This window comes from Dromiciops gliroides, chromosome 1 (assembly GCF_019393635.1).
Source record: "Dromiciops gliroides isolate mDroGli1 chromosome 1, mDroGli1.pri, whole genome shotgun sequence".
Lineage (NCBI taxonomy): Eukaryota > Metazoa > Chordata > Mammalia > Microbiotheria > Microbiotheriidae > Dromiciops > Dromiciops gliroides.
The window spans coordinates 380,014,443-380,158,621 of NC_057861.1; positions in this window are offsets into that span (position 1 = coordinate 380,014,443).

A 144,179-nucleotide genomic window follows, 5' to 3' on the forward strand; every position below is an offset into this window, starting at 1 on the left:
ATTGATATTCATGAAGAAAAGCTTTCTTTGTTTTTGTTCTCCCTAGTTTAGTTATCAAAAACAAATTAGTGTCATTAAAAAAAAAACTTGGGAGGATTCTATATTTACCCATTTTTCAAATAATTTATATAGTATACAGATTAGCTTTTGCTTAAAGGTTTGAAAGAATTTACTTTTAAATCCATGGGATCCTAGGAAATTTTTTCTTATGGAACTAATTCATGGCTTGTTCAATTTCTTTTTCTAAGGTAGGGTTATTTAACTATTCTATTTTATATTTTTATAAACATTCAGCTACTCAATGTAACTTGACAATTTGACTGGCTTAAATAAGAATAATTACTGGACAAAATAAGAATAATTACTTTAATTTCATCTTCGTTGATGGTGCAGTCATCATTTTCATTTTTCTTACTGTACTATTGTTTTCTTCTTTTTAAAAATCAAATTAATTAGTGGTATATCTATTTCATTTATTTTTATTTATATATTTATTTATTTTTTTGCAGGGCAATGGGGGTTGTGACTTTCCCAGGATCACACCAGCTAGTAAATGTCAAGTGTCTGAGGCCAGATTTGAACTTAGGTACTCCTGAATCCTGGGCTGGTGCTTTGTCCACTGAGCCACCTAGCTGCCCCACCTATTTTATTTTTAAATAAAACCAGCCTCTATTTTATTTATTAATTCAATGGATTTTTAAATTTTAAATTTTGATTTTTAGGATTCCCATTGTTGTATTTATTTTTTTATTATTCTTTTTCTATTTGTTTTAGTTGTGTGACCAAATCTGCTTTTTATTCCTTTGATTTATGTATGTTTTTAGTGATATAATATTTCTACTAAGTTCTCCATTGGCTAAATCATACAAATTTGGAATATTATCTCACTATTGTCAATCTCTGTAATGAAATTATTGATAAATTCTATGATCTATTCTTTGGCCCACACATGCTTTAGGGTTTGATTATGGAGCTTCCAATTAACTTTTAATGTATGATTACATGGCACTTTATTAAATGCAATTTGTATTGCATAATGCTCTAAAAAGGATTTATTTAGGGGCCAGCTAAATGGTGCAGTGGATAAAGCACCGGCCCAGGATTCAAGAGTACCTGAGTTCAAATCCAGCCTCAGACATTTGACACTTACTACCTGTGTGACGCTGGGAAAGTCACTTAACACTCATTGCCCCTAAAAAAATTTAAAAAGGATGCATTTAATATTTCTCCTTTTCTGCATTTCATTGTGATCTTTTCAGACCCTAATATGTAGTGGATTTTTGTGAAGGTGTGATGTACAATTTATAAAAAGGTAAACTACTTTCTATTTCAATTCACTTTTTTTCTAGATAACTATCATATCTAACTTTTCTAAGATTCAATTCATCTCCTTGACTTCTTTCTTATTCATTTTATTTTTCAATTTATATACCTCAGAGAAGGGAAAATTACGATCTACTACCATGATAGTTATATTGTATATTCATCTTTTGATTCATTTTTTTTCCCTTTAAGCAGTTGGATGCTATGCTACTCGGGCTATTTATGTTTAGTAATGATATTACTTCAATGCATATAGTGCCTTAGCAGATGTAGTTTCTTCCTTATCCCTTTTAATTTTATATATATATACACACATATATATATACACACAAACATACATATATACATATACACAAATATATACATATATACATACATATATATATGCTTTTGTTATTTTGTTATGTCCAAGATCATAATTGCTACTCCTTCCCCTTTTTGTATATCAGCTGAAGTAGAATAGTTTGTTTCCCAAGCTCATATTTTAACTCTGTGTGTGGCTCTGTTTCATATGTGTTTCTTGTAAACAACATACTGCTAGATTTTGATTTCTAATTTTTTATGCTACCCATTTCTTTTTTATGGAAGAGTTGAAACCAATTATGATTATCAATTATGACTTTCCCTTCAACCTGTTTTCTACTCTTTATTTTTCTCTTTTTATCATATCTATTGTCTAAAATCTGTTCTGTCTCTAACCACTGCCTTCCATTCTCTACCCTATTTTAAAACCCTGTTTTCCTTATCCCCTTCCCTTCCTATTTCCTTATTGAGTAAGATAGATTTCTATTCCCAATTGATTATGTTTGTGTGTATATGTGTATGTGACTATGTGTATATATATATGCATATAAATATATACATGTATGTATATATGTGTATGTTTGTTTATACATACATACACACACATATATGTATATACATGTATGCTATATATGTGTGTGTGGAGCTTAAAATTCTGTGATGTCTAAAAAATTTAATATGTGGTTGTCTTAAATTACAAGCTTTACCACCAGTCTTTGGGCATTAAGCATTTGTTAAAATATATTAAGGATTAGCAAAGAGAAACACATGGAGAAAGAAAGAAAAGAAACCTCTCTCCCTGCACCTGAAGCTGCTCCTCTTGCCACCTCTGATGGAAAGGAAAAGGATCTTATCTCCCCTTCACTTGAGCAGAAGTCCCCTGTGGGCCCGCCCAGGCACAGTCCCTTCACACACAGCTCCAAGTTAATTGGCTAATAGCATTGATAGACAAGACTTACAGGTGGTAACTTCCAGAAGCCAGACAGCCTCCAGATGCTTAATCACATGTTTTCTTTTCAGTGGGGTGTTGGCCTGGTTCTCACAATGTCCTTCTCAGCAGGGTGGTGGCGCTCTGATTCTCACATGTGTATGTGTATTTGTGTTTTCCCCTCTTTCAATCAATTTAGATGTAAGTGAGATTCAAGCATTGCCTACCCATCACCATGATCCTCTGCACTGTATGAGTTCTTCCTTGTATGGTTCTTTTATACAAGATCATTTTCTTTATTCTTTCTCCCAGTATATCCAACTTTCTTAGCTATGCTTTTTTTTTACATTATCCCAAAATAATCAGCTCATGCACATGACTTCTTTCCATGTAAAAACTTTCTAACTGCTTTAATAATGATAGTTTTCAAAAATAACATATCATATTCCTATATAGTGAGGTAGTTTAAAATTTTTGAGTCCTTTATGATTTCTTCTTCATGTTTAACTTTTTTATACTTCTCTTGAATCTGGTATTAAAAGAAAAAATTTATATTCAATTATGTTCTTTTCATTAGGAATGCTTTAAAGTTCTCTATTTCATTAAATATCCATTTATTCCTTGATGGATTATACTCAGTTTTTCTGAGTACAGCATTATTGGTTGTAATTCTAAATTTTTTGTTTTCCATGGTTTCATAGTCTAAGACCTCTGCTCCTTGAATGTGATAGCTGCTAAATCTAGTGTGATGTGGACTGTAGCACCATGGTATTTGAATAGTTTCTTTCTGGTTGCTTATACCATTTTATCATTGAGTTAGGAGCTCTGGGATTTGGCTATAATATCCCTTGGAGTTTTCATTTGGGGATCTCTTTCAGGTAGTGATTAGTGATTTCTTTCAATTTCTAGTTTACCCTCTCATTCTAACGTATTGAGACAATTTTTCTTGATAATTTCTTGAAATATGTTGTCTAGGCTCTTTCCTTGATCATACCTTTCATGTTATCTAATGATTCTTAAATTATCTCTCTTTGGGCTATTTTCTACAACATATTTCATGTTTTCTTTAGTTTCTTCCATTCTTTTCATTTGATTTTATTGTTTCTTCTTGTCTCATAGTGTCATTAACTTCTACCCTATTCCAATTTTTACAGAGTTATTTTCTTCACTGAGCTTTTTTCCACTTTTTTCTATATGACCTATTCTGCCTTTTCAAAAGTTATTTTCTTTACTATTTGGGGGCCTTCTTTACCAAGTTGTTATTTGTCTATTCATAATTTTCTTCTTTCCCATTTATTTCTTAAAATAAAATTGTCTTTTAATTTTCTTCATTTTCCCTGTCAACTTAATAGGTTTTTATGATCAAGTTCTTTTTTTGTTGTTGTTTTTGCTCATTTTTTCTGCCCTATTTTTTTGATCTTGAAATTCATGCTAAAGTTGATCTCTGCTCTTGGTATGTGGCACTGTCACAAACTTCAAGCTTTTTCATATTGATATTTTCAGAGCTAGTTCTCAGAGTTCAGGAGTTTTTGGTGCTTTCAATGTAGTATGATCTGGGAAGAGTTACAGTCACTGTACTCCTGCACTCTGGTCCTTATCCAGAAATGGACCCCTAATCCATTGAGATTGAAATTGATATTTATTCTTAGGGCCCTCAATGCCTTGCCACTAGAAATGATACTGTTCCTCACAGTCCCTGATCCCATGTAACCCAAACTGACACTGCTCCTCAGTGTTTCTACTCCCTTTTGAATAAAAGTGCTCCTCTCTGTCCCTGAGTTATGACCCAGAACTGGGTATAGGTACTAGAGCTGCCAAATGATTTCTGGTCCTGTGTCTAGAGTCGCCCTGTAATCTCTTTCTGACCAGTTTCCAGGTCCCCTTACTGTTTCTTGCCTGAAAGCTCCTAAAGCTGCTTCTGTCACCAGAAGTGATATTTCAAGCATCTGGATTCTGGGCTCTTTCTCTCCTTCTAACTTTTCTTAGCCTCACTCTGACCTTTTGTTGACTCTGCCACTCCAGAATTGAATTTGAGGCAGTATTTTAAAGTTGTTTGGAGCAGAATAGTGGGAGAACTGAGCATAGTGCTTTCTCTAATCTTCCAACTTCCCCTTCTCCAGAAAGGTGAATTGGTTTGCCCCAAATGACACAGATATAGAAACCTCATGTCCTGATTTCTAGCTAAAAACAAATTTTATAACATCATGCTGCATCTTCCCTGACAGTCCTTTTGCAGTACTTTGAATATTCTTCCTGAACCAAGAATAAAGCTACGCTTTTTAGAATAACTGTATCACAAATTGGCATACTTACCACCAGATGTAGTATCTTTATTCCATTAGATAACACAATGTTTGGAATTTCAGATGAAGTTAATAAGATAAGTTCAAATCCTTTCTCAGATCCCTAGGAGCTATATGATCCTGGACATGTCACTTAAAAGTTCTAAACCTCAGTTTTCTTATCTGAAAAACTGAGAATAGTAATAGCATCTAACTTACATGTTTGTTATGAAGATCGAATGAGTTAAATTTGTAAAGTATTTTAGAAACCTAAAAACCTATAGAAATTCTACTTATTATTTTTTGGCTGTATGACTTTTTCTTAAATGGCAAACAAATGGAACTTCAAATTTGCATTTTATGTAAAAATACCCAGCATTTATGAGAAAATTACAAGAGACTTTATAAGCTAATTGAGGATTGATATGTCTGATACATTATTGTACTTTTAATAATTCTTACAAATATACATTTACCCTATACAGTTGTACCTGCCCATTCTGTAGCTCTATTACACTATAGTGCCTTTTACTTTCCACAGTGTTAGGGGGAGGGAAAATGGGGGGACCAGTGTCATGTCCTGCTAGGCATAGAATACATCCTGCTAGGAAAGCCAATACTGAGCACAGTGCCTTTCACAAAGCAGCTTCAATCAATCTTTAACCATCAAATGACATCAGATAACTATTAATGATAACTCTCTAAATTGAAAAAAAAAACTTTTTGACATTAATAGACTTTTAACTCTGATACTATGTGTGTCAGAACCAGATTGACCATGGTTGGATGGATATAGACAAGTCCATCAGAGAGTGATGAATTCATAGTGTAGGTTTCAGAAGAAAAGAAAGTCCCATTCTCAGAAAGGGTTTCCATACATGTATGTGCACACACACGCACACACACACACACACACACACACACACATCTCTGTTCCATGAAATTATTCCCCTGCTTCAAGGACAGACAAGGCTCTCCTAATTATCTCAAATGATCCTTCCCCCTTAAAATATTTCATATAATTCTGCTTGATTTATACTCATGTTTCCTCATGCCTTACACATAGTAGGAACTTAGTGTTTATTCAATCCACACTAATTCAAAGAAGGGAAATATTATGTCAAATGAACCTTATATTCAGAAGAATACTTTTCTCGGCAATGTTACTTTAATGCTCATTTATATTTCATCTATATTCACAAATACTGGGGATATACGGAAAAAGACAAGTTTTAAAATATGTTTATAAGATTATATAATTTAGATCCCCAAAGTAGCTTTTGGGTTACCTAATCCAGTCCTCTTTTTTTACTGATAAAGAGATTGAGGTCCAGAGAGGCTGCTATTTGTACAAGTTCATGCCATTTGTAAGCAACAGACCAGAGATTCAAACTTAACTCATCTGAATCCATCTTGTTATCTTTCAGCTGTAATTTCCTAGTTCTTCTGTTATGAATGACAAATGGAAGCACATGAATTCTTATGGATGTCAGTAGAGACTGAAAAACTCAGGAGGTTACAGTACTGTGTTAGTTCTGTGGAAGAGGCACAGACTACAGTTAGCTACTGAATTCTACTGATGCCAAAAATGACATAAAAAGTTAAATGGTTAATTTCATTGGGAGTAAACCAAATTATGAGAAAATATAAAGATATAAGAAAGGATGTCATTAAAGATATTTTCAGCCAAATTTACTAACAGGGAACAGAAATATAGACTATTAGAAATTAAAAACATTTAAACTTAAAGCAAAATAGAGTGAAATTTATTTAAGCTTTCTTAGTTACAAGACAATAAAGTATTATAATTCAAAGCTAAATCATTGGGGATCTCTTTATTCTAGCAATATAGCAAGGCAATATAAAAAGACATTGAATTTGGAGTCAAGGGACCAAGGTTAGAATCCTCTTTTTTTTTTTTTTTTTTTTTTGCTTGGCAATGAGGGTTAAGTTACATGTCCAGGGTCACACAGCTAGTAAGTGTCAAGTGTCTAGGGTCAGATTTAGACTCAGATCCTCCTGAATCCAGGGCCCCCCTGCCCCCAGGTTAAATCCTTGCTGTCACTTCAGCCCTCACAGCCCCAATTTCTTTATGAATAATAAAAAAGAGCTATATTAAGTGATTTTTGAGTTACCTTCCAGCTCTAGAATTTCTGATCCTGTGAAAAAGTCAATAAAAATATTAAATTCTAAATTATGTAATACTAGTCATGGATCTGCATCATCGTTATAATACTGAATTAAATGTGACAAGATAGTCGAAGAGAAACATTTAAAAGTGTTTCACTATATAACATTTTCTCATCCTCAAATTCTTAGACTTATATGATTTACCCAAAAATAATGTATATGTAGAATTTAAATATTAATTGCTAAACTACTCATGTTTTAACTGGAAAGTCAAATCAAAATTCATTTAAGGGTGTTAATGACTTCCTTTCCAATTTTACCTTGTGTTTGATTTGTGTTTGCTTTCTATGAGTCTATATATGTATATGTTATCCCTCCCCCATCATCCCATCATAATATAAGTTCCTTGCAGGCAGGAGCTGTTTCTTTCCTATATTCATATCTCTAATACTTAGCATAATGTCTGACACATATTAAGCATTTAATAAATTCTTAATGATTTATTGAGTAATTTGCTAATGGAATTAGAAAGTATGGGGACCAGGCTCATTTTGCTTTTACCCAAATTGTCCTGATTGACATGCTATGCACCAGAAAATTAACTAAGCAACTATCTCTCCACTTCACTTTAATCTTGTAATCTTTGTCCCTCCAGGTACACCCTGGATCTCATTAATGTCCCAGGTGGGTGTACAGCATCCAACATTTTTACTCCAATGTGACCAGTACAGAACTGGGTGGATTTAATTGTCCACTATTGATGAGCCTGATGAGCCTTGTACTGACCTACCACAAACATGATAACAAAGTCATAGCTGCTCATAATAAAAGTGCTGCTGCAAAGCTTCAATTAACAATGGGAGCATTGTATGAACCTCGTTGCCAGCACAGTAAGCATAAATCACAGCAGATTACGTAGGAAAATTTAAGTGCATGTGTTTATAACTCCCATAAACAATGATGAAAATTGCTTACACTCACAGATAAAGGCAAATGTACCTATATGATCCCTATTAATTTGATGCTTATTTATTTTTGGTGTTATGCATGTGGACCCTGGATGCATAATTTCCCCTTCATTACTGAACGCTATTCTCTAGTTTCAAAAGGAGTTACTATGGAAAATATCTCAGGAGGTTCAAGCAATGGTTTTATTTATTAGTCTTTTTCCCATGAAAGTGTTCCCATTTTACATAGTTGTCAGGGTTAAGTTTGATGAAACAAAACTGATTTGCAACAGATTCTCCTATGTTGGGAAATTATCATTTGCTTGGCACCAGGGCAAATCCTGTTGTGTAGTTCTCTATCCATCCAACAAAAGGTAAAGCACAATGTGAAGTCTACTTGGACAAAATTCTAGGATTTTTATATATTACACATTTATATACCTTGTAAAACTATTCAAGTAAATACTCATTGATTAGCATGTACTATGTACAAAGCATAATGAAATATACAAATAGGAATGGAATAATTCCTTCCCATGGAATAATTCTTTCCCTTCTAGGTAATCTTGTTATCAACTGTCTTACTTATATGACTAAAATTTGATATGCAGAATATGATGTCAGTACTGAGATGAAGATTATTTTTTAAAAAGGAAAGAAACAGAGACTTCTATGTAGAATTTCTCTAGAAGTATAGCAAGGTTGGATTGGAACATCTCTCATAGATATGGTCACATATGCTTTGGTTCTATGGGGAGAGAATCATGGGATTTGGTAATATATGAGCTTTAGCAGGTTTATAAACACTTTTCAAATGCTACCACTGCGACATTCTTCTTCTCTCTCTCTCTCTCTCTCTCTCTCTCTCTCTCTCTCTCACACACACACACACACACACACATACATACAGAGTTTCTAGTTACATATAGTCATATATGATAATATATTATAGTAATATATAATTTTAGTAATGAATGGATTAACCCCGCCTCTTCTCAATCCCCATTTCCAGCAGCATATTGTAGGCATTCATTAGCACAAGACCTAATCACAACTGAATCCATATTATTGTCCATCTATAATGTCACTCTGACATTTATATGAGATACATAAACTTACACTGAAGTATTTTCTCCTGATTCTTCATAGTGCTGAGGACAACCTGGTTAATTTAAAGCTATGCAAAAGGATATCAAGGTCTGACAGGCCCTTCTAAATTGGAAAGACTTCAAGGAGGTCTCAGTAAACAATTATATATCTATTGTCTCAGGATCAGCCTAAACATATTTATTTAGAGGCCATGTAACTGGTCAAAAGCAAGTTTATAAGTATTTTAGCCTTGGCATTTGACAAAGGTCATCAAACATGACAATGCAGGACAGCAAAGAATTCTATATGCATACTACTACTACTAATAATAATAATAATAATAAATCAACTAATTTATATGGCATATAATGCTTAGCCAGCCACTGTGCTCAGTGTTTTGTAACTATTACCCTATTTGATTTTTTACAACATATATGGGAGGTAATTACTGTTATTTTACCCATTTTACAGATGAGGAAAGAGGTTAAGTAACTTGCCCAGGTTAAATCAGCTACTAAGTTTCTGAGGCCATATGTGAATTCAGTTCTTCCTGACTCCATGTACAGCACTCTATGGCTTAAACATAATTGCTCTAGTATCATTTATAAGGAAAAAAAGAGTTGTTTACAACCTGAAGGGACTTTAGTGTTCATCTAATACAAAGCCCAAGCAGTTCAGTAACTTAATCAAGTCACAGAGTGACCAAACTAGAAATTGAAGTAAGATCTGCTAACCCCAAGACCAAAGCTAATTTCACTGTAACACAATCATGGGAAGTAGAAAAAGAAATGCATTCTGATCAATAATAAACTTCAGTTTCCCATGACCAGTTCTATTTTTCTTTGGAGGATAGCTAACTTTAACTTTTTACCAAAATGTTTTATCACTGTCTTTCAGGTAAACATTTTCAAAATCGCACAAACCCTGGTATTTGTACAAGATCCAATATTAGTATGTTCAATTTTGATATGTGTGCTGTTATACTGAAAACATTCTTCTTGTATTTTAGTATTTCATGTTTCTTCCCTATGTTTACAGGTTTACTATGCTGTATGAGGCTCATATTAACCACTTATTCCTCTTCATATTTTATGAATTTTATATATTTTATGCATTTTATTATCCTCATGTCCTTCTGCATGCATACTTCCTCCTCTGCCATTTGTGCATTGATTACACTATCAATCATTTATTTTTCTTCAAATTGGCTTTGCATTTTGTGGCCTTCCTTGATTGTTAAACTAGTAATTTCACCTCTTCTATATGCTACAGTTTCTATTGTCAGGACCAATTTTTAATTGGGGATTGTTAGCTAGGCAGCTCGCCGCAATATTGGGGCAAGGAAGGAGACTGGCAGCCTCCTTCAAAACAGAGCAGGATTTATTTAACAAGAACGAACCTAAAAAACACAAACAGGATCAGTAGGATCAAGGGAAAGGAAATAAAATGGGGAAAAGGGAAATTATACAACCTGAACACCACTGTCCAGGAATCAGCTGAGAACACACAGCAGCGTCCTGTCACCTTCCAGCTTCAAGCTAGAATGGCGGAAAACCTCCCTTCTTCCCAGCAGACCCCAGGCTGACCACACACAGCCCCCAGCCAATTGGCTGTCCGCTCTGACAGTCACATGACTGCCCTCATTAGGCTTCCAATCATTATAATTTTGCCAGGCCCATGTAGGCATCGGTGAGTAGTGATGACGTGAGGTGCCAGCACCATGGCAACGGCTATAACCAGTGGGTGGAGCACCATGCAGTTTGCGGGGCCCCAGGCTGGTGCCTGCACCAAGGTATTTTTTTAATTCTAGCCAAAAAATGGGGGCATTAAAAACCTCAAATAACAATTAATTCTTTACACTATACACCAGGAAAGAAATACTTGGTAGAAAACACACACACACACACACACACACACACACACAGCACAAGATCAGGGTTCATGCAACATTCAATTTACAGACCTGGAGGAAATTTAACTATAATCTAGTCAATCATTTTTAGGGCCTAACCTAAAAGAAACTGGAAGAAAAAATAAAACTCACTACAGGGCTACCCTTACCTTAAATGGGCAAGCAAGGCAGAAGTAAAATACCTCCCACCAATAATTAACCTTTCAACAAGACAGTCACTCTGCCCTGTATGTCAGGAGAGGAGAATATACATGTGGCTACTTCATTAAGGTTTAAGAAAACCCAAAGCAGACTTAGTTCCCTCTAATAGTAATTTTCTTATTAATGCCAACCCCTACCCAAAAGAGTTGTGCTTTAATAGATTGCAACTTTGATTACAGCCTGTTCACAAGCTTATTAATTAGCTAGATCATCTAGCCAATAGCCTGGAAGAATAGGTTAAACAATCAAAAGTGACAAAGTTCTTCAATGAACTGGGTTTGAAGGCCAAAGGGGTAGTGTGAGAAGGATGGTAGAGGAAGATTTCCTTTTGTCTGATGGCAATTTACTTAATTATAGGAAAAGAAAGATTAGGATCATTTCTTCTTGTTGCTCTGTCATCTTGGGAGTCCAGAGCAGCAGAGTTTGAAACTATTCCTGGAGATTGATTGCCTCACCTTGAGGCTCACAACCTAAATGTGTAACTACACTTTGCCTTTAGAAGCCGCCAGGGAGCAATGTAATCATTCTAGAGCCAAGAGATTGGTCTACCTCCCTTTGGTAACATTTGGTGTGATTAAAAACACATGATGTGTTCAATCATTTGAAAATGTAACAACCAACCTTTCTCAATGAGAGGGATAAAGTTATATAAAAGAATGTTAGTTGTAATGAAAGTGTGAAAATGTAAACATGTGTATAGGAATATGTTTTACAAATCCCTGCATGGGCAGAATTCTTGCTACTAGAGATTATTCAAGCAGCAAATTTCGTGAGATCTTATAAGAGTATGAGACACCTTATGAATTAACATCAATAGTGGAAAATAATCAGTATCTTTTATGCTACCAAATATATGCTGACTAAATTACCCTACAATACCTCACAGGAAGTTTTCAATGTTACAACATAGTATATAGTAACAGACACAGTATAAAATAGTATATTAAGATAGAGCTTTTAGCAAAAGACATTAAAAAACACAACAAACCAAACTCTAGAGGCATATTTGAGTGGCCCACTTTCATATAACAGGAGACACTATTGAGATTTGCATCCAGGTCCTCTCTTCCAATTATAAAATAATTTCTGTTATGGGCCTGGGGTACTTCAGAAGTTTTCTGGAGGGACTCAGGGAACCTTTTCCTTGAGAAGCTAAACTAAAAAGGACACACACACACACACACACACACACACACACACACACACACACACACACACACACACACCCCTAAAGAAACCAGTCTCCTCCAACCCTCCACCCTTGGGGGAGATAATCCTATTAGACATAGCTACTGCCTGGGTGTTGTCAAGGGGAAAGAGATAACTCCAGAAGTCCTCTCATACCTAAGGACCCCCACACGAAACCATTTCCCCCATGACACTTTCTATTTCCCCACCACATCTGACCCCAAAATAAATTCATCAGTACAAATCCTAGAGCTTGCTAATGATGGCACATTTAGCATCATGTGTTCCACTGTTATGGCCCTCACTACACCTATACATGTTCATGTTGTTGCCCCCATTACAAAGTAACTTACTCATGGGAAAAGACAGTTTTCTTTTCTTTCTTTTTTCTCTATATCCCCAGTACTTAAATTAATGCTTAACACAAAGAAAGAGCTTAATAAGTTACTGTCAGATGAATGATTGATTGACTGAATGATTCCTTTCTCCCTTGTCTTTTCCCCTTTTGTCTTCTGTCAAAACTTGGAGTGAAGTTCTGGTGCTGTGAATAATGGGTTCCAGTAAGGAGTGATGCAAAATACATGGTGTTTATTATAAAAAACCTAGGGCCAGGGATGGTGTTGGGTGAGACTGATGGGACCTGCCTGCTTGGAGCTGACCATGCTTACAGGGGTATGGGATCAACCTATGAAGGATATTGGATCATTGCTCCCTTTAGGCAGTCAGCTGGACTTCTCCATCCCACTAGTGAATCAGCCTTAGTAAGCAAAATAGTTTGTCGGCTCTGGCTAAGGCTGGCTCACCTGAGGACAAAAATCATGGATTTTTAATATCATTTTATATGGGCATAGTTATGTGTAAGGAAGGCAATTAGGAGCTTTATCTAGGGTGCATAGACAGTGTGACCTCAGACAGTGCTTGGAGCCCCTTAAGCTTATCTGTATGAAACATGCCCAGAGGGTATAACTAGTGGCTATGACTGAAAGGTATATGCTTCTTTATATTAAGAAAGGAGTTATTTTTTTAAAGGGTGCGGGATGGCATGGGCACATACCTGTCTTGCAGTTCAATTCACACATAATGTGGGAGCTTTAGGAATTTAATTAACAACTCTTTGTGAGAGAAGGTCATAGGTTTAACACTTCCTTTTGACCCTTCTTTGTTGGAACCTGATAGCCTTTAGAATTATTTTGACAATCAATCAATGCACCATTATTAATTATCTGCTCTGTGCTCTTGAGACAATGCAAAGAACTCTGACACAGTTTTTAATTCAAGTTTACAGCTAGGGAGGGAGGATACATACCTACAAAAATAAGAATGGGGAATGGGATGTAATTTCTTCTGTAGAGAGAATTCCCTTCCACTAACTGAAATTGTCTCTTTCTCTATAGCTATGCCTAACCCTAGAGCACTGAGATGTTGAACAACTTGCTCATAGTCACTTAGCCATTCTGTGTCAAAGGCAGGTTTTCTTGGCTTCAAGGTTAGCTCTCTATCCATATACCACACTGCCTCTTACCTCTAAAAATAATGCCATATATAACTATATGCTATAATATTTCATAGAAAGGAAAGGTTTTGTGTGAAGTCATAAGCAAATGGATTCATGGAAAAGATAGGACTTGAGCTGAACCTTAAAGGATAAAGAAGAGTTCACTCTTTCTTCATTATTATTGTAAAAAAAAACATTTTAGGATGGTTGATGAGAAAGGATCAAAGCCAAACTAAGAGGAGCTGTAGTCATCTTTTTGCCTTTAAATTTCTATTATATTCACAAGGACCAAAAAAAAGAGAATGTTCTTTTGATTTGCTGATTACAATATAATTGCACATATGTTTGACTGTTTGAGAGTCTTTTTGAATTATTTTATCTCACCCTGAGGCACAAATTGATACCAGTTATTTCCACTGACATTCTGAGTTAATACGGGGCAGGCAGGCATGCAAATAGAGAAATTGCTTGTCTTGTCTGCTAGTTCTTGAAGTTCAGTTGACTGCTGGGAAGAGGGAGGTACAGTACTTGGTGTTGCTCCATTGTAGTGTGTACCCAGGCATGTAGCTACAGAGTCACCTTGATAGCACAGACTGTCTTTTAAATAGCTCAAGTCATGAGTATAGGCAGAAAAAAAGAAGCAGTCACAACTCACTAATCCTAATAGACAACCTCTCCTTGCAAATCTGGATAGAAAACTTGTGATGTGAAGCTTCAAAATGAAGTACCTATCTCTGTATTCTAATGCACTCAAGTGTCAGAATGTAATAAATTTAAAAATCAAAGCAAAATCCTTGGCATTGTAGCACTTTCTAAAAATCTTATGTTCAGCTCATAGGTTTTTTTTTTTTTTTGTCTCTCCTGACAAGGCCCCAGTGACAATGTCACTGGCAGTTAGAATACTTTGACACATTTGACATCCAATTTACTTAATGCTAGGTCAGTCTCCACATTGTATAGAACTTGTACATATGAAGAAGACAATCATGTATATAACTACTGAGGAACATACCCTAATTCCCAGGACACTTGTTATAAAATTCTAATGGCAGAATGCCAACAATGGAACTCTTAAAATGTATGTCACACTGATATATACAGGTATATTTTCTAGATTTCATGTGTTCTTTGTTATTATAGTCTTTTACCTTATACTACTTTCCAAATACTTTATGTCTGATTTGAAATTCAGAGAGATGAAGTCAACTGGCTTCACACTGTATTATTAAAATGATTATGATCATCATTATTTTTTAATGTGGGACAGTATTTATTCAATCTCTTTCCACAGAGTAGCTCACTTTAGCTGATGTCAGCTAGTGTTCAGTAAGTCTGACTGCAAGGTGGAGTTACTTGTTAAATGAACAAACTGCAGAATGTCCACAGAAATTCACTGCAAAGTAAGTTAATGGTGGGGATGCATCCTTTAGAGAAGTCCATGAAATATTCACTTTTCACAAATATCCTTAAGGCCTAATACCTGGTTTAAAAATAAATTACTTTGTCATAAACTTCATTCTCAAGCTAAAAACGTTTGCAAACCATGCAATTATCTTCTAAATTACTTCTGAACAATTTGATTAACATTAGCTAGTTCAATATTTTCTGTTATACCTTGAATAGAGAATGTCCATTTTATTTCTTTTCTGTATATGATATAAATTATCTCCACAATTGTGTCTACGTACACCAAGGGAAATTTATGATGATCCCCTGAAGTGCAGGATGAATATCTTAAAAATTAAGAATGAAGCCCAAAAGTTCATCATGTTTGCAGCTGACACTTGTCTTCCAAGGAAGACAGTAGCATTTATATCCTGTTGAATTATTACATTTTTATCACTGATTTAATTTGTTCATGGATGAAAGAATAACTCTTAGTATTACTGCATTTGTATCTGCAACTGATTATGTATTTGACAAGTATAAATTTGGGTTGAAATTCACAAGTTTCAGTTTGGAAATTTTTATAATGGAAATTTTTTTTTCTTCTGAAATTATGTATTATGGAAAATATCTGAAGTTGGGGAAGTTCCTGAGGTCATTTTTGTTGGCATTCTCCTTACGAATATAACATGGATTATTGTTTATGAAATTGCCTTTGTGTGTTTAGCTTTGACATCTTGATCTTAACTCATGTTAGAAATGAGTCATATCAGCCTATCATTTCCCCTCACCCATCAGTAACCACTATTCTCAAGGAATTCTCATTCCACGTTAAATTTTTAACAGCCAAATCCTCAATGGGGTCTAATCTTTTCAGAGTTAGTAATCATGAACACTAATTGCAATATAATTGCAGCTGTTGGGCTGCAGGAAGCATTGAATATTTTTAAACTGTGGTGTGAAAGTGCATTCATATATAAGCCAATGTCCCGGATGCTAGAAAATAAATGTGCTTACAATTGTATTAGCTGTTCTAATGGTGAGGCAGTTTCTAAATCGATCTTAGAAATGTTCAATTTAGTTGAAATCTTATTTGTCAAGTAATCAATGTGTTTACTGAATGATAAAGTGGTGTCAAGAAGCTAGCAGGACTCAAAGGTATTTGGAAGATGTAATGCAGACCAAGGAAAATTCACTAACTTGAACTTTACTATCATTAGTCAGATTAGATAATGTGCTACTTAGAAGAGGAACATCTGTTCGCCTTTTTTTTCCCCGAAGGACATGAGTGAGGTAATCTAGTTGACCCCACAAGTCAACTCAGAGGGGAAAAAAAGTGTCAGTTACAAGGAGTTCTGAATAACAGATGGTGTCATCTTTGTGTCTGCAGATCGTGATTTGAGAAAGTTTATGAACTTACAAGGGGGTGAGTAAAAAGAAGACAGGAATAACAGAAGTCCAGTCCTTTGGTATGTTGCATTTATCTGCTTTCTCTTTTGTCTTGCATCTTAGGTGTTCCAATTTTTTTTTATTTATGTGCAAGGTGAAATAAGGAGTATATAGTTTAGATTCGATCTCCTGAACCATCAGCTATCACATAACCAGGAAATGTATCCATCCTTCTTTCCCCTTTATATTCTGATCTATAATCCACATTAATCCTTATTTAAAATGTGAACTATAGATATTAGACCCTGATAAGAACTAAGCCTTGAACAATTGTCCTTGATACTGAAAAAGCCTTATAAAAATGGCAACCTATTGAGTTTAGAATAAATGAGGTAATTGCTATGCAGTTTTACAGATGGAAAAGCTGAGTCACCAGGAGGTTAAGTGTCTTGCCCAAGGTCACACAGGAAGCGATTAGGAATGGAATATAATCTCTTGATTTTCTCTCTCCCATTTTCTCTGTTAAAGCATTAGAGAGGTTGTTTGAGAATAGTGAGAATAAGGCTTTTTCCTCACACACATATTCAAACCTACACACACATGCACACAAATCTACCCTATTTATTTTCTCTTAACTTTTTAAATTTTTTTGTAGAGGTCTCTTTGCTCCATAGGAATTGTAGAAACAGCTGAAATCAGCTGGCATGCCCCCTCCTCCATTTACAACAAGAGTCCATGGGGAATGAAGACAAGACATTCCTGGAAAAATATTTCTCTAAAAGTTTCTTTGTGTCCTGATCCTGGGACTTTTTAAATGTGATGATCTTATAGTATAAGATTAAAGCCCAGGAAGACTCATTTAATATATTTGATGCATTATTTTAAATGGAAACACATTCCCAAATGATTAAGTCATAAATAAATGTGAATAAGGAATTTCATTTCAATGTGAATAATGAATCTATACATATATGTACATACACATATATAGTTGAATGTGTATGTATACTCTATCTCAAATTTACCTCTCAATAAGAATAAGTAATTTTCTTGTGGCAGGAAAAAAAACAAACCCAACAACATGTACTAGTGATTCCTAAGATATTCAAGTAGGATTCCATCATATTGATCAAAAAAATATACCCACACATTAATAGTAACTGTATAATAGTATCCTTTGATTGAGAAAATACATAATGAAGAGAAATTACGATGGATTTTGTTACTTTTAAATTATTTCTATTTCACTATTAACATAAAATTCATTTGTTTGGTCTCCATATATATCATGATCTCTAAGTATGGATGTCCCTCATGATTTTGTCCATATCAGCACTTAATATTTCAAACATTAGTGCTCCCAAGATGAGTATTAAAAACTCTATAAGCAGCTATAATGTCTCTTTACAGTTCTTGTACTGCATCACCAACTGTTTGAATGATAATTGCTTCTAGAAGACTTATAGATATCTAAACAACACCTCAATTGCCACCAACACGTCCCAAAAAAGTTATCTTCTTTTTTTGGAGGTAATATGGTTTAAGGGATTTGACTAGGTCACACAGGGAGTAAATGTCTGAGACTGGATTTGAACTCATGTCCTCCTGACTCTATGGCCTGTGCTCTATCCACTACACCACCTAACCACTCCAAAAAGTTCCCTACTAACAAAGTATTCCTAATTATATTGATGGCACCAGATTTTATTCCAGTAGCATAAATTCATAATCTCAAGGTAATTTTATTTCTCCATCCATCTCCACCCATCTACCCCATACATAGAACAGCATTGTTTATTCTACCTTTTTTTTTTTTTTTTTGGCAGGGCAATGAGAGTTAAGTGACTTTCCCATGGTCAGACAGCTAGTAAGTGTCAAGGGTCTGAGGCCAGATTTGAACTAAGGTCCTCCTGAATCCAGGGCCAGTGCTTTATCCATAGCACCACCTAGCTGTCCTTGTTGTTTATTCTACTTCTATAATAGCTCATAAGTCTTTTTCTTGCATTTTCTTTCTTCAAACAGAATCAGTGGCAATGAGAACAAGACTTTTATATTACAAAAATGAGGAAAATAATAGATAGAATTTGGAAGAGTAATAGATACCGATAGAGAAATAGGCATCAATGGGATAAATATTAGATTAGATTAGATTTTTATTGGGTATCTAGTTATTGAAATATTAAAATCTTTCATAAAATAGATAGTTTCCACTTTCTTCTTTCCTGCTTATTTAATGTGTGTGTGTGGGTGCGTATCCAGTACCAATAGCCTAGCTTCTTAAACTGTGGGTTGAAACTCTATATGAGGGGTCACATAACTGTATGTGAGGGTTGTGAAAAATCTGGCAAAAAAGGTGATGAAGAGGCAAAGCCAAGATAGCAGAGAGAAGCCAATGAGTTGCCAGAGCTCTCTTTTTGTTCCCTCAAAAAGAACATTAAATCAAGCCTCTGTACAGATTCTGAAGCTACAGAAACTGCAAAGAGACAGAGAGGCACAGTCCTCCAACTAGAGAAAATGTAGAAGACTTCAGGAAAGTTTGGTCTCACTTCAGCAAAAGGGAGGCACAGCACACAGCAGCACAATGCAGCATGGAGGGGGTCGGGCAAGTCAGCAGGAAGCTGTAGGCCACAACCAAGCAAATGAGGCCCCTAGATCCTGGCTCAACAAGCTGGTGGTGCAGCAGGCCAGTGGTGAAACCCGCCAGCACCAGCCAAGTGGGCAGGCTGCCAGCTAGAGGGCCACCTACAGGAGAGACATAACCAGGCCTGGCCATCCCAGCGCACTGGGAGCAAACCCAGCGCAGTGAGAAATCCACAAGCAATAGAGGCCTTAGTGTAGAAAGCCAGTAAAACAGTCCTATAGCCCAGCATAAGAAGCTTGAACCAGGGACTCTGGTGCCCCCAGAGCAGATCTCAAATTTAAAAAAATAAATAAATAAGTTGCAATATGAGTAATAAATAAAAAAGAGCTCTTTCCATTGAGAGCTTCTGTATCAACAGGGACGAGGCAAAAACAAACTGAGATGAGGACAATACCCTCAAATTGCCTACATGTGAAGCCTCAAGAGGGAAGATAAATTGGTCTTAAGAACAAAAAGCCTTCTTGGAAGAGCTCAAAAAGGATTTTCAAAATCAATCAAGAGAGGTAGAAGAAAAAATGGGGAGAGAAATGAAAGCAACACAAGAAAAGTATGAATAAAGAATCAACAGCTTAGAAAAGGAAGCACAATGATTGACTGAAGAAAACAATTCCTTAAAAAAATTCATTTGTCCAAATGGAAAAAAAAGATGCATAATGTCACTGAAGAAAACAATGACTTAAAAATTAAAATTGGACAGTTGGGAGGTAATGACTCCAAGAGACACCAGGAATCAGTCAAACAGAATCAAAAGAATGAAAAAAAAATAGAAGAAAATGTGAAATACCTCATTGGAAAGACAACTGATGTGTAAAACAGATCCAGGAGAGATAATTTAAGAATTATTGGACTGCCTGAAAGCCATGATCAAAAAAAGAGTCTAGACACCATATTCCAGGAAAATATTAAGGAGAACTGCCCTGATATTACAGAATCAGAGGATAAAATCCTCTGATTTTTTTTTTTTAGAGGAGAATAAACAATTAGTAATAATTGTGAATGGGAATGTGATGAACTCTGCCATAAAATGGAAGTAAATTGTCGATTGGATAAAAAACCAGAATCCTACATTATGCTGTTTACAAGAAACACATTTGAAGCAGAGAGATACACACAGAGTAAAAGTAATATGTTGGAGCAGAATATATTATGCTTCAGCTAAAGTCAAAAAAGCAGGGGTGACAATCCTTATCTGACAAAGCAAAGACAAAAATAGATCTAATTAAAAGAGATAAGGAAGGAAACTACATTTTTCTAAAAGGTACTATAGATGATGAAGTAATATCAATATGAAACATGTATGTGCAAAGTGGTATAGCATAGAAATTCTTAGAGAAGTCAAATGAGTTCGAAGACGAAATAGATAGCAAAACTACACTAGTGTGGGATCTGAATTGTCCCCTCTCAGAATTAGATAACTATAGCCACACAATAAATAAGAAAGAGGAGAAAGAGGTGAATAGAATGTTAGAAAAATTAGACATGATAGATGTCTGGAGAAAATTGAATGGGGATAGAAAGGAATATACCTTTCCCTCAGAAGTACATGGCACACTTTCAAAAATTGACTATACATTAGGGAACAAAAACATCATAGTCAAATGTAGAAAGACAGAAATAGTAAATGCATCCTTTTCGGTTCATGATGCAATAAAAATTACATGTAAGAAAGAGCCATGGAAAGGTAGACTGAAAATCAATTGGAAACTAAATAATTTCATTCTAAAGAATGAGTGTGTCAAACAACAAATCATAGAAAAAAATCAATAACTTCATCCAAGACAATGACAAAAATGAGACAACATACCAAAATCTATGTGATGAAGCCAAAGCAGTGCTTAGGGGAAATTTTATATCTCTAAATGATTACATCAATAAAAAGAGAAAGAGATCAATGAATTGGGCATGCAATTTAAAAAGCTACAAAAAGAACAAATTACCCCCCCCATTGAATAATAAATTAGAATTTCTGAAAATTAAAGCAGAAATTAATAAAATTGAAAGCAAGAAAATGGTAGAATTAATCAATAAAACTAAGAGCTGGTTTTATGAAAAAAACAATAAAATAGATAAACCATTGGTTAATTTGATTAAAAATTTGATTAAAAAAAAGAAAAAAAACACAAATTACCAGTATCAAAAGTGAAACGGGGGCAGCTAGGTGGCTCAGTGGATAAAGCACCGGCCTTGGAGTCAGGAGTACCTGAGTTCAAATCCGGCCTCGGACACTTGACACTTACTAGCTGTGTGACCCTGGGCGAGTCACTTAACCCCCATTGCCCCACAAAAAAAAAAAAAGTGAAATGGGTGATTTTACCACCAATGAAGTGGAAATTAAAGCAATAATCAGGAACTATTTTGCCCAACTGTATGCCAATAATTTTGACAATGTAAATGAAATAGATAACTATTTACAAAAATACAAACTGCCCAGGTTAACTGAAGCCCATATTAGAAAAAGAAACTGAACAAGCTATTAAGGAAGTCCCTAAGAAAAAATATCTGGGACCAGATGGGTTTATAAGTGAATTCTACTAAATATTTTAAGAACAATCAATTCAAATACTACACAAATTATTTGGGAAAATAGGTGAAGAAGGAGTTCTACCAAATTCCTTTTATGACACAAACATGTTGTTGTTACCAAAACCAGGCAGAGCCAAAACAGAGAAAGAAAATTATAGACCAATTTCCCTAATGAATATTGATGCTAAAATCTAAAATAAGATATTAGCAAGGAGAATACAGTAAGTGATCACCAGGATAATACACTATGACCAGGTGGGATTTATACCAGGAATGCAGGGCTGGTTCAGCATTAGAAAACTATTAACATAATCAACCACACCAATAAGAAAACTAACCAAAATAATATGATCATCTCAATAGATGCAGAGAAAGTTTTTCATAAAATACAGCACCCATTCCTCATAAAAAGAATAGAAAGCTTAGGAATAGGTGGAGCTTTCCTTAAAATAATAAGCAGTATCTGCTGAAAACCATCAGGAAGCATTTTATATAATAGAGATAATTTAGAGGCCTTCCCAATAAGACCAACATCTTACACCTTATACTAAAATAAGGTCAAAATGGGTATGTGATTTAGATATAAAGGGTGATACCATAGGTAAATCAGGACAGGAAGGGATAGTTTATCTTTCAGATCTTTGGAAAGAGAACAATTTATGACCAAACAAGAGATGGAGAATATTATGAAATGCAAAATGGATTATTTTGATTGCATTAAATTGAAAAGTTTTTGTACAAACAGAAGCAATGTATCCAAAATTAGAAGGGAGGCAGAAAGCTGGGAAACAATTTTTATGGCCAGTACTTCTGATAAAGTTCTCATTTCTAAAATATATTGGCAAGTAAATCAAATTTATAAGAATCCCCAATTGAGAAATGGTCAAAGGATATGGACAAGCAGTTTTCTGATGAAGAAATCAAATCTATCCATTGCCATATGATAAAAATGCTCTAAATCACTATTGATTAGGGAAATTCAAATTAAAACAATTCTGAGGTAGCACCTGACACCAATTAGATTGGCTAATATGACAAAAAAAGGAAAATAATAAATGTTGGAGAAGCTGTGGAAAAATTGGAACACTAATGCATTGTTGGTGGAGCTGTGAGTTGATCCAAGCATTCTGGAGAGCTATTTGGAATTATGCCCAAAGGTCTATAAAGCTGAGCATACCCTTTGACCAAGCAATACTGCTTTTGGGTCTTTTCCCCAAAGAGATCATAAAAAAGGGAAAGGGACCCACATGTACAAAAATATTTATAGCTGCTCTTTTTGTGTTGGCAAGGAATTTGAAACTGAGGGGCTGCCCATCAATTGGTGAAAGACTGAACAAGTTATGGTATATGAATGTAATGGAATTCTATTGTGTTGTAAGAAATGATGAGCAGGAGGAGTTCAGAGAAACCTGGAAGGACTTGCATGAACTGATGATGAGTGAGATGAGCAGAACCAGGAGAACATTGTACACAGTATCATCAACATTATGTGTTGATCAACTGTGGTAGACTAGATTCTTCTCAGCAATACAATGTTCCAAGATAGTTCCAAAGGACTTATGATGGAAAATGCTCTCTAAATCCAAAAAAAAAGAACTGTGGAATATGGATGCAGATTGAACCATACTATTTCTTTTGTTTTTTGGTGCTGTTGTTTTTCTTTTTTGAGGGTTTTTCTTTTTGCTCTGATTCTTCTCTTTTAATGTGACCAATGCAGAAATATGTTTAATGTTATTGTACATATATAACCTATATCAGATTACTTGCTGTCTTGGGGAGTGGGAAGGGAGGGGAGGGAAGGAGAAAAATTTGAAACTAGAAATCTTATAAAAACAAATGTTAAAAACTATATTACATGTAACTGGAAAATAATAAAATATTTTTATAATTTATAAAAAGGTGACGTATATCTACTTTATGCCCACGGTTGTGTAAAAATTTCTTTGACAAAAAGGAGTCACAAATGGAAAATATTTTAGAAGCCCTGTCCTATAGAACTTATTGTTAAAATAGCTAGTCTTCTTATTCTGATTAAATTCACTATTCACTCTTCCTATCATTTATAAGGGGCCAGTTCCCATATTACATTACTACTGCTTGTTTCTTTCTCGAATTATCCACCCTATTCTCTTACTTTCTCTAGGAAACTGTACATACATGTTTATAAATGATTCAATTATATGAGTTCTGTTCTTGTGACTATTAAAATAAAGCTGTCACACTGAATTTAGTTGTTACATGAAAACATATACTTAGGGAAAACAATGATACTTATAGCTGTTAGATTTGTAAAAATATATTATAATGGAAAGAGAAAAACCTACCATATAGATATTTTTTAATGCATGTGTTCAGGACAGACAAAATTCCAAAACTATTCCTTCTTTCAGCTACTCTTGTTAGTAGCTAACAAAGCCCACCCCAAAGGTTTCTGGCACATTGTTAAATATCCCAGAGCCATCCTGCAGTCAGTTGGGGCAGGGGTGTGTGAGGGTCAGTTACTTTGGAACTTGGAGTAGCCTAACTGATCTGCTCCTCAAAAACAAGTCAGATCTTCAACTCCACCAGTGATCTAAAGGACATCCTGATTTTTCCTCTCTAGATAACCCCTCTCTGTCAAGTCAGCAAGCCAACAAGCATTTATTAAGCACCTTCTATGTGTCTGTTTTGCTTGCTTCCTACTCTTATGATTGGCTAATAATCATTCTGTCTTAATCACAGATCACACTCTTATACTATAGCTTGCATTTACTTTTGATTCTGATTCATGTGTAGGGATCTATTAAATTTGAAATCAGTTCATAAGCATTAATTGTGTGTGTGTTTGTTCATGTATACAGATTTGTATTTATCAAAAGTTCTTATCCTGTTTTTTGTTAGTTTTTTAAGGGCAAGACAATATCCTATGAATTGTATACAAGCAATTTCCCCAAATGAACTAGTATAATTCTGTATACATGTTAAGAATACTACTACTACCTCTACTTTTACAACTGGCAGGCAGAGAGAGCTTGCATTTAAATATTCAAATTCACAGCTGAGTAGAAGAATCTCTCAAATTTGAACTAACCTGTTGAGGTTAAAATTCAGGTTATTTCATTGACAAGACTACATTAGTCAAGTAAACTTGGAGTTTGTAATATATGCCCTGGTAATTCAAATTCTGACATATGAGATCACAGTACTGTCTCCCTCCTGTCTCTCTGTCTCTCCCTCTCTCTCTGTCTGTCACTGTCTCTCCCTCTCTGTCTGTCTGTCTCTGTCACTCCTCCACTCTATATTCTGCTTCTATATCTCTGCTGCTTCTTATTCTGTCTGGTCAGCAACTCATTCCTATCTTAAACCATGGTCTCTGTGTGTTAAGTGACTCACTAAAACCCTAGAGTGGAAAAAAAATAACATTAACATTCATTGTCAGGCCCACCAGAGATAAAGAATATCCCATCATCTCATAGTTATCAAAAAATTCTAGTTATACCAGTCCCTAGCTATCTAGTTCTAAGTCCACCTGACTTTGTAAATAAGATACTTGGAAAAATAAGAAACCAGGTTTGCCCTCAGTCTTTTGTCTCTGATTAGATGCTTTCTCTCATGTCCTATAAGAATTGTTTGTTGCTCCCAAGTATTGTAATATGAGATGCTATTTTTTCTTATTGTTTCTCACATAAATGCCCTTGTTTCCCCTTCTTTCAGTAAAAATGTCCAAAGGGCCCCACCTTAGAGAATAAGTCACTCCTTAATTTTGTTGTGAACTTTCCATTCTAAAATAGGTTAGCAGGGGCAGCTAGATGGCACAGTGGATAGAGCACCGGCCCTGGAGTCAGGAGAACCTGAGTTCAAATTCAACCTCAGACACTTGATACTTACTATCTGTGTGACCCTGGGCAATTCACTTAACCCCAATTGCCTCATTCCCCTCCCCCAAAAAAAAGCCCAAAATAATTTAAAATAAAATAAAATAAAATAGGTTAGCCTTGGGGGCGGCTAGGTGGCGCAGTGGATTAAGCACCGGCCCTGCATTCAGGAGTACCTGAGTCCAAATCCAGCCTCAGACACTTGACACTTACCAGCTGTGTGACCCTGGGCAAGTCACTTAACCCCCATTGCCCCACAAAAAACAAAAACAAAAACAAAAATAGGTTAGCCTTTCTCTGAAACCTTGTTGCCACATCTACAATTTCCCAAAACTATAATGTCTTTCCACACCTACTGTTTTATCACCTGAACAATCAAAGTGGTAGCTGAGACAACTTGGTTCTCTAAATTTCCTCTTTGGTAGTAAGAAGCTAATCCAAATTATTATAAAGAGTAATGCTTTAGGGGCAGCTAGGTGGAGCAGTGGATAAAGCACCAGCCCTGGATTCAGGAGAACCTGAGTTCAAATCCAGCCTCAGACACTTGACACTTCCTAGCTGTGTGACCCTGGGCAAGTCACTTAACCCCAATTGCCTCACAGAAAAAAAAAAACAGGGAAGAAAAAAAAATATATTAGATGTATTCGAGGCAGCTACTGTCCTCAAAGAACACTTTAAGAAAAAAAAAACTCCACGATTAGATGAATTTATAAGATAATTTTACCAGTTATTTAATAAGCAATTAATTCTAATACTATATAAAATATTTGGAAAATTAGGAGAAGAAATCCTACCAAAATTATGTTATAATGCAAATGTGGTACTGGTAGGTAAACCAGGAAGAGCTAAAACAGAAAAAAAAATGTAGACCAATTTCTCTAATGAATATTGATATAAATAATTTAAAGAAAATATTTTTAAAGAGGTTACAGCAAATTATCCCCATAATAATACACAACAAACAAGTAGGATTTACAACAGGAATGCAGGAATGGTTCAATATTAGGAAAACTGTCACCATAATTGAACATATCAATAACAAAATCAAGAGAAATCATAGGATTCTCACAATAGGTGCAGACAGGGCTTTTCACAAAATATAGTACCCATACCAAATAAAAACACTAGAGAACATATGAATATATGAAGCTTTTCTTAAAATGATAAGGAGCATCTATCTACAATATCATCAAGCATTATCTGTAATGGAGATAAGATAGAAGCTTTCCAAATAATATCAGGAGTGAAGCAAGGATGTCTATTCTCACCATTACTATTCAATATTTTACCAGAAGCGTTAGCTTTAGCTGTAAGAGAAGGAAAAATAAATTGAAGGGATTAGCATAAGCAATGTGGAAACAAAACTATTATTCTTTGCAGATTATATGTTGGTATTTTTAGATAATCCTAAAGAGTCAACTAAAAAGCTACTTGCAATAATTAACAACTTATCAAAGTTGTAGGATAGAAAATAAACCCACAAAAGTCATCAGCATAGGGGCAGCTAGTTGGCATAGTGTTTGTAATAAGGCCTGTAACCTTTTCAATACAATAAAGGCCTTAGCCGCTAAATTTGACTAGAGGACTAATCTGGGACTATTGACTCACTGGCTAACTGACTGCTATTAATTTAATGTGGGCTGTTTATAAGGTTCTACCACTCTGCTCCACTCCCAAATTGATAAGCAAAATATTAAGAAGCCTCTTAACTAAATAATCAAAGCAGAGTTTATTTATGAGATTCTATTGAAAATTAAGAATACAGGGAAATAAAATGTACAACCTGACCGCATTGCGGTGTGTCTCTTTCCAATGCGTCTCTTTCCCACCTGCTGCGCTTCAAACTTTTTTAATATAATAAGCCCCTTTCACTTTGTAAATCCCCCTGCTTCTAACTTTCCTCTCCTTACTGCCACCACTGAATCCCTGTGTTTCTCTCTCACCGACCTTCTGTCTGTCTGCTCTGTCAGTCTGCCCTTCGGCCTCTCTTTTCTCTGCTCCTAGTCCTTCTCGTCTTCTGCTGCATCCTTGTAGAACCGTCTCTAGTCTCCAATCTTTGCTGTCTCCTCAGCAGCCTCTTGACCTCTTCTTGTCCATCCCATCTCATCCCCCCTGTAATCTTGTCAGCCAGCCTCCAGTCCTCTTGTCAGCCCCTGTACCTTGTCAGACCCCCGCTGTCTAACTCCCAGGTCTATATATACCTTTTCTTCTCTCCACTCAAATCTCGGGTTAACTGACAGGGTTACATAGCTAGTAAGTGTTTGAATCTGGATTTGAATTTAGGTTGTCCTGACTCCAAGCCTGGTGTCCCTATTCTTTTAACATTTACTCTATAACAAACAGTCTGTCTACCTCCAAAATTTTGGACTTGTTATAAAGTTGATGTACCTTCTTTGTTACTCAGACATATCCTTGATGGAATTGTGAGATTTAAAATTGGATACTAGAGCATTAATCTCCCCTCTTTAACCTTTCCCTTAATTTATCTCCCAGACTAGTAAATGGAAGAAGCCTCTGGTCTCTAGTTAGAACATTTATTGTTTGGTAGTTACAAGGTGATGTTGATTAGAGGGATAGGAAAGTAGAAATACAAAACAAATAGTCTTAAGTCTAAGCTTAGTCTCTATTCCGTATAAAACTCACCAAAAACCCAGGGCCACCCTTGGGGGGTGGCAGGGAGCCACATCAGGCACGTGCTGCTAATGGCAAGTCGGGCCAAGGTGAACTCCAGTAAGCATCTGTCTGAGCAGTGCAGCCATCGGACCAGGAGAGCAGGCAAAAGACCTCACTTCCATTCTCTCCTTGCCTTTTAAGCTTGCACCCCAGAAGTGGAGTGCTTAGCAGCCGGGCTGGCATGTGTAGCCCATCCACGGCCTTCGGTCTCCTCCCCGAAAAGTTGGTCCTTTAAAAACTGGCGTCTCTCCATATTCACTAACCAACTGATAGGAAACTTTTTACCACAGAATCCTCTAATATGCAAATGTAAGAAAGATTCCATTTAACTCTGTTAGTTCTTGTACCAGGAATGAAGATGACACAAATCAACTAGAAAACCATATGATTAGGACAGAATAGTAAAGACAGAGTAAAATCATATAATAAAACCTTTGCTCCCCATATCTCAAACAATACAATCTCCCATAGATACTTATGCCAGTGGGAAAGGTAATATGCCTGAGACTTTAAGTTCCTAAGGCTACATCATGCCTGAAATACCTCTTAAGATTCCATCTTCCATTGAGTAACCTTGTCTATTATCTGCTTTACTTTTCTTCTATAACTGTCATTCCTTTCTGCTTATGAAGCTTCCCATTGCTATTTCTCTGCTTTTGGCTGGAGATATGAAAGGCTGGTGCTCCTCCTTCCTTCAAGAGAATGTTATCCTGTTTTTCATAGAATATCTTGGTCTAATACTTTTGTAAGGGGTGCATGAGGGAGAGTTGAAGCTGAGGGAATGATCAACCCATTTTCATATATTCTGAAAACCAAACTTAGAGCATGCCTGGTCAGCACAAAGAAGGACCATTGAAGTTCCTTTGAATACCTTCTTATCTGACTTTTTTTTGGTAATAAACATATTTATTTATAATTTTTTATTCTACTTACCTACCACTAAATTAGTGGACCCAGTATATCACTCTTATCAGGAATAATATGAGCCAATTCCTATCACACCCTAAATAGCTTGTATATTTACTATGTAAATTTCCTTTAAGCTTCAGTGAGATGGGGAAAATGACAGCCAGCAAAACAATGAATGACAAGCACTGAAATATTCCTAGTGTTAAAAAGGAAGGTTCTTGTCCCTTTTAGGTATTGTTGGTATCACGCTGTAGACTTCTTACATATTTTATGCATCTTAACTCATGAGATGCCTAAATAAAAATTAATTCAATATTTCCATTTATTTAGAAAATTCAGTACTCTCAATTTACCAGCAATATTTGGTTTACTTATTAACTGCTGTCTTTTTGTATTTTATCTCAACCATGGGTTTGTTTTAATCATTTTAATTTTTTAAAGTGGCAGAAAGATATTTCTATTTCAATCATTTAAAATAAATTAAAAAACAATTAGGTGCCTGCTATATAGCAGACATTTACTAAGCACTGATGATACAAAGAAAAACAGTAGAACAATCAAAGATTATTGCCCTCAGTAATATATGTTTCATATATACTTATATATGTGTGTGTGTGTGTATATATATATATATATATATATATATATACACGTATGTATGTATATGTTGGCTCCATTAACACAAATGAATATATATATATATATATATATATATATATATATATATATATATAAAGGGGGCAGCTAGGTGGTACAGTGGATAAAGCACCAGCCATGGATTCAGGAGGACCTGAATTCAAATCTGGCCTCAGACACTTAAAACTTACTAGAAGTGTGACCCTAGGCAAGTCATTTAACCCTCATTGCTTTGCAAAAAAAATCACATGCATTAAAAAATATCTATATGTATATATAAAACATACAAAACATGTTTTGTGTATATGTGCATGTGAAAATGCACACAACACATAAGAATGTGTTATATGTATTTATCTATATCATATAAAACAATACATGCAGGGTAAACTGTGCTAAGGAATATATATTTATATATATATTTTTTAGAGACATTTATACTCTTTGAAAATCCTGGTTGGGCTTTATAGAACTGATGTTTTCTTTTTTTTCTTCCAAATAATAACAATTTTTATTTTAAAGTTTAGAATTCCAAATTTTATCCATCCTTCCCTCAATCACCTTATCCTTCCATGAGGTGGTAAGCAATCAGATATATGCATACGTGTACAATTATTTAAAACAATACCATATTAGTCATTTTGTATACAAAAATGAATAAAAAACAAAAGAAAGTGAAAAATAGCATGCTTCAGTCTGTGCGCCATCAATATCAATTCTTTCTTTCGAAGTGGATAGTATGCTTCATCATTAGTCCTTTGGGATTGTCTTGGATCATTGTGTTACTGAGAAGAGTTAAGTCATTTACTGTTCTTCATTGAATAATATTGTTGTCACTCTGCATAAAGTTCTCCTGGTTCTGCTCACTTCGGTAAACATCAGTTCATATAAGTCTTTTCAGGCCTTTCTGAAAGCATCCTTCTTGTCATTGCTTAACAGCAAAATAATATTCCATCACCATCATATACCACAGATTTTTATAGCCACTCCCCAAAAGATGGACATTCCTTTGATTTGCAATTCTTAGCCACCACAAAAAGAGCTGCCATAAAGGTTTTTGTACAAATAGGTCTTTTTTCTCTTTTTTAGGATGTCTTTGGGATATAAATCTATCAGTCATATTGCTGGATCAAAGGGACAGTACAGTTCTATAGCCCTTTTGGCATAGTTCAAAATTGCTTTCTGGAATGGTTGGATCTTTTCACAACTCTACCAACATAACATTAGCTTCTGTAGCTGATGTCTTCTGGTTAATTTTATTCAGAAAAAAAGTATCCCTATGCATTTATTTTTTTTTAGGGAGACATATTTCAAATGTAGAAATATTATAAAAATTAATATCTGAGATTACAGATGAGTACTTTTTATGGGTTATGAGCCAAATAGAAGGACATTTCCAAAGGAAGTTGTTAGAACTGAAGTTAGGAATAATTTATTGATTTGTATAATAAAATATATCTCCTGTTAATGCACAACTAAAAACAATATTATTTCAATAGATCCTCATAATGTATAAGTATTATAGAATGTTTGTTGATAATGATGGGGATGTTTCATTCCCCAAATTCAAGTTGATAAGTGACATTATAAGTAAATATTTCATAATTAGTGATATTTTGGGTATATAATTTTCAGATGATTTGGAGTATAGAGCTGAATCTCCTACATCACAATTTTGGCAATATTACTACAATCCTGTGGCCTCTATTTTAAAAAATTATTCTGGGATAAATCAATACTTAATCCATTTGTGACTGACTCCTTCATGCCTTTTAAGTTCAACCAAGTTTTGATCTTTTTTGTATTTTATTTTTATTTTAAATGGGCTCTCTCTAGCTGTAGGATCCTATTGGTGGTATGTAGGAATGCTGATGATCTGTATGGGTATACATTATATCTTGCTACTTTGCTAAACGTATTTATACCAATTATCTTTTTAGTTGAGGCTTTAGGGATTTCCAAGTATATAATCATATCATTACAATTTTTTTTGATATTGGTAGAATTTTCAGTGCAATACTGAATAATATTGGTGATTCTGGGCTTCCTTTTTTCACAACTGATCTTTCTGGGAAGGCTTCTAGCTTATCCCCATTACAAATAATGCTTGCTGACAGATTTAGGTAATTGTTTCCTATCACTTCAAGGAAAAGTACAATTATACTTATACTTTTAAGTGTTTTTAATAGAAAGTACTGTTGTACTTTAAGGCTTTTTCTGTATCTATTAATATCATCATGATTTTTTGTCACTTTTCTTATTGATTCAATCAATATTCTAATAGTTTTCTTTATGTCAAACCATCTGTGCCTTCCTGGTGTGAATCCCACTTGGTCATAATGTATAATCTTTGTAATATGTTGTTGTAGTCTTTTAGCTAGTATTTTATTTATGATTTTGTATCCCTATTCATTAATGAAATTCGTTTATAATTTTCTTTCTCTGTTTTTACTTTGCCTTGATTTAGGTATCAGTATCATATTACTTCAAAATAACAGAAATATCTCTATCATAGCTTGTTTTCTTGGAACATTAACATAAACTTGAAGAATACTTTTAGTTCTTAATTTATTTAGAATGGTGATATTTCCATTAGAACATTTCAACCTTAGATCTTAGGAATAATCTAAATAATGACTAATTAGATATAACTAAATAACCTAAATTATGTATAACCATTTCAGTATAATGTTATTTGATAAAAGGAGTTTGGTGTGTAAGGGGCTAAAATTCTAGCTAGTCTGTCTAAAATATCTAATGAGTGGTCGCCAATAAATTATAAGCTTTAGCAAGAGTATTTAAGTGTTTAAGTATTTATTAAAGAGCATTAGGATCAGAGAGAAAGGTAAAAATCTAACTACTTCTAAGAGACCCCATCATCTAATCTATCATGGTGAAGTCAAGTACCAACAAAGAGAGAACACCTCTGACAGTATCCACTTCCTACTTCGTGTTCTCCTCCCAGAAATAGGAGGCCCCTCAAGTTGATTGGCTAGTAGCCTTGATAGACAGTACCCACGAGCAAACGTCACTTCCTGACGCCAAAGAAAAGCTGCATGGCCTCAAAAGCTTTCTCCTCATGGTGGAGCTTCCCTACAGTAAGTCTCCACCAGGTGGAGTCATTCCAATCATTACAGGTAGGACCCCTTTTTGCCTATTATTCCAAATGATTTATTTAATATTGCAATTAGTTGATCTTGAAATGTTTGATAGAATTCACTTGTAAAACCATTTGGCAGGTGCTTTATCCACTGTGCCACCTAGCTTCCCCACCTTGCATTCTTATAAACTTGATTTTGTTTCCTATGTATTTTTGAAATGAGGTCTTTAACAGAAAAACTAGCTATTAAAATGTTTCCCAGATTTATGCTTCCCTGTTAATTTTGTCTGGATTGCTTCTGTTTGTGCAAAAACTTTTTAATGTAATCAAAATCATTCATTTTGCATTTCATAAGATTCTCTGTCTCTTGTTTGTTCATAAATTATTCTCCTCTCCATAGACATGAGGGAGAAACTTTCCTAATTTACCTATGGTATCATCTTTTATGTCTAAATTTGATCTTATTTTAGTATATGGTGCAAATGTTGGTCTATGCCCAATTTCTGCCATACTAACTTCCAGTTTTCCCAGCAGTTTTTGTCAAATAGTGAGTTTTTATCCCAGAAACTGGAGTCTTTGGATTTATCAAACAGTAAATTACTAAAGTCATTTACTACTGTGGATCCTGTGCCTAACCTTTTCCATTGATCTACTACTCTATTTCTTGACCAGTACCAAATAGTTTTGATGACTGCCACTTTATAATACAGGTTCAGATTTGGTATGACTAGCACACCTTTCTGTGCATTTTTTATCATTAGTTTCCTTGATATGGTCCTATGTAATTCCAATTGTGGCTCTGCAGTATTTGAATTTTTTTCATTGCTAGTAATGTATTCTTCACCTAGGTTTTTTGAAATTTGACTACAACATTCCTGTAGGTTTCTATTCTGTGATCTCTTTCAGGTGGTGACAGGGAGATGTTATCTATTTCTATTTCCTGCTCTTGTTCTAAAACTTCAGGTCAATTTTCTTTATTTTTTTATATTATTTATTTCTTTATTTTTTTATATTATGTCAAGATTCTTTTTTAAATAATTGCTCTCATGTAGTCCAATCATTTTTATACTTCCTCCCCTTGATCTTTTCTCCAGATCAGTTGTTTTTCTTATGAGATATTTCATATTCTCTTCTATTTTTTCCTTCTTTTTATTTTGTTTTATTACTTCTTAGTATCTTATAAAATCATTCATTTCTCCTTGCCTGCTTCTAATTTTCAATGATTTATTTTCCTCCTTAAGATTATGATTGTCTTTTTCTAGTTGGTTGGTTTCATAACTTTGTTGATTTTCTTGGATAGTTCTAATTTTGGGGGCAGCTGGGTGGTGCAGTGCATAAAGCACCGGCCCTGGATTCAGAAGGACCTGAGTTCAAATCCAGCCTCAGACACTTGACACTAGCTGTGTGACCCTGGGCAAGTCACTTAACCCTCATTGCCCCACCCCACACAAAAAAGCTGCTATAGTTCTAATTTTTTTCTATTTTTTTCCTCAGTCTCTCTTATTTGATTTTAAAGTGCTTTTTAATTTCTTCAAAGAACTCTTTGTGGACCAGGGATCATTTGATGTTTCTCTTTGGTGTAGAAGAATGTTTTTTTTTTTGCTTGTTTGTTTTTTGCTTGTTTGTTTTTGTTTGTTTTTATTTTTATTTAATTTTTTTAGTCTTTCCAGATGTTTTTAATGTTTTGAATAGAATTTTATTTTCAAAAATATATGTAAAAACAAATTTTAACATCAATTTTTTAAAACTTTGTGTTCCATCTTCTCTTCCTCCCTCCATTCCCACCCCAACCCACAAGAACTCAAGCAATTCAAAATAAATTATCCATGAGTAGTCATGGAAAAAATTCCTATATTAGCTAGATGTGAGAGCAAAGAGTAAAAAAAAAAAACAAAACCCCAAACTTCAGATTAAGGAATTGTCAAAGAGGAAAAGAGAAAGAAAAATTTAAATTGTGTTTCTATCTGTTGTCAGATACTATCAGTTCTTTCTCTGCAGATGGGTTGCAATCTTCATAAGTGCTTCAGGGTTATATTGTATCATTGAATTATGAAAATAACCATTTGCTTCCCAGCAGATCATCCCACACTATTGCTGTTGCTTTGTATACAGTATACACTCTGTTTCAGTTCATGTAGGTCTTTCTAGGTTTTTTCTGATAGTATCCTGTTCATCATAACCTGTATATAGTACCTTAAGCTTGACAGAATTTTCTTCATAATAGCCCAGCAAAGTAGGTACCATACAGTTTGCTATTATACTCAATCATTATAACTATTTACCTCCATCTCACTCCCTTCCCATGACATTTACTCTATCTTCTTTTCACCTATTCCTCCTCAAAAGTGTTTTACTTCTGACTATCCTCTCCCCGGCTCTGCACTCCCTTTTTTCACCCTTCCTTCCTTATCCTCTTCCGCTCCTTCTTTCCTGCAGGGTTAAATAGATTACTCCTCCCAATTGGGTATGGATGCTATTCTCTCCATGAGCCCACTCTGAGGAGATCAAGGTCCCTGAGCTAATTCTGTGGTCTCAATTTTTCTTCCTCCCTCCTTCCTCAACCCTCCCTATGAGATCAAGCAATTCAATATGTCATACTTGTGCAATAATGCAGAACATCTTCATCTTTCTTGAAAGTGTTTTGCTTTTTATTGCTCTCCCCCAATCTTCCTTTCCCTCTTTCCCCCACCCCCAGCCCATATCTCCCTCCCCTCCCTGAGGGCAAAAATATATTACTTTACCTATACTTCAGTACCCTCCCTTGAAAATGAACCCAGGTCTTCTGTATCCTCATAGTAGCTGCCTATAATTGGGTGCTTTCTCCTTTAGTTATTCATTTTGGTTTTTCTGTTTTTATTTTTATCAAGTTACTATTATAATCACCTCTAGTTCCAGGGTTCAAGGGATGGTACCTGTAGCTTCAGGTCCTTCTTCCTGTTTCCTGTGCTTTCTCTTGAGTCCAACTTTGGCACTCCTTTTCCCCTCCAACCACAGCTAGTGGCCCCAGCCACACTATGATGGAAATACTCTTGCTATCTGAAGACCCTCCAGTGGCTCTAACAATTCAATTCTCCCCTCTGACCCAGAACTGAAAGCAGTAACTCAATTCTCCTGTAAGTGTTCACAGTCAGCATCCTCCCTGCCCTACTGTTTGGGCACTCACTGGGCTTGTCCTTGTGCTTCTCTCCTTAAGCCACAGCCTGGAACTGCTTCTCAGCAGCACAGCTGGGCTTAGCATCTCTTGGCAGCATACAATCCCTCAATCTTCCCCTGCTCAGATATTTGACCCCATATACTTTTTGTGAGGTGAGAATTACAGTGACTGAACCTGAAGTGACCTGCAGCTACTTCCAGGGCTTGTTTAGTGTTTCAGGGGGGGATAGCCTGGTGGTGTTTGTACTCCACTGAAGCTGAACCTCAGTCCTAAGGGTTTTTCCTCTTGTGTTCTCCAATTGTCTGTCCCAGGAGGACCACTGCTCTGCACCAACTCCTGTTTATTTTTTCTTCTCTATATTTACTTTGAAGTGCTATTTTGTCTTGCTTGTGGAGGAAATCTGGAGAGCTTGGAATTTTCTGACCTACAGAACCATCTTCTCAGAGTCCCTCACTTAACCCACATATTCATTTTTAATTCTTCTTCAACATTATGCCAAACTAAGCTTCTTTGATTCTGATGCAAATTCAACATTGCTGGATTAGTGATAAGGTAGCTTTAAAGTTGGAAAATTTTATAGGATACGTAGGGCTTCCAAAAAAAAAAACCTCATCCTAACTTTGTTGTTGTTATTTGTCCTTTGTTCTAGAATAGGACCATGGCTTCAGGAAGTGATGCCAGGACTTGCAGTGAACTGGATTTAAGTGAGGCAGGGCTGTGCAAAGTCACCAACCATAGTCTCTCCTTCAGAACCACCTGGGTCCAGTGGCAAGATATAGATCAGGATGACTGGTGGTAGGTTCAGATGCAGTGGGAGACCTTGACATATATGTGCATATATAAAGACTATGGCTTTATGATTGGACCTATATTTCAATTATAAATTTTAGGGTATCAAGAAATGATGCTGAATATAACTTATATCATAGCTTGTTTTCTTGGACCATTATTTGAAGAATACTTTTAGTTCTTAATTTATTTAGAATGGTGATATTTCTGTTGGGTCATTTTGACCTCAGATCTTACCCTAGATAATCTAAATAATGGCTAATTAGATATAACTAAATAACCTAAATTATGTATAACCATTTCAGACACTTTTATTGGATATTTTTGGTGATGATTTTCTCTGATTCTCTGCATCACTGAAAATATATCCTATCACTATGTGTTTAGGATAAAAAGAAATTTACATGTGAGAAAATTATAACTGACAAGAAACATGTGAATGTGTGGATCTCAGAATGATTCTTAACTTATGTTCCAGCAGAATTTACACCTAAGCAGGTGAGGTCCAAATTCTGAGAAATCAGAAGGCATTTAGTAATGGCAGTGGAGGAACATGACACTCCAGTAATAAAGGACAGTTTGCTCACTTCTTTGTATGTGTGTGTGTGTATTTGCTTGCAACTGAGAATAGTAAGTCTTAAGCTCATAAGTATTAATTGCATCCAGAAGGAGACTGTGGACTTCAGACAAATCCTACCCTGAGTGAGTCAGGAACAGAGATTCTGGGATTAACCTACAGAAATAATGAGTCTGTGATGAGAGTAAGACTTCCAAGTGGAAAATGTCCAGGAGATAGATGAAAATCTGGGACTGGAGTTCAGGAAAGAGGCCAGATCTGGTGAGTGTTCAAGTTAATAAATTGTGGGTAGTAAAATTAAGAAAAGTTTCTAAATAGCAATAAAAGAGTGGCTTTTTGCATTGATAAATGAAATTACATAGTAATTTTAAAAAATATCATTGTCTAGCAAAATTCATATGTGTGAGCTAAATATATTTGCCATCAAAAATTCAGTTTATTCCCCAAAGTGTTTGTTAATTGTCTCCAATAAGAGAGGGATTGCAATAAGCATTACAAACACAAAGAAAAATGGTAAACAGTTCACTTAAAAAGAGTTTATATTTTAATAGAGGAAACAAATTCTATCTCTCACAATGAAGTTTGTCCATATGGTCTAAGAAGGGTAAAGGACAATTTTGTGGGGTGAATCAAGGGACCAAGAATTTGTATCTCTTTTTCCCTTCTCCTAGTTAGCACATAATAATTCTTTAAAAGGCATCAAAATCTTTGATTTCATGAGGGAAAAGGCTTAAAATCTAAATATCTCTGAGAGAAATAACAAATTTAATTTTATCCAATAAATAACTGATAAAAACATTTCCTAAAATCAAGTTGTCCAATGGGAATGAATTGGAAAATAATAGAGGGAAAATATATTGTATTCAGAAAATGACCAAAACAAAATAAATTGTATATAAAATAACATGCATACATATATACAGATTAATGCATAAATATACACACATATATGTGTATATATATACATTATATATGTGTGTATACATGTATGTATATATGCATGTGTGTGTGTTTTTTATTTTTGTCAGTAGTAGATGTAATATGAAATTTTCTGTCTTTTCCATGTGATAAGATACAGTTGTAATAGTCTCAACTGAAACTTTAGGGCAATGGTGTATGTTTCATTTATTCCATGTATTTCATGAAATTATAGAACCTCAGATTTGAAAGGGACCTCAAAAGCCATCTAATCCTCACTTTACAATATTCCTAACATCAGCCCTTGTTTAAAGAAATCTGCTGAGGGGAAACACACCTAGTTCTGAACCACCTCATCCCCTTTTGGGATAGTTCTCATTTTTTAGCAAGTTTTGCTTTATGTAGATCTGATATCTGCGTCACTCTAAGGCATCACTCTGATTTGTTATATAACCCCTGAAGTTCAGTAGCTCAAGATGAATACTTTTTCCACATTACAGCTCTTCAAAATATTTAATGGTAGCTATTATGTTTCTCCTCTTAGCTACATATACCCAGTTACTTCAAATAATATTTGCAATGGGTAGCTATGTAGTACAGTGGATAGAGTGCTAGCTTTGGAGTCAAGAGGGCCTGAATTGAAATTCAGCATCATATACTAATTATCTGTGTGGCCCTGGGCAAGTTACCTTTAACTTCACCTGCCTATCATCCTCCCTGGACATGTTAGCCAATCAGTGTCCTCTCTAAAATGTAGTGACTTGATCAGAACAAAATATTTGTAATGATACTGTATCTTCTCCTCTCTGCTCCCTAACTTTAAAAGCTAAATAAAAAGCTATGTTGATGTTTGTGTAGATATACATATACATATATGTCTATACATATTGCATCATATTAAAAAATGTCATTTGAGTAAAAAATGGAAAAGAGAATTATGAAAACTGTGAAGCAATATGTCAAAAGAATTTAATTAGAATGATTCAAAGACATTTTTCCCTTTTTAGCTCCACATTAGCCTACATATCTCAGGGATCTATTGTGACATCAGATTAAAATCAAGCAAATAAAATTTAGGTTAAAAGTTGGTTTTAGAGAAGGCAAAGGAAGATAGTGGCCAACTACTTTGATGAAAAGAGGTGGGGATAATCATTGCTTAATTTATACCTCATTAAATAACCCTCTTTTAACATTATTTTGAAAAAATATTATTTAAGAATGTAGAACATTTTATGAATATATAATATTTTAATCATTAGAACATAGTTGTAAGTGACCTCTAAAAAAAGATTGTGTATACTTATTTTTTTTTTTTGGTGAGGCAATTGGGGTTAAGTGACTTGCCCAGAGTCACACAGCTAGTAAGTGTTAAGTGTCTGAGGCTGGATTTGAACTCAGGTCCTCCTGACTCCAGGGCCAATGCTCTATCCACTGCACCACCTAGATGTCCCTAAGATTTTGTATACTTAGAGAAAAAAAATAGTTACTGACTCTGGTCCATTCAACATATACCACCCATCCTGTGTGCTTGAATCCTTTTAACTAGAATAGAAATAAATCTTTTCAAACAAAGAGAATACCTTTGCAGAAAGGGAATGCAATCTAGGTCTTTTGATAGTGTTTTTTTTCATAGAAGTTGGTTTGATACAGGGACAATTTATTTATTGATATCTAACATCCATTCGATAATAATAATTGTGTTTAATATTAAAGCCACTGGTCTGGAATCTAGTGACCTAAAACACTATTACAGACGCCACAAGTTAAAAAACCCTACAGTTTTGAAATAAAATTTTGAAAGGAAATAAAACTTTATATTTAAAGTCAAAGCTCATTTTTGTTGTTATTTTATAAAAGAAAATTATAGGGAATATTAATTATATTAGTACACATACAGCTTTATTTTTTCCAAGCTATTTAAGTGCTCATCAGTTTAAAAAATTCAAATTGCTCCCATTTTATATCTTATGAAACTGACGTTAACAAAAGAACAATTTACCTTTCCTGGAGCTCCCTAGATCTCTATATTGTATCATTTACCAATATACCCCATTGTGTTGAAATCCACCATACAAGGATATAAACTTCCAACACATATCATTCAAAGAACTGGTTTGAAATCCATTTCTTGGTGATCAGCTTTAAGACATTTTCAGATCTATGTGGATGTGTCAGTAAAGGAATGCTACCTATTTTGCTATTGTTTATGTCCTAATAAATATATTTTCTTTTCTATTCTTTCTCCTCCTCTTTAATCTAAGTCCATCTGTTCATTTCTAAAAGCCAGCAATTTCCACAAATTGCTAGAAAGGAGGAATTGAGTAGTCAAGGAAAGTGACATGTTGTCCTGCTGTAGAATTTTAGGTAGAGAAGTTGCTAGACACAGCACAACTGGAAAGTCTAGTTAGTTTGGCTAAAACATTCAGGTTTTTCCTTTAAACCTTTAAGATACTGAATCCAACATAAAAAAAATAACCCTTAAGAGCTTGCATTAAGACTTTGAGATTTACTTAGAGTTGTTTCTTCACATTAACTGATAATTTCCTGAAAACCATTGTTAGAATAATTTTATGTTACCTGAAAGAAGAGAATAGATGGTTGTATCAGTCAAAATTGTGTTTATATGAATATTAAACAACTGCCAGAGGCTTCTGGGTAATGCATGAGCCACAGGGACGAGCACTATTTTCTGGCCAAAGGTTGTCTCTCTAATTATATAACAAGGTTAATAGCCCATGGAATCTCCATTACCTTCTTCTTAATGCCTTAACAAGGTATGAGGATCACTCTCTCTGGAGCCTTTAAGGACTGACTAGGGAGGAGTCAATCTCTTCCCATTGATTAGGATTTTTTTTAAGGATTTAGCACCATCTGGGCTAGTCTTTCTCTCCAGCTCTCATTAAGAGTTGTGACTCTCTCTTCTTGCCAACCTCACTTTCTCTAACTGCCACTCATAACAGCACAAATTACCTTTAGTGTCTGCGTATTTTCTCTGCTTATACATTATATTTTTAATGATTTCTTTGGCTTGCTGTTTTAATTTTTTGCACTTTAAATTCAATTAATTTTCTTTATAGTTAAATGTACCAATGGATTTAAGATGATTGACTATTAATCTAACATAGTTTATATTAAGCAAAACAGCACAAGTTTTTACATACCTTGTACTTCCAAAAACTGGATAAGGAATATGATCACACTCAGAAATTTCCTACCAATTACATTGTGATTATAACCTAATAAAAATAGGCATACTTTAGAGCAAAAGGGAAGGGATATATGGACTACCTTGTTATGTTTTGCATCACCACTCCAACTTACCATGAGTTTCAGGGTGACAGAAAATCAAGGTTTAAACACATTAGTAGAGGTTAACTGACCACCAACAAGGAAAACTCATAGATGTATCCGAGGAGAGTGCTATGAACATTTTCTGAGTCATTTGTGTGTGATTGTAAAAAGTATTCTATCATTAAATAATTATTCTTTTGAGTGTGCTGTAGCAAATGTTTTCTTTCCCTCCATTCTTTCTCCATTTCTTCATTCTTATCTGTTCATAACAAAATTAATTATAAGACACTGTGAGGTAGGTAGAATAAATATCATTATCCCCATTTTACAGATGAGGAAATTGGCTGTTGATGCTTGTGTTATTATTTGCCTCTTAATATCAGAGCTTCTGATTATATCCCATATTAAATCTTAACTTCTATTTGGTACAGCACAGAGTTGCTATGAGGAAAGTGCTTTCCAAAACATAAATCAACATAGAAATAACACTTACTTTTATTATTTATGGCAGGTGGGGTATCTTTATATTATCTCCCAAGGTGTATGTTGTACTTGGGCCAAACTCAGCAATTATTAGCCTAATGAATAAATGACAATTTACAGAATTAAAATTATCTCATTTTAACAGCTTCAGACATTTTAAAAAGTATCTAGTAAATTTAAATTTCAGTATAATGTTCATCTCTGAAACTTGTTATACATAGGAAACATACACCAATTAGAACATAAAAGTTGATGTTGGTACTTTTTTTGGTGGAAAATCTACTGACTCAGAGAAGAAGGTGGGAACCTAGAATAAAGTGCTTGTAAATTACATTTTTGTTCAGAAATCTAAAGTTTTGTATCCCATACCATTTAAAAAAAATAAGATGCATTTGTAGATCAGTAAAACAGTCTTCAGGTATATTTTTGCAAAAACTTTTAAGTGTGTTGTTGTGTATTTTTATATGTTGTAATAAAGAGTTTGAATTTCTCATGAAGAAAATGTAATCTTTACTCCAATTTATGTATGGCAGACCATCCATTCTGCATTTATCCTAATAGATAAGTATTGTATATAATTACTTTAAAACATTTGTCATTACTTTTAAATGAAACTTTTCTACATGTTTTTATCTTTATATATCATCTACACCTATAAATACATGTGACCTGAAATCCTTTAGATGTTATAAGTAAACAACCTCTCCCCTGTAGTAATAGTAAGTTTAGCAAGATAAAGTATAATTATGTCATTGCCTTATAGTGTAACTTTCATGAGGAGGTGAGATGGATTTGAGAGGTTATAAAGGAAAATGTTGGGGCCATTTACTAAATGAATCTTTCTTTGGTTCTGGGGATGGTATGAAAATATATCTGAAAATTGAAAACATCTTATTAGAACTGAAAAATATATCTACTTAAAAAGACCAAATCTATAGTCTCTATACCCATCTGGATAAAGAAAGATAATCCCTAAGGAAATTGGTAAGAATTATTGACACATGTGGCATCTTCCTGAAAACAACTCCAGGCTAACCATTTTTATCCTGATTTTACAGTGGAAGAAACAATCATCAAGAGGATTAGGGGGCAGCTAGATGGCGAAGTGGCTAGAGCACCGGCCCTGGAGTCAGGAGTACCTGAGTTCGATTCCAGCCTCAGACACTTAACACTTACTAGCTGTGTGACCCTGGGCAAGTCATTTAACCCCAATTGCCTCACCAAAAAAAAAAAAAAAGATTAGGAAATTCCCAAGGTAAGATACCCAGTAAACATAGTCTCTAGGTCTATAATCCATATATTTTTCCTCCTTAGCTCAGTGTTCATTCTTCTACATTCCACTATTTAACAATAAATACAGAGAAAGAGAGAGAGAGAGAGAGAGAGAGACAGACCACACAGACACACAGAGTCACAGAGACAGAGGCAGAGTCACATCAGTTAATCCAGTGAGGGAGAATTCACTATTTAATGGGATAGCCCTTTTGCAATAATTTGAATAGTTAAAAATGTTCTTATATCAAATGGAAATGTACTTTTCTACAATGATTCTCAAGTTCTGTTCAATATAATTTGCCACTTTATCTTTGTCCCTATTAAATTTCATTTCTCAAAAGTAATGCAACTTGAGTTCAAATTCTGAAAAAAAAAAACCACCTTGTATTTTTATTGTCATCTGAGGACAATTTTACCTTAGAGTATAGTGCATTATAATTGTCTCACTACAAATGAAGACCAGGGAAATCCATTACTCCAGCCAAAACACCACATAGTTGTGGATTTTTCTGATGCTACCATAATGGAAACAGTGACAGAAACAAAAAGCAGCATAGGATACAAATAATCTTATTTTTTAGAACATCTAAGATAATTATGATGTTAAATTATGAATTATAAACTCTAAATGTGTGATCTTTGTTTCCACTAATTGATGAATTCATAAATTAATAAAGAAACTTAGTCTCATCATTGTTTTTTCCATTCAGTTCCTTTATTAAAAGAACCAAGAGATGCCACTGGACTATGATGGAAGAATGACTTAGAATTTCTCCTTAGCAAAAACAAAAAGAAATTGGTTGAGTTGATTTCATTGGTATTCTAAAACCCACAGAAACATCATTTTCATTAGCTGATTGCCATGAAGTGGTCATTATGATTATATCCAGAAACTCCATAAAAAAATTGTAGTTAATTAATTTTTTTCATTGTATAGATTTGAAATTTCATGTGTAATCATCTTTTAATTGTACTATGTTATAGGGAAAATATATAAATTACATATGAAGAAAGACATTATCTACATCCAGAAAAAGTACTGATAAATAGAAGTATGTGGGGAACATATATATATATGTGTGTGTGTGTGTGTGTGTGTGTGTGTGTGTACACACTTATATGTGTCTATAAAATCATTCTATATGTGCAAATAGGCATGCATGTACATGTATACATACACACATACATACATGTATGTATACACCTATTTGCATTTAATGGTAGCCATTTCTGGGGGGAGGGAAGAAAAAAGAAATTTACATGAGAATTCTTTTGTATATTTGAACAGAATAGCAAGCTGTGCATAGTAGATTTGTAGTTTTATGTACAGTGATCTTTTTTAATGTACTATGTTATAGAAATAGTTTTCCCTTCAATTAAAAATATTTTATTAAATGTAAAGCATAGAGAAATTCTATAAAGAAACTTACAAAATCTTTCAAACATAATTATAATTAATATATAGATAGAAATATGTATGGACAGATAAATGAACAAGCAGAGAGACACTAAGTATAGGTAAGAAGAGTTAGGATTAACCTTCACCTCATGCAAATAAAAATAGTTTTCCCTTACAATGTTTTGGTACAATTTTATTGTTTTGAGTTCCCATCAGATCACTGCCTTGTTATAGCAGAGCAGCTTGCATAGCTTAATGAAACTATGAACTATGTCATACAGGCTTACCCAAGATGGACAGGTTATACAAAGCAAGGGAGTTCCAGAAAAACAAAGAAAAAATATTTTGGTTCTGCTTCATTGACTAGACTAAAACCTTTCAATGCATGGATCACAATAAACTATGGAAAATCCACAGAGATATGGGTGTACCAGATCATCTTACTAGTCTCTTGAGCAATCTGTATTTGGGCCAAGAAGCAACAGAAATAAACATGGAACAACTGATTGGTTTGAGATAAAATAGATGAAATAATAGCATAGCTATATATTGTCATCATATTGAACTTATGTAAAGAGTCCATAATATGAATGGTCAGGCTGGATGAATCCAAAGCCAGAACTAAGCTTGAGAGATGAATTTCAATAATCTCAGCAAAGCAGAAGATACCACTCTAATGTCAGAAAGTGAAGAAGAATTAAGAAGCATCTTGCTGAGGGTGAAAAAGGTGAGTGAAAAATCTGGCTGGAAGATCAACATTAAAAAGCCATGTATTGGAGCAGCTAGGTGGCACAATGGATAGAGCACCGGCCCTGGAGTCAGGAGGACCTGAGTTCAAATCCAGCCTCAGACACTTGACACTTACTAGCTGTGTGACCCTGGGCTAGTCACTTAACCCCAATTGTCTCAAAAAAAAAAGTCATATCTTGGCAAATAGTCCCATCTGGCAAATAGAGGAAGAAGTAGAAATAATGTCAGACTGTATATTCTCGGGCTCAAAGATCATTTCAAATAGTTAATAAAACCACAAAATTGAAAGATAATTGCTCCTTGGAAGGAAAGCTATGGAAAATCTAGACAGCATACTAAAAAGTAGAGATATCACTTTGGTAGCAAAGGTCTATATGGTCAAAGCTATCATTTTCTAGTAATGTATAGCTGTGAGATTTAGATTGTAAGGACAGTTTAAGTACACACAATCCACACTTTCAAATTGTGGTGCTGGGGAAGACTTGTGAGAGACTCTTGGGCAGCAAGGAGATCAAATCAGTCAATACTTAAAGAAATTAATTCAGGCTTTTCACTGGAAGGTCAAATGCTGAAGTTGAAACTTAAATACTTTGGCCACATAATGAGAAGATGGGACTCATTAAAGTCAAAAGGAAAAGAGGATGGCAGAGGATGAGATGGATTTATAGTATCGTGGAAGCAATGAACATAAACTTGGACAGACTTTGAGAGATAGTGGAAGGTAAAAGGGCCTGGTATGCCGTGGTCCAGGGGTTCACAAAGAGTAAAATATGACTGAACAACTGAATAAAAAAAAACACAAAAAAACCATATCTTGGTTGGCTAATGTAATTACTTTTTCAGACTTTTGAAAAACACTTCATCATCTAAGTTGAAAAAGAAAAAAAAGAAAAGACAGGAGGAGGTCCAGGGATTTCTGCTGTTTGGTGGATAAAGATGTGATCTGATTACCTTTCTGATGCTTTGTAGGTGGGTATTCCAGTAAAGAAATTTTACATAGCTAAATTAGCTAAAGATTTCTTCAATGGTATTATGAACTATACTCTGAAATATATTCAGGGAAAAGGTCCAAACTCACTGGATATGATGAGAACCAGAAATCACCTTAATAATAAAATTAAATATATCCTAACTGATATAAAATGACTAGGTACAGAGACATTAGCCATTTCAGAACTGGTTGTCTAGATGAAATTGTCAGATCATGTACTTGTTAGAACAAAGGTCAAAACCAACAATAAATTAGATGAAAAGGTTAAAGGTGTCAAGGAAATATGTTTGAAATTACAATAATTCCTTTTTGACCTACTTAATCAAGTAGTTGACTTTGAGGGATGGGGAAAGAGTTAAAAATACCCTTCCTTAAATTTTGTTTTGTTTTGTTTTTGGTGAGGCAATTGGGGTTAAATGACTTGCCCAGGGTCACACAGGTAGTAAGTGTCAAGTGTCTGAGTTCGTATTTGAACTCAGATATTACTGAATCCAGGGCCAATGCTCTATCCACTATGCCACCTAGGTGCCCCTTTCCTTAAATTTTAAAAATAAGTTTAGTCAATATAAAACTTAAGGCAGAGATAGTAACCAAAAACTACCAGAGATTGTCCTAGCCAGAAAATACTTGATTTTATTACTTATAGGCAGAAAGACATGGCAGTAATGTGAAATGCCAGGTTAGAGTGCAATTTTACAAAATATGTTGCAGAAAAATTTCAAATTCTCTCTCTCTCTCCATACATACATATACATACACACACACACACACACACACACACACACACACACACACATATAAAGATAGGATGATGATCCCATTAATAAATAGTTACCATTGTTCTTGTTCTTCAGTTGTGTCCAACTCTTCATGAACCTGTTTGGGTTTGGTTTGTTTATTTCGTTGGTTGTTTGGTTTGTTTGTTTAGGCAAAGATACTGGAGTGTTTTGCCAATTCTTTCTCCAGTTCATTTTATTGACAAGGAACTTAGTCAAACAGAGTTTAGTGACTTGCCCAGAGTCATACAGTTAGAAAGTGTTTGAGGACAGATTTCTACTCAGGAAGATGATTCTTTCTGATTTCAGGTCCAGCGCTCAGTATTCCATCCACTGTGCCAGCATTTTTCCCTCTGTCAACTAATTTGTTATTAGAGCTAAATAAAGAGAGACAGAGAGACAGAGAGACAGAGAGAGAGAGAGAGAGAGAGAGAGAGAGAGAGAGAGAGAGAGGAAGGAAGGAAGGAAGGAAGGAAGGAAGGAAGGAAGGAAGGAAGGAAGGAAGGAAGGAAGGAAGGAAGGAAGGAAGGAAGGAAGGAAGGAAGGAAGGAATAGGGGCAGCTAAGGTAGCTCAGTGGATAAAGCACTGGCCCTGGATTCAGGAGGACCTGAGTTCAAATCCAGACTCAGACACTTGATATTTACTAGATGTGCAACTCTGGGTAAGTCACTTTACCCTCATTGCCCTGTTAAAAAAAAGAAAAGAAAAGAAGAAACAAAGAAAGAAGAACTCCACTGACTAACTTGAGCTGGCCAGTGAGACAGCTTTTTAGTCACATAATGTTGGTTATTATTCGTCTGTTGTTTTCAAAGTGGACCATGACAGATGCCATGACTTGCAATGAATTGGATTTAACTGAGGAAGGGCTAATGTTCCTTCAGAATGGATTAGTCAGTTGACAACTCAACCATAAGTCCATGAGTGTCCAAACTTTCCCTCATCCCCTCCAAAATATATATATTTTTTCTGTCATATTAGCCAATCTGATTGGTGTGACAGGGTACTTGAAAAATTGTTTTCATTTGCCTTTCTCAAATCAGTTATGTAGAGAATTTTTATGTGACTATAGATAGCATCAATTCCTTCATCTAAAAGTGGCCTATTTATGTCCTTTGACCATTTATCAATTCAGGAATGGCTCTTATTGGTAAAATATTTTATAAATTTGAGAAATGAGGAATTTATCACAGAAATGTGCTATAAAATATTTTCACACTTATAATTATTATTTCTATCCACCTGAATACCCCCTTTTAATTATGCTTTCCTTTTTTTATCCCTGTCAATCCTCAAAAATGTTTTGCTCCTCACCCTAACTCCTTCCCTTCCTATTTTTTTTTTTCTTTAGGGTAAGATAGATTTCTATACCAAGCTTAGTGTTTGGGTAAATTCTGATGAGGGTCAAATTCAAGTGTTCTCCAAACTACCTACCTCACCTTCTTTTCTACTGCAAAAGCTCTTTCATGCTTTTTATGTCATATAATTTACCCAAATCTACCTTTCCCTTTCCCCTTCTCTCAGTGTATTCCTTCTACTTACCCCTTAATTTCATTTTTTTAAATATCACCTGATCATATTCAACTCACACCTGTGACTTATGTCTATGTATACTCCTTTTAACTACTTTAGCAATTAAAGTCTGTAAAAAATTAATTATATCTAATCTAAGCTGAAAAACTTATGTATACTTACATGAAAAATTATAAGTTTAGAAAAATTATGATTGGGCCATAAGTCCCATCTGGGTCACCATTCAAATGTAAGAAATATTTTAAATAGCTTGCCCAATTTGGGGGGAATAATCTGGCTGGAGGACTAATCTTATTGCCTTTTGACTGGCTATCTGACTGCTATTAATTTAATATGGGTAGTTTATAAAGTTTCTCCACACTGCTCCCAAATTGATAAGCAAACGATTAAGAATCTTCTTAATTAAATAACCAAAGCATCGTTTATTTATAAAAATCAATGTAAATGATAAGGGTTAAGAAATGCAAATTATACCACCTGTCTGCTTTTAATATAATAAGGGCCATTGCTGCCTCTTGCCTTAGGGTATGCTCCAGCTGTCTCTAACTTTTACTCTTTTTCTCCTTCACTCCAGCTTCCCTGCTTCACTTTCACTTCTAACTCCAAGCCCCTTTCACTTTGCTGACCCCCCTTACCATCTAACTTTCCTCTCTGTATTGGCTCACTGAACCCCTGTGTCTCTTTCACAGACCTCCTTGTGTTCTCCTAGTGCTCCAGCATCCTGCTCTGTCCATCCTCCCTTCCTGTCTTCTTAATCTTCCAACTTCTTTGCATCCTCCTAGTCCTCCAGCATCCCCCCTTTCACTGTCTCGCTAGCTCCCTTATATATATATATGTTCCTTCTTTCCCTTCAAACCTCGAGATCTCTGCACCCCCGCACACACCAAGCTAATCTGCCGGCAGCACTAGGGCTGTGCCCAGAGGGGCTTGAGGGGCCTGTGACCCTGCTGCATGCCTGGGAAGTCCATGGGCCATTCTAGGGCCTGGCAGGACAAGCTTGGGATCTCGGGGGAAGCTCCCCTCAGAGGATAGGGAGCTGGGGTTCTTTTTTTTTTTTTTTCCCCAGCCATCTCTGAACTGGCATCCTGAAAAGCCCATGGGGCTTTTTTGGCTCAGCTGAAGTGGAGGAGGAAGGGCACCAGCCCCTCTCACAGAAAAAAACAAACAAACAAAACCAAACCCTGAGAGCCTAAGGCTTTTTAATCTCAGTCCAAAGGCAGGGTCCCCAAATCAAAATAAATTCCCACAAGTCCTTATGAGTTATAACTATCATCTTCCCATGTAGGAACAAAAACAGTTTAATCTTATTGAATCCTTTATTATTTCTCTTTCCTATTTACTTTTTTATGCTTCTCTTGGATCTTGTATTTGAAAATCAAATTTTCTCTTTAGCTCTGGACTTTTCATCAGGAATGTTGGAAAGTCCACATTTTTTTGTTTGTTTTTGTTTTTGTTTTTTTTTATTAAATATCTCTTTTTACCCTGAAGGATTATACTCAGTTTTGCTGAGTAGGTATTTCTTGGTTCTAATACTACTCCCTTTGCCCTCTGGAGTAACTTATCCCAAGCCATCTGGTCTTTTAATGTAGAAGCTGCTAAATCTTGTGTTAGCCTTACTGGCTCCACAACATTTGAATTTTCTTTCTGGCTGCTTGCAGTATTTTCTCTTTGACCTGAGAGTTCTTGAATTTGGCTATAATATTCCTGGGAGTTTTCATTTTGGGATCTCTTTCAGGAGGTGATCAGTAGATTCTTTAAATTTCTATTTTTTCCTCTGGTTCTAGGATATGAAGGCATTTTTCCTTGATAATCTCTTAAAAGATGATATCTACATTCTTTTTTTTATCATAAATTTCAGGTAGTCCAATAATTTTTAAATTAGCTTTTCTCAACCTATTTTGAAGGTCAGGTGTTTTTCCAATGAGATATTTCACAGGTTATCGTATGAAAAATGTTTTGATTATTTTTTATTGTTGCTTGATGTGTCATAGTGTCATTAACTTCCACTTGACCAGTTCTAATTTTTTAAGGAACTATTTTCTTCAGTGAGCTTTTGTACCTCCTTTTCCATTTTGCCAATTCTCCTTTTAAAGGAGTTTTGGTTTTTATTCCCACTGATTTTTTTTTTTTACAATTTATTTTTCCTATTTGGCCAATTCTGCTTCTTAAAACATTCTTTTCTTCAATGGATTATTGTGATTCATTTCCCATTTGGCCTGTTCTATTTTTTTTTTTTTTTTTTTTTTTTTAGTGAGGCAATTGGGGTTAAGTGACTTGCCCAGGGTCACACAGCTAGTAAGTGTTATGTGTCTGAGGCCGGATTTGAACTCAGGTACTCCTGACTCCAGGGCCAGTGCTCTATCCACTGAGCCACCTAGCTGCCCCTGTTCTATTTTTTTAAGGTGTTATTTTGTTTTCCAATATTTTTGTGCCTCCTTTACCAAGCTGTTGACTCTCCACACCCATGGCATTCTTCCATCACTCTTATTGCCTTTCCCAATATCCCTCTACCTCTCTTATATATTTTTTTTGTCAATTGCTTTTTGAGCTCCTTCAGAAATAGTTTTTGGGCCTGAGACAAATTATTATTATTATTATTATTATTATTATTATTATTATTATTATTAGTCTTTGTATGTAGCAGTTTGACTTGTCTTTGTCTTTTTCTGAGTTTGTGTTTTGATCTTCCTTCTCACCATTTTTACTTTTTATGGTCATATTCTTTTTTGTTGTTGTTTGCTCATTTTTGAACCTATTAAAAATACTCTATGAAAAAGTTGAGTTCTACTTCCAGGAGGAGGGCACAAGATTATCCCAAGATTTAGTCTTTTGTGCAGCTATTTTCTGAAATAATTCTAAGGAACTGTAAGTTTTCATTTATTCCAAGGTTGCATGATCTAGGGATTACTACTCTCTTGGCCTGTTCTCTGGTCTGTGATTGACCACAAACATTCTTTTCCTCTCTGGAACTGTGACCATGATCCCATTTTTCTTGTGGCTGTAAGGTCTAGTATTCAAGTTCTCTTTCTTGCCCTAGGACTGTGATCCAGGACTGAGACCCAGGTCTCTGCATATGGGCAATGAAACAAGGTCCTGTACCTAGTGGCAGCAAAGGTACCCATGTAATAACTGGCTAACCGTTTGTCTGTCCTCCTTATTGCCTGTGGGCTGAGACTTCTAGAAACTGCTTCTTGCCTATTCAGTTGCCCTTAAGGCCTTCTGATGGGGTGCAGCCTGCTGCTGTCTTGCTAGGCATTGCCTGTGTTAGACTGCTCTCCACTCTTATTCTGTGCAAAAGACATTTTCTGCAAAACTTCGAATTTTTCTTGGACTTAAAAATTGTTTCACCTTATTCTTTTGTTGGTTCTACTCAAGAGTTATTATTGAGGCATTATTTAAAGGTTTTAGAAGGGAATTTGGGAAAGGTCATGCGAATCCTTGCCTTTTCTCCACCAACTTGACTTAATCCTAAGCAACACAATTTTCAAGGCACTCAAAAATCAGATTTAATATATCTTGAAAATGAGCATATTTTTAGAATGGGAAGCTATCAGAAGTAGTATACAAAAGGAAGCTGATCAAGATAATATTAACAACAAAGCCATGTGACAACCTTTCACCTATATCTCATTTATATTATCCTTAAGTTTGATCTAAACATGATCAAAAGCATCTTCTATAAAAATATAAGAGAGGAAAAGATTTGAAAGATGATTTTCTAGGTAAATTTTAACCAAATCTTTTCATTTACATAATTGACTGAAATCTAAGCTACCACATTTATTTTAGTGTTGGTTTATTGGTAAAAATAATTATTTTACATAGTAGAACTAAGTAAAACTGTAAGGGCTTTTGTTCAACTGGGTGTATCAAGCAATATTAATGATTTACATTGTTACTTATAAAACTAAAGAAAGTACATTTTCATCTAATTTCTCATTATCACTATCAAACAAGGCATTAAATATGACAAAATATGTTGTCCAAAGATGTTCTATAGAGGCTTACATAGGACTTGCACTGAGTTCATATGCAATTCAATTCAACTTTGTATATATTTGTGAAATGAAGGGGAAACACTTAAATATAAAAAAGGAATTGACATACAAAATATATCCAAAGTAGATAAAATAATTTCCAGGGAGAGGGAACTAGGAAATGGATTGATTCATAAGGATCTGATCTGAGTTTTCATGAATGCTAGAGATTCTACAAGGCAAAAGTCAGGAGATGAATTTTAGACATGGGAGATAGTAGTGTAGAGAAATGGTAGATGAAATTGAAAGAAGAGGGTTGGGAAAATAGATTAGTTTGGTTGTAATGTCAAGTTGTTGTCATTTGTTTTTAAAGAGGACCAAAATAACATAACTATGTTGGGGTCAAATACATTGTGTCTGACTCGGCTGATCAAAGCAATATGAGTTCAAAAGGTTTTACAACAGGCTGGGCACAAATAGTCCACACGAACATTTGGATTGTAAATGTATCTAAATTTTCATATCTCAAATTTCTTTTGAGCTCCTACAATTCTGCTTTCTTGGTATTAAGTGTTAGGGTTAAATTAGCACAAACAACAGAGAATTGATCCATACTTTGTTGCATCTCAGCCTCATTAGCTGCACTGAGTACACAATCATCTGTGAACAACAACAACAAAATATAACAACACAAAAAACAAAAAACAAAAAAACCAGAAAGACATGCACAAACTCTCCTCCTCTAGTCTTTGCTTATAGCATTTTCAAATTAAATAATTTACCATTTCTGCAGTAGCTGACCTTTATGTCATTTTTATCCTCATTGAAGGCATCGAACAATATTGCTGAAAACATAATGCTAAAAATAATGGGAGCAAAAACAAACAGCCCAGCTTCACTTGACTGATGACCAAGAAAACTCAAGAGCATTGTCCATTATCCAGAATGTATGCAAGCATGCTCTCATGCAACTAATATACAATACTGATGAACTTCTCCAATCAAACAAATTTTGTGATAATTTTCCATAGGACTTCATGATTGAAAGTATCAAAAGCCTTGTTTCAGATTGACAAACCCTGTGTTCTGCCCCTGGCATTTCTACGCCTATTGTTATGCAACAAAGACCATATCAAGCATTCCTCTGCCTGTTCTGAAGCCACACTGGTTCTAAGGTAGATGATCACCTTTAAGTAAAGGATTAGTCTATTAAGAAGGACTCTGGCAAGAATCTTGCCAGCAATAAATAAGAAAGAGAGTACCAGTGATTGTCACAGGATACTCTATTTCTTTTACCTTTATAGAAATGGAAAATAGAGACATCCTTGAACTTCTAGGGGATAATCTAGTGTTGTCATATAACCTAGAAAATTTTATTCAACTTTTGTTTGAACAATGGACCCCCTGCATGATAAATCTTAGCTGGAATATAATCAGCATCAGGTCCTTTGCAACATAAGAGTAGCTTAATGGTGTTCAACACCTCTTTTTTCAGTTAGAAATTTGGCTAGAGAGATTGGCATCAACCTGAGGTATATGGTCAATGACTTCAGCATTGATTTTGACAGTCTTTTGATAATGCCATTGGAATGTTCAGCCCATCTCTACAGGACAATGTCTTTATCAGTAATCAATGTGGCTTTATCAGTTCACAGTACTTGAGATACAGCATAGGTCTTTGGTCCACACATAGCCATCAGGGCATCATAAAAGTGCTTTGGATTGTTATTATCAGCATAGAAATGAATATCATCTACCTTCTTGCTGAGCCAAGAATACTCCCTTTCTCTAAGTTTCACTTGTACTTTGATAGAATTAAATGCTGCCTTATGAAAGACAGATGAATCATTCTTTTGGTAAATCCAGTTGAATTCTTGCTATTTTGTTTTGCAGCTTCTGAATTTCCCCATTATTTCCCTTAAATCAGTCTTGATGTTTGCAAGTGTGCTGGCCCAGGTGAGTAAACACAGGTCTGTACACCAAATCTCTGAAAGCTGTCAACTCCTTTTCTACACTACTATTGCCAATTGTGTTGGTTCAGCTTTCCCTTAAAGTTAGCAACAAATTGTTCCCACTCAGAGAAATGCTTCAATCTGTTCATATTGTCTTCTGATAATTGAATTGCCTTGTGGACACCACTTATGTTGAATGTCAATGTCTATGATCAGTGCAATGCTCTGTATCATGCATTATGTACATCACTCTCACATCCTATCTGTCACTTATGACAATGACATAGTGTATTAGATGTCAATATTTGCTACAAGGTTGTAACCACAAAACTTTTTTTTTTTTGCATTTTGGTAAAGAAAATATATAGTTGGTGATGAGACTTGGTGATGGTCATGAGATGTGCAAGTCTTCAGAAATAAGTGATTACTATTGTTGCTATTTCTGATTCCATTCCTCCCAAGCACCCCCTGTCATGTCTTGTAGTCTGTGCCTATTCTGACATTAAACTGACCCACAAGTATAAGCTTGTCTTCTTTCAGTATATTGATGATGAGGGTCACCAGGTCTTTATATATTTTTTCTTTGACATTGACATGTTTTGTCATGGTGGGATTATAGACACTGATAATGGATGGTGGCACTTTCCTGCAAGTGGCAATCACATTGTAATGAACCTGTCATTCACTCCTTTTGGGAGGCATACAAGTGTGTTATCTAAATTAGTTTTGATTGGAAAATCTATGACAGTTTCAAGGTGGTGCCCATCACTGCAGTCACTTGAGAAAAAAGAATGTGTTTCCAGTTCTGAATTCAATAAACTGGCTTTCATTTGCCAGCCTTGTTTCACTCAGGGCTTCTATTTGGATGTGATATTTACTGAGTTTTCTTGCAACAAGAGCTTTTCTTCCAGGTATACTAACTTTATGTTGTCCATAAGTGTGCACACATTCCATGTACCAATGGTGAGTGGAGTCATTTCTGCAAAAGTTTTTGTACACTTCTTTGTATTTGTGGGGACCAATTTTTAATTGGGGAGTGTTAGCTAAGTGGCTCACCACAATATTGGGGCAAGGAAGGAGACCGGCAGCCTCCCTCAAAACAGAACAGGATTAATTTTAACAAGAACGAACTTAAAAAAACAAAAACAAAAACACAAACAGGATCAGTAGGATCAAGGGAAAGGAAATAAAGTGGGGAAAGGGAAATTATAATACCTGAAAAAATACCACAGCCCAGGAATCAGCTGAGAATATGCAGCAGAACGCCTGTCTCCTTCCAGCTTCCTGCTCACAAACCCAATTCTCCTCCCCCAATCCCAGAAAACACCCCACACAGCCCCAGCCAATGGGATGGCCGCTCTGACAGTCACATGACTGCCCTCACTAGGCTTCCAATCATTATAATTTGGCCAGGCCCATGTAGGCTTCACTGAGTGGTGATGACATGAGGTGCCAGCACCATGGCAACAGCTACAACCAGTGGATGGAGCATCTTGAGGTTTGCAGAGTCCCAGGCCAGTGCTTGCCAAGGCACAAATCCCTCAAATAACAATTAATTCTTTACATATTTCAATCACAAGCTGGGATCCCCATCCACTGTGGTAAAAAGGCTTGGGAAACCAAACAAATTTTAGGACACCATTTCCAGTCTCTTTCTCATACCAGGAGGTGAGCTTTTCTGTCCTTAAAAAAGCTTGCTTAGACACCCTGGAGCTGGCAAATAGCACTGCTGCTTCAGTCCAGTGAGAAGACAACCAAATGGCCTAGTCTACCTCTTTACAGGGCTGTTACTATAGTTCCCAGTATAGCAGAACCTGATGCTTCATCACTTGCCGGTTGCCAAAGGACTTTGAGGTAGATAAAAATAATAAAATTGTATGTATGATGGTTTTTGACTCATGCATAAATTGGATTTAAGTTGCATGAAGTCATCAGTTCCATTTTCTCTTCCAGAGTCATAGGAATGTAGTAGCAAAACAAAAATGAAGAGCACTGCTGAAGACCAAGGATGCAGTAGATAACCTTAGAATTTTGATATTTCAACAATCTCTAAGTGCTCTATAAATACCTGCTTTAGCTACCTTAATGGCTGTTGGAACAATTTTTTTAATCCACCCTTTCCACTGGGGGAAGTCATCACATGCTTGGATAGATACCCACCAACTCAGAGAAGGGATTGAAAACCTTTGATTTCCCTCAATCTGCTTGAGCCATCTTCCAAAACTGTTTACCAGGGTGTAGCTGCTCTATGCACTACAGCTTCTTGGATTCAAAAGTGAGAACTGGGTGAATCAAGTGGACATCAAAGACTAAAAATAGCCCTGAAAAATGTCTCTGCAGCTATCATGCCAGGGATATTTTCCCCTGAACACACACCCCATCCCTAATGTGAAGTATGTGATAGGTAATAATATGAAATAGGCATAAAAAGATAGACTGGAACCAAATTGTGAAAGATATCTGAAAAGTGCCTGTTTATATCCTTTGACCATTTCTCAGTTAGGGAATGACTTATGTTCTTGAAATTTTATTTAGTTCTCTATATATTTGAGAAATGAGGCCTTTATCAGAAAAAAAATGGATGTAAAAATATTTGCCATCTTCATGCTTTCTTTCTAATCTTGATAGCATTACTTTTGTTTGTGCATAACCTTTTTAATTTAATGTAATCAAAACGATCGATTTTGCTTTTCATAATGTTCTCCATTTCTTGTTTGGTCATTTTTTTTTCCTTCTCCACAGATCTGACAGGTAAATTAACACTTCCTCTCATAATTTGCTTATGTTATCACCCTTTATGCCTAAATCATGTACCCAGTTTAATACATGTTGGAGAAGATGTGGGAAAATTGGAACAGTAATGCATTACTGGTGGAGTGATGAACTGATCCAACCTTTATGGACAGCCATTTGGAACTACTCCCAAAGAGCTATAAAACTGTGCATACCCCTTGACCCAGCAAGACTTCTACTAGATCTGTATTCCAAAAGATCATAAAAAAGGGGAAAAGACACATATGTACAAAAATATTTATAGCAACTCTTTTTTGTTGTGGCAAAGAATTGGAAATTGAGGAGCTGCTCATCAACTGGGGAATGGATGAACAAGTTGTGTTATATAAATATAGTGGAATAGTATTGTGATATAAGAAACGATGAACAGATAGATTTCAGAAAAAACCTGGAAAGACTTACATGAACTATAGCTGAGTGAAGTGAACAGAACCAGGAGATCATTGTACACAGTAATAGCAACATTGTGCAATGATCAACAGTGATAGACTTAGCTCTTCTTAGCAATACAGTGGTTGAAGACAATTCCAAAAGACTCATGATGGAAAAAGCTATTCACATGCAGAGAAATAGCTATGGAAAATGAACTAAGATAGAAACATACTATTTTCACTTATGTTATTGTTGTTGTTTGTTTTTGTTTCTTGTGTTTTTTCCCTCTTCTTATGAGTCATCTTTCCCCAAATGACTAATGAAAAAATATGTTTAACATGATTGTACACGTATAACCTATATGAGATACCTTGCTGTTTTAGGGAAGGATAATAGGGAGAAAAATCTGCAACTCAAAATCTTATAAAAATGAATGTTGAAAACTATCTTTGTAATTGGAAAAAATAAAATATTATTAAGCAGAAAAAATTTTTTAAAAATGAAATTACATGGAAAATAGATCAAGGAGGGATAATTTAAGAATTACTAGACTAATTATATGTCTTGAACAACAAAAAACAAATCCTAAACATATTTCAAGAAAGTATAGGGTGCAGCTAGGTGGCGCAGTGTATAGAGCACTGGCCTTGCAGTCAGGAGGACCCGAGTTCAAATTTGGAATCCAGTCTCAGACACTTGACACTTAACTAGCTGTGTGACCTTGGGCAAGTCACTTAATCCTCATTGCCAAAAAAAAAAAAAAAAAGAAAGAAAAGAAAGAAAAAAAGAAAGTATAAAGGAAAACTTTCCAGAAATTTTAGCACTAGAAATCAAAACAAAAAGCAAACAAAAAAACTGAAATAATTAACTGATAACCCCTGAAAGAAATCAGAAAATGAAAACAATCAAGAATATTATTATTAAAATAAAGAATTCCCAGGTCAAATAGAAAATGCTGAAAGTAGCCAGAAATTAAATTAAATTACCTTGAATCTACAGTGGGAATCACACAAGATTTAACAGCTGCTGCAATAAAGAAATGGCACAATCAGAATATTATGTTCTTAAAAGGCAAAGGATTTAGGATTACAACTAATAAATATCTATCCACCAAAACTCAGCATGAGCTCATAAGGGATAAAATGAACATTTGATGAAGGAGGAATTTCTTTTTTTGGTAATAAACATTTTTATTTATAGTTTTCGATTCCAATTTTTATACTTCCTTCCTTCCCTCCCCTTCCCCCTTTCTGAGGTGGCAAGCAATCAGATATGGGTTATATAAGTATGATTATGTAAACATTACCATATCTGTCATTTTGTATGAGGAAACTTGATTAAAAGAAAAAATGAAAATGACAAATAGAATGCTTCAGGCTGTTCTATCAATATCAGTTCTTTCTTTGGAAGTGGATAGTATGTTTCATCAATAGTGCTTTCAGGTTGTCTTGGATCATTGTATTGTTGAGAATAGTCAAGTCATTCACAGTTCTTCATCAAACAATATCTCTTTCTCTGTGCACAATGTTCTCTTGGTTCTGCTCACTTTATACATCATTTCATATATATTTTTTCAGGTCTTTATGAAGTCATCCTGCTTGTCATTTCTTATAGCAAAGTAATATTCCATCACCATAACATAGCACAGTTTGTTCAAACATTCCTCAATTGATGGACATTCCTTTGACTTCTGATTTTTAGCCACCACAAAAAGAGCTGCTATAAATAGTTTTGTACAAATAGGTCCTTTTTCTCTTTGGGGGGATGTCTTTGTTATCTAAAATAAGCAGTGATATTGCTGGATCAAAGGGTATGCACAGTTCTATAGCCCTTTAGGCATAGTTCCAAATTGCTTTCCAGAATGTTTGGATCATTTCACAACTCCACCAACAGTGGATTAGCATCCCAGCTTTCCCACATTCACTTCAAAATCCAACATTTTCTTTTTTTTATTGTTGTTATAATTGCCACTCTGATAGCTGTGAGGTGATATGTCAGAGTTGTATTAATTGCCATTTCTCTGATCAGTAGTGATCTAGAGCATTTTTCATATGGTTATGGATAGCTTTGATGTCCTTGTCTAAAAACTGCCTGTTCATATCTTTTGACCATTTATCAATTGGGGAATTAATTGTATTTTTATAAAATTGACTCAGTCTTCTATATATTGGAGAAATGAAGTCTTTATCAGAGATATTTGTTTCAAAAATTCTTGCCCAGTTTTCTGATTCCCTTGTATTCTTGGTTTCATTTTTTTTTTGGTTTTGCAAAAACATTTTAATTTTATATAATCAAAATGATCTATTTTAGAGTCTGTGTTACTATGTATAACTTCTTTGGTTCTAAATCCTTCCTCTGCCAATAAATCTGATAGATAATTCCATACTATCTTAATTTGCTTATGGTATCATCCTTTATGTGTAAATCATGTACCCAATTTGGTCTTACTGTTTTCCAGTTTTCCCAACAGTTTCTGTCAAATAATTAGTCTTTGTCCAAAAACTTGGTCTTTTGGTTTATCATATACTAAATAACTATAGTCATTTAGTATAGTGTAATTTCTATCTATTCTATTCCACTTACCTACCTCTCTATTTCTTAGCCAGTACCAGATTGTTTTGATAATTACCACTTTATAAAACAGTTTGAAATCTGGCACTGCTAGACCAAATTCTTTTGTATTTTATTTTCATTGATTCCCATGATACCCTTCAACATTTCTTTTTCCAGATGAATTTTGTTGTTTTTTTTATAGATCTATAAAGTTTTTTTGATAGTTTGATTGGTATAGCATTAAATAAATCAATTAACTTAGGAAGGTTTGTCATTTTTATGATATTGGCTCTGCCTATCCATGAGCAATTAATATTTTCCAATTGCTTAGATCTGACTTTATTTCTGTGAAAAGTGTTTTGTAGTTCTGGTCATATAGTTGCTGTGTTTGTCTTGGTAGATAGAATTCTATGTATTTTATATTTGCCACAGTTATTTCAAATGGAATTTCTCTTTCTAAATATTGCTTCTGGACTTTAATCATAATATGTAAATGCTGAATGATTTCTGTGAATTTATTTTCTATACTGAAAGTCTGCTAAAGTTGTTAATTGTTTCAAGTAATTTTTTAATTGATTCTCTAGGCTTTTCTAAGTACAACATAATATCATCTGCAAAGAATTATAGTTTTGTTTCATCATTACTTATTCTAAGTCCTTTAAGTTTTTCTTCTCTTATTGCTATAGCTAACACTTCTAGTACAATATTAAATAACAGAGGTGATAATGGGGATCATCCCTGATTGTATTGGAAACATTTTTACCTTGTTCCCATTACAGATAATGCTTCCTGATGATTTTAGATAAATAGTACTTACTATTTTAAGGTAAGCTCCTTTTCATCCTGTGTTCTCTAATGTTTTTAATAGGAATGGGTGCTATATTTTGTCAAAGCCATTTTCTGCATCTATTAAGATTATCATATGATTTCTTTTGTTTTTGTTATTGACATAGTGAATTATGCGAATAGTTTTCCTAATATTGAGCCAGCCCTGCATTCCTACCAAAAATCCCACTTGGTCATAGTGTATGATCCTTTTGATGTAGTGCTGTAATCTTTCTGCTAGTATTTTATTTAAACATTTTGCATCGATATTCATTCGGGAGATTGGTCTATAATTTTCTTTCTCTCTTTTGGTTCTTCTTGGTTTGGTTATCAGCACCATATTTGTCTCATAAAAGGAATTTGCTAGGACTCCTTCACTTATTCACTTATGAAAGGGGTGAAATTCCCACCAAGAAAGAGGAAATTAAAGCAATAAATATGAGTTATTTTGCCCAGCTATATACAAATGAATTTGACAATCTAAATGAAATGGAAGAAATCTATAAAAATATAAACTACCCAGATCAACAGAAGAGGACATAAAATCCTTAAATAAATCCATTTAAAAAAAAGAAATGGAACAAACCATCAATGAACTCCCTAAGAAAAAAATCTCCAGGGCTTGATGGGTTTATAAGTGAATTCTACCAAACATTTAAAGAACAATTAATTACAATACTATACAATTTGTAAAAATAGATGAAAAAGGAATCCTACCAAATTCCTTTTATGAGACAAATATGGTGCTCATGCCTAAACCAGGCAGGGTTGGTTCACAATTAGGAAAATTATCAACATAGGCAACCATATAAATAATAACCAAAATCATATAATTATCTCAATAGATGATGAGAAATCTTTTGACAAAATACAGTGCCCATTCCTATTAAAAAGACTACAGAACATAGGAATAAATGGAGCTTTCCTTAAGATGATAAACAGTAACTATCTTAAATCATCAGTAAGCATTATATACAATGGGGACAAGGTAGAACCATTCTCAGTAAGATCAGTGCTGAAACAAGGATGTCCATTATCACTACTATTATTCAAAATTGTAATAGAAATGTTAACCTTAGCAATAAGAGAAGAAAAATAAATTGAAGTAATTAGAATACACCAGGCAGAAACAAAACTATCACTCTTTCCATATGATATGATGGTATACTTAGAGAATCCTAAAGAATCAATTAAAAATTACTTGAAACAGTGAACAATTTTAGCCAAGTTGTAGGTTATAAAATAAACCCACATAAAGCATCAGAATTTCTATATGTAACCAACAAATTCCAGCAGCAAGAGATAGAAAGAGATATTCCATTTAAGATCAATGTAGACAATATAAAATATTTGGGAGTTTCTGTCAATGCAAACCCAGAAACTATAGGAACACAATTACAAAACACTTTTCAGACAAAGAAAATCAGATCTAAAGAAATTACACCATGCTAATAAAATGAAAATTCTATCTAAATTAAGTTAATTATTAAAATTATTAAAATTAATTATTAAATTAATTATTAGAGTGCCATACCAAAGTACCGAAAAATATTTCATAGAGATAGAAAAAATAATAACAAAATTCACCTTAAAGAACAAAAGATCAAGAAAATCAAGAGAATTAATGAAAAATGCAAAGGAAAGTGGCCTAGCTGTACCAAATTAAAAACTATATTATAGAGTGCAGCTAGGTGGCCCAGTGGATAGAGCACTGGCCCTGGTTTCAGGAGGCCTTGAGTTCAAATATGTCCTCAGACCCTTAACACTTACTAGCTGTGTGACCCTGGGCAAGTCACTTTACCCTCATTGCCACACAAAAACAAACAAACAAACAAAAACAAAAACCCCTATATTATAAAGCAGCAATCATTAAAACTATCTGTTACTGGCTAAGAAATAGAGTGTTGGATCAGTTTAAGACATTAACCCCACAAAACACAGCAGTAAATGAATAAAGCAATCTTCTGTTCAATAAACTCAATGATTCCAGCTTCTGGCATAAGAACTCACTTTTTGACAAAAACTGCTATAAGAACTGGAAATTAGTATGGCAGAAACTAGGCAAAGAGCAACATCTTACTCCATATACCAAAGTAAATCCAAAATTGGTAGATCTATACATAAAAGATGATGACATAGGCAAATTAGAAAAAAAACAATGAATAGTTTATTTGTCAGATCTATGAAGATGGGAAGAATTTATGACCAAAGATGAGAGAACTTTTCAAAATGCAGCATGGAACATTTTGATTACATTAAATTAAAAAGCTTTTGAACAAATAAAACAAATGCAAATAAGATTAGAAGGAAAGCAGAAAGCTGGGAAACAATTTTTACAGCCAGTATTTCTGATAAAGACCTCATATCTTAAAAATATAGAGCACCAAATCAAATATATAAGAATACAAGTCATTAGTCAATTGAGAAATGGTCAAAGGATATGAACTGGCAGTTTTTAGATGACAAAATTCAAGCTATCTACAGCCATATGAAAAATGAGAAATGGAAATTAAAACTACTCTTAGTACCAGAGTACCTATCCAATTGGCTAAAATGATAAAAAAAAAAAGGAAAATAATAAATGTACTGGAAGATGTGGGGAAATTGGAACACATGCCCTGTTGACGAAGCTGTGAACTGATCCAACCATTTTGAAGAGCAATTTGGAATGATGCCCAAAAGGCTATAAAACTGTGCTTACCCTTTCTCACAGCAATACCAATATTATGTCTAGATACCAAAGTGACCATAAAAAGGGGAAAGCACGCAGAAGTACAAAAAATTTTTAAATATTTTAGCTGCTCTTTTTATGATAGCAAAGAACTTGAAATGGGGAATGGCTAAACAAGTTGTGGTATATGAATGTAATGGATTGCTATTGTACTGTAGGAAATGATAAGCAGCTGGATTTCAGAAAAACCTGGAAAGACTTCCATGAATTGATGCTGAGTGAAATAAGCACAACCAAGAGAACATTTTACACAGCATCAACAACATCGTGTGATGTCAGACTTACCTCATCTCAGAAATAAAATGATTCAAGACAATGCCCAAAGACTTATGGTGGAATATGCTCTCCACGTTCAGAAGAACTATGGAGTCTGAATACAGATCGAAACATACTATTTTCAACTTTTGTTTTTACTTTGTGGTTATTGTTCTTGTTTACCCCTTCTTGAATTGTTTCCCTTTTGTTCTGATTCTTCTCTTACAACATGACTAAAGTGGAAATATGTTTAACATAATTGTAATTTACAACCTATATCTAATTGCTTGCTGTCTTTGGGAGGGGGGAAGGAAGGGATGGGGAAAGAAACATTTGGAACTCAAAAATATCTTTGCATGTAATTGGAAAAATAATTTAAAATTAAATTAAATTAAAATAAAATGATGAAGCAAATGTTAATAATTTTAAATAAACTGGAAAATGTATCTTGAAATTTCTGAGAGTCAAGTATTAAATATTTACCAGCATTTAATTAGCGTGTTTCCCACATATTTTGGGGGGCTTTCAGAGATAAGAATAACATCTTTTTATTCAGTGCTCCTTTATTTTTATTCTGTCCTCCATCCACCCCAATCTCTTCCTTCTCCTAAAATTTCATGGTGCTATAATAGACAGAAACTTGGCTTCATGTTCACAATAACCTTGGTTCAAGACCTGCCTTAGAAACTTGCTATTTATGATAACAAAAATCATGTAACCTTTTATTTACCCCAGACAAGTATGTAGGAATAAAAGATTTTCTGGCTTAATATAGAGCTATTTCATACAGGCAGTACCTCATACTGATTTAACCAAAGGTTTTGTTTTGTTTTCTTTATTTTTAATAATTATATTCTTCATTAAAGTTGTGACTCTTATGAGTCATATCCCATGAAGACTCATTAAATACAAATTAAGTAAAAGTTACTACCATATATGATGATGTTCATCATGTTTACTACTCCCATTGCTTACATTTGTCTATAGACATTATGCCATGAGTTTTATTCCACCCCTTCTTCCTAAACACTATCATCTTTGAATTGCTCATACCCTCCACTCATATTTTTTCTCCTGCAGTATTTTCTACTCCCTATATTATCTATCTTGGCAAATATGTATAGGAAATTTTCTCCTCCCCTTTCCATTTTCACTTTAAAGCTCCTAATCTCAAAAAAACGTATGATTTAAGCACCCTTGTCTGTCCTTGTAATAGAGCCCTTCCTACACTTTAAAAGAAAGTTTGAAAAACAAGCTCAGCATCCCCTGAGAATGAAATGGGTGGGCAGAGTTGAGAATTTTAAATTACCTGCTGATGAGAAAAGTCCCTTTGTGTATAATGCTAAACTTTTACTTGCTAATTCAAAGGGTTTCTGGTTAATGTATGATTCCTGAATCTTCTTTAATTTAATGTTTAGTGCATTAGCAAAGCCCAGGAGCACAGCTTGAATGCTTTTACTTTATAAAATTAAGATGGGATACTGAACTACTTAATATGGAACTTATATGCATTCAAGCAATGGTGAGTGCTTTACAAATAAGCATGGATTTTATAGAACTCAAACTTATGATGACCTAGATCTAGTAAATGTAAGCAACTATGGATCCCTTGTTTCATTTATAGATTTTCACCAAGAGCTAAATATCGAAAATGTTTCCTGACCATTCTAAAAAAAAAACAAACAAAAAAACCCTCTTTATTTTTCAACCTCTTATATGACTTATCTTGATTTCTTTCTTCTAGATCTGCTAAGTCAGTTTGCTAGAGTGTGACCACTGCATATGATACCAGTTTTTGGAGCCACAGGTGAATACTGAATGCCAGGGAGACACCAAAAGTGAATGAGAAGCCCTGAAAGGGGCTCAGCAAACCCTTATACCATACCAGTGCTCCTTGAATACTCTTACACCCCAAGGTAAGGTAGGCAGGCATAACATGGAATATTGGAAGATCATTAGATAACTATGAGATTGAGAGGAAGCAAAGATTGAGATTTGGCCTTAGAGTCAGACAGAATTGTGTCCAGCCACTGCCTCTGACAAATTATGGTTGTGTGACCCGAGAAAATCAAAACCATCATGTGTGAGAGGAGAAAACAAATACATGAAAATAAACAATATTTACCTTGTGTGAATGACTAACAATTGCATACATACACATATATACATATAAACACATATACAGATATGAAATGAATGTCCATAAGGCATTTCCCCCAGATAAAACTAGAAACTCCGAAGTTTTGTGTGACAGAGACATGTACACGTATGTAAGGATATTTACTTTTTTCTCAAAAAGTTATCTCCCAATTGCTAGTTAGTTTTCTTTTACATATTAGATAAATGCAAAATTATTTGTAATTTCAATGTACTTGTGATTTTATTGCAATCATCTTTTGCTTAAAAATAATGCCAAGAACCAAATTAATTTGCATCAATATATAAATATTAGATTTGAGATAGAGAACTAATAATTTCTTCTGGCTCTAGCTTTGCAGGTGTGCATCTTTCTACTACATATGCAGACTGGTAGGTGACAGAATGGAAAACATGAGTGAGGAAGACTTGAATTCAATTCCTGGACTCAGGAAGACCTTAATTAAAATCTGCCCTCAGACACTTACTACCTGCATGACCTTGGGCAAATCATCTAGGCCCTACCTCTGTTTCTTTACTTATAAAATGGAGATAATAATAGCACTTACCTCAAAAGATTATTGTAAGGATCAACATAGATAACAATTGTAAAGAAATTCCTATGTGCCTGACACACAGTAGGCAATATAATATTAAGTATGATGATTTGACCTCTTTCTTGATTTTTTCCTTTTTCTTTACATTTGTAGGTTCATAAAACTAAACTTTCTTTAAAATATCACCATATGAATTTAGAAACACAAAATTCATTTTCCATTATTGAAAAAATGTTATCCAGACCACATAAATTAATTTTTATAATAAAGTTTATCCATCCAAGGAGTGGGAGAAGTTTAGAGGGAGGAAATGCCTCAGCTTCAGTTTTGGCCATGGTCTCTTACCATACTACCTTTGGCTGGTGGCATGCCTTGAAATCCTTGAAGGATCTGAACAATCTTTGATTTTTCATCTCCACATCAGTGTCCTGTGGTATCCCTAGATCAAGTGATAGTTATTTATGAAATGGGAGGAGAGTATAGATTAGAGTTAGAATTACAGATCCACAAGGAGCTCAAAAAGAAACTTGACCATGCTTAGAGAGAACTTCTTGAGCATCTTACAAATGTGAGAAGATGACTTCCATCAGTCAATGATTATGAGCTACCCATTTCTCAGCTGTCCTCTTTATGTTTGAGCACACTTTACTCTAAACTCTGTATTTGAATAACAATATATCACAGGTTTTTAAAGGTTTGTGTGAGTGTCTCAACTTTTCTTAATGTACCACCTTAGTAAATACCATTTTCTAAAAACTACAGAAATCAAGATGCCTAAACAATTCACTATTGATTACTCTGGGGGAGGGGGGTAGACACACAGTTTGGGGCTTAGGCAAATTGAATTTGATAATCACCTGCAACCCTTGAGAGTATCCTTAGAACCCTGAGGCTGAGACATAGTAAAGCTTTAGGGCCCTGCCACTTCTGAGTAAGAGTTGGAGTTAGGAAAAAGTCACTCTAAGTTCACATGGACTACACAGAAATAAAAAATACATGATAACAATTCAGACACAATATTATTTGCTTTGAGTGGTTCCCCATGACACTCTATCCCTCCTATAATGAGGTCCATCCCAGGTCTCAATAATTGCAAACAGCATGAGATTAGGGATTTATTAGATCAGAGGGGCAGCTAAATCCCTCCATGTGATTGCTTTTATCTCCAAATGCTGGATATTGCATCAAGCCTGTAGCTCGCTTGGGCAAATATAAACTGCAAAACCAGGGGCTACATCTTTTACATTCCTCTGTTGTGTGACCTAGTTTTTTCTGGATTTCCTCACCCCCTCTATTTTATGAACTTTTGTTTGCTTATTTATTGTTTTTGTTTTGTTTTGTTTTCCTGCTCTCACCTAGTTAAATTTTTAATATGCTCACTGTCCTTGTGATATTTTGTCATCATAGATCTACATACAATAATTAGGTCTTAGTAGAAGATTCAGTAAGGCCTGACTAAAGCCTACTACAATTTTGGTCTCAGGAAGTGACTCCTTTTTAGATTGCTGGGCCGAATTACTGTCAGTGGATCTCCTTTAGGAGGTCTTGAAGTATTCTGTACTCTTATGTATTCAACAAAATATCTCAAAATACGAACATATAAATGGTCTCTCATTGAAAGTGGAACTCGGGGCAGCTACGTGGCAAAGTGGATAAAGGACCGACCTTAGATTCAGGAGGACCAGAGTTCAAATCTGGCCTCAGACACTTGACATTTACTAGCTGTGTGACCCTGGGCAAGTTATTTAACCCCCTTTGCCCCACCAAAAAAAAAAAAAAGGGAAACTCATTTCTATTTGTGTTCTCTGAGATATCCTCTGTGAAAGTGACAAACTCCAAGGATGGTAATTCCTTGTTTTTGACCTATATGATTAGAGTATCACTTAGCCAAGTTAGAATACCTTTCTGATTGCAATGCTATGAAATCTTTTAAGATCTTAAAATGTTTATGTTAAAAACACTTATTTCTTAGACTCATGTGCTATTTATTGTCTACTTTCAACACACCCCATAGAGATTTAGGATTACAGGATAACAAATATGGAGACAAAGTCTTATTTAAAAATGAACGATGTCTCATGTGATTTAACTTATGTGTTCAGAACCCAGCTCAATTTCCTCTTCACTAACTTTTACCTACTGTTCATTTTTATGTTAAATGAATTCCAGTATGATTGCATTTAGCACTTCCTATTTCATTCCTCATTGCTGCCCTGCCCCCCCAAAAAAGTATCAACCCCATAGAGCCATAAAGCACAAATTCCCCTTACCACAAATACACAGCTATAAGTTCACTATATTTTATAGTCAACTTCCATTAATTTTGGATTCTAATTTTGCCTTATTCCTTAGCAGCGAGTATAAGTCTTCTGCAATATACGTGCGTGTATATATATGTATGTATGTTTGTATCCATACATATGCAGTCTTCTGCAATATATACACATGCACATGTATGTATATGTGTGTAGATATTGCAGAAAAATGGTATATGCAATGCTATATATGTATGTATACATACACATATAGATATTATTTATATATAAATGTATAATTTCTTACCTTTCTTTTCTCCTATACCACCTACACTGGTACTAGATAACTAGGTAATCGATTCCTAGAATCTTAATCAATATGTAACCCAGCACTTGAACCATTTACCTAAGACTCCCCTCGTTTTTGGAGAGAAGAATGATTTGATACTTCATGGCCAGATGAGGGGGAGAGTTACTGCTACAGCTTAGGAGAGTTTTCCTTCTTGCTTCCACACATGTGGAGAAATTCAGGGGGAAAATTACTTTGGAAGTAGACATGGAGGAGGAAATCTGTTCTATCCCTACCCTCTTAATATATACTGATATTTAACTTACCTTCTTAGAGACTTTAAAGAATTTCACCTGAACAAGATCAAGACCTCTCCAATTAGTTGAGATCTCTTACTATAAATCAGAGAGCCCATTTTCTTTGTGTATTGATGGCTATGCTCTAATCTGTATAAGTTCTGTGATTTCTGTTTGCTATCTGCTTGAATTAAATAGTTTTACTCATTCACTCTTTGTGATGGTCTTTTGTGTAACAAGTTTTTGGTGAGAAGAGGTCAACCCTTTGGATATAAGCTTGAGATACTCTTTCCTCTTTAAAAGATAGCAACTGGGACAGCTAGATGGTACGGTGGATAGAGCACCAGCCCTGTATTCAGGAGGACCTGAGTTCAAGTCTGGCCTCAGACACTTAACACTTACTAGCTGTGTGACCCTGGGCAAGTCACTTAACCCCAATTGCCTCACACACACACACACACACAATTAAGAAAAAAAAGATAGCAACCAGGAATGTGACTTGAACTTTAAAAAAATAATAATAATTTCCCCTAGAGACTTACATTATTTAGGGAAGAAGATAGAAATATTATATTCAATAACCCTCTCTTTCAGGAAAGTATTGTAGTCGACCTCATGGTTTCTTTTCTTGCTCTACTCCTGATAGGAACCAAAGTATCACTTAAAGATGGATGGACAAGATTCTGAAGTATACATTACATCCATTTAGATTAATCCATATGCTAATATAAATAACCTACTTGGACTCTACACATATGCACACACACACACACACACACACACACACACACACACACACCCTACACAAACTTTCCCTACTTAACAGAAAGGTTCGTAAAAGAATAGAAAAGAAGTTATGCCAAGTTTCTCTTCATATAAAAATTGTTTCATCAAACTTATTCATTCTAGCATTTATCTAGTCCAGTTTATTTCCTCGCCCATGTTAATATTATTGAAGGATAGCTTTTAAGCCTGAGATGGCATTTTGGAGGAGGTTGAATGAGGGATGGGTGGGTGTGGCCTACAAAAATATACTTCCATAAGTATTTAGTTAAGAGCAAACCACAGTGTCAGGTAATAGAGATAGAAAGACAAAAATTAATTGTTCCTTGTGTTCAGTGACCTTACCTGATATTGGGTAAATACAATTGTGTCCAAGTTAAGTGGAAGAAGAGTCAATTAGAGGTTGGAGAGAGCAGTAGTACCTTGGGAGAATCAGAGAAGACTTTCATGAAAAGATGAAGTTCAGCTAGATCTAAATGATGGTGGTGAGGAAAAAGTATATTCCAGGACAAGCAAAAGCATATGGGAATGCAAAAATAGATAAAAGGGGTCAGCTAGATGGCACAGTGGATAAAGCACCAGCTCTGGATTCAGAACTTTTTTTTTCTTCTAAAATCTGTGACTGTTTCCATTTTCACAAAGATTTTATAAAACTGAGAAAATAGACTTTGGGGTAAGAAATTGCTATTGGTTGTCTCCCTGTGGTAGTAATATTATCATAATATTTTCTTTTGTGATCAATCATCAACCTCAGTGGTAATAGCTTTTCATCCATTTCCTGTCTTCCAGTTTGATATTGATTACAAACTTTTTTTGGGGGGCGGGGCAATGAGGGTTAAGTGACTTGCCCAGGATCACACAGCTAATAAGTGTCAAGTGTCTGAGGCCAGTTTTGAATTCAAGTTCTCCTGAATCCATGGCCAATGCTTTATCCCCTGCACTATCTAGCAGCCCCACCCCCATTCAAACTTCCTTCTAAAAACTACTAAAGCATCTAGGCAATGTAGTGAGTAAAGTTCCAGCTTTGAAGAAAAGAAGACCTGACTTAAAATTCTGCTTCAGATGGATATTATATTTATGATCATGGGCAAGTTATTTAACCTTTCACAGCCTTATTTTCCTCATCTGTAAAAGGGGGATAGTAAAAACACTTATAGGATTAATTGGAAGACTAAATGAGAAAACATATGCAAAGCAATTTGTAAATCTTAAAATGTTATATAAATGCAAACAATGTTGTTGCTGATAATAACTGATCATGATAATGGTGGTAGTGGTGGTGGTGGTAGTAAAGATAATCAGACTATACAAAACTAATTCTGAAATGATAAAATTATTTCTTTCCTGATAACCAGTGCTTTTTGTTTTGTTTTGTTTTTTTACTATTTATGATAATTTTATGTTGTTTGGGGCTCACCATGTCCTGAGTGTGAGTCTTAGCTATTCATCTCTTTCATTTGTTAATCACAACTAAAACTTATTTAACCAAAACAATTTTCACCATGTCCACTTTTACATTAAAGTCACTTATTATTCAGGTATATTTTATTTTAGTTTGGCATATTATATAAAACTCATCCTAAAAATATTCTACCTTTCCCATCTTTGAGGTGACACATTAAGCTGTATTTATCTTCATCATGATTTAGTCATTTATAGTCTTCATAAATACCAGAGAAAGAGATGACCAACTGTCTAGTGTAATGATTTGCTTTCTTGTCTTTGAGAATCCAATGACCCCAACTCCACCATCTTCCCCTCCTCTCACCTTGGTTTCTCAAAGGAGAACCCACAACCTGCCTTTCTGTTGGATAACTTATCCTTCTGACTATGCCAATTGTTAAGGATGGGCAGGGGCTCAGATATATACCTCTCTGGAACTCCCAATATAACAACTCAATGCCAAAGAAAGCCATTGGATGTTCCAGGGTTCAAGAGATAGAATTTATTTAAAGGAGACTTACTTACAGGGGGATCAATGTCCAGGATGGTCAGTGGACATCATATGAATTCCCATCTAGCTCCTCCCTAACCTTCCCTGATATTTATACATGTAGGTTATATAATCATTTGGCAGAAAGCCTTCTTTGTCTCTACAAGCATGAATCAGATATATGGGGACATGTGCACAGGGGGTTGGTTACTCAAAAGTTTGTATGACTTCCCTGTGCTTGGCTAGGATACACTGAATGTACTTTAAGGGCAGCATATAAGGCTCTGCCTTATTTGGATATTCTGTTTTGCATGTCTTGGATCCCACACTCCACCTATGAGAAACTATTGATAAGAAAGTCTCTAAGACTGTCAAGGACAGACTAACTATGTTGTAGTGTGCCTACAAGATGTGCATACCTTCCCTTAGGTAACAGGTGGATGGTAGGTCAGATTTTTTCCTTGTGAGACCTGGCCAGACACCTAAAGCCATGGAACCCTCTACTGTCCATTTATATACTCTGTCACTTTACAGTTCTGCACCCTTTTGAATTTTTCTCTCACCTCTTTCATTGTCAGGATGTTTGTTATTACTTCTCACTTCTGTCATTCTGCTCCACTCTGACAGTTCTGGTACTCCTGTCCCCTCTCGCCCATTTCCCCTTATATGCTTCTAATCTGCTCAGGTCTAGGAACCTAGATAACCAGGCTTTTTAAGAATTGAATATTAAATGAGTGAATAGTACTGTAACATCTCCAGGGAATAGCTTTTGTGCTGGTTTTGTGACCACAATTTCAGGTGCTAAAATATATTTTTATGATATTTGGATATTGTCCAGGTCTGAGATTTGCACATATCTAACTTCTAGACAAATTGGATATTATTATACTTTGCTCTCTGGAAGAATTAGAATTTAAGGCTAAGAATCAGATGTCTCTGAAGAACGGGAAATGCGAAATAATGGCATTCTTTTGACAATGAACATTTTTGAATGTTCATGGATCGCATAGTAACTTAATTTCCAATGCAGTAAAGCATATACATTGTCACTAAAAAAGGGTAGAATGTAAGACAGAGCCTATTTTCCTGCTAATGAATGTATAACTCCCATTACTGTCAATGATGATTTTTACTCATACTTGCTCAAGGAACAATCTTAATTTTACAAGTTTTTATTCAGAATTTGACATGATTTGGATTTGACACCAGCAACTTTATGGTTCTCTACTTTTTTGACAGCTACATCTTTTTAGTTCTTTAGTGGCCAGAAGTTATATTAGTATGACAGAATGATTTTTTTATTATATTAAATTTTTCTTAAGGGTATACTTTCCCTCTCAAGTGTTATCATAGAATGTCACTGACTTTGTTCTCCTATCCTTTTATTAAACAACAAAAGACTATGAAGTATAATTATGTTTCAAACCATGGCAGATAACTATAGATGGTCTTTCCTTTCCAGAATAATAGCAAGTCAAAATGCTTTAAAAAGTAGATCACTTTCTAAAATGTGAAAGTTCTTTGTAAATTTATGGGGGGGAAATTTCACTTAAATAATAAATAACTCTTAAAAGTCATTTATGAAAAAAATTTATAATAAGTAAATTATTTTTTACTTTCCTCTCATTTTGGAGGAAAAATAATTTGGGGGAATAGAGGATCAAACATCAATATTTAATATTGATTTAAATTATATAATAGTGATCTCTCATATTACTTTATTTGTATACATAATTTTCCCGATTATTTCTATCATTAATGCTCCTGCCTCATTTCAGCACTCCTTGAAGTACTGAATCACAGTATTTCATAGCAGAAAGGGAACTCAGTGATTTATAGAACAATCCATAGCTAAAATATAATTCAGTCAACAAGATACCCAAGAAGTTGTTATCCAGATTTTCCTGAAAATACCTATTGAAGGTTGTGGTGGTAGGGAGCTATGGGAAGGGCAGAGGATCAACATCCTCCTTGCCTTTTCATGTCTAATGTCATTTTGGAAATAAGTTATATTTCTGTGTAAATAGGCTATGGCCATCCCATTTTTGTTCTTCTCCTGTGCAAAGTTAACAAAAATCTGGCCTATACAGAGCCTGAGGCCAATGACAGGCTAGTAGACAAAAAGTCCCCATTTCCTCTCCTAGAAAAGAAGAATCTTTCCCTAAAGCCAGTGGTTGAGTGATTGAGAACCAAGTAGGGTTATATGTGTATTGTATAAACACATGTGTACATATATGTATATGGATATATCTGTATTTATAAAGTACTGATGAAAATTTTCTTAATTTTACAAGTTTTATTAAGAGACTGATATGACTAGGTTTGACACCAGCAACTTTATTGTTCTCTTTTTTTGTTCATTTGTTTTTTAATAGCAACATCTTTTTAATTCTTTAGTGGCCAGAAGTATCTATGTATATAGACAGTATATACCACCCCCCCCTCAGTCCTATCTAACCCTACATGATCCAATTTGGAATTTTCTTAGCAAAAATAATGGAGTAATTTGCCATTTACTTTTCCACTGAATCCATTTGGTTGTCCAATCAAAGGTTTGAATGACTTGCCCAGGGTCAATCAGTCTGTCTGTCTATCTCTATATGTATGCATTCATGAATGTATATATGCATATAGGTATACATGTGTATGCATGTACTTTCACACATGCATGCATGTACACACACTTACCCAAACAGACACTTCCTTCTCTGTGGAAAATTGAATATTTCTACATGGACAAAATAAAGCCTTTTACTGATTTTCAACCTAGATTGTAAGTGGTGCATTTTCCTTCTATGACAGGGGAAGAAATCCACTACTTTTGACTGCCCATTCTCCTTTAAGATTTCTCTAATTGCTGGGGTATTGGGGATGAGAGGTGTGAATGTTTATTTCCTCTAAGATCAAATATAATTTCACTTATTTTAACCCATTGTTCCCTACCTTAATATTTTCTTATGCCACAATGGCTGGTACAAGAATATTTTAAGTGTAACTTTCTTATACTTTAATTTGATGTGTCCAGATTGCAGGATGGTATGCTATATTTTCATAGTAGCTTCTTTAGCTCTACCCTTGAGTGACTGTCTCCATTGTTTTCCTAAATGTCCTGAGAAATTACTTAGCTAGCAGAAAAAAAAAAAAAAAGAAAAAAAAAACTACATAGGAAGATTGATGAGCTGTGGGCAGTATCCCTGTTTCTTGTTTATTGGCTAAGGAGGTCTCTGCTAGAATAACACTAGCTGTCAATCAGCCTGGTTTGAACTACACCTCTAGCAGGCTACTCACACAAGAAAAGGAAAAAAGAGAATAAGTGGCAGGAACAGACTGGCAGTCTTAACAAGCACTGATCAATTGATTCATGGGGAAAATCCAATTAGATTTGGCTGGCCAGTACCCTGTTGACAATAGAATGTAATACAATGGGGAGTAGTTTGGTTGTTAAGATCCACCTTGGCCAAAAGAATTGATGGATTTTTGGTCCTAATGCTTGTAGTTGATTTCACAGAAAACATACAAGTTCACTAAAACTACTTAATTTTACTTCAAATGTAACACAAGAAGCAGCAGGAATCTTAAAGTGATGGGTTGAGCTAAAGGGAACTACAGTAAAAAGAATACTTTTTGTTGCTTAGTCACATCCAATTCTTATTTGGGCTTGTTTGCTTTTGGTAGAGATACTAGAATGATTTATCATTTTCTTTAGCTAATTTTACAGATGAAGAAACTGAGGCAAACATGATTAAGTGTCTTGCCCAGGGTCACACAGCTAGTAAGTGTCTGAGGTCAGATTTCAAATCAGAAAAATGAGTCTTCCTGACTCAAGGCCTGGCACTCTATTCACTATGCCCCCTAGTGGCTTTTCTTTAAAAGATCTCCCTTGTCACTCATTCAACTTTCTTATTAGCTACAGAGCCATTACTTTTCTGAGACTCAGTTTAATTATCTCTAAGATGGGGAGAAAATTACTTTCCCTATCCTCTTCATTAACTCATTTTCAGAGAATTATATTGTAAATTTCAAATGATGATATAAATATAATGTAAAATAACTATAAAACAATTCTTATATTATTCACCTAACTTTGCTGATATAAAGAAATCATATGTATGCTGGATGTAAGGAGATAAATTAATTACTTAATTGCTGGCTGAAGCTGTTATACTTGCCTAATTCAAATTTTTCAGAATGATCTTTGTCCATAAACCTGATTCTGAGTGAAAGTCAAAGAACATTTCAGCATAAATAAGCAGGGCTTTGAGAAAATAATGACTAATGTATCAATTCACATTTCAGACATAAACAGATTAGTGACCATGGAGATGAATAAGAACCAGAACCTTCAACATGCTACCCTAGATGACTACTTTAAAAAGATATATACTAATTTGATTCTGATTCCTATCTCTAAGAAAATCTGGATAGACATAATTTACCCACTTTCCTAACATATTTATGTAAAGAATTCTATTATTAAAATATACCAAATCAAATAGATTCATTACATTCTTCCTTAATTTCCCTTTAATGTTTTTGACCTGTGATTTTACTAGCCTTTTAGTTCATTCTCAGGGCCCAAAACATTTAAACTGCTATTCAACCCAATCCCCATTCATTATGTTGGAATTTGTCAGTTATTAAGAGTTTAGATTCCTTTTATAGATCTTTACTTTTACATAGTTTTTGTAAATAAACATACTTTTTTCTGCTTCCTATTTTATTTTTCATAAGCTTAAGGAAGTTTTACCACGATTTTCTGATTTCTTCATTTGTTTTTTTTGTTTCACTGAACACAAATATTCATATATTAAAGGTTTACCTGTAATTATTGCTAGGGAGGATCAGATTTCCCTAACAGGACCAACTGTGGATTTTATGAACAGTTAAAAAAATATATAACTGCAATCCTGGAAGCATATGCAGTCACTTCAAATCAACAAGAAAGTCATTTGAGACAGCTAGATGGCACAGTGGGTAGAGCACCAATCCTGGAGTCAGGAGGACCTGAGTTCAAATCTAGGCCCACACACTTGATACTCAATAGCTGTGTGACCCTGAGCAAGTCACTTAAGCCCAATTGACTCACCAAAAAAAAAAAAAAGAAAAGAAAGAGATGCTTATATATAACCAAGCTTAGAAGTTATAAATTGGCAGCCATGATTGAAATCAAGAAAATCATTCAATAATGCAACAAAAACAATGATAGGAAGAAGAGACACAAAAGGGGCTGCTACAAAGTAATTCTTTTTTATTTGTTTGTTTTTGGTGAGGGAATTGTGGATAAGTGACTTGCCCAAGGTCACATAGCTAGCAAAGTATCAAGTATCTGAGGTCAGATTTGAACTCAGGTCCTCCTGAATTCAGGGCCGGTGCTTTATCCATTGTGCCACCTAGCTGCCCCCCAAAGTAATTCTTAAAGAAAAAATAGCTAAAGACCATTTCACCATCTGTAACTTCTGGTATTCTTGTTCCTTTCATTCCCCACACATAGGTAGTTCATAGTCCTTCATTAACATCCTCTCTCCATTTTTTCTTTTGCCTCCTTTTTATATATATGGAATCTAGAATGTTTCTACATTTATTTATGATTGTATATCATGGCACATAATATAACAAAGACTAACTTTTAAAATGAGGTTGAATTATCCCTAAAACATAGGGTAATAGATACTATCACAGGTCAATAAAAAATGTTAGATTTCATATGGACTGCCTCTCTTCATTTTAGGCCCAGAGAAGTTTTATGACTTGACTGAATTGATATAGGAAATGAGTAAACGATGGGATATGAAGACAGGTCTTCTGATTCCAAAAACATTGCTTTTTTCACTTTCTTCCAAAATTACCTTAAAATGGGTTGATAGGGCAGCTAGGGGGTGCAGTGGATAAAACACTGGCCCTGGAATCAGGAGGACCTGAGTTCATATTTGGCCTCAGACACTTAACACTTACTAGCTGTGTGACCCTGGGCAAGTCACTTAACCCTCATTGCCCCACCAAAAGAAAGAAAGATAGAAAGGGGGGGGGGAGAAAAAATGGTGGAAATTTTTATTTGGAAACAGATAAAATGGTCAAAATAATTTAGTGGCACCCTTGAGCAAGAATACTACTCTTAGATATTTTCACCCATAAGACAGACAAACTTACTTGACCACTTCTTTTTTCTCTGAAGAAGTCACTATCGAGGCTCATTCCTGACTTTCTATTCAAGGTATTGTAACCACTGGATAATTTTTTCAATGCACATATCAACATTTGACACATTTCCATGGGCATATTGTTGTGGAGAGTGTAGATACCCCTGAAATTTCACATTTTACTTGATACTAAGTGTTTATTGTTGAGTAACTAGTATTCCAGATTAGCAACACCAAGTAATACAGATTACTGAGAATCTTAGGAAGTTTTGCCACTGAATCAAATATGTATGTATGCATCCATAGAAATATACATTTGCGAGGACAGCTAGGTGGCTCATTGGATAGAGCACTGGCCCTGGAGTCAGGAGGACCTGAGTTCAAATCTGGCCTCAGACACTCAACACTTACTAGCTATGTGACCCTAGGCAAGTCACTTAGCCCCAATTGCCTCACCAAAAGAGAGAGAGAGAGAGAGAGAGAGAGAGAGAGAGAGAGAGAGAGAGAGAGAGAGAGATGTACATTTGCTCCTAAAAACCCTTTTTTCCCCTGCAGTGTAGAACCAAAATTTCAATGAAGACATTTTAGTTATTTAAAATAGATGCTGCTTATTCTCTGTGCAAATAGAAAGCTCCTCTAGAGTTTCTGTTTAGTTATTAGGACAAGGTTATTTCAAGTGTTGAAAAGATAAATATTCCACTTTTGAGCACCTTCCATTGATTTATCCCCCCCACATTTTGTTGCCATGATGCCATACTCCTCATCCAAATTAAAAAAAAAATATACAATCATAAATAAATGTATATATATATATATATAGTTCCTACTGTCTCCTAATGAGATATTCTTCAAACTTAGTAATTCTGGTCCATAGGTGACAGAGTCCTTACTCAAAATATTTCTAGCCTTAAAAAAGCTTTCCCAGCTACTGTGCAAGCTCTCATGCCATTTGACAGTCAAGAGAAGTCTTTAAGACATGATTAGGGAAAATAGATTTGTGCTAAAAGAGGAAACTTGAAACTATAGACAATTAACCTTCTTATTGGTCATTTAAAAAATTGGATTAATGTTAAAATGACAGTCACAGTACAAAAAATGTTATGGCAATGTTATAGACTACGAACATAATAAACTAGAAAATTTCTTAGTGGTAAGAGGAAATGGTTTTCTATACATAAACTTCAACATGAATTGTTCACCAAAATGCACATAAATTAAAACAATACCTTCCTCAATGAACAATTTAAAAATTACATGTATCCTAATAATTGAAATTTCAGAAGTCATTGTGATTAATCAGATCTACATGCTTTACATTAACATATTGAAATGAATTATCTTTAATGTATCTACTATCCCATTATCACCATAGCAGAAGAATTTTCAATATTCCTTGAAGACAATGTATTTTTTATTTTATTTATTTATTTTTTTAGTGAGTCAATTGGGGTTAAGTGACTTGCCCAGGGTCACACAGCTAGTAAGTGTTAAGTGTCTGAGGCCAGATTTGAACTCGGGTACTCCTGACTCCAGGGCCGGTGTTCTATCCACTGCGCCATTTAGCTGTCCCTAGACAATGTATTTTTAAAAATATTTCTATCCATAGAACCAGCAGAACCTGTAACACCTAAAAGGAATTTGGATGATTGTTGTGTAGTCAAATTCCAAAACAATTCATATTTCAGGTTAAGTTATCATGATTGTGTAGATTATGATAAACTAAGTTGAATGTGTGTATGTATGTGTGTATATATATATATATATACACATCAAAATTGAATATGTTTGTATTTATTAACTTAAATGTTAATATATATATATATAAATTTAAGCATAATTAGTTGTTTAATAACATTTGTGAACTTCAGTATGTATGTCTGTACATGTGTTTATATGTTTCTCTATATACATACATACAATTAATTCAGCATTTATTAAACAAAAATTAGTTGCCAGGTACTATGCTAAACACTGATATTGTTGAAATAACTATGTAGTAAACTACTCAGTATGTATTAAACATATTCCAGTAGATATATCTATATCTATGTTGATATAATTTCATTTACACATTCTTATGTTTATTTTTCATTATATTCAGTTATGTTGCTAATAAAAATAAATCTAAATACCAAGAACATAAGTTGTGCTATGACTGGAGGAATATGGTCATAAAGCACCAGCTTTTGCCCTTCCTCTCCTAATATTTTCTTTTTTCATGATAGGGTGTGGAGGACAGGAGTTTGAAAGGAAAATGGAAAGAAGTAAATGTCTTTAGCCTCCCTCAGAAAAAGTCAATGATTTCTGAACATCTGGGAAGCAAAGGGCTTGAAATGGGATGTAGGGAATAGGCTCATGGAATTTACTCACCCTGAGATAGCTGTAATGGTTGAGAACTTTTCCTTGAGAAAGAAGATTCTGCAGGTCTTATAGGATGCTTTTTGGAGAGTTGATCAGAAAGTGCTATCTGGCTGAGAACAGGCCGAGGATGATTAGTTCTTAACTAAGACAAACAAACAAACAAAATAAATACTTCCCAGGAAAGACCATGGTGGCAATAAAAATAGGGTGGAATTTGAGCAGTTACAAAGATGGAGAATGGCAAAATAAAAGCTGATGACAGCTGTGAAGAGCAGTAGTAATGTTTCAAAAATACATTTTTTTTTCTTTTTGTAGTGGCTAAGAATTGAAAATTAAAGTGAAACCTATCAATTGGGGAATAGCCAAATAAGCTGCGATACATGATTAGAACGGAATATTATTGTGCTATAAGAAATGACAAGCATGATGATTTAAGAAAAAAAAAACCCTGGAAAGACTAAGAACTAAGAATTTCATTAGAATATAAAGTCCTTGAGAGTAAGCACAGGGAATGAGATTAAAGAATTTAAGATGATTATAACATTGCAAACCTGAGTTGTTCTACAGTTGGCGAATCATACAAATAACCTCACATCCATCTATATTTAATTTCATTTACCATATTTCAGTTCAGAAGGAAAAAACAAAAAGATGTTCCTTATCTTTATATGGAAAGAAGCATCCTGGGAGTGATCAGCTTGGGATTCTCAATGTTGGTCATTGTGAAAGCATTTTCTACCTCAATGTAATATGTATGGAGGTTTTAATAGATCTTTAAATGAAATTATTTTTAAACATTGCCTAATTCATTCAGGTGATTGTGTTTTAAAAGAACTTAGTTTTATCTAAAAAAAGCTTTAAGGATATGTAAAAGGGCTGAAGAATTTAGAAGAATGGAACAAATTTATTGTTCTTATTACCATAAAGAGGAAAAAATGAGTAAGATGATATAAGCACATAATAATCACCATGCCCATATTCTAATTTCTTTAAAACCATTAAATTTTTTTCATGAATTCAGCAAGGTTATCCCAAATGAAAATGTGAGTAAAAATACACAGGGTTTCCCAGATGATTTTCTACACCCATCTTCATTTTTTTTTTTTTTTGCATAAAACAAATGATGGAGAGACATAAAAATACATTTTCTGGTTGTCACTTTTTCTTTATATTAAGAAAACACTTAACCTTTGCTTATTTTTTAAATGTTTTCCTCCAATGGGAAAAAATAAGTTTCTCCCATTCATTTAATAACAAGAATGTATAAGACTGTAATTTCTACAATGCAGATGCTGAGGCTTGTGAATTTCTTAAGATTAGTTCCACATGATTATGGTAAACTCCAGAAAATAGGGTCCACTAGGTGGGTGGGTGGACTGGCCAAACTCCAAAACAAAGCAAGTTCCCATGTTCATCATAGTGAAAATGGTTTCATGAATGGTCACTGTGCTACTGGCCTGGGAGTGGGGATAGGTAAGGTGACCCAGTTTAAAAACACACAAACACACACACACACACACACACACACACACACACACACACACTGATCATAAAAATATTTCTTAAAGGATGTAAGTAAATTATTTTCTTTCAAAATTCCTTTGAATAAATTATTATTTCTATACCCCAGACATTTGTAATTCTGTCAGGATGGGTACTCCCTCCACTGACATCAATCATTCCCTTCTTTGCTCAGTATGGGACTCTTGGAACCTCAACAGCTGAAAAATTCATTGACTGTTATTCCATCCCCTCTAGGAGACCTTTGTACAGGTTCAGCGTTCTCTTTGGTGACTCTATGTTTGGGATTCTGGGTGCTGAGTTAACACTCCCAGCCTCTCCGAGAGACTTCATACACTAGTAGAGGAACCGGGTTCAGTCTACTGTCAGCTCTGTGTGTCCCCATGCTGTTGTTGTATCTCAGAGCTATGGACACTTAGTCCATCTCCCTCAAATGTCAGAACTGTGTTTGAATCCACTATCAACTCTATGTATCCTTATGCTATTGCTTGAATTCAGGGTCCTGGCCACTAAGCCAAAGCCACTGTCCCTTCACTGATGGCTTGTGCTGCTTTCCTGGGCCCAGAGTTAATTCCAAGATCAGTATTGAGTATCTTATCACTGTTGGCTGAGGGTAGTGATTTTGGGATCCTGCCCCAAAGCAATTCTCTTCTTCCTGCCAACCTCATTTGCCTATAGACAGAAATTGTGGTCCTGGGCTACAAATATCAGCTATTGTATCTTCTCTTTTAACTTCCTAATCATTGGATCATCTCCAAAGTTGTTGCAGGGGAAACTATGCTTTATTCCTTACTTGTACTCCATAATCTTGTCCCACTCTACTTCTTAGCTTCCAGTACTTCTTTAAAGAATTGCCTCAAATCCTGCCTTTTGCAAGAGGTTGTTCCCAGTTACTCCAGCTATTAGTGCCTTCCCCTCTTAGAATGCTTTCCTTACAATATGTATATATCATGTACTTTACTATTTTATATATTGTTTCCTCCTTTAAGATATAAACTTCTAATGGGAAGGAAAAAAATTTATGTTTTGGAATCTTATTTAAAATAATGTGTGATACTTATTAAGCAGTTAGTAGTAATAACTTTTTCATTGGTTGATTGTTGTATTCAATGGCATATAATTTATTGACTATGCACTTAATATTTGATTTGTTACCTCTAAGTACAATGAAATTCCCTTGCTTATTTTTCAAAATCATGCATTATTGTTGCCTTTCCTGGGAATGATTGCATTTGTTGCATTAAGTTCAGACATAATTTCTGCTACAATCTAGAAGGAAGAAGGGAAGAAAGGTAAAAAAGGGACAAAGGGGAAGAAGGGAGTGAAGAAAGAAAACAATAAAGAAAGAGAAAGCAAGAAAAATTAGTTTAAATAAAATTAATCCAAAAGAAAAAAGTTTTTTTTTTTACTTTTCCCCAATATGAAAGCAAAGTTAGGTTTTATAATAGTTTGAACTATTTGTTTTTAATGATTAGTTTATTATCTAGTACATTATTTAAATCCTCCATAACGTCTTACTGCAATAACAGTGACCTTGAGTTCTTAATGATGATTCCAATGGGATGTGACCTAAAAGGTGCTAGCACATTTGAATGGCTTTAAGTGTAGAGTCAGTGATATCCTATTTTCTGAAGTTAAGACTAGCTAATTATCTAGGGAGTGACTCATTACCTGGCTTCTAACCAGGTCATGAATGATTTGACTTGGCAATCCATGAATAAACAAAGAAAAATACAAAATGAATTTCTGCAACAGCCCCTGTATCCCTTTTCTCTCTCCTTTTTTTTTTTTTTTGAAGATGTGAGTTTGGTTTAATTTATTGGCATATGTACCAATATCAAGTGTAGTGAATTGTACACAGTAATCTATTTTTTATTTTTGTTATCAATTACACATGTGAAATCATTCAAAACATTTCCATATTAAGTATGTTATAAAAATAAATAAAAATTTTAAAAATCTTGTGTAGTCTTCATTTGGACTTCATCAGTACTGTCTTTGGAGGTGCATGGCATTTTTCATCATAAGTCCTTTGGAGTTTTCTTGGATCATTGTATTTCTCAGATGAGCTAAATCAGTCACAGTGGATCATCATTATATTACTGTTTCTTTGTACAATATTCTCCAGTGCTGCTGACTTCAATTTGTATGAGTTCACGTAAGTCTTCTGAAGTTTTTTTCTGAAACTATGCTGATGGACATTTATTATAGTATAATAGTATTCCATCATAATCATAAGCCACAACTTTTTACCATTTAAAAAAATATTTTTCTTGGTTGTAATCCTAACTCCTTTCCTTTCCAGAATAGCATTTCCCATGCCATGAGCTCCTTTACTGTAGAAGCTGCTAAATCTTGTGTAATTCTTAATGTATTTCCATGATCTTTGAATTTTTTTCTTCCTCACTGCTTGCAATATTTTCTCTTTTTACTTAGGAGTTCTGAAATTTGGCTACAATGCTCATTGGAGTTTTCATTTTGGTGATCACTTTTATAAGGTGATTGGTAAAGTCTTTTATTTCTATTTTACCCTCTGATTCTAGGATATCATGATAGTTTCCTTTGATAATTTCTTCAAATATCATATGTACACTCTTTATTGATCATGGGTTTCAGTTAGTTTGATAATTATTAAATTACTTCTCCTTGATGTATTTTCTAGGTCAATTGTTTTTGTGATGATATATTTCACATTTTCTATTTTTTAATATTCTTTTGACCTCACTTTACTATTTCTTGATGTGTCCTGGATTCATTAGCTTCAACTTCCCCAGTTTTTAATTTTTAGGGATTTTTTTCAGTGAAATTTTATAACTTTTTTTTCCATTTGGCCAATTCTTTTTAACAAGTTCTTCTCTTCAGTGGATTTTTGTGCCTCTTTTAACGTTTGTCCTATTCTGTTTCTTAAGGTATAATTTTCTTCAGTATTTTTGTGACTCTTTTAACAAGGTATTGACTCTATTTGTATAATTTTCTTGCTTCACTCTCATTTCTTTTCTCAATTTTCACTCTACCTCCCTTATTTGATTTTTTAAATCCTTTTTGAGGTCTTACAGGAAGCATTGTTAGGCTTGTGTCCACATTTTTAAGGATTTTCTTGTAGCTTTGGCATTGTTGTCTCCTGAATTTGTGTCTGGATCTTCCGTGTCACCATAATAACTTTTTTTAATGGTTGTGTACTTTTTGTTGTTATTGTTGGCTCATTTTACCAGCCTCTTTTTGGCTTTGAATATTATTTTAACATTAGGCTTTGCTTGCCTGTGTTTTGGGAGACACTGTGCCAAATTCAGGGTATTTTTGGTTGTTGTTTGTTTTGTTTTGGTTTGTGTGTGTGTGTGTGTGTGTGTGTGTGTGTTTGCATGCACCACTGTTTTTACAGCTAGTTCTTACAGTATATAAGTTTTCATTGCTTTAAGATGATATGATCCAAGGAGAGTTGTGATTTACCCAGGGATTTCTCCACAAAAGAAGCAAGTGTTACCACTCCTCCTGACCCAGGCCCTGTTCTGCTCCACTGAAAGCCATAGTGCTCCTCTCTGCCTTGTTTCCTACTCTCTTGTGAAAGACTACAATTACTATTCTCCACCTTGGAACTATGACTAGGGCACCTACTCCCCTGAGACAAAAGTGTTAGTGTTCCTCTTTTACCTGGAACTGTGACCTGCAGCTGTATATGGGCAATACAACAGTGTGTTATATGCATTCTCAGCAAAGGGTCCTTTGTAATCTCTTTCTCATAAGATGTTTCTCCCTCTTATAGTTTTTATGATTTCCACAAGCTGTGGCTGCTTCTGTCATGGCCACCTCTGATACCTGCTGCTGTTTTTGCTGGCATGTGTTCTATACTTTGGGCTCTTCTCTACCCCAGTGTAACAGACCACTCCTGTTAATTTCCTAAGATTTTCATGCCTAGAAAAAAGGTATCACTTTCATCTTTTGCTTAATATATCACTCCAGAATTCAATTCGAGGAGTTATTTTAAAGTTGTTTCAACCAGAATTTTGGAAAAGTTCCACTGAGCTGCTGTCTATATGCTACCATTCTTGGCTCTTCCCCTTCATCTTTAAAATTTTAGCAACAGGTTGTTTTAAAATTAACCTGTCCCCTCAACTATGTTCCCTGTTAAGAAAATTAAATTTTGACCATATTTTAAACATTCATCAAAAAATATTTACAAAATATATCCACACATATTCCACAAGGATGTTATGCAATACTCTGTTGTCTTCTTCCTTTAAATACTTCCCCTCTAAAGTATAAGCTTTCCTTATGAGATCAGTAAAAAAGTTGAAAGTGTGTGTACATTCATATATGTATGTATATATATATATGTATGTATATAATGTGTGTATATATTGTTTGTCTAGTATTCACATTTTTATGACTCTCAGAAATATTAGCCTTATCTTCTTTTTCTGTGTGTCTTCCTTACCTAACTATGGGCAAGATACCTTTAACTGGTGAGAATTCTTATAAAAATATTTACTTAACAGAGTGTATGTAGAGAACATATTAACATCATTGAAGTAGTCCTGGGTGGCTTATATGATTGTTGACATGGTTACAGCTACTTTATAGAAAATAATATGAAAGGCACTAAAGAAACAAAGAAAAAAAGTTACAGTACCTCTACTTAGCAATCTACTGAGGGGAAAGGCAATGTGATATAATGAAAGCCATAGAAGACTTGGAATCAAATAATCAGAAATAATATCAGTTACTTGCAGTGTGATTCAGGGTAAGTCATTTATTCTCTTAATATCTTGGTTGCTTTATCTGTAAAAATGGAGGAACGACTTGGACAGATAATTATCAGTTTAGTACACATAGCACCTATCCTTATCCTATCAATATACTCCTTGAAAATTGAAATGAAACAAGTAGATGTTAATTTCTATTTCTAATGAGATAGCAAGAAATATTAAAACAATGTCAAAAGACTAAAAAAGGAAGAAAATACCAGGTATCAAATATATAAAAAATAAATGACCTGTAAAACAGGGGAAAAATAATTTAGGAATCATTTGGCTACTTATTATCATGACTAAAATAGGAGAGGATGGCAAAGACATCATGGTTAAAGGGGAAAAATAAATGATAATTGTCTAGCTCTCAGAATCAAAGAGCAATGTAGAAATAAAAAGAATCTATTATTATTTTCTGAAAGGAACCCCAAAATGAAAAGACTGAGATTATAGCCAAAATAGAGAGATTCTCAAAGAAAAAACATACTGCTAGAACATAGAAATGAAGAACTCAAGTACCAAGGAATCACAGTCAGAAACACATAAAATATAGTAGCCAAACTATATTAAAAAGGAAGAAGATATAGAAAAGATATAGATATAGAAAAAATAAAATAGAATAGATATAAATATAGAATCAAAAATAAAAGATTTAGAGTAACCAAGAATAATTTATTGAGCAAAATTGATATAATCCTACAAAGAAGGCATAATATATATTAATGAAATAGAAGGCTCCTAAGCATTCTTGATGAAAATAGTAGAAATTAGTATACATTTTGAAATAGAAACAGTTACATGAAATATAAAAAGGTAAATATGAATAGACAACCATGGGGACTAAGCTAGGGTAAAATGTTTCTAATTCCCCTATAACAATAAGAAAGATGGAATAGTCATCTCAGACCACTAATATGATTAGGGGATGTAGTAAGAATCAAGTAGTATAGACCCTGTGAAAGTGGTTTAGTTATATTTTGATGATGTTTAAAAAAAAAAAAAGGAAAGGAGGTAACAATAATAAATTAGGGCAAAAGAAAAAGGGAGAGGATGGAAATTATCTTACATAATTAGTGGTAACAAAGAAGACTATGTAAATGAGGAGTGAATCAAGAACTAAGCAACATTTTGAATGTTACTTTCATTTGAGGGTTAAGTGTATACAAGTGTGTGCTGAGACATTTTTCATTCATTCAACAGGAAAATAGTCAATTAAGGGGAGAGGGAAGCAGGAGGAAGAAAAAGCAGTGTAGGAAGGGATTAGTCAATAACAAACTGAACTCTACCCATGGCACTTGGAAGGAAAAGATTTTTAAAGGAAATAAAGAGATTGTAAAAATCTGTGAATATCTCTGAGAATGGAAAAGAAATGGGGCTAGGAAGAAATAAATAGAACCAATACTAGAGTACTGTTATTGGCCACATTCTTTCTTCTTCACTCATTTTTGTGAATAATGGTCAGTAAAATAAATATATTTTAAACTATGAAAATAGAATACACTGAAACACATAATTCTTAACCTTAATTATGAATGTAAATATGATGGATTAACTATAAAATGGAAAAGGATATCAAAATAGATTACAAAAGAAGAATCTGAACATGTTCATTATGAGAAACACCCTTGAAACATAATAATAAAGATAATAAGAAAAGTAACAGCCGCATTTATATATTGCCTACTATGTACTAGACACCATGCTAAACACTTTAGCTTTTTGTTTAAGAATTTTATTTTTGGGGCAGCTAGGTGGCACAGTGGATAAAACACTGGCCCTGGATTCAGGAGTGCCTGAGTTCAAATCTGGCCTCAGATACTTGACACTTACTAGCTGTGTGACCCTGGGCAAGTCACTTAATCCCCATTGCCTGCAAAAAGAAAAAAAAAAGATTTTTATTTTCTAAATTACATGTAAAAACAAATATTGCCTACTATTTACTAGGAACCATGCTAAACACTTTATAAATATCATCTCATTTAATTCTTACAGTAACTTTCTGAGGTAGGTACTATTATTATCTCTATTTAACTGTTGAGGAAAGTGAGGCAAACAGACATTAAATAGTGACCAAGGTCATGCAGCTAGTAAGTATCTGAGGACATATTTAAAATTTGAAACCTGACCACAGGCCTGTTGCTCTATACATGCACAATTTATATGCCCTAAGTAAGGATTCAAGCAATTAAAATAATGTGTTAAGGAAAATATCTGTTTTGTTTTAGCTGGGATAAAAAAAAATTTGGATTAGCAATCATGACATTATACAATATAAATCAGGATACAAAATTATATAATCTGATTTCTAATTGGAGGAATGTTTAGAAGCTTTCTAAGTTGAGAAGAAAATGGCTGAGTTTTGAGAGTTGAGAGTAGGAAGAGTGAGCAGGTTGACTTTTCCAGATATAAAACAAGATGCTACTCAATTCCCATGATTAGCAAGTGAGTGAAATTTACAGGAAAACGAAACATGTCTCAAAATGCATTCAGTTTCACAAGATGGAATCAATTTGGTTCACATAATTCTCACAATTCTCTCCATTCCTCCTCCCTCCCTTCTTTAATTCATGGAGGAGGGGGTAAAATCTAAGTTGTTCCAGCTTTTTGCAATATATATATATATATATATATATATATATATATATATATATATATATATATATATATATATATATATATATATATGTGTGTGTGTGTGTGTGTATGTATGTATATATATATATAAAATGAGTGAATTAATAAAAAGATAAATGGCAAAATAAATCTAGCCCTAAATTCCAGAACTTGCAAAATTTGTGACAAAAATTAAATTCCTATTGACAGAACACCTATATATAAATATAAGGTAAGCCTAGTGGAGAGAAAGACCACATTTGAAAAGGAAAGAAAAGTAGAAGAAAAAGAAGGAGAAAGAGGAGGAGGAGGAAGAGGAGGAGGAGGAGGAGGAGGAGGAGGAGGAGGAGAAGAAGAAGAAGAAGAAGAAGAAGAACAAGAACAAGAACAAGAAGAACAAGAAGAAGAAGAAGAAGAAGGAGGAGGAGGAGAAGAAGAAGAAAGAAGAAGAAGAGGGAAGAGGAGGAGAAGACAAAGAAGATGAAGATGAAGAAGACAAAGACGAAGAAGAAGAAGAAGGAGAAGGAGGAGGAGGAGAAGAAGAAGAGGGAGAAGAAAAAGAGGGAGGAGGAGGAGAAGACGAAGAAGAAGAAGACGAAGAAGAAGAAGACGAAGAAGAGGAAGACGAAGAAGAAGAGGAAGACGAAGAAGAAGAAGAAGAAGAAGAAGAAGAAGAAGAAGAAGAAGAAGAAGAAGACGAAGAAGAAGACGAAGAAGAAGACGAAGAAGAAGAAGAAGATGAAGAAGAAGAAGAAGAAGAAGAAGAAGAAGAAGAAGAAGACGAAGAAGAAGAAGAAGAAGAAGAAGAAGAAGAAGAAGAAGAAGAAGAAGAAGAAGAAGAAGAAGAAGAAGAAGAAAAAGGGAAGGAAGAGGAAGGGGAAGAAGAAGATAATGATGAACATCTTGATGATGATGATAACTATGATATTGAAAATGTTGGAGGGGGAGAAGATGATGCTGGAGGGGAAGGAGGAAGAGAGGGTGGAGGAAAGAAGGAAGAGATAATGAAAACAATAAGACAAAACACCAAATTTTTTTGCAATGCAGTCAAAGCATTCCTCAGGATAAATTTTACATATTTAAAAACATTTGTCAAGAAACTGGACAAAAGAACATATCAATGTGTGAGACATGCAACTAAAACACTTGAAAGTCAACATTTTAAAATATCCAATTAAATGGAAAAATGAAATAAAAAGATTAACAAAATTGAAAGTAAAACAATGAATTAATGAATAAAACCAGAAAATATTGAATAAACTGAGTACACTATGAGCTAACTTAATTTTGCAAAATGAGGCAAAACAATGTCAACCATGAAATGGGAAAATTCTTAACATGTAAAGAATAAAAAAATTATTTTTAGAAACTAATTTTTTTAAAAAAGAAACTATTTTGCCTGACATTGTATATGCCAATAAAATAGATAAACTATATGAAGTGATTTTTTTTACAAAATACAAAATACCTAGATGAATGGAACCAAGCTATAAACCATAAATGAACTCTCAAAATGGAAAGCAAGAAGGGAAACAGGATCATATTGATTTACAAGTGAATTCTCTCAGAGAACAATTAACACCAATATTGTATAAACCCTTAAAAAACCCAGAAAATAATGGGTTCTATCAAATTCTTTTTCTGATATAAATATAGGTGTGATTCATAACCTATCACCAGTCAAAATAGAGAAATAAAACTATAGAACAATATCACTAATAGACAATGTTGCAAAAAAATTATATAATTTATTAAAAAAAGAAACCATAATAATATTTAATGGGAACAAAAAAAAGGATTTGTTCACTAACAGGTAAGCCATCAATTAAAATAGGCTGTGCTAATAACAAAAATGAGAAAATCATATAATTATATTAAGAGATAAGAAAAATGCTTTTGAAAAATACAATATCAAGTCCTGTTAAAAACACTAAAAACATGGGAATTAACAAATATTTGCATAATATAAGTATTATTTATCTAAAATAAAACAAAGATCACTATGTTACTGGGATAAACTCAAGACCTTTCCAATAAGATCAAGATAAAGCAAAGATGACAACGATCACCACATTTGTTGATATGATGAGAGACATATTAACTGTAGTAACACTACAAAAATAAATATAGGCAAAGAGGAAAATATACCTTTTACAGATGCCATTCAATTTTATTTAGTAAAACCTAGCCAATCAATTTAAAAATCAATTGAAATGTAAGTTTAGCAAAATTGTAGGCTATAACAAACTCCAAAAACCTATCCATTTTTTTTCAAGATTACTTAAATATTATCAGAAAGTCATAGGAAGAGAGAATACATTTAGGGTTACTAAGAATGCATAAAGCACTTGAAAATAAACCTGCCAAGAAACACAGAGGAAGTCAAGGAGTTCAACTACAAAACAGTCTTTACACAAAGATCTAAATAATTGTAGAAAAGTATTAATTTTTCAAGGGTTAAGTAAAGAATATAATATCAAAATAAGAACAATAAATTAATTATTTCAATGACAAATCAATTAAACCAGAATAATACTTTATAGATTGTACAAAATAAAATTCCTCTGGAGGGGAAAAAAATCAATCATCCTTGGGGAATATTTTTTTAAGTGGGAATAAAGGGTCCCTTGCAGTAGCTGTTTTCGAATTATAAAACCGTAATCCTTAAAACAATTTGATACTGATTAAGATATAGAGGGGTGTGTTAGTGTCATGAATTAGTTATGCAGTGCACAGAAGAAAACAAGCATAATAACCTAGTGCTTAAGAAATTAAAACAAGAAAACCTAGCTACTGCTTCAGAAATCCCTCATCAAAAAGTCATTATTTAAAAAAAAATAGGAGCAGTTATCAGAAACTATAAATAAAATGTCACATTTTATCCTGTCATTCTCCAAATAAGTACATCACTTAGTCATAAAGAGTAACACCATAAACAAAGTAGAGGAAAAAAGGATAAATTATCTTTGAGATCTAAGAATATGGAAAGAATTAATGAGCTAACAAATCACAGAGATGATCCCATAAGATAAAGTGGAAAATCATGATAATATAAAATTTAAAATATTTTGTAGAAATAAAATGAATCTGGCTGAAAGGAAACAAGTAACTGGAGAAAAATATTTTCTTAGCAATTATCTCTGATAAGTCAGTCTCATTTCCAAGATAAACAATGAATTTTTTCAACCTTATAGGAAAACAGATCATTACCAAATAAACAAATGGCCAAAAGATGGAAGTTATACTATCAATACCCATCTTTTAAAATATTCTATATAATTTATATTTAGAAATATTAAAATCGAAACAAATCTGAGGTTCTACCTCAAACTTGTCAGTTTAATAAAGTTGGCCAAAAAAAGGAAAATATCAAAAATTGGGGAGATCGTGAAGAGTATGTTAAGGTACATTTTGTGAAGCTGTGAATTTATCCAATTATTTTGGAAAGGAATTTGGAAACATACAACTAAGGAAATTAAACTGTGTATGCACTTTAAATTTAATGAAATTGTGTATACCCTAACCCAGCAATGACAGTACTAGTTTCTTATGAGAAAGAAAGTGAGAGAGAGAGAGAGAGAAGCAAAAATTTAAAAATATATACATGTAGCAGCTCATCTTAGCTTGGTAAAGAACTGGAAAATGAGGAAAGCTCATCAATTGTGGAATGACTAAAGAAGTTAGGGCATAATTTAGTGGAATACTATAATACTTTTGGAAATGATAAAGAGGGGGCAGTTAGGTGGTGCAGTGGATAAAGCACCAGCCCTGGATTAAGTAAGACCTGAGTTCAAATCTAGCACCAGACACTTGATACTAGCTGTGTGACCCTGGGCAAGTCAATAAACCACTGTTGCCCCACAAAAAACGAAAATGATAAAGAGATAGTTTCAGAGGAAACTAAGTAAATCTGTTTTGAGAAATACAGAGTGAAGTGAATGGAACCAGGAGGATATTTTATTTAATAAGAACCAACATTATAAAGACTAACTACTTCTTGTTTTATCATTACTAACAGGAATTTTTTTTTTAATTCAGAGAGTGTAGATTGCTATAGGAAATGTATGTGTATATTTGTGTATGTATGTATATGTATGCGTGTGTATGTGAGTCTGTATGTGTGTATGCATGCAAGTGTGTATATACACCCACATACACAATATGTGTGTATACATTCACACATTTATGTTTGTATTACACACACATGCATATATGCATGTAAACATATATCAAATTTATTAAAGGAACCAAGACAAATGTTATGTTAAGAGGGGTAGGAGTTATAATGAAAAGAGAACTGTTGCTTAATAACTAGGAAGTTAAGGAAGAGAAAGGAGGAGGAGGAGGAGGAAGTTAGCAGTGATGCCAGCCTGAAGCTAGGGAGAATAAATATTGGAGGAAGGATTAGGAAAATTTGGGAGGGACTTGTTTGGAAGAAATTAATTAGGGCACTGATTCTGGGTGGGGCACATTGTTTAAAGAGTATTCTGCTTGGGGGAAGGTTGTTTGGGAGGAAATGCAACATGGCCCCACCTGACCTAACAGCCATAAATTCACAGCCCTGTGGAGAAAGGTTCAAGACATGGAGCTCTTCTCAAGAATACAATGATCCAGGGGCAGAGGCAAGATGGTAGAGGAGAGGCTGTGACTCCTGAAAGTTCCCAATAAACCCATTGACTCACTCCAGATTAATGCCATAAAAACAAAGAAACAAACAAACCCAAACCCGGAACAGCCTAACTCACAGAAGAACAGAATGAGACTTTTTCAGCCAAAGGCAGCAACTGGGATCACCTGCTAATGTGGCTGAGAGAGGAACTCAGCACACAATCTGGACCCAGCTATGAACAGACCCTGCCTCCAGCACCTCAGAATCTTCAGCACCAGGAGCTTCTTCTGAGGCTCAGCTAGCAGACTAGTGAGGGGGGTTGGCGATTGGCCAGGGAAAAGTGGCTGTGTCCTCTCCTAGAATTGGGGCAAAGTGCCCTGGTTCTGAACCAGTGGGCCAAATTGAGTGGTGGTGGCCCAGTGTGGGAGGGGCCCAAGCATGCCAAGCTTTCTACCATAGAGAATCAGATTTCAATCAGACATCTGCTTCCAGTTTGAGATTAGTAAAAAGAGAAAGCAGAGGACTATAGAAAGGTTTTGGGGGGCCAAAGTAGACTAGAATGGACCCTCAGCTGAAGATAATAACAAAGTCAAAGCTCTAAAATCAAAAGCTCCCAAGAAAAATGTGAATTAGGCTCAGGCCATTGAAGTGCTCAAAAGGGACTTTGAAGAGAAAGTAGGAGAAACAGAAGGACAATTTAGAGAGATGGAAGAAAGGAAAGAGAAATGAGATTGATGCAGGAAAGTCATGAGAAAAAATTCAAAAGCTTGAAAAGCCAAATGGGAAAGGAGTTACAAAAGCTCCCAGAAGAAAATAATTGCCTAAGAATTAGTATTGAACAAATGGAAGCTAGTGAGTTTATGAGAAACCAAAAAACAATAAAGCAAATAGAATTGGAAAAAAATAGAGGGCAATATGAAATATCTCCTTGGAAAAACAGCAGACCTGGAAAATAGATCCAGGAGAGATAATCTGAAAATCATTCGACTACCTGCAAACCATGACAAAAATAAAAGCTTAGACACCATCTTGCAAAAGATTGTCAGGGAAAATTGCCCTGCTATTCTAGAAGCAGAAGATAAAATAGAAATTGAAAGAATCTACTGATCACCTCCTGAAAGAGATCCTAAAAGGAAAACTTCCAGGAATTTTATAGCCAAATTCTGGGGATTCCAGGTAAATGAGAAAATAGTCTAATTGACTAGACAAAATGAATTTAAATACTATGGAGCTACATTAAGGATAACACAAGATGTAGCAGCATCTACTTTAAATGAACAGTGGGCATGGGATATGATATTCAGAAGGGCAAAGGAATGGGGACTACAGCCAAGAATCATGTACCCAGAAAAATGATTATACTCTTTCAGGGGAAAAAATGGGAGTTAAATAAAAAAGAGTACTTTCAGGCATTTGTGATGAAAAGACCGAAACTAAATAGGAAATTTGACTTTCAAATACAAGACCCAAAGAAGCAGAAAAGGGTAAACAGGAAAAAGAAATGGGGGATACTAAAGATTAAATTATTTACATTTCTACATGTTAAGATAATACTTCTAACTCATAAGATCTTTCTCAGGTATTAGGGCAGCTGAAAGGAATATACTTGGACAGAGGGCACATGAATTCAATATGAAGGCATGATATCTATAAAGCATTTATTTTTTCTTTATCCTTGATTTTTTTGTGGGGCAGGCAAGGTGAGGTGGCTTATGTCTAGGATTGTTTGTGGGCTTGGGTTTCCTGGGTCCAGGGCTAGTACTTTCTCCATTGTGTCAACTAGCTGACCCATTATGACTTCTTCAAAATAAAGTTAACAGGTAAGAGGAATTCACTGGAATAAAGGGAAAGGGAAAGGTGGACTAGGGAAAAGTAGTTCACATAAAAGAAGCAAGAAAAAGCTTATGTAGTGGAGGGGAAGATTGGGAAGGAATAGGGGAGTGTGTGAACCTTACTGTCATAGGAATTGGCTCAAAGAAAGAATAACATACACACTCAAGTTGGTATAGTAGTATATTGTGCCCTGAGGGAAAGTGGGAGGGAAAGGAAATGGGGGCAAGGCGAGAGGCAAAGGAATGAAGTCAGATTGGGGGAGGGGACAGTGAAAAGCAAAACACTTTTGAGAAGGAATAGGGTAAAGTAAGTTGGAAAATAGAGTAAATATCAAGGGGAGGGAATAAGATGGAGGGTAATACAGTTAACAATAGTAACTATGAAAGAAATGATGAGCAGGATGCTATTTGAAGGACATATGAAAAATTCAAACCATCAACAGAGAGAGAATCGATGATATCTGAATACAGATTGAAGTATAATTTTATTTGTTAGCTCTCCTTTCTAAAGGTATTTTATATATTTGCTTTCACAACCTGACTAATGAGAAGATGTTTTGCATAACTGCACATGTATGACTTATTTTGAATTGTTGGATGATGAGCATAAGGAGTTCAGAAAAACCTAGAAGGACTTATATGACTTACAGGAAATGATGCTGAATGAGGTGAGCAGAACCAGAAGAACATAGTACACATTAACTCCAACATTGCTTGATGAACAATGAGTTACAAGAGGAAATAGACAGCAAAACTCTCCAGTGGGGTATCTGAATCTTTCCCTCTCAGAATTAGATAAATCTAGTGAAAAAATATATAAGAAAGAAGTTAAAGAGGTGAATAGAATGGTAGAAACATTAGATAAGACAGATGTCTGGAGAAAATTGAATGGGGATAGAAAGGAATATACCTTTTTTCTCAGCAGACATGGCACATATTCAAAAATTGACCATGTATTAGGGCACAAAACCTCATAGTCAAATATAGAAAGCAAAAATAGTAAATGCATCCTACTCAGATCATGATGCAATAAAAATTACATGTAATAAAGAGCCATGGAAAGGTAGACTGAAAATCAATTGGAAACTAAATAATTTCATTCTAAAGAATGAGTGGGTTGACCAACAAATCATAGAAACAATCAATAACTTCATCCAAGAGAATGAAAATAATGAGACAACATACCAAAATCTATGAGATGCAGCCAAAGCAGTGCTTAGGGGAGATTTTATATCTCTAAATGATTATGTCAAAAAAAGAGAAAGAGAGAGAGGAGATCAATGAGTTGGGCATGTAACTTTAAAAAGCTAGAAAAAGAACAAATAAAAAATCCCCAATTAAATACTAAATAGAAATCCTGAAAATTAAAAGAGAAACTAATAAAATTGAAAGCAAGAAAACTATAGAATTAATCAATAAAACTAAGAACTGGTTTTATGAAAAAAAACAATAAAATACACAAATCACTGGTTAATTTGATTAAAAAAAGAAAGAAAACCAAATTACCAGTATCGAAAATGAAAGGGGTGGTTTCACCACCAATGAAATGGAAATTAACACAATAATTAGGAACTATTTTGCCCAACTGTATGCCAATAAATTTGACAATCTAAATGAAGTGGAAAAATATTTACAAAAATACAAATTGCCCAGGTTAACTGAAGAGGAAAGAAAATCCTTAAATAAGCCCCTATTACAAGCCATTAATAGACTCCCTAAGAAAAAATCTCCAGGGCCAGATGGGTTTACAATTGAATTCTACCAAATATTTAAAGGAGAATTAGTTCTAATATTATACAAATTATTTGGAAAAATAGGTGAAGAAGGTGTTTTATGACGCAAATTTGGTGATGATACCAAAACCAAGCAGAGCAAAAACAGAGAAAGAAAATTATAGACCAATTTCCCTAATGAATATTGATGGTAACATCTTTTTTTTAATTAATAAAGTATTTTATTTTTTTTCTGTTACATGTAAAGATAATTCTCAAACTTTGTTTATGCAAGCTTTACAATTTCAGATTTTTCTCCCTCCCTCCCCCCTCCCCTAGACAGCAGGTAATCTGATATAGGTTATATATACACACATAATAACATTAATCCTATTTCTGCATTAGTCATGTTATAAGAGAAAAAAATCAGAGCAATGATGGAAAACCTCAAAATAGAAAAAAACACAACAGCATCAAAACCAAAAGAAATAGTATGGTTCATTTAGCATCTATACTCTGCAGTTCTTTTTTTTTTTTTTTTTCCTGGATTTGGAGATCCTCTTACATCACGAGTTCCCTGGAACTCTTCTGTGCCATTGCATTGGTGAGAAGAATATAGTCCATCACAGTAGATCAACACTCAATGTTGATGTTACTGTGTACAATGTTCTTCTAGTTCTGCTCATCTCACTCATCATCAGCCCATGCAAGACCCTCCAGTTTTCTCTGAAGTCCTCCTGCTCATCTTTTCTTATAGCACAATAGTATTCCATTGTATTCATATACCACAACTTGTCCAGCCATTCCCCAATTGATGGGCACCCCCTCAACTTCTAATTCTTTGCCACCACATAAAGAGCAGCTATAGATATTTTTGTACATGTGGGTCACTTTCCCCCTTCCATGATCTCTTTGGGAAAAAGACGCAAAAGTGGTATTGCTGGGTCAAAGGGTATGCACAGCTTTATCACCCTTTGGGCATAATTCCAAATTGCTCTCCAGAATGGTTGGATCAGTTCACAGCTCCAGAAGGTAACATCTTAAATAAGATATTAGCAAGGAGATTACAGCAAGCGATCATCAGGATAATAAACTATGAACAGGTGGGATTTATACCAGGAATGCAGGGCTAGTTCAACATTAGGAAAATTATCAACATAATCAAACACATCCAAAAGAAAACTAACCAAAATCATAGGATTATGTCAATAGATGTAGATAAAGCTTTTTGACAAAATACAGTACCCATTCCTAATAAAAACATTAGAGAACTTAGGAATAGGTGGAGCTTTCCTTAAAATAATAAGCAGTATCAGGGGGCAGATAGGTGACACAATGGATAAAGCACTTGCCCTAGATTCAGGAGGACCTGAATTCAAATCTGGACTCAGACACTAAACACTTACTAGCTGTGTGACCCTGAGTAAGTCACTTAACCCTCATGGCCCCACAAAAATAAAATAAAATAATAAACAGATTCTACCTAAAACCATCAGCAAGCATTATATGGAATGAAAATAAGTTATAGGCCTTCCCAATAAGATCAGGGGTGAAACAGGGATGTACATTATCATCTCTATTATTTAATATTGTAGTAGAAATGTTAGTGTTAGCAATAAGAGAAGAAAAAGTAATTATAGGAAGTTCAGTAGGCAAGGAGGAAACAAAGCTATTACTCTTTGCAGATGATATGATGGTATACTTAGAGAATCCTAGAGAACTAACTAAAAAATTATTTGAAACAATTAACAACTTTAGCAAAGTTGCAGGATATAAAATAAATCCACATATATGATTAGCATTTCTATATATGACCAACAAAGTCCAGCAGCAAGAGATAGAAATAGAAATTCCAGTTAAAGTATTGCCAGACAGTATAAAATATTTGGGAATCTACTTGCCAAGATAAACCCAGGAACTCTATGAACACAATTACCAAACACTTTTCACACAAATCAAATAAGATCTAAATAACTGGAAAAATATCAATTGCTCATGGATAGGCTGTCCTAATGTAATAACAATGACAATTCTACCTAAATTAATTTGCTTATTCAGTGCCATACCAATCAAACTACCTAAAAATTATTTATCTGGATAAACCAAAGGTCAAGAATATCTAGTGAACTAAAGAAAAAAATGCACAAGAATGTGGGCTAATTGTACCAAATCTGATGCTTTGTTATAAAGCATCGGTCATCAAAACTGTTTGGTACTGGCTAAGAAATAGAGTGGAGGATTAATGGAATAGGCTAGGCTCAGGAGACATAGTAGAAAATAACTTTAGTTATTTAGTTATTTAGTTTACTGTTTGATAAACCCAAGGACTCCAGCCTCATGGATAGGAACTCAGTTTTTGACAAAAAATGCTGGGAAAACTGGAAGATAGTATGGCAGAAACTAGTCATAGAACAACATCTTACACCTTATACTAAAATAAGGTCAAAATGGGTATACAATTTAGACATAAAAAGGGATGCAATAGGTAAATTAGGAGAGGAAGTAATAGTTTACCTCTCAGATTTATGGAAAGGTAGGATAGAAAATATTATGAAATTCAAAATGGATGATTTTGATTACATTAAACTGAAAGGTTTTTGTACAAACAGAAGCAATGCATCCAAAATTAGAAGGGAGACAGAAAGCTGGGAAACAATTTTTATAGCCAGTATTTCTGATAAGGCCTCATTTCTAAAATATATAGGGAACTAAATCAAATTTTAAGAATCCAATCATTCCCCAATTGAAAAATGATCAAAGAATATGAACAGGCAATTTTCTAAGGAAGAAATCAAAGCTATCTATTGCTATATGAAAAAAAAATGCTATTAATAATTATTAGTTAGAGAAATGCAAATTAAAACAACTCTGAGTTACCACCTGACACCTATCAGATTGGCTAATATGACAACAAAGGAAAATAATAAATGTTGGTGAAGCTGTGGAAAAATTGAACAATAATGCATTGTTGGTGGAGCTGTGAACTGATCCAAGCATTCTGGATACCAATTTGGAATTACTTTTTGACCCGGCAATACCACTATTAGGTCTTTTCCACTAAAAGATCATAAAAAAGTGAAAAGGATGAACATGTACAAATACATTTATAGCTGCTCTTTTTGTGGTGGCAAGGATTTGGAAATTGAGGTGCTGCCCATCAAGAGAGGAATGGCTGAACAGGTTGTGGTATGTGAATGTAATGGTATACTATTGTGCTGTAAGAAGCAATGAACAGGAAGATTTCAGAGAAACCTGAAAGGACTTACATGAACTGATACTGAATGAGATAAGCAGAACCAGGAGAATATTGTACACAGTATCATCAACATTATGTGTTGATCAACTGTGGTAGACTTGATTCTTCTAAGCATACAACCCTTTATGGAAAATTATCTCCAAATCCAGAAAAAAAAAAAGAACTTTGGAATCCAGATGCAGATGGAACCATACTTTTTCTATTGTTTTTGTTATTGTTGTTGTTTGTTTTGTTTCTGTTTTTTGAGATTTTTTTTCCTTTTTGCTCTGATTCTTCATTCACAGCATGACTAATGCAGAAATATGTTTAATGGGATTGTGCATATATAACCTATATCAGATTACTTGCTGCCTTGGGGAGTGGGAAGGGAGGGTTGGGTGGGAGACAAATTTGAAACTAGAAATCTTATAAAAATACATGTTGAAAACTATCTCTACATGTAACTGGAAAATAATAAAATACTTTTTATGGAAAAAAATAAAAACCCTATGAAAACAAATGTTAGAAACTATCCTTATATGTAACTTGAAAATAATATAATACTGAACTATTAAAAAAGAAAAACAAAAAACAATACAATGATCCAGAAAGGACCGTGGAATCTGAATGCAGATTGAACCATACTGTCTCTACTTTTTTTTTTCTTTTTTGAGGTTGTCCTCTTTTTTCTGATTCTTCTTTCACAACATGATGAATGCAGAAATATGTTCAATGTGATTGTACATATATAACCTATATCAGATTGCTATCTGTCTTGGGGAAGTGGGAGGGAAGGGTGGGGGAAAGAAAAAAATTTGGAACTCAAACTCTTAAAAAAGCAAATTTTGAAAACAATCTTTATATTTAACTGAAAAAAACCTTTTAAATTAAAAAAAGACTTCCAAAAAGAGGATATCTACTGCCTAAAGCAACCCATTCTGCTTTTAGATAGCTTAAGTCATTAAAAAAAAGTTTTCTTTGAAAGAAAAAGACATGGGGACAGCTAGGTGGTGCAGTGGAAAGAGCACTGGTCCTGCATTCAGGAGGACCTGAGCAAAAATCTGACCTCAGACACTTGACAATTACTAGCTGTGTGACCCTGGGCAAGTCACTTAACCCTCATTGCCCAGCAAAAAAAAAAAAGGCAAGAAAAAAAGAAAGAGAAAGAAAAAGAGTATGACAGCAAGGGAAGGGCAGTTCTGATCTCTCTCTCTCTCTCTCTCTCTCTCTCTCTCTCTCTCTCTCTCTCTCTCTCTCTCTCTCTCTCTTTCTCTTTCTCTCTTTCAGATAAGTGAGCCTTCTCAAAAGTGTTTTCATGTTCTCATGTTTATGTTTTAGACTCTGTTGCTGCATGGTCCTACATATCCTAACAATTTCTGAATTCAGGGATGCTGACACTAGTGGTAATAATTGTTTCCCCCAAGGAAACCATTATGCTGTAATGCTTGTGAAGCCTTGTGCCTACTATTTCTTTTTCAAGGCAGTGAGGGTTAAGTGACTTGCCCAGGGTCACACAGCTAGTAAGTGTCAAGTGTTTGAGGCCAGATTTGAACTCAGGTCCTCCTGAATCCAGGGCCAGTGCTTTATCGACTTCACCACCTAGCTGTCCCCCATTTTGCCTACTATTATACTTTCCTGTCCAACTCCTTCTGTGGCACACAGATTAACTGATGACTAGATGCAGTATTTGGTGGGGCCTCATTCATTCAATAAACATACTGTGAAAGGCACCCTGCTAAGGACTTAGGCAACAAAACTGAAGGAAATATTTTAATGGTCTGTGCCTTTAAACAAAGTTTTAATCCAATAAGGATACAAGGCATATATTCAAAGGGATAACAGACCTTAGTGGAAAAAGAGAAATTAATATTTGTATTTGCACATATGCAGAAGGATTGGTGAAGAACCTAATGAAGGAAGATAAAGAATAGATTATGAAGGATGCCATAATGATTCAGTAACTATAAAGAGATATATAAAATGTGTTTTGCAATAAGAAAACACTAAAGGTATGAATAACAACTCCAAATCTGTTCAGTACCAGGACAAAATAATATTCAATACCCTTGCCAAAATATTAGTGGAATAGGCTTGTTTCTTACGTTGGATAGGTGTTTTGTTTCATTTTTAAAAAATAATTAATGCCATGGACCTACCAGAAGAGATTTTATTTGTAGGTTCTCTCAATTTATCAGACCACCCACAATGAATCCTTTCTGGGTCATGTCTGAATTTACTAAATTCACAGGGCAAATGAAATTAAAATCCATCTTTGGAAATTATTTATTAATGATTCCAATTCAATACTCAGACTAATTTGTTAGTCATTGAAAATTCTAAAGAATATTAATTGCTTTTTAACTGACCATTGGAGCAAATAAGCCTAATAAACCAGGTATCTAATTGGACCTTCCTGCTTACAACTATTATAATGAAAAGGCAAAAGGCCTGTTGAGGAAGAGCTATATTTTACATGGTAATTGTTTCTAAGCCTTTTATTGATCACTCCATCTTAGAAATCATTTCTTAGGAAATCTCTTTGTCCTACTACAAAATTACATTAGCCCATGATTGCAGAGCCAGAAATAAATCAGTGTAGGCCCAAATGAAATCATGCTTTAAGAAATGAGTATTTTAATAAAAAATCAAAACATGACACATCATTAATATTTTTGCCACAAGCATTAATAAGCACAACAAACTATGAAAATAAGTTTCATTTATACAAAACTTTCTGCTTCTAATGTGCTTTGCATGTTATGCTGTCCTGTGAAGTGTCAAGGGCAAGCACATATTACTTCCATTTTACATTTCATAGTTCATAGAATCATAGAATTAGAGTTTTATAGAATCTTAGATTTCATCTAGCTCAACTCCTTTGTTTTATAAATGAGGAAACTGAGGTCAGGAGGGTTTAAAAAATTTGTTCCAGCCAAGTTTGGTGATATAAGCATGGAATTCCACCTACTTGGAGTCTGATACTTATGGATCTCTTGAAAGTTCTAAACTGCAGTGGCCTATGCCAATTCAGTATCTGCAGTAAGTTCAATATTGATATGGTAAGTCTCAGGAGAGAGCAGTCACTTGGTTACTTAAGGGGAGGTGAATAAATCATGTCAGGAATAGAGTAGGTCAAAGTTCATGTGCTAATAAATATAGAGATCAGGCTGTTAAGGGCTAAAATTCTAGCTAAACTGTCTAAAATATCTAATGAGTGGTCGCCAATCAATTACAAGCTTTAGCAAGAGTTAGACTTTTAAGCATTTATTAAGGAGAATAAGAATTTGGTAAAGAGAGAGAGAAAGGCCTAGATTCCTATCTATTAAAGGGAGAGCACATTTCTAGCTCCCTTCTCCGCCAGAGTCCTCAGGAAAAAGCATGAGACCGAGCGCCAGTCTCTTCCTTCCTCCTCCCACTAGTCCGCGTCACTTCCTGAAGCCTGGTCTTGCCTCAAAGACCTTTGCTTCATGGGCAGAACTCTTCTACAGTAAGTATCCAGCAGGTGGCGTCATTCCAATTGTTACAGTCCCCCCTGTTGTTCCTCAAGAAACAAAATGTTTCCTTGACGGAACAGTAAAAACAATATAATAACTATTGCTAACTAATAATATGTGAACAACTATATAGAAAAGGAAGAGAGGAAAGTTTTGTCCAGAGGGGCGATTTTTTTTTTGTCCTCATGAACGGACGCTTTGACATTAGTCTTGCAAAGGGAGGGCCTCTGCAGAGAATACATGTTACAGATGGTGTATATTATAACAGAAAGAGAAAAAAACAACAAAAACAACAAATCAAAACTGTTCATTTAAAGTCTCTGAAAGTCTTTTCTCAGATGTCCTCTAGGTGTAGTCGTGGAATGGAAGTCTTTTCAGGGGTTGATGTGTGGATACTGGTAATCAGCCAGGAAATTTCCTACAAAATTGAGCTTAACACAACTTTAAAATAGCTTTGTCAATAATCAAATCAAACAATGAAAGTTCTCAAAAACATGTCTAAGGGAATTCAGAATCTTAGTTGTTACACATGAAACATATAATAAAACAAAAATTGAAACATTCTTTAAAATTATAATATTACTATTATATATTATATAATATTACTATAGTCCCCCCCTTATGGAGGGTAATTGAGAAGACAATTGCTGTGATATTAATTTTTCAAAATAATTTTTATCTTTGTTTCATCACTTTTTGCATCATCTGCCTAATCATCCTCATGCCACTATGAGAAATTTAAAAAATCTAATATAATTGGTAACAGGTGTCAAGGCCAAATTCAACACTGTATTTATCATGACACCTGAGATAATTATGGGGGTTACCATAAAAGAACAGAGAAATGATGGGATATGAGCATTCCCACACTTGAGCAATATGTACTGCCCATACAGTATGCCAGGCTTAAAATAGGTGGATGGAATATATGTCCATGCCACCGAACATATTGGAGGAAACTGAGTCAGACTTAATCAGATGCATGGGATTGAGATGTCCATGGCATCAGGCATATAGGAGGGAGCATAGAAGCCAGGCGTAGAATAAGATGGGTGGGATGAATACTTCCAGCCATCTGTACAATATTGTGGGGAAAAATAAAATAAAATATTAAACCAAGAGAATCCAACCTCAACATTAGTCAAAAGCCGTTCCCTCGGCCATACCTTGACTTCATGCATGTCTCCCCTCATGTGACAATTCAGTGTCTGCTCTTGCATGTATTCCTCTTGTGATTGGATGGCATCTTGGCCAACTGGCATCTGATAACTCAGAATAAAGGCAATTAATGTCTTAAATGATAAGTTCCCATAATCCAAGTCTCATATGGATTTAAAAATTGAGGATAATAAATGATTGCAAAAAATGTGAATACATCTTGACTCAGAACACAATATATAATTATGCAACAATTTCAAATAATACCCCTTTTTTTTACTTAGTATACAATTACTTTTGTGAAAAATCAGAACATATTTAAATACAAGTTAAAGCACAACAGAATCTCAAAGAAAACTTTTTTTTTAAAAGAAAACTTTTGCAAATGTTCCCCTCTTTTTTTTTTTTTTGGAATATGCTTATCAAAAATAATACTTCTTTACACTTGCCATGGCAACCAATTTGCCAGGGAAATGCTTCAAAGAGTTTGATCAAATAATCAGTTGAGAAAAAATAACAAAAACAAACAACTCAGAATATGGGAGCACAATACTCCTAGAATTAACATTGTATTATGAAATCAAAACCATCTTGCAATGTTTCAAAATTAGAGATGAATAAATAGAGAAAAATACACATGGAACAATAAAAGACAACGAAATTCAAACTAGGGAAATCTAAATGAATATGAACCTAATATTAGTAAGAGTATTATAAAATATAAACTTGAACACATGACTATAAAAAGCTTTTACAAATATTCTCCTTGTTTTAAAAACTAAGTATAAGACACAATCTCAAAAGCATGAAAATCTCTATGAAAATAAACCCATACCATTAATTTCAAAATGCATATGTAATAGCATAGAAATCCTATGTAACCTCTGAACTGATACTATTACTCTGAGTGAATTCAGAACACTTTTGATTCTGATATCTAAAATCCCCAATACTCATATCAATACCTTGCCGCTTACTGCTACATTTCTGTGAAATATATACCCTTCCATGGCAAAAGAAGTGGAGTCTTGAACTATGTTGATGATTGTCATTCTTATTCAGCTTAAGTTTTTCTTCTTTAACCCCTCTATATTGTCTGTCAGTCTTTTCACCATACAAATGCTTTATAAGATTACTAATGAAAGACAAAAGCAGGTTAGCAAAATTATGAACAAAACGAGCATATCTGGAATTTAAAGAGTTTTCTAAGATTGTCTCAAAAGCACAGCCAGGGCGGGGAAGGGCTGAGCCTGAAGCTGCAAATGCAGTTAGAGAAAGTTGAGCATGCGCATTAGATCTTTGGACTTCCCGGGCCAGGGAAGCAATGGGCTTGGCCATGGGAGGAGTAGAGGGTGGGGTTTGGAGAGGAGGGGAGGGACCAGAGCAATTAGAATCAGACTTGATTTTGAACTCAGGCCTGGATTCCTCTTCCCCCACTTGGCCTCCAGGTGCTAGGGGATTAAAAGCTTCTAGAGGGTGGGTCATTGCCTCCAGGCATGCAAAATTAAAGCAACAATTAGTGTTAGAACTGGGAAAAGCTGCAGGAATCTCTTCAGGTTTCTCTGAAAAAGCATGGTTGGGAGAGGGAGAGATATTTCCTTGTGTGAGTAAGTTGCTGGCTCTTTTAACAAAAATAAAAAGAAAAATAGAAAATCCACAAAAACAAAGCATTAACATGATCTTATCTCCCATTTGTCTGGTTAAACAGACTAAAATCAAAAATAGGGTAATTAGGGAGTTTAAAAGGTCCATTCGAAAAAATTTAAAGGAAAACACAGCCAGTGCGCCAGTACTTAGCAGTTAAAGGGAGAGGGAGGGGAAATTTCTTACCCAACCAGCAGATCAGAAGACTGAGGGTTAGCTTTCCTCTTCGTGGTCAGCCATCTGTTAAGGGCTAAAATTCTAGCTAAACTGTCTAAAATATCTAATGAGTGGTCGCCAATCAATTACAAGCTTTAGCAAGAGTTAGACTTTTAAGCATTTATTAAGGAGAATAAGAATTTGGTAAAGAGAGAGAGAAAGGCCTAGATTCCTATCTATTAAAGGGAGAGCACATTTCTAGCTCCCTTCTCCGCCAGAGTCCTCAGGAAAAAGCATGAGACCGAGCGCCAGTCTCTTCCTTCCTCCTCCCACTAGTCCGCGTCACTTCCTGAAGCCTGGTCTTGCCTCAAAGACCTTTGCTTCATGGGCAGAACTCTTCTACAGTAAGTATCCAGCAGGTGGCGTCATTCCAATCGTTACAAGGCCCATGAGAAACCCTTCACTTTCAGCCTAGAAAGAGACCCAATCTTAAAAAAAAAAAGAAAAAGAAAAAAAGAAAAGTAAAAAGAAGAGTAATTTGCTCAAGGTCACACTCCTAAGTAGAAAAATCAGGTCTCAAATTCAGGTCTCAAACTGACAAGAATGCCAGTGCTCTTTCCTCTATATCAAATCAATCATCTCATTTAAGGTAAATCTAGTATTTTAGGATCAAACACTATAGGATTATGGGATCATTGATTTAGGAGTAGAAAGAAGGGACTTTGGAGGTCATCTAATCCAACCTACTCAACTTAGAGGTGAAGAGAGTGAGACCTAGAAACATAAAGTGATTTGTCCATGATCACAAAAGCAGTCAGTAGCAGATTGGGATTCTAACACATTTGACACCCAACCCAGTGCACTTTCCACTACACCATGCTCCTTCTTTGCTAGTGTACACTTTCGGAGCTGATTTTTTTTCCAATGGGAATAAAGAAGCATTTTACAATATACTTTTTAAGACTGATCTCATTTCTTATTGCTAATCCCTTCGTTGGCTGTGTTTGCTGAGCACAAAGTAAAGTGAAGGCTTAAAAGTCATACGTGTAAAATAAAATTTAGATAAACATACCAAATATTTTAAATCCTAACATGAGGTATGCTTTGGCATTGTATATCTTGAGGAAAAAAAAAACTTATATAGATTTCTAACAAGTTTTTCCCTTCTAGCTTCAAGACATCAACACTTATTTCTCTATAAGGGCAAGTAGTTTCCTATTCATTATGACAATCATTTTCTAACTTCCATCAAAGATGGTCTCAACTCCCTATAGGAACATCTTGACTGCCTGTAGAATTTTGGTACAAATAGGCCACAGAATACAGTGTTTTTATAATCATAATCACTTTCTTCATTGAATTAAAAAAATTAAAATACATCTGATTGAAAGAATTTCACCTAGTTGACTTAAATTATAGTTAACTTTTGATTCCAATATTATAAGCAATATCAGGGTAAGAAAAGTGTCTTAAAATGTATTTTAATTGTGAAATGCTGCATGTCAGCTAAATGCTTTTACTCTGCTGATGTGCACCTGCCACATAATACCTGAAGCAGATTTGGACTTACATGATTAATGGATACAACTCACAGTCCTTTCTGTAGGATGGGCCTGCGGGGTTCTGGTCATTTGGGATTTATTTATTCTCAGTTTTGTGACAGCACAGCAAGTACTGGGAATACAGTGTAGCAAATCCATCCACAAAATTATTAAACTTACTTAAAAAAGGGACAAAAGTAAGTTTAGGCATAGTCAATAACAATATTAGTACTACATTTTAAGAACAGAATTCATAAATGAAGTTCATATAATGTTTAACATTTTGGGAGAAATAAGTTATAAAATTTTCTCCCCATTATTACTGAGGTATACATATTAAAAGGTTTAAAAATTTATTGATTTAGGGAAAATTAAACATTTTACTAAGTACTCACATCAATTTCCTTCAAATAACAACTTATCCTCTTGTGTTTTTTTTTTTCTCTTGTGTACTTTAAAAATGAAAAGTTGGTAAAACAGAGATATTAAAAGGGTAACCCAAGGATTCCCATCATTGAATCATTTTGCATTAGACGTAAGGATGCATTTGCCTTTATATTAAACTGGATTCAACATTAAACATTACCATTCCTAGGCAGTGTTAAACATTTGTGGTGAAACCAGGAAGCTGCCTGAGTTCTCCCAAATTTCCCTCAGAAACAACATTAAATTAAGGCTCTCAACAGATTCTGGGGCTATAAAACCTACAAAAACAAAAACAAAAACAGAGCAAAACAATATTCCAAATTAAGATAACCTAGAAGATTTTCAGGAAAAGTCTGTTTCATCTGGATAAAAGTGGAGCACAGCTCAGCAAAGAGGGTGTCCGGGCAAGCTAGGAAAAGGCTTAGTCATTTCAGCAGAACAGCATATCATACAGATCAGCAGCTGAGGAACTGTGGTCCTATCTCAGAAGGCCAGTTGTGAGGAATCCAACCTAAACAGAGAAGGCAATCTGCAAACTGCAGTATCTGCAACCCAGAAGACCCAACTAAGCTGGGCCACTCCAGTGCAGTGAGAAAATGAAAGCTGCTAATGCTTCAGAAAAGAAAACTGATGACTTGGCCCCCAGACCCCAGAAAAACAACCTTAAAACAGTGCCTTTTGTATCCCAGGAGCAGAACTTAACCTTGAGAGGCATAAAAGAGGCTAAAATAATAATAGAAATGTGAATAAGAAACAAAAAACAACCCTTACCTTTGACAATTACTATGGTGACAAGGAGGAACAAAACATAAACTCAGAGAAATAAAACAATGCTAAAACTCCTACATGTGAAGAATTTAAAGGGGAACAAGGATTGGGCTCAAGACCAGAAAGCTATCATCGAAGATCTCCAAAAAGATTTTATAAACCAAGTAAGAGATGTAGGAGAAAAATTGGGAAAAGAAATGAGAATTATGCAAGAGAAAGTCATTAGCTTTGAAAAAGAAAATAATACCTTAAAAAAATACAATTTGGAAATTGGAAAAGGAGGTGCAATGTGTGACCCTGGGCAAGTCACTTAACCCTCATTGCCCTGCAAAAAAAAAAAAAAAAAGAGGTATAAAATCTGACTGGTGAAAATAATTCCTTAAGAATCAGAATGGAGGGGGCAGCTAGGCAGTGCAGTGGATAAAGCACCAGCCCTGGATTCAGGAGGACCTATGTTCAAATCAGGCACATGAAAAGGGAAAAAGCAACACAAAATCATGTTATTCAATAAGGTTAAAATATTTGCATCCCTATATGAGAAGATACTTTTAATTATTTTTTTTGCTTTTCATATTTTTAAATCATAAAAGTATTTTATTATTTTTAGTTACATATAGAGATAGTTTTCAACATTTGTTTTTATAAGATTTCTAGTTTCAAATATTTTTCCCTCTCTACACTCCCTACCCCTTCCCAAAGACAGCAAGCAATCTGATGTAGGTTATATATGTACAATCACATTAAACATATTTCTGTATTAATCATGTTGTGAAAGAAGAATCAGAGCAAAAGGGAAAAACCTCAAAAGAAAACACACTCTCTGTAAAATGTTGGGGCAGGAGATGAGAATGTGGTAGCAGTTGCCCCACAATATTTAGCCAGGGCTCTCTTGAAAGTTGGATTCAATCATCTTTTCTATCCCATAATTTTCCCTATCATGGTTTCAATATATTGTGAGTTGGCATAAAAAAAATTAAATGGGAAATTTGGGGGCGTTTTGCAGAAGCTGCAAACAACATGTAAAGGCCAGCAGACAACAGAGAAAAAGTTTAGAAACTCAGAAATGAATCTAATATATGAAGAGTACTGTATATACCTTGTGAAAGAAAAAGAGAAAATCAGACTTCTTCTCTAGTATGAAGAGAGGGCCAAAACAAATTTATGTGGATGTTCTAAATCACAGCCACCATGCCCCTAAGCCCTGTAATATGGAAAGGATAACTGTATATCATATTGTCTCCCTCAGAATGAAGGGGTTCAGAAGAATACCATGATCTCCAGATTGTAAATGGACCTTTTCTATTTCCCTGTCCAAGTGGAGGCTATAATTCTAAGAATATTCTCTGTCTTGGTATATGCCACTCAATAAACAGTAAGCACCTAATATGTAACAGGAAAGGGCAGCTCCTTGGCAGAGTGGATAGAAGCCTGGGATTGAAATCAGTAAAATTCATCTTCATGAGTTCAGATCTTACTTACTAGCTCTGTAACCCTGGACAAGTCACTTAACCCCATTTGCCTTATATTCCTCATCTGTCAAATGAGGTAGAAAAGGAAATGGTAAACTACGTCAGTATCTTTGCCAAGAAAACCCCCAAAGGGATTAAGAAAAGTCAGATAGGATCAAAATGACAAACAACAAATGTGACAGGAAGGCATTGAGGATATAAAGAAATGAAAAGCAAAACAACAACAACAACAAAAAAATAAAACACATGTCCTGCTTTCAAGAATCTTACATTGTAATGGGGGAAAACATACAAAAGTAAATAGAAAAATAGTGTCATAGTGGTGAATGTAAATAGATTGCGGGCATGATGGAGAAGTCTAGTAAAATATAGCATAATGGGAAATAAAGAAATTGCTCACTGGGGCTCCCTCCTAAACTGGTTCTTCTGGGAGGTCAACTCCCCACACTCTGATTGGAGGAACGGAAAGGTGCAAAGGGTACAGATAAGGTATGTATTCAAGGCTGAAGTGAACTTACAGAATAAAGAGATTCCTGTGATATGATAGACAAGTCCAGAAAAAATTTAGATGGAAAAAATGCATATAATTGACTTATTTCCAAGATCATTCATTAAAAAATCTTTATTTAATATTCAGAATATATAAAGTACTATGCTAAATTATTTTGGAGGGCTCAGATTTATAGCAGCTAAAAACAAGAGAATATATTCTTGTCCACCTGTCTACTCAGGAAATGCAAGAATTAAATTACTTACACAAAATCAAAGAGATTTATTCACTTGAAATTTAAATGTTAACTGATATGAGTAGTGTAGTTCAAACAAATTATGAAAGCATAATAGAATTTTAAGAGGCCTTATCAATGACAATAAACCATTTTCACCTCAAGCCTCATGAAGCACCCTCCCCCTATTTTTACCTTAATGGGATTACTTAAAATACAGTACCTTGAATGTATTTGCCTGCATTTGCTTCACAACTATCCAGTAGGCTTACTTAAATTTCAGATCACTCCCAGGGACTAACAGACTAGTCTTCAAATGCATGTTTAATAAATGTTTGTACAATTATATAATGGAAGTGAATTAATAAATGTGATCATTGCTTTATCTGTGATATAGACATGAATGAGCTGTTAGGGGTTTTTACCATTCCAAATGGGGGCATATTCTTTTCCAAAGCTTTCTAAAATTTTTGGAGAGTAGGGTTTAACTAGGTTATGTACAGCAATTAACACAATTCTAGGATCTCAATACATAATTGTTAAATTGAATTGAATTAAATTGAATGTACACTCAAATACAATGTTAATGGCTGTCAAGAAAGATAACAGAATGTTTGGGTTTGCTAGGTGAGAAGCAGATGACCATAGTTAACTGCATGAAATAAAGGAATAACCTTGAATAATAGCTTTTCAATATAAACATTGTAAGGTCAAAACACGATTTCTAGTGTGTCAAAGATGAAAACATCTCATCCATGCACATTCTTAAATGTTCTTGACATTTCAGTTTGGATATTTCAGTAGTGAGACAGCATGAGTAATATCCGTTAGGTTTTCCAAGTGTTTTTCTTTCCATTCCTTCTTGCTACTGAGTTAGAATTTTGCCCTTCAGGGAATTAAAGATTCATCTCAGCAATTTGCTCTCCCCCACCCCATTTTATCACAAATCCCATCATGCCAAGGTATTTGATCCAGTTTCTCATACTTGAGCTATTAAAAAAAAAAGATACATTGAAGGGAGAGGATAAAGATTGAATTTTTTGAAAAATTCAAATGAATGGAGGGAGGTGTTTTTAATTTTATCTGACATAAGCAAACATGGTTTCAAATCTGAAATTGCAGAAAATCCCAAGAGCCCATGTATGTGTCTGCCAAGTAGAATTTGAATTTCAGTAATTAGTGGAGTTACCCTGATGGTGGCTGGAATTACTATTTTCCTCTTTCCTCTGCTTCAGAGACCAAATCCAGAAGGCTCACGTCCCAAAGATACTAAAATATAATCTCATGGTTTAGATGCAAATAGATGTTGCATTTTGTCTAAAGTCAGTGGTTATGTGTAGTACAAAGGAAAGCACTAACACAGCAAAGTACTGAATAGCATGTTAAAGAAACAGAGACAGTGAAACAGAGATAGAGAGAGAGCTAGAGACAGAGACAGAGACAGAAATAGTCAGAAAAAAAGTAAAGCAATTTTTCAGTGGACAGGCAACCATTGTTCAATGAGTAGGAAAAAAAATCAATCTGGGCAAAATGATCCATTTTCCCTGGATTGATTTTCTTTATTTTTAATTCAATGATAGGACATTCATTACACAGAATCACAGAAGAGTCATATCTTTAGAGATAAAACATATCATTCTAGACCAATTCTCTTACTTTGCAAATGAGGAAACTGAGGCACAGAGAGATAAAGCAATTCAGAGTAAGAACAATGGGTACCAAAAAGCTAGCTTTCCATCTATTTATGGTGGGACCTCAGGCAAGTCACTTATCCTTTCTAGGTCTCAGTTTCTTAAATAGTAACATGGAGAAAATATTACTTTGCATGGCTCACAGAATTGTCGCTGTTGAGAGGCTCAAATGAGGTAATTAATACAAAGAGCTTTGTTAGCCTTGATGTCCTGTTTTAATGTGAGCAATTACTTAGAAAAGCCATAAAGCTGATAGTGGCAGACATAATACTACATTCCAAGTCTTTTTATTTTCCAAATATTCCATGCTTTGTCTAGGTCCTCAAGTGGTTACTGATTCATAGAATCAGAGCTTTAAAAGAAGAAGGTATTATAGAACACATATAGTCCAAACATGTTACTTTTCAAATGAGACAATGAAATCATGGAGAGGATAAGTGACTTGCCTGAGGTCACATGATTGGTTTAAATGGCAGAGTCAGACTTCTTTCCTTCATTTTATTCTGCTTTCAGAACTTCACTTGTGTAGAAATATACTAGGGAGGGTTTTATCTAGATCCTATCTCCTTCTTTCCTTTATCCACAAAACCAAAGAAAGGTATCACACAGAAACCTAGGGGCAAAACCTCATTTAGAGAGAATTGGACTGTGGATGTAATGATGTATAAACTTTCTTTTGACTAGTTTAATCCTAAAACTTCTAGTTAGTTTTGCTTGGCCTCTGACTAATTCCTATCTTCTATGGGTAGCATACCCTTTAACTTGTTTTTAGTACAGTCAACATTCAACAAGCACTTATTAAATGTTTACTATGGACCAGACACTGTGGTTTAACCTCTAGGGATATCAAGACCAAACACTTTACCTCCTCTTGCACCTAGGATCCCTATTCTTATGCTCCTGATCAAAAATCTTACCCAGCTTTTAATTTATCTTCCCCTTTATGCTCTTTCTCACTCACATCAGCATTATACATCCCCAATAATTTTCTAATTCAGCCAGCCCCTAATACTTTTTCCTTTGGAACTTTCCTACATTGTTAACAAATGTTCTAACATATTGGGTTTATTTTTCATAAGTGTTTTCTATATCTCTGGCAACACTCTCCACCTAATCCTTTAGGTACCTTCATCTTTTATCTTTGGTTCTCATATTTTCTCCCTTCAACTCCTTCCCTTTTCATAATCCCATAATGAAGTTGGAACACCAGCACTTAGACCAATGGTTGGAACTTTGAAAATGTTTAGTAAATATAGGATAAAGTAAAATCCACAGCATTGTTTGTTAATCAAGGTCTACAATAAAGCTGGCTCTAACCAACCCCAGAAGTCATAACTCATCCTGCTCATATCATGGATCGTACTCAGTTGTATGCTAGTAAATATTTAACAATCAGCTTGCAGGAAAAAAACAACAACCTATATTCATGACTTAAGTTTTATCTGTATTTTAGCATATTATTCATTATTTTCTTATGTCTAAAGAATCAACAAATCAAAGTGGTGATTTTTTTAGTGACTGTCAATTTCTGTATTATAAATACTCACACTGAAAATGTAACACTCAGCTTTTCTGCACAAGTTTGAGTTGGTTCTATCACAGGTCTGAATGTATTTTACAGCCAAAGTTTTTAAAAGGGATTCCTGTTGAAATACAGGTTGGACAGGTTGGATACAGGTTCCTTTACAACTCTGATATTTTAATTGTATTTTGCTCTCATCTTTCCCTCCCTTTCCCTTATGTTTCTGTTCATTTTCTTTCCTTTATGAGGTAACTACTTTCTCTGTCTATAGAAGTTCCTCCATTCCTCAATATCCAAAGATGTTGCTATTACTATAACATGACTTTGCCATTATCTCTACATCCTACCCCCATTCCCAGCTGAGTGGTTTTTCTCCCTCCTCAAATTTGTGATAGCTATTTAACTGAAGCTCAGTTGTGTACTTGTCATAAAAATTGAATTTAACTGAATGTATCTGTGGGTGCCACAGGAGAAATGACTGTTGAAAATGAACCCAAAGATAGTGTATGACTGTACCATTGTTTTCATATAGGAATTTGGGAAAAGTTTAGTATCTCTTTTATCTAATCAGATCTTGATCCGCCATATTCTATTCTGTCCTAGTGTTGGGGAAGACATCTTCCCATGTATCTTTATGATCTCTCTAATAATACCAACCTATGTAGCAGCAGTGACTTAAGCCTAATAATTAAATATAAAGGAAAAAAGGCAACATATATGGTTCATTAGGATATGAATCTGAACTTGGTAGCAAATGTCCTGGGTGCTAGACTCAGATCTCTCACTTATTACCTATATAATTTTGGGCAAGCTACTTCATAATATTATCACATTGCCATAGATTTAGAGATTGAAAGGACTTTTGAAGTGCTATAGTCCACCCCCCCCATTTTTTCAGATTAACCTGAGGCACAGAAACTTGTCCATGGCCATACAGTCTATATGTGTTAGAGATAGGACTTGAAGTCAGTTCTTTCTTTCTTATAGACCATTTTTCCATCCAATATGCCACAATGCCTTTCTGCAATTTCTTCATGTGCTAAGCAATAAACTCCACTGTATATATCTCACAGAATTGATGTGAGATTCAATTTAGAAATTATTTGAAAGTAAAGGTGCTGAGTAAACTATAAAATTATATAAACACATAAGGGGTTATGCAATAATATACTAGAGAAAAGATTTAGAAAAAATAAAATGTGCCTTTGAATTTTGGATTGGACAATTACTAGCTATGTGACAGTAGATAAATCACTTAATCACTAATAATCTCTAATAAGCAGAAACTTCTTCATCCATAGAATAGGAACAATAAATGTTTATGTCATCTATCATACAGAGAAATTGGGAGAGAAATGCTGAAAAAAATTGCACAACAGTCAGTAGATGTAACCTGTTCGTTTCATCCCCATAATTATCAAAGCCACCAGGAGTCATGGAGAATGTGCTGGAGAAGACCCTCCTAGACCTTATGTCTCATCTCAAATAATTTTATTCTGATTCGAAGAATACTCTACCTTATTTATACTGAGGGCATATGATTAAATGATAAATCATTTGAAATTCTCCAAGTCCTCCATTTCATAGGACACGTGAAGATCAAATAGCATTGATTTGGAGCATAGGTGTCCATTCCTGTATGTCCCACAACTGGGCCATGTGAGCTTTGAAAAGTTACCTCTCCCCTCTGGGCTACCATTTATTCATTAGTAAAAATAAAGGATTTATATTAGATCATCTTTGGGTTATAAAATTCTATAATTCTAAGACAAGGCATGGAATTTTTCTTAAGCTAAGAAAATTGATCCTGTGAAGTAGAATTCCTCCCTCCCTGCCCTCCACTTCATGCTATGTCACATAATATAGTCTATAAGTTAACAATTGTATCCATTGATGAAATAAAGATGATACAGAGGCAAAACAAGGACCATCAATAGCATGGACCAGTAAGGGTTTTATCCAATATTTTGTTAGGGATAAGAAAGTGTTATATGAGAAGAATAAGAAATTAATCATAGGAACCACTGACTTGCTATGTGACTTAGAGGCAGTCAATTAACTTCTCTGTGGTTTAGACAGGTTTGCTTATAAAGTGGGGAGTAAATGTTTTCACTACTTTTTTCACAAGATCACTGTGAGGCCCAAATGAAAACATATATTATTCCCTTTGTAAGTAAGGCATACTACCACTACTAGCACTGTCACTACCATCAGAAATATTACTCTACTATTATCAGCAATGTTCAAAATGTTAGCAACTCCCTCACTACTAATCACTATCCAAGTTAATTCAACAGACTCTCCTAGTTATTCTCTTGCTCCATAGAGATAGCATCCTCCTTGATTTGAAAAAAAATTCTTTAATCTCACAAAGACATGGTCACTTGATTTTTAGATGGCCACAAAGAAAATTAAACAATTTTTCTTGAGGGGTTTGGGGGGTGTGAGTGTGTGTGTGTGTGTGTGTGTGTGTGTGTGTGTGTGTGTGTGTGTGTGTATGAGGGGGCAATTCCTTTTTTGGTAGTTGGATTGTTACCCTGATAGATTGGCTCTCTATTATCTCAGTTAGTTGCATCTGGCTTCAGATCACAGATCACATAATTATGGAATCATAGCCTGAGAATTGGAAGGAACTTTAGAAGACATCTGAATCAACCCTTTAGTAATTGATAAGCAAACAGAATACTAGAGAAGTTAAGTGACCTGACCAATATCAAACATATACTAAATTAAAGAACTAGGATTAGAATCCAGGTCACCTGATTGCAAAAACATAACTCTTTTCAGTAACTCACATGATGATTCTTGATCATGCCTAGTATAACTTTAATGTGTTCTGTACCACTTTTCTTTTTATTGATTGAGGAGGCTATCACTAGTTCTATTTATGCTTAGGGCAGTATCCTGACCCATAAATAGAACACAAAGCAAATAAATTTTCCTGACATATCTCAGTGTGGGGGCAAGGGAAGAATGTTGCTAAATGAGAATAGCATGTGAAAGAAAAAAAAATGTCAAAAACAGTATTAACTGAAATGTCCAGGAAGAACAAAGAGTACACAGGGGTATAATGCCTTTGAGGAAAAATAAAAATAAAACCCATGGCAAAGAAAATACAGAAGTCTATAGCTGACCATCTATATGTAATATGCATCACCTTTATTTTGTCTTTTAAAGTCAAGTGTTTGTGATCCAGAAAATTAATTTTCACCCACTTCTTAAAAACCTCTTGTCTAGGAATTGCTGAATCATTAATAAGATTCGCCAATGTGAAAAGGGGAGGGAACATGTAGCCAACAAACTCAGCAAGGGCACTCTTTACAAATACTATAGCAACACCCCCCACATCTCAAAATTGTTAATACTTTTCCTTCCATCATCCCAAATCAGGTACAAGCATATTTATGAAATCCCCTATATTTCTGAGTGCACTTGATTTCTGTCTTAAATACATCAGCCATTCTAGCAGTCATTTGGAAGCAATTTCCTCAGAGGCTCACCTGTTTTCATCATAGAATGTAGCACTTCTCCAAACACACACAGAAATATTAGATTTGAACTTTTGTTGCCAAATTCTAGCTAACTCAGACAGAATGCCTTCCTTCCCAGAATCAAGTACCTTCCCATTACACAATTCCCATTGTGACTGTATAAATGCCTCAAATCACCAAAGTTGATATAACTTGTATTAATAAGAAAAAAGAAAAGAAATCTAGTAGCATTATTCTAGGAATCAAGGTGAGAGGGGAATACAGTGAGTTCAGTCAATGCACATCTATCTGAGTTATTACTATAGGAAAAAAAACCCAGCTTCTCAAGGGTATCATGAAAAAAAATGGAGAAAAGAATGTGTTTCTCCCTCCTGGATTTTTTTTTCATGAATTGCACAGTTTTCTTAAACTTAAATACCCAGCCCTGAGAGCAACAAAACAATTTTCTTCAGGTCACCCTGAATTTGTTCTCTAAGGCCTAAGCATGGTATCAAGTAAGATATTTTGATCTTGCCTCATTTCCATCTCCTTAAAATAAATTCTTTAACCTTTTAAATTTATTATAGCTATTATTATTACATCATCTCTAATGCAAGTCATATTGATGCTTAGAAGATAAAATACATATGTATTTCTGTGGTAGATATAGGTTTTAAAAAATTGGAGGTAGGTATTGTGTAATTTAAGATTCTAAATGTGGATTCTAATCTGTTCCCCCAGTTTTGGGGGAAACTGACTAAAAATCACTGATAAAACGAGTTTAGGTTTTAAGGGTTTATTGGAAAATAGAAAGAAAAAGATTGAGAACAGAATTCTAACAGCCTGGCATTCCTATCTCTCCTCAAATTTCCTGTGAAGTGCTCTGCTGCCACCACCATCAAGTCAGGAAGCCAAAAAGCCCAGTGCTCTCTGCGCAGGCTCCCTTTCCTCCTTCCTGTCTTCTCCCAGACCATAGGAGGCTCCTCAAGTTGATTGGCTGGTAGCCTTGATAGATAGCACCCATGAGCAAACATCATTTCCTGACGCCAAGGAAAAGCCACAATACCTCTGAGGCATTTTCCTCATGGTGGAGCTTTCCCACAGCAAGTCTCCAGTAGGTGGCGTCATTCCAATCATTACAGTATTGAATCAAGGAAGATAGGAATGAGAAAAGAAGAACTGCTAGTCTCCCCAATCACATCTGACACTTTTTTTTTTTTTTTTTTTTTGCCTCTCTGCCTTTGCTCATGCAATGGACAGACACTTTTGTCCCTGCCAGTCCACTGATGTTCTGTCCTTGGTTCATTCACTTCATCGGCATTGTCAGATTCATTACATTTGAAGGGAGGGCACACAGAAGGCATTGGTGATAGAAATGTGGCTTTTTTTTTTTTTTTTTTTGCAGGCAACGGGGGTTAAGTGACTTGCCCAGGGTCACACAGCCAGCAAGTGTCAAGTGTCTGAGGCCAGATTTGAACTCAGGTACTCCTGAATCCAGGGCTGGTGCTTAACCACTGTGCCATCTAGCTGCCCCCAAAATGTGGCTTTTGATGGTAAAAAAACAAAAGCAATGAATTGAAATGGAGTGACTAGGATTAAGAAATGACAACATAACCATAGGAATTAGTGTTTCTCTCCCCTATGCCTTGGTGGCATTGGAAACTTTCCCAGGCCCTCTCTGTAATGCTATAATACATGAATAAAGAGGTAAAATAATCTGAGATTTGGGGGTGATAAGGAAAGATAAGTGACAAATAGGGAGAAGAAAAGAAGGAATGAAGGAAAGGAAAGAAAAGGAGAGGAGAGGAGAGGAGAGGAGAGGAGAGGAGAGGAGAGGAGAGGAGAGGAGAGGAGAGGAGAGGAGAGGAGAGGAGAGGAGAGGAGAGGAGAGGAGAGGAGAGGAAAGGGAAGGGAAGGGAGGAAGGAAGTAAAGACAGAAAAATAAAGAGAAAGAAAAGAAAGAAGCGATAAAGGGCAAAAAAAGTTATTGAAGGAAGATCAGAAGGAATAGGAAACAGGACAGATTAAAAATTAATGCGTTGAATTACTTTTATAACATGCAAGCTATAAATACTAGAGATTCACAATTTTATACAAAGTCCTCTCTGTTCTGCAGTGTATATAAAAGTGCTCATTTTAGTTGATGATTGCTTAGTTCTGGTTGGCAGCAAAAATAAATAAATAAACTTGAGTAAGGTTTCTGAGACCATAGAGATCCTAGTACAAAACCACAATTAGCTGTAGGCAGAACAAATACTCTAAACACTGAACAATGGCACTGCTGTTATTTGTGTAATTATAATAACAATGATAACTATGATGATGATGATGGCATTGAGGGTGACAGAGTAACAAGAGGTTCAAAAATCTTATCAGATATACTATCAGGCACAAGATAATTCCCTATCAATGCAATAAAAAGTAAAATGAGATTTGGTGGAAAATACAAGCACAATCACATATTTATTTATTTATTTATTTATTTATTTATTTATCTATCTATTTATCTATTTGCTTGATTATTTATTTATTCCTAGTTTATCTCCCTCTGACAACAATCATTTTTAGTCAAAAAATTCATTCTTCTCAAATTTTGAAACCATTCACAAAGAAAGAAAGAAACAACAAATGTGCTAAATATTATCATGTGTATTTTTCTGATAATATATGTTGGGGAGAAGTCTACAAGGAAGTCCTATTGAGATTTAGTATAAAATATCAATAGTGCATGTCTTTGGTGTTTACTGTTCACTAACTTAAAGGGATTCCTCTCTTACCCTGAGAATATGTATAAAGATAGGGGCTGGACCAATGTTTTCAATGGTAAAGAGAACTCTCAGGTGAGGAAATTTTCTATCAGTGCAACTCAGTGCCTCCTCTGTGATTTATATTCTTAGAGAACTGCCCAAGACACTAAAATATTATGTGACTTGTCAAGGATCAAAAAGTCAGTAGATTTCAATGCAGAACTTGATGCCAGCCTTTCCTGGATTCAAGGCCAGTTCTCTATTCACCATGCTGTGTTGTCTCTCTTATTTTGAGAATGCCTCTATAAATTGCATCATGCCTTTTTAAGAATTGGATATACTCTTTCATTTAAAGAACATTTGAAAAAGATGGGGTCATACACCATCAGTTGCATATTTTCTAAAAAGGTGAAAAATATTTCAATTATTTGGTGGAACACTGAATTCTTCAAGTTTCAGAATACCCCAATTGAGTCCTCAAGGAATTATAGAATTTTAGAGCTGAAAATTTCCTTGGTGCTCATCTAGTCTAATGAGTCCCCACTATGGTAAACCTCCAGTAAAATGGGATTCATAACTTCCCAACGGTATTGATGGAGGCTTATCTCTCTTCATCATTCAGGAAAATATGTTGTTTGTTCTTCTTTCCCCTTCTAGCCTACTTCCCCCTTTCACCTAACAAGAGACCTTAATCCTGAGAAGATTAGGGTCACAGCTTTATTCTCCATGCCAAATGTATTATAATTAATATTCTATTGAACATTTTTACAAAGTTAAAAACTGAATTTAGAATTATTCCTTTAAAGTTATGAGTTTTAGTATTTTATTAGTTTTACCTCTAAAGTAAATGCCTGTTTTTGTTTTTGTTAAGACACAATGGAGAAATAGACTGAATACATATAGAAAGCCAGGGAAGAAAGAGAGAATAAATATCACCACCCTGACTCTTCCAGCTACACTCTTCTGCTCTACCATGAAGCAGAACTCTATCTTGCTCTCACTTCTCTCAACACGATAAGTTCTCCAGTCACATTATGAAGACCAGTTATGAACATCAGCCCAGAGGCTTTGGTTCTCCTTTCTTTTATCTGCTGCCTGCAGGCAGCCTCAGAATGGGAAAGAGGCTGATGTCCTCATTAGGGCTATTGGCAGCAAATGCTGCCTTCCTGCTCCCATAGCATAACTATCCTGCCTCTCTGATTGTGTGGATTCTGCCAACCCCAGCATCAATTAAAAGAAAGAATTGTTTCCCAATCCTTATCACTAGGAGGAAAAGTCCTTAAAATTATTTTTTGGAGGAAATAAAAATGAGGACTGCCCTACAATATAAAGTAATAAATCTAGAAGTGATATAGACAGTAGTTGTTTAGAGGGGGCAAAATTCCTAAAGCCATCCAAAGGCTAGATTATTTCTTCAGTAAACAAGGCAAATGGGACATTAGGTATACTGCAAGACAGACAAGAACCTTTCCACTCACTACTCAAACATCAGACCATATTGTTAAATATACTCTATCTCTTTATTTATTTATTTATTTATTTATTTATTTATTTATTTATCTACTTATTTATTAATTTTTGGTGGGGCAATGAGGGTTAAGTGACTTGCCCAGGGTCACACAGCTAGTAAGTGTCAAGTGTCTGAGGCCAGATTTGAACTCAGGTCCTCCTGAATCCAAGGTCGGAGCTTTATCCACTGTGCCACTTAGCTGCCCCATTATTTTAAAGACTAAATTATTACTAACCAAACTAAAGTTTAACTATGCCATCTATATCAAGGTCAAATCACAAAATAAAACTTTATTTCATCAGTTCTCATATTCTTATGTTTTGTTTTCCAAGTTTAGTAGACCTAAAATCCATTCATACAAAATTAAATATATTATCATATAATAGAGTGATTTTACAATAAACTCAGTCCTTTCCATGTCTTATATGACTATCTAATGTTACTTTACTATGTAAAAATTACATATACAAATGTTCCATAGAAAAACCCACGGATGCCTTCTATATACATGTATTTTAATCACAGAAAAATACTCAATAATACATATTCAATAATAGTGTTAAAACAAAAAAAGAGTTGAGAAATCACCTACTCCAAAATTCACTCATTTTTTAAAAAGAAAACTGGGGAAAAGAGATGTTAAGCAATTTTCCCAGAGTCACATGCTATTTAATGTCAGAGCTGCAACCAGAATCCTGGTCTCCTGACTCCTGGTTCTTTAGCCTTTCATTATTCCACCCTGGCCTCACGGTTCTAAGTCTTAGGTTCATTAAATATCCAACCCTTGAAGGACTCATATATATTATAAGGTATATACATTCACTTCATAGCACTTCAATGTATTTAGATGGCTTGTCTGAGATCACTCAGTGTGGAATTAGAATCTAAGACTCCTGTCTCACATAATTCATTGTTCTTTTGACTACAATATGCTGTGTCCTCTTTGTCTTTAACAATAGTGCACCATTCCTGATATATCTTGTACTTCACGCTTTTTGTTTTTTGGAAAGGAGGTTAAATGCTCCTCCATCTCATACTTGTGAAGCTGAGCATTATACTCAAGCAGATCTTTATCATTTTCCTTCTTATATTTCATATGATTGCATGTACTCCACCAAAATATATAAAACAGGCATTTATCTATTTATTTATTACAAATCATTAAAATATATATCAATTAATTTGGAGAAGATATGAACTCAAGGACAAATATGAAAATCTCCAAGACAGCTCTTTGTATGGGAATCTTCACTGTCATGACTTGCCAGAGTTAAATCACATAAAGAAGTTGGGTGAGGTTATTCCTTTCTAGCATATGGCTAACCATCTTGTATTTAGAAACATGGTGGAAATTGTCCAGTTTCAACAATCCCAAGACAAATGGAGCAAGAATTTGACCTAAGGCAAGGGAGAAGCTAAAGGTCCCTTTATTGCTAACCTTGTAAGGAACAAAAAACACACCTCTATTTATAATGTGTTAAGGAACTAAAAAACACAGATAGAACATCCAAAAGCCCCCCTCGCCCCCCCACACTGAAAAAAAATGGAAGCCAAACTTTGATGGTGTTTCTTTTTTTATAAATTTCCAAAGTGTTGTTTTTTTTTTTTTTTGGTGGGGGCGGGGGGATCCTTTTGCTTATTTGGAGAATGACAACAATTAAAACTTACCTTCTTTGATGCCACCCTAAAGTAAGGATATGGAAAAGAATGAAGAGGGAATTTCCTAAATCATTTCAGTGTCTCCTCCCTTCCCTAATGTGTCTGTCCTTTGAGATGGCTCATCACTTAACTGAGGAAGAAGGGGGTCAGGGATTAGAAGCAGAAGGGGAGTTTTCTAAACCAGCTTTGTTGCAGTCCATTTTCTCCCCATTTTGATTGACTTTCTGTGGCAAATCTTTTGTCTTCTAGATCTATTGTTTCATTGGTGTTTTCTTAGCCCTCCCCAGCAGTCTGGAAGAAGATAAATTTCTCCTCCCTAGATTTTCCTGACGTTTTCCTCCCTGTCTTAATGTTTCTTGTAATTCTTTTCAGGATCATCCTTCCTGTCCCCAAGAGGGAGTATACTTTAGGCCTTTCTCCTGGGCCTCCTTTCCTCTCTATCTTTTTTATTATTGAAACAAATTTATTAAAATATCATCCTCACATATTTAATTTCTATATCTACAAATGCAGCCCAGGTCTCTCCCCTGAACTCCTCTCTCCCCTACTACAATTTACCTATCAGACATCTTTAATTATGTTTCCAATAAGCCTCTTAAACTCATCATGTAAAAACCCGAATTGTTATCTTCCTTCCTAACTCTCCCCTCCCCTACTTCTACTGAAGATACCACAAATTTCCCCGTGCAACCCATTCTTCACTCACAGCTGCCACATTGATAGCCCTAAATTGATCATGTCATTCCCCAGCTCAAGAAATCCTAATTGTTCCCTGTTGCCTCCAGAATAAAATACAAATTCTTCATTTTGGCTTCTAAACCCTGTCTCAATCTGGTGCTGAGCTCCTTTTCCAGGCTTAATCTCTATCACACAGTCCACATTTGAGCCAAACTGACCTACTTGTAGTTCTTCAAACTTGATAATCCATATTTCAAACTCATGCCTTTATAAAGCTTCCCTTGTATGCCTAATAGACCCTCTATAATTACCTGCACCTTATAAAATTCAATCTGTAACTTGAGTGATCCCTCCTATGAGAAACATATGCTGACAACACCTCCCCCCGCCCCACCACACACACACAGAGAGCTGCTAGGGTACTTTCCTTAGAAATTATTTTGATTTCCTTTTAAAGCTACATTATTTGTTCTAATATTATCTTTAAATGTGCATGTTGTTTTCCACAAATAAAATGTAATTTTATTGTGGTTAAAGATTGTTTTGTCTTTGGAAAAATATACAGTATTGTGGAGCATTCATTTCCTTATCTATTATGCTGGCATATTGCTAATGCAGAGTTTACTTCTTGTGTTTTTTGTATGGATATGTGAATGCAATTTATAAACCATAAAGTATTATATACATATAAAAATATTTTATTATAGAAGAAAATTAGGATTATTGGGAATAATAAAATTAATAAATGGAGATTTATAAAACCTGTTTCCTATATTACATGGTTTATATGTGTGTGTGTATATACACACATATGTTTGTGTATCTATCTATATCTGTGTATATGTATATATATAAATGTATGTATTTATTCAACCAAATGAAAGAAATTCATACTATAGTTAAATATAGAAAGAGCCTTAGGGTCTCTGGATTTTATAAAGTTCAAATACATAGAAACATGCATATACACAGAAGCATACATACATATATAAGTACATGTATATGCACATTAAATTATATATATAGGTGAGACAATTGGGGTTAAATGACTTGCCCAGGGTCACACAGCTAGTAAGTGTCAAGTGTCTGAGACCAGGTTTAAATTCAGGTCCTCCTGAGTCTAGGGCCAGTGATCTATCCAATGTGCCACCTAGCTGCCCCAATACTTTTAAAAATAATGAGTGTTACATCAATTTAAGACATAATTATTACAAATGGAAATGAGAATGATGATAACATTTATAATAAAATGCAATATCTGAGCATAAAACATAGAGACTTACACTGTTTTCCTCCCATCTCACAAATAATATGGCATAAAATAATGTGGGGTGCCCATCTGTTTCAAAATCACTGATCATTAAAGTAGAATAATGTTTGATTTCTAAAATGCCTAATCAAATTGAGAAAGAAAAATTTTGAGGCCCACCATGTAAACTATCACAGCAATTAAATGTTGTTCCCATAATAAATGTTTCATTTTGATAAATGAAAGGCATTGTATTAAATTTGCTTTTTAGAATAGTTATTGAACTTGAATAATTCAACTCAGGCATAAAATCTACTTATAGGCACTTACACCTTTTCCACATGTTTCTTTGTCTATATATATTTAACGGAAGGTCCCTGATCCTCAAAGCTGTGCAATATGATATGAAGACATGCCTCTCTGGCATGCTTACAGTTTCTTCCCAGATGTTACAAGAGCATCTGTCTCACACTACACACCCTAAACCACACAGAGTGACACCATTGAGCAGTTTTCTCATTACCTTCTGCTGAAGATTTTGCAAACTCTGGGCCTAAGATCTATTTCTGAGGCCCCTTTGGAATCTTTTAACAACAGATGGAAATAGTAGAGAACTTTGGGTAAGCATAAAAGCTACACTTGAGGAAAAATTATATTACATAGAAGTAGCTAATAGATTCCTGACTACAGTTTTGCAGTAATAGGAATTCAAGAAAATGGTGAATTCAGAGCAGCTCCTAGCTGTCAGTTCTCAGTGTCTAGCAAATAGTACGCACTTAATAAATGTTTATTGGCTGAATAGCAAATGGGGCTTTAGCTAAGTTGCTTTGGAAGCAAAAAATGGATATCTATTTAATTGACAGAATGTCAGTCAATATTCACTTTGAAAGATTACCATATCACCTAGAACAATGTGTGGTATCAAACTGGGGACCATTCTATCATACAAAAGGTTATCTGAGAGCCACATATTGAGTTAGAAAACCACATATATATGTTATTATATCTTTATTTTATTAGATATGTTAATTATATAGCTATTTCATTATATATTTCCTAATTACAATTTAATGTTGTTTGAGCCACAATCAGGAGGGTCACATTTTTGATAGAACTGGTCTGGAGTATTGTCTGAAATCTTAAACTGAGATATATTTGATAGATTACCTATCTGTCTATCTATTTATCTGTCTTTCTCTCTGTATATATGTATATCTTTCTACCAATATATTTGGCTATCTGCCTGTTTACCTTTATGGAAGCCATGATTTCCTTGGTACAGGCTATCCCCAATGAGGAAACCTCTATATCTACAGATTGACATCTAGTCTGTAATCCAGAGGTTGTATGTTATACTCTGGGTCATATAGTCATATGTCAGGTGCTAGATTTGAATCTAGGTTTTCCTTACTTCTAGTCAAGTTATCTATCTAGTATATCACAATACTATGCTGTCTTTCTCCTGTGTGTGTGTGTGTGTGTGTGTGTGTATGTGTGTATAGATACACACACACATACACATATATGTGTGACTTGGTGATTCACTGGGCCTCTCACAACTCTAGCCAACCTAGTAACACACACACACACACACACACACAAATTGTAAAGAAGGTACAGGGGCAACTAGGTGGTACAGTGGATAAAGCACAGACCCTGGATTCTGGAGGACCTGAGTTTAAATCCGGTCTCAGACACTTGACACTCACTAGCTGTGTGACCCTGGACAAGTTGCTTAACCCTCATTGCCCCACCAAAAAAAAAATTAAAAAATAAAAAGGTGATGAACTACATTGTGAAAAAGAGTTTCCTGCTTAGTAGTAACTTACCCAAATGAAATTACATTGGCATAACTAATCCCCAGGTGAGAACATTCCCTCCACCAATCCAGATCAACATATCCTCTGAAGTTTATAGCCTTAGAAAGCATTTAAAAGCACTGAAAATTTAAGTACTGACCTAAGTTATGAGATGGAATTTTCTCACCTGGGATTTTCCAATATCACTGTGATTTTATTAGCATAGAGTACTCCCATTGAAGAAGCTCTTCTGAGGCAGCTGTGTGACCCTGGGCAAGTCACTTAACCCCAATTGCCTCACCAAAACCAAAACCAACAAGAAACAAAACAAAACAAAAATAAGAAGCAGCTCTTCTACCCATGCAGTTAGGAACATTTTCTTCAAGTTATAGCCTTAGAGAATTGCCTAGGGCAATGAAAGGTTATGTGACTTGATTAGGGTCACATAGACATTATAACCGGGAATGTTTGAGTTCAGGCATCCCTTAGTCCAGATCCAAGCCTGGCTCTCTAGGAATATTTGATAAAAATGTATGATATAGTAGGAAATTATCCTTATGGTATAAGTAGGGTGATAGAAACACTAGATTTAGGTCAGAGTGCCTAAAATCATGACCTGGATCTGCTGCTTAGTATTTGTGTGACCTTGGACAAGTCTGAGCCTCAGTTTGCTAATGAATAAAAGTGTCTTTAATATCCCTTATAGATCTAAATCTTTTGTATCCAATGACCTTATTATATTATGACCAGTTGATCTCCAAGGTCTCTTCTATCTTTAAAGCCTACAATCCTTATAGAATGACTTGGCACTACACAGAAGCTCTTCCTATTCTATTGATTCAATTACCATGAAAATGAAATTCCAGTGAAAGTATCTGCATGAAAGCCATTTACATGTATTCATAATCCAAGGATTTATTGAAAAAAACAAACTTCTCTAAGTTCAATAATGAAGCAAAATATCTTTAATTTGTATTGTATGTTCTACTAATTCTAATGGCTTTACTAACTAATATAGTATATATACACACACATATATACACTATGTATATTCACATTATATATATACACTATATAAACACATACTACATATATACACTATATATACACACACATATATATAAATGACAATGCTTACATGATGCCAGAACAATGTGTGGCAAAATGAAGCACCTGTTATTTACTCAACAGACACCAAGGAATGACTTCGATTGATTTTTAAATTGATTTGACTGTCCTTTAAAAAAAAATCACAATTTTGCTGTCATGTAGATGAATTTTTAAGTGTAGGAAGTGTGTGTAGCTCACAGCTGCTGGTAGAGACATAAATTACTCTTTGTTCACTTCTCTAAATACCTTTATAGAACAATGACAATAGAACTTTGTGACTGCATACAATTTCATAATGGTGTTGCTCAATGTGTTAAGTAGGACTACTATATTCCTCACAATTCATTCCAGTGGATTCCAAAGGTGGGCAAACTCTCCACAACCTTTAAATTTTCCATTAGTTAGCCTGTTTGATGTGTTTTCTGTATTGGTCTCCATCTGCTATATCTTGGGGAAGAAGAGGTGATTATGGACGATTGCCCTTTCTGATTGGAAACTGGTTGCCTCCTTTTGACTCCAAGGCCTATTTTAGTGAAATGCTGCTTAATTTCAGAGGAACTATGTGAGAAATAGTTATTAATAATTAATATCCTTTGTAACCCAGTGATCTCCCCTTCTTTCTTAGTCCTTTCACCCCTCCCCCCCAACGAATCTCCTTGAAATTAGCATTCATCTGGGCCAAACCCAACCCAAGCTTACAAGGAATGTTGAGTAGAGACAGATCCTTTTGTATAGATAGCTGAATGACTTTACTGATGAGATTGCATGAGCCACACCTAGGTGGAAATCATTTTGCCCTGATCAGCATGAATGGGGGCAAGGGAGATGGTCTACATTTTTGTCATCATCACCAAGTTGAGTGACAAGAGTCACATATGGCCATACTTCATTTTAATATAACACACCTCTGGGGCAGCTAGGTGGTGCAGTGGAAAGAGCACTGGCCTTGGAGTCAGGAGTACCTGAGTTCAAATCCGGCCTCAGATACTTAACACTTACTAGCTGTGTGACCCTGGGCAAGTCACTTAACCCCAATTGCCTCACTAATATATATATATATATATAAACACACCTCCAAATTATATCAACCAATTAGATTTGACTGCTATGAAATGAACCTCATACAGTTAGAAGGTTATATAAACTGAGTCCCTATTACCATTAGAGGTCTTTGGTCTGAGAAAGATGGCCAAATAACAATCTTTTTTATTCATAATCTGCCAACCTATTAATAAAATGATTAAATTACCCAAAAACCATGTCTATCATATTTTTCATCCTCACACCTGCCAAAGACAAACCCTGGAGAACAGAATAATAATTCCAGTTTGGGGAACAGCAGCCATAGTAGCAAAACCAATACAAACACCAATACCACCACTGCTCAACCCATAGCCAACACTGATCTCAAATTGTTCATCTATGTAAACCCAGAGTTTAAGTTGATTATTTCAAACTACATGGCACATGAGGAGGAGCAGGAGATGCTCTCAGAGGAGACAGAGTGCAAAACAAAGACCAACAATAATTTTAGATTTCAACTGTGACATAAATACAAGTTCTTTTTTATTTAAAATATTTTATTATCTTATTTTTACATAACTCTCATTTCTTTTCCTTTCTTTCTTTCTTTCTTTCTTTCTTTCTTTCTTTCTTTCTTTTTTTTTTTTAGTGAAGCAATTGGGGTTAAGTGACTTGTCCAGGGTCACACAGCTAGTAAGTGTTAAGTGTCTGAGGCCTGATTTGAACTCAGGTACTCCTGACTCCAGGGCCGGTGCTCTACATAACTCTCATTTCTAAAGATATCCCTCCCCCTTCCCTAGCCCCATCCCCATTCATTGAATTATTTCCTGTCACAAAGAATAAAAAAGAGAAAGGGAAAAAAATAAGCAGTTCAGCATATGAGTGGTCATGGGTCAGAATTTGTCTGCTCTGGCAATTTACTCCCCAGCCTATGAAGCAATGCAAGTCTGAATAAGATAAAGTAATACACGGTATGCTTTCTCATTTTACTGGCTTGGTGGGTACAATTAAAATTCTTCATGTATACTCTAAGGACACTCTTCCCTTGCCAAATGGACTATGTTCTATGGGCCAATCCTGTCCAATGTATCAGCACAAAAAGGTCCCTGCTCTCAGAAGTCTGGTATTTTGCTGTTGGTTTTTGTTGTTGTTGTTGTTGTTGTTGTTGTTTGTTTGGGGGTTTTTGTGGTTTTTTGGGGGGGAGTGGGTTATGTTTTTGTTTTTGTTATTGTGTTGTTTTGTTTTTACCAAAGTATACCTATCAAATCATGTCTCCTGGTAAAGTTTGGATGCTTGCCCAGTGGGTCTGAATTAGACAAAGGAAGGTTCATGCATTTTGACCTGCTTCCAAATTCTGGTATTCAGTGTATCTTTCAAATCTGAACTGCTACCAAACACTATAATGTTATGACTAACACATCAAACACATTAAATATAAATGTATACACACATAGAATGTGTATATATATATATAGTGTGCATATATGTGTACATGCATGCATACATATATTCATATGCATACACACACGTGTGTGTGTATATGATGTTCTGTATCAATAGTCTCACCATCTCTTCGAGGAAAGGAGGCAAGTACATTTTCTAATCCCTTTTTGAGAGACTAACAACTGCTGCATTTTTTTCAAAGAAAACCACATCCAAAGTAAAATTAATAAAAGCAAACTGAGCATACTGAATTTACTAAAGTGACTATGTAAAACCATACTTAAATATGGTCAAAATCAATTTGGCTTCTGTTAACTCTGAGACAGGAAAAATGTGTTACCTTCTCTACTGTGCCATATAAGTTAATCAGAGAGAAACTGGTTGTTGGTAGTAAGGGGGATTTTTTTTTCTTTTAACATATTGGTATTCCTATATAAAATTTGAAAATTACCGAGTAGCTGTACCTTTTGCCCCAGGACCTGTTGGCAGTCTTATAACCTAACAGATAAAGTTGGAAAGAAAAGTTTTAGATTTACAAGTTTTCAAGATGCTTCTAAGTACCTTTTCAAAAGTTCTGTAAACCCTGCTACATTTATTTTCTATAAAACTCATATTTCTCCTCTGTCACATGGAGTTCTTGTTGCTATGCTTCTGCTTTACAGCAGGACTTAAATTTTAATACATTCCTCTAAGTCCTTGCCCTTTTTTACTATGATTTCTATATTATCTTCTGCCTGCTGGTTCTTCTCTGCTGCAGATATTGTGAGGCCAACCACCATATATAATATATTGACACATACATACACACACACACACACACACACACACACACACACACATATATATATATATATATATAAAACATTTTAAAAAACTACATCAATTTAAATTAATCTGTCCTATCTATACATTATGGAGGTGGAGGATGCTTTATAAGACCCTGTGTCTTAATTACTTTTTCAGAAAATATGGCCACCATATCCACTTGAATGGAAGACTTGAGGGAGAAGACTTGAATGGAAAGATGTCTTGTAGAGTCTCAGATCTATTTTCAGCTCTTATTAGACTGTTCACAAATTAGAACTTTCAAGTAGTAGAATTTCTCTCCCTTCAATTTCATACTGCCTTCAAATAAACTGCCAAAACGATTGAGCCTTCATTTCTCCTGGTCCCATGAAGGAGCCTGACTGGGGAGGAAAACCATCATGTGTATTATGAAGTCCAGTTTCATTTAAACGAAAAGATGTATTTGGGAAAGATCACAGAATCACAGGGTGTCAGGAATGGAAATGATTTTGGTTGACATGTAGTCCAACCCATCATAAGACAATGCCCTCTACAATATACCAGACATTATTCATCAAATCTCTAAATGAAAACATCTAGTGAGGAGAAACTCACTATTTCTTGAGGCAGTGAGTTCCACTTTGAATAACTCAAATTGTTATGTAGTTTTTCCTTACATCATACCAAAATATATCTTTCTGTAGCTTTTACTCATTGCTTTAACTGTTGCCTTAGAGACAAAATAGGACAAGCCTGTCTCTTCCAGGCCAGGCATTTAAATAGTGAGCTATCATGTCCCCTGAGTCAGTTGGTTAAAAAGAATTTTTGTAATGCCTATTATGTGCCAGGCATTGTGATATGTTCTGGGGAAAGACAAAGGATAATCCCTGTTCTCAAGGAGCTCTAATAGGGGAGACACATAGAAATAACTATGCACAAACAAGATAAAAACAGGATAAATTAGAGATAATCAACAGAGATAAGGCACTAGTTTTAAGGCAGAAGTGTGGGATAGGGGAGAGTCAGGAAAGACTTTGTATAGAAAGTAGGATTTTAGCTGCAATTGATGGAAGCCAGTAGGCAAAGATAAGGAGGGAGAGAATTACAGGCCTTATGGACAGCCAGTGAAAATGTCCTGATTCAGGAGATGGAATGTCTTGTTCATGAAACAGCAAGGCCACTGTCACTCTATCTAGAATACATACATAGGGAGTAATAAGGTATAAGAAATCTTAGAAAGGTACAAGCAGGGAAGGATGTGAAGGGTATTGATCTTCAAATAGGATTTTATATTTGATCTTGGAGATGAAAGGGAGTCACTAGAGTTTTTTGAAAGGGGTAGGGGTGACATAGTCAGCCTTGTCCTTTACGAAGCTGAGTGAAAGTTAGACTGAAGAGAAGAGAGACTTAGGGCAGGGAAACCAACTAAAAGACCATTTCAGTAGTCCAATAAAGTAACAAGGAGCTATACAAGAATGCTGACTGACAGAGGAGAAGAGAGATCAGATTCAACAGGGGTGGGGGTGGAGCCAAGATGGCAGAAGAAAGGCAATGACTTCTGTGAGCTCACCTCAGGACCCCTCCAAATACCTTTAAATAATGCCCTAGGAAAATTCCTGGACCAGCAGAACCAACAAAATGACAGGGTGAGATAGTTTTCTAGTCAAAAATAGTATAGAAGGTCAGCAAGAAAGGTCTGTTGTACCAGGTTGAGAAAGGACTGCAGCACTGCAGACCAAGCCCAAGAACCAGTCCCAGAGAATCAGGCCTCAGGAGCCTCAGAATCAGTTGTGGAAGTGGCTACTTCTGGAACTCAGCTCATGGACAGTGAGTGGGGTTGAGAGGTTGGTCAGGGGGATCCCAGAAGCAGTCTTGGGTGGTATCTTATGCAGGGGAGGGGCACAGGCACACAAGAACTTGCAGCCACAGTGAAACAGGAATCTGAAACAGGCTTGTGGTTGCTTGCAGACCAAAGCTTAGGCCACGGCAGTGGTGAGCATGCTTCTCCTTAAATTGTACCACCAACTAAGACTCCCTCAAGCTTGAGACAGTGCAACCTGGAAGCAGTGCTCAAATTTAAGAAGGAGTTAATTTTTATTTTATTTTTTTTGTGGGGCAATGAGGGTTAAGTGACTTGCCTAGGGTTAAACAGCTAATAACTGTCAAGTGTCTGAGACTGGATTTGAAATCAGGTCCTCCTGAATCCAGTGCTTTATCTACTGTACCACCTAGCTGCCCAAGAAGAAGTTAAAAGTCAAGAAAGAGTTTAGGAAAATGAGCAGACAGAAAAATAATGCTCACCCTAGAAAGTTTCTATAACAAGGAAGATTAAGGTGCAACCTCATAAGAGGACATCAATTTCAGGACTCCTATATCCAAAATTTCCAAAAAAAAAAAAAAAGAATTATGAATTGGTCTCAGTCCACAGAAGAACACAAAAAGGATTTTGAAAATAAAGCAAGATAGGTAGAGGAAAAAATGGAAAGAGAAATGATAGAGATTCAGGAAACTCATGATAAAAATGTCAACAGCTTGAAAAGCCAAATTTGCCAAGTGGAAGAGGAGGTATAAAAGCTCTCTGAATAAAATAATTGCTTAAAAATTAGGATTGAGCAAATGGAAGCTAATTACCTTATGAGAAATCAAGAGAAAAATAAAGCAAAACCAAAAAAAAGAAAAGAAAAAAATAGAAGGCAATATGAAACATCTCCTTGGAAAAACAACTGACCTGGAAAATAGATCCAGGAGAGATAATTTGAAAACTATTGGACTACCCAAAAACCATGATCAAAAAAAGAACTTAGAAATCATCTTCCAAGAAATAGTCAGGGAAAATTGCCCTGATATTATAGAAGCAGAAGATAAAATAGAAATTGAAAGAATCCACCAATAACCTCCTGAAAGAGATCCCAAAATGAAAAGTTCCAGGAATATTACAGCCAAATTGCAGAGCTCTCAGGCCAAGAAGAAAATATTGTAAGCAACCAGAAAGAAACAATTCAAGTATTGTGGAGCCATAGTCAGGATAACACAAGACCTAACAGCTTCTACACTAAAGGATCAGAGGACTTAGAATATGATATTCAGGAGTACAAAGGAACTAGGATTACAACCAAGAATCACATACCCAGCAAAACTAAGTATAATCTTTCAGGGGGAAAATGGAAAACATGTTTAGGTATAATAATTACAATAATAATAATTGACATGTATATTGTACCATAAACCTTCCAAAACACTTTACGTATATTATATGATACAATCACATACAAGATAAGTGTTGTAAATTAGATACTAGGGTTACTTTTAAGTTTTTGTTTGTTTGTTTTTTGCAGGGCAATGGGGATAAAGGATCTCACATTAAAAATGCAAGAAAAAGTTTATGGAGTGGAAGGGAAGATGGGGAAGGTAGGGGGAGTGAGTGAGCCTTACTCTCATCAGAATTGGCTCAAAGAGGGAATAACAAACACACTCAATTTGGTATATTAATATATCTTACCTTGTGGGAAAGTGGGAGGGGAAGGGGATAAGGTGGGAGGGGTGAAGGAAGAGAAGGCAAATTAGGGGAGGGGGCAGTCAGAAGTGAAACACTTCTGAGGAGTGATAGGGTGATGGAAGATAGAAAATAGAGTAAATAATGAGGGGAAGAAATAGGATGGAGGGAAATACTGTTAGCAATAGTAACTGCAAAAAAACCAAAACAAAAATACAAACACCATGATATTCATTCCTTCCCATTTTGTTTGTTTGTTTGTTTGGTTGGTTGGTTTTCTGCGGGGCAATGGGGGTTAAGTGACTTGCCCAGGGTCACACAGCTAGTAAGTGTTAAGTGTCTGAGGCTGGATTTGAACTCGGGTACTCCTGAATCCAGGGCCAGCGCTTTAACCACTGAGCCATCTAACTGCCCCCCATTCCTTCCCATTTTGGTTTGTGTTTCCCACTTGTCTTGGTAACTTCTTTTCATTAATAACAAAGCATACAACCAAGAACAGAAAAAAAAAAACAAACCCTAATAATTTATCTGGGTAACAAATTTAAAACATATATAATTAAATAGTAATGACAAAAAGAATGTCAAAGAATAATAAAATTATGGACATTTACAAACAAATCTGCTAGTGGAAGAAAGTGAAAGGGAGAAATGGAAGACAGAATATGATCAATAGAATTGAGTTTCCTCAAAGAGTCAGAGGGAGTTCAACACTATCATATCAATCTGTTATTCACTTATCACTGAAACCACCCTATGTTTGATCTTTCTCTCTAGCCTCTGTTCTACTTTCCCTTCTTCCTGGAGGCCTTTTACCCCCTAATCATCTCCTCTACCCCCCTCGCAACCCAATGTAGATGTCATGATAAACTCTCCTTAGGAGAGAAGTCATCCTGCCTCAAAATACATTTCTCAGAAGATCACACAATTAGAAATTGGCAGGCTTTTCTCTGTTCTACAGAAATCTGTCTCCCAATGTCTGTTATACTATCATGAGAAGCAGTGTAAAGAGAGAGCAGCATGCTGTACTTGTTCTCAAGAAGATCAAATTCAAATTCTACCTGATACCCTTACTGTATAAATCTTGGTATGTCATTTAATCACTCAGTGTTTCAGTTACAATACCTTGTAAAATTTGTGAATTGGATTTGATAGCCTTTGAGATCTCTTCCAGTTTTTACCAAAAAATTAAAGTGAGATTAGTCTGGTATGACTGGTTCTCAAAGAAGCCATATGGGCTCCTTCTGACAACTACTCCTTTTCTACATGTTCATTAACTACATCTTTAAGAAATTTTAATAATTTCTGGAGATTGTGAAAATATGTCAAGTACAATGATGTAGAACAGTTCATATTTCCCACAAACACATTAGCAAGGCTTCAAAATATATCAGTGTAAAGAGAAATAAGAAGAATCATTTATAGATGCCCCAACCCATCTCAAGAATCAATTAAAAGGATCCTTCACATCCTCCAGAAACCATAGTATAGACAAATGAAGGTTCTTGTTTTTTGTCTTTCATTCCTGAAGAGAACCATGACATCAGTTTAATGTCATAACTTGCACTGAATTAGATTTAAGTGAGGGAGGGCTGTGCAAGTTTACATCTGCACAATTATTGTTGTTTGTCCTTCATTCCTGAAAAGGACCATGATATAAGTGGGATGTCATGACTTGTACTGAATTGGATTTTAGTGAGGTAGGCTTATGCAAATTCATCAGCTGCACTTTCTCCTCCTGAGCCATCTGGGTCCAGTGGTAAGATATATATCAGGATGACTGGAGATGGCTCTGGATGTTTAAGGCAATTGAGGTTAAGTGCCTTGCCTGGGATCACACAGCTAGAAAGTGTCTGAGGTGAGATTTGAATTCAGGTCCTCCTAATTTCAGGGCCAGTGCTCTATCCATTGTGCCACCTAGCTACCCCAGACAAGTGAAAGGAGGGAGAAAGTGGAGTATGAGCAGTCCTAGGAAATCCTGGACAGTATTCTTGGTGTTAGTGTCCTGAAACTAGCAATGGCCCAAGCCCATTCCTTAGTCATTCCTATAAACTCGAAGCCCATGGTTGTAAGTGCTCAGCTTGGACTTCTGGTGCCAAGATGGTGGAGTAAGGAAGGAACCCCCTGGAGCTCTCCCAAATTTCCCCTCCAAACCAACATAAAAACAGTACCTGGGGCAGCAAGATGGTGCAGTGGATAAAGCACTTGCCCTGGATTCAAGAGGACCTGAATTCAAATATGGCCTCAGATACCTGACACTTGCTAGCTGTGTGACCCTGGGCAAGTCACTTAACCCTCATTGCCCTGCCCCCCCCCAAAAAAAAATAAAACAAACAATACCTGAATCATTCCAGGAACAGGGAAGCAGCCTACAGCCCAGCAGGAAATGTCTGTCTGACCTGCGTGGGAGGGAAGTGAGGTCCAAGAACATCAGCAGCAGCAGCATTAGTTTCTGGGGTCACAGTGGGGGCCTGAAGCAGTGTTCTGAGCCTGGGGCAAATCACCAGTGAGGCCCAGTCCTATTGCAAACCAACAGCCACTTGGGCAAGGGAGCAGTCTGGACGACATAGTAGGGACCCTCATCAAACACTCAAAATCCATGATAAAGAACTTGCTTTGAGGAATTCCCAGGGGATAAGCCTTAAAGAGGATCAAGACTCCCAAACCAAACCAAATAAAGCCTCAGGAAAAAAAAAATTTCCTGGCCATAAGGGCTACAGGAGTATCTGGAGCAAATGAAATAAATGGTACAGAGGAAAGAAGGGCAAAGAAAATTGACACCTTAGAACAGATGTTAGAAAATTTCATTCAATAACTGCAAATCCTAAGAATGGCCCAAATAAAATTATTCACTAAGACAAAAACTTTTTTTTAAAAGTTCAAAAAGAAAAACAGGAACAAAATATACTTAAAAAAAAGATTTCAGCTTGATAGGGATAAGAAGCAGGGAGTTCCAAGTTGGCACTAGCAAAGGCACTATTGGTGAGATAAAGACTCTGGGAAATATCCAGTCAAAACATGCTGCAGGAGCTCAGTAAATGAGTCATCACTATGCCCAACATTAAGGTGGAAGGAGATAGGTAGAAACTATGGGGGTACTATAGTTCTATAGCAAAAGGGAACCCCAAGTAGTGCCCAACACCAAAGCAGCCCCATAATCCTTTGAAGGAAGGAAATAGTCTGGACCATGAAACAAAGGACCACATTGGTCCTAACCATGCCATTCATTTGGAAAACCTTACCCAAGCATAGCACATGCCCTCTCTACCCCAATAAATTGGTTACTAAAATGAGCAAACCAAGAAGCTTTCAATCAAAAATAATAGCAGAGAGAAGAATCAAAGGAAGATTATTGAAAAAATTACATTGAAATCTAAAACCTGTGACTTTAGAAAAAGGTATGGATGCTATATTTCAGGAAATGGTAAATAAAAAATTCCCAGATGTCTTAGAATCAGAGTGCAAAATAAAATGTAAAAGAACCCAAGTCACCTCCTGAAAGAAACCCTAAAAATGGAACCTCCTGGGAACATAATAGTGTCACAGAGAAATAGATGGTGGGGGGTCTCTAGGCATTCCTCTTTATAGAATTACAACTCTAGAACACAATCCACTTAGAATAAAATGGTTATTTATTTGGGTGCTGGAGAATGTGACCAAGAGGAAAGTCAAAGACTTCTCCTCAAGGGGAGGAAATGGCTTAGAGACATCTTTCTTCTAGAATGGAAGAAAGGACAAAGCTTTTATAGAGGATAGATGGGGAGACCACCTGAAAATCCAAAATTCCCTTTCAGGGTGGGGAAAGTTTGAATGAGGGGTGGGATGGGAAAGGCTTGAATTAGGGGTAGTGGTCCTGATTTATGGAATTATCTCTGTCCCCTGGCATGATCAGGCAGCAGCCACACCTAATGGGTTTAACTCCCTTACATCTTAGGTGTGCTATTCTTTAAAGAATTTAGCTTTTCAAGTTTGCCCCAGACCCATATCAATAGACAAAATACAGAACTTCCTAGTCAAAAAAAAAAAAATCCTCTAAGCATCCAAAAAGGAGTTCAGGTACTAAGATATTTCAGCAAGTATCATAGAAACTACTACTATGCAAGAGAGTGCATTAGAGTGTATTATTGCATTATGTTACAAAAGGCAAGAGATCAGAAATTATAATTAAAGACAATCTATCCAACAAAACTTAGTATAATACTCCAGGGAGGGGAGGAAGTAGGTATTTAATGCAATAAAGAGTTTTTAAAAAAAAGTATTCCTGAGTACTCTTGATGAAAAGGCCAGAAATGAATAGACCTTTTGAAGTGAAAATTCATTCTCCAAAAGAAACAAAAAATACACAAATTTCTTTAATTGACAGGGAATACATGAGGATGAATTGAGGATGAACTCCCCCTATTATATGCCAATACGGGCATTAAAAACAAGGGTCTTCTCAGAACTCTAATATCTAGGGTGAGAGGAAAAATTAAAATTGACAGAGTGCCTATAGACAGTTGGTTCTCTTTTAATGACCTTAGGAGAATACAAAAAATGGGAGGGACTAGGTAATATATAATGAAAGAAATGGGGAAAGTGGGCAGGGAAATTACTGCCACTTAGATGTAATAAGCCTTCAGAGCATGCTGGTTTCATAAAAAGAGGTGCTCTGCATCTCCCACCACATGATAAGCTGCCTCCTTTAAATGGCTTCCTTGTCTTCAAAACTGGCAAGAAAGAGTTGCTCTTTATGACTCACATTTTTTATTGTTCAGAGACAGAATATGATCGTTCTACTACTTCAGAGTGGAGAGGTGAAGGTGTTCCTTCCCCTACTCTCCATCTCTTTTAGCTTACTTCTGAGAAATGTGTGCAGAGTATTTATTTATTTATTTGTTTGTTTGTTTGTTTGTTTGTTTGTTTGTTTGTTTGTTGCAGGCAATAGGGGGTTAAGTGACTTGCCCAGGGTCACACAGCTAGTAAGTGTCAAGTGTCTGAGGCCAGATTTGAACTCAGGTACTCCTGAATCCAGGGCCAGTGCTTTAACTACTGCGCCATCTAGCTGCCCTGTGCAGAGTATTTATTTCTGTTCTGTATCATTGGTCTTTCTCAGTTTCATGTTCCAGTGCCAGTCATCCCCACCAGAACTACTAGTCTGAAGTAGAATAACCTTTCCCTGTTGCACATAAGAAGTGTATAAGATGAAGAATTTATAATCATGGAGGAAAAGTGGGGGAAATAGATATTCCATGTACCTCAGTTTCATCTGAACCAGATAAAGGAAGGTTGAATATGATTATATGCATACATATATGGAAATACAAACACACACCCACACATACTGCAAAGAGATTTTGGTAAAATATATTTTAAAATGCAAAGGGAAATGGGAGGAGATTGGGACAAAGGAGAGATAAGGAACACTCTAAGAGAAGAACAAGGTAGATAAGGAAATTAACAACAACAACAACAACAACAACATCAACCTGAATGTTGAAGGGACAAGTATAAAGGAAAAACAGTAAGAGCCTAGAACAATGGGAAGATAATGTAAGAATCAGAGTGCCACCTCACTGCTGAGAAAGACATTGTGAGAACCAGGGCAGCACAGCCCTGAGGTGAAAGCATGTCACTAGTGTCCAGAAGTTATATCTATTCATAGAAATGTCTGTAAGTCATGTCAATCAATGCTACCAGCCAAGTAGCTTGGAGCTGTGTGTAAGGACTGAATGTGGGCAAGCCCACAGGGAGCTTCTGCTCAGGATTATGGGGAATCTCTTCTTTCAATTGTAGGTCTTGGTAGGGGCAGCAGGTGCAGGGAGCTAGGTTCTTTCTTTCTCCATGTGTTCTCTTTACTAACTCCTAATATACTTTAATCAATACTAATGCACAAAGACTGGTGCTATATGTTTCTAATTGAAGGTGACCACACACTAGATTTTTTAGTCATAGCGATTAGATTTTAAACATTAAAGTTGGTAACCATTTATTAGATTTTTAGACATCACAATTAGACTTTAAACTTCACAATAAGAAAAAGTTTGGGTCAATTAAAAAAACAGAGTTATCAAGCAAATTCCTTATTTTATCATCTTCTCATTTCTAAAGGAGCGTATGTACAATGAAAGCAAAAAACAAATATGAGGACAAAATAGAATAAAATACATATCAGTTAGAGCTGTAAGTACGAATAAGATGAAAGCTCCTATAAAAAGGAAGAAGAGAGCCGAATGGATTAGAAATAGAACCCAATAATTTACAACATATGGTTTAGAAATAACATATTTGAAACAATGATTTATCATATAAAGTGATAGGGCTGAAACAAAATCTAGTTTGTGTTAGCTGAATTCAAATAAACTAATGAATAGTGAGCATGATTTCCTGCTAATATGATAGCAAATCTAAATATGAGAAAAATAGTTTAAAAGGGAAGTGATATTATGCTCAAAACCATCACAAATCATGAATCAATATCAATATTTAATACATATGCACCTAATAGCATAGCATCTGAATATGTAAAGGAAAAGTTAATTGAACTGGAAGGAGAAAAACAAGAGTAAAACCAAAATTATTAAACACCTTAAGGAGTCTTTTCTAGACTTAAACAAATCTAAACAAAAGATAAATAAGAAATAATCCAAGGAACTGAATAATATTTTAGAAAAATAAGAGAAAAAGTATCTCCAGAAATTAACAAATAGAATAATAAAGAAACTTATACAATTCTCAGATATGCATGTAACCTTTACATAAGTTGTAGCAACTAGGTGAAGCGATGAATAGAGCACTGGCGCTGAAGTTGGGAGAGCCTAAGTTCAAATATGACTTCAGACACTTACTAGCTGTGTGACCCTGGGCAAGCCACTTAACCCCAATTGCCTTAAACATCCAGGCCCATCTCTAGTCATCCTTATAGATAGCTTGCCACTGGAACCAGATGGCTCTGGAGGAGAGTGAAATTACTGACTTTGCACATCCCTTCCTCACTATCATCCAATTCAGTACAAGTCATGACATCTGTCAGATACATAAATTATATTCACTAGACTGTCCTTAAGGAATTTAAAAAATGTAATTAGAAGTCAAATAAATAATTATAAAGAAGTACTATGTAAAAGAACAAATTATAGAAATAATAAAAAACTTAATCAAAGAAAGTTATGACAGACCTTAAGCAGGGAAATATTATGTTCTTGTAGTTAGCATCATAATAATTAAAGTCACTATTATCTGAATTAATTTCCTTATTAAGTGCTATAAAACAATGAAAGAAATATTTTATGGAACTTGAAAATATAATGTGATTTAGAATCAGGCA